Consider the following 121896-nt stretch of genomic DNA (forward strand, 5'->3'; position numbering starts at 1 on the left):
CAGGGTAGCCAGTTTGGGGGCCTCCACTACCTCCTGCCCCATCCCCTGAGCCAGGTACAAGGACCAGAGGTCAAGCCTATACAAATTGAATGAGGGTCCAGGCTTGCTTGCAGGGCAGCTGTACGGAGGAGCAGGTAGTTTAGAGGACACTTGAGATGGCGGGTCCTTCACATAGTTCCACACACTTTATTATTTCATCTCATCTTCCCTGTGGCCCAATATGGGACCTGGCATTAAAAATAGTGACCTGTCTGGAGAGATTGTGACAAAGTTAACATGTTTTAATCTCTCCAGATTCCCACATAAAAATTAAGCAAAAAAGTTAGCAAAAGCAAAACCCAGAGAACCTTTACCTCAAAATGAGGCCACAAAGGTATCCTCGTGAACACCAAAATGTGACCAGGGAGCACAGCCGCCTGCATCCTGCATGTTACCAGAGGCTCTGGGATTCCTGCCCGGCCTATTCCTGGCTTGGCCCTGGGCCTGCAAAGGGAAGCAAAGGGGTGTCTGATGAACCTGAGAAGAAAAGAGCCCCCGAATAGCCAACAGATATTCCCTGGAAAGCACAGAGGGGCAATTTGAGAAGAGTGACTGGAACTAGAAGGGGTTTTCCTCAGCCCTCAGGAAGGATGAGGGGTTGGAGCACTCCAGCCATACAAATTCTCAACGTGGAGCCACCTGGGTTCCCTTCCAGAACAGGGTCCTGTACTGAGGAGAAATTGCTTGCAGCAGGATCAGAATGGAGGAGGATCAATCAAGACAATCAGAAGGAAGAAAGGGGGAAGATCCAGAAACTTGAGAACGCAGGCCACCATATTTATGTCCACTGAGTGAAAAAAGAAGAAAGGGGGCTCGCGAGGTTAGAAATGCCATCCGACCATCACCCTCAAGTACAGGAAAACTCATGTCACATAAAAACAAGCAACTGAAAAGTTTTGAAATGAAATACCAAAGTTCATCTATGCAAAAGAAAAATCAGGAGCAAAACAGCCTCCGTACAAAGAGGTAAAAAACATGCCAATGAGACATTTCTTCAGAACAGATCAAAACAGTAACCTTCTATTTCAAAATGACCTAAAAGAAATTTTTAAATTATGAAAGCTATGAAAGAAAAACATAAATCAGAATTAGGAAATTTTATAAAGTGACAGAATTCAGGAAAGAATTAGAAATACAAGAAAATTAATCATTTTAGAAATGAAGGCTGAAATAGAAGGGACACAAGAGCAAATTAACTCCAAGATGAGACAAAGGGGAAAAAGAAGAAATATTTTAAATTAAAAGATGAAGAAGGATATTTTAAGAGAGTGACAAATATTGAAATTAGGCAAAGAAGTTCCAACACACAAATAATGACTCTCTGGAAAAAAAAAAAAAAGCAAAAGAACACAAATACTAAAAACTACCATTCAAGAAAATTTACAGCCATTTTTTAAAACTGAAGTTCCATATTGAAAGAGCATGCATGCCTCATAACTGAAAATATCAACCCAGAATAATCAGACATATTTAAGACATTCTAATAAAATTACTGGACTTCAAGGAAAGAGAAAAAAATTCTTCAGTCATCCAAGTAAAAATACTACTATTAATAATAATACCTGACTTACAAGGAAAAACGAATTATACTATTATCAGGTTTTCTTCAAAGTTTGATGCAAAAAAAGTTAATATACTTAATATATTCAAGAAAGGAAAATGTAAGTTAATGATTTTATGTCCAGCAAAATTGTCTTGTAGATATAATGGACTGACACAAATTATTAACATAAAATAATTCAGGGAATATTGTTCTCATGGCTTATCCTGAAGAACCTGCAAGAGAACAAGCTTCAGACAACTGAAATGACTAGAAAGACCAAAAAATAAAATAACAGAACTGGTAGCAAGCAGGAAATACATAGTTACTGGTACAATGGAGATAAACAGAGATCGAAAGGAGGTAATATAGCATGTAATAGCTATGTGCTCTGACAATGTGTCTACAAGACCATTGTTAAAATATGGAGAATGGGAAGGGCATGTATCAAGAAAAATGTTTTAACTGTTTCCAGTAACTATGGTAGTGGTGGTATTACTGTTGTAATTTTGAGATGATTGTGTATGTAATGTGAGATAAAGCAAAGAATTATGAGATGTTCTAATTCTATCATCCCTTATAGCCTCGAGAACCCAATTCTCAATATGGAAGAAAGGACAAATTAAGAAGATTAAGAAGAGAAGGTACTACAGAAGAGACAAGGGGAAGATACAATACAAAAGAGATTAAGTAAAAATCCTAATGTGAACTGGAATTATCAGTATGAACACAGGGTCCCATCCTTTTGGTTTCTGGCTGAAGGGTGTGTGTGATAAAATATATTTGTTCATTACCAAACCAGTAACAGTGTGCATCTTAGCACCCAGGTAGTGGTCATAAAATACCCATGTTCCATTTTTAAAACATAAAAAAGGCCTTCCTGGAGTAAAGGCTGATTCCAGGTCTGGATCAGAAAATGCACAAGATATAGTATATCTCACCATCCAGAAAGCTTCCAGAGATGACTAGAGTTATATGGAAAGGTCTCAAGAGGCAACCTGAAGAGGCTCTCACTGGCATGGGACAATGGAATGGGAAAATGTGAGCCTCAAAAGAATACTTGAGAAGAAAAAGAGTACTTGTAATTGATTATAACCCATCAAGTGTGTTTAAATCCTGGAGTCCATAATACATTGAAAAGAAATTAATTGGTCTCCCTTGGAGGATGCCAACCAACTCATTCCCTTAAAAACTGGCAAATAAAAGGAAGAATCAAGCATTGCCCTGCCTTTCCTGTATGAACTGAACCATGGGATAACAAAGAGTAAATGAAAGGAAGTGTCTCTTTCTAAAAGTCTCTTTCCACATTTATAAACCAAGAAAGAATAAGACTGGAATGTTGCCACTTGCAGCTTCCACTGAGGTAAACAGACTCACTGATGTGAGGAGCATCAACAACTCCGAAGACAGAAGGGACCACCCAATACTATGTGCCTTTTGGGTAAAAACACACAAGGCCACCAAGAAACTAGCCAAAGGGATTTGAACCCAGGTCTGACCAAGCCCCTGGATCCAGCTGCCAGTTTTCAGGAAACGCAGAGAACAAAGGAATAGATTCAACTGCACCGCGAGGATGAAGCCCGCAAATTCCAGACTGGGAAACTCTACTGGCCAACTGGCAGTAGTCCAACAAATAGCTCCTAAGGAAAATAAAGGATAGAGGGGTAGAAAAGGTAGAGGTAAATTAAAAGAGACTTTAAAAACTATCCATTTTTCTTTTTAATGGACAAGTCTAAAACAACAGTATCTGGAGATAACACCTTTAGGTGCCAAAACAAAGTATTGCCAGAAAATGATTACAAAGTCAGGCTACTAGCTGATTTCAGGGGGAAGGCTGATTGGGAAGAGGCACCTGGAGAGAGTTAGGGAGGAGGTGCTTGCAAAGGTAGTAGTCACAAAGATGTGGGCCCTAAGATAACTCTTTAAACCATAGGTCTGTTTTGTATAGCTTTCTGTATTTATATTTACTTTACTATAAAAACATTTTTTTTAAAAAAAGGACTGAAATGACAGAAAGAATAAATAACCCTCATACGTCTCAGTGTTCTCATTTGATGAATGACAAAAGGAAAAGTCAGAGAGGAAAGCAGTTTGCCCCAGGCCACACAGCTGCTAAGCTGCCCAGCAGGGCTCGAAACCCAAGTGAGGTTCATCGGTTCATTAGAGGAACACTTGCTGACACCTGCTGAGTTGATCAGGCACTGGGCAAATAGCTGAGTTAAAACAGCCTGACTTCAGATCCACCTGTCCTTGAGGGAGTAAGGGTCGGGGTATGTGTAAGGAACATTTGTGGTCTTGGTACCCAGCTGGCTATAGCCGCAGCATGCCTGGGACCCCACCTTATGCAGGGCCCACGTGGTGCTCTCAGATGCTGCACCCACGCCCTCTTACCCCAAACTGAACTTTGCACTTGATTGCCCTGGACCATCTGATGAAGTTTCACTTCAGTCTCTCAGCACCTCCCAGATTGTTCTGTCCCCTAGAGGGAAGGGAGGGTTTGGGAAAGGGTCCTGGCCCAAAACTAAGAGGTCAGCTTGACCCCAGCTCTTTGATACCCCAGCTGGGGAAGGGGGGGCACCAATGAGTTGGGGCAAATGGGGAAAAGATGAAACCACCATCAGCCCTATAGGCTGGAGACCCTCCCTTATCTGCCTCGATTTCAGGCATCCCTGACATTTGGCACTCAGTCTCCTAGAAACAAGGAGCACAGTACATGTTTGTTGAATGAATGAGTGATTGAACAAATGAATGAACTTAATATGTCACTTCTGATTTATTTCACATGAGTACAAGGCTCAATTAATACTTTTAAAATTTATCATCTTTCTTTCTAAAATGGGAGCTATAATAATGCCTATCCCTAGGGTCATTGAGAAAATTGAATGTTAGTGAATGTAAAGCCCTTAGACTAGTGTCTGGCACATACCGAGCCCTCAGTGAGTTATTCCTGAAAACTGAGAGAAGTTTGTGCAGGGTTAGGATCCAGTCACTGTGGGATTAGGGGTCAGTCTAGGGCCAGGGTCAGAGGTTAGGGAACAGAGAGAATTAGTTTGGTATGAGGTTAGGATTAAAGGAGCAGTTTGTGGCCAGTCAGCAATCAGAATTTTTAATGAAACCACCTATTTGTTTATTTATCCCCACATTGTTCCAGAAGGACTTACGGCAGCTTTCAGGAATACTGGCTGCAGAAATCATGAAAGGGAGAGACAAAGTGGATATGATCCTTGCCTGGCACCCAGGGCGCTTTCCACAGACAGCCATGACTGGGTGACCATATCTCTGGGCTCACTGGCCACTCCAAAGTCCACACTGACAGCCCAGGGTCTGGCAGAGCAGCCTCTTGAAGTACCAGTGAGCATTCATGAGTTGACCTATGCAAAATGCCAGCACATAGTAAGTCCTCAATAAATGTTTGCTATTATCATCAGAACACAGGGCTGAAGTGGACCCAGAGGGCCTGTCTGGAGCATGCAGTGAACAATAGGGACAAGCATTTCTTCACTGGCCAGACAGGCACATCTCCCATGAGCAGCTCCCACCGCCAAGTCAGAGCCAGGAGAAGGGGCTGTGGAATGACATCAGGCTGGGATGGTCACACCCACTCTCTCAGGGCTTCCCTGACCAGTAGCTCCAGGGATACCTGAAGTCCACTGGCTCCAAGCCCCTCTCTTCCACAGGTGCCTAGATGGGCTCTGCCAGGCCAACCGCAGCCCCAGAACACCCCTTTCCATTATGTTGCTGACTATATTCAGGCAGATGAGGAAAAGTACATAAGGCATACTTCAGATGCTGAGTGTGTGTGGGGTGTGTATGTGTGTGTGTATTTGGGGTTGTAGTCTTGTGCCTGTCATAACAACTTAACCACTTAAACAGGACATTATATCTTACGGCTCTGCAAGTCAGACTGGGTTAAACTCAAAGCGTCAGCTGTGTTCCTTCTGGAGGCTCTGCTGTAAACTCCGTTCTTGCCTCTTCCAGCTTCTAGTAGCAGCCCCCATGCCGTGGCTCATGGCCCTCCTCCATCTTTAAGCCAGCAATGGCATCACATGATTCTGCTTCCTATTCTCACATCTCCTCTGACTTTGGCCCTGCCTCCTTCTTATCAGGACCATGTGATTACATTGAAGCAGAGGTGCACAAGAGACCCTCCAGCCCCTAGTTTGTGGAAGCCTCCATGGCTGGGAACCAATCAAGTATCCCTCTTGTAAAAATGGTTCTTTTAGCTGAAAGTCATAAATCTCTTCTTGTTTTAAGTGACAGGTTGATTGTTGCCTTTGGTTGCAAGAGACACATATATAAGGAGCGGTCAACCTTCACAGTCTGAAGGGGGGAATTGGTCAAATACTAAGATCAGAACCTGGTCTATTAATCACGCAGGAGTGTGGTGAGCAGGCCACGCTGGGGAAGGGAGACCTCACTAGGGACCACGCAAACCCAAGTTACAATCAAGTGTTGTGCTTAGAAGCTGTCCTGTCTCCTCCTGGAGCTTTTGCACTTTTCTGCTCCAAGCACACTGGGCTGATTCTTGCGTTTAACTCTCAAAGGCAACCTTGTTACTCTCATTTCCATGTTCTTGAGGTGGCACCTCACTGTGTCTCTCAAGAACTAATAATTCAAAAGTAAGAAGGTAAAAGATAGGAAAGTGAAGGAATAGGAAGAAAAGGGACATGGGAGAAAGAAAGCTAAGAGCAACTGGGGGTGAGGTTTGTGCAGATAACACATCTTACAGAATCCTAGGCACTTGGAAAGCCCTGGCCACAAATCTGATTCTGAGCTTCCTGGCAACCATTGTGAAAAGGGAAACAAGATCTATCACGTGATTCCCAAGGCCTGTCAGATAAAAGTAAAACCATTTCCTCCTGAGGAAAGTGCTTATTCCTATTATTAAATTGTGGAAGAAATGTATTCTGGAGTTCTCATGGAGAGGTCACTACAAACAGAATGAACATTGTCCCCAGCATGATCCTGACGGTAAATCCAGCACCCAGTTTCTAAGGGCTATTTTTTTAACTCTTCTTGATAAGGTGTAATGTGGAAACCCAGTTTAGTAGAAACAGTAACTTCCTGGTTAATCCTCCAAGGTTAAGTGCTGCAAAATACCTGTTCAGATAAGTTACTAAGAATAAGCAGTTAGGCATGGTGGAAGTAGGCCTTTATGAGTTTAGGAATTTGGGAGATGCATAAATTTTTGCCTCTGTGCTTCCTGCAAGTTGGCAGCTGGATCCAGAAACTTGATTATTCTTGGTTTCAATCCTTTCAGCCAGATTCTCAGTGGGCTTGTGAAACACTAGACCCCAGTGAGTGTGAACCATCAAAAACACACAGAAATATGGATGAATTTCACCATTAGGAAAAGAAACCATATGCCAAAAAGTATATACTGTATGATTTCAGATATACAGAAGTTTTAAAAACAGACAAAACTAATATATGCTGCTAGAAGTCAGGATAGTGGTTCACCTTAGGAGGTAACAAACAGGAGGGAGTGTGAGAGAGCTTCGTGGATGGTAACAGTGAGTGGTTAACATGGATATGTTTAGTTTGTGAAAATTCTTGTAATATGGGTACTTTTTTTTAATGTATGTTGCACTTCAATACAAAGTGTTTTAAAGTGGCATTAGGTCAGTATAGTACAAATTTAAAATTAGGGGTGCTGTTTTGGGGGACAGGGCCTCAGTCAGTCTGTGACCAGTGTTAGAGCTCACGCTAGGGTTGGAATCTGAGCTCAGCTGTGGTAAGTTTCAGTGTGGACCCAGGCTCAAGACCCATCTGCGGCTGGATCAGGGCTCGTCCTGGCATGAGGGCCCAGTCCACTCCACACCTTCGCTTGACCACTGCCATTCTAGAGTCTGACCACGTGATGTCTCCACTCCACAAATTGTTAAGTGAGGAGCCAGCTGGCCTGAGCTGCTGGGACCTGTAAAGGCCCAGGATGGAGGCTGCCGCTCAGGGAATGACTGGAAAAGGCAAGAGAATGAATCCAAGTGGAGCACAGTTGGTTCTTCTGGGGCTGGGGTCCAGGACCCATGGAACAGTGCACAGCAGAGGGGACCACAGAGCCCATGCCAGCTCAGAAGGCCCTAGCTTATTCCTTGTCTCAGGCAGCATCCTTCCTCCCTTCCTCCCTCCCTCCCTCTCTCTCTCTTTCTTTCATTCTATTGTTACTGGGCTCCTGCTCTGGGCCGGGCACCAGGGATTCAGGGGTGCATTGGCCAAAGCCCCTGTCTTCATGGAGCTGACATCATACTCATACCTTCTATCTCCTTTTCTGGCCTCTTTGAACTCTGCTCAGCATCCCCAGATCCCTCCAAGCCCAGAAGAAACTCCAATATTAGAATCCCCTACCGTCCCTTTTTTGTTGTCTGTCTTTCCCACTAGGATGGATGTCCAAAGGGCAGGGGCCTCATCTGTCTTGTAGACCTGTCCAGACCCTGGTGTTCTCAGGGTCTGGCCCAGAGTACCTGACCAATAAATTTTTATTGAATGGAAGTGAGACAGCAATGAGGTGGTTGCAGCATCTCTGCAGAACCAAGCAGAAGAGAGCAGGGGGGCTTCCTTTCAGTCTGGGGGACCAGGCTCCCCAGACCTTGCAACTCTAGAGGAAGCCTCGGACAGGGTGTTTGTGGGGTGGGGGTGGGCACCTCAGGAGGACTCAGAGCTGGAGGTTTCAGAGCTGGGAGGGCTACAGGAGAATGGTGCTGTCAGCCCAGCTCATGGACCCAAGGCAGTTCCACTTCCCCCTTTTTAAAAGTAAACACCGTGGAGGAGGGAAGGAGGAGCCTTCTGCACGGTCCCAGGCCCAGGGACCTGATTACAGGAACAGGAAACATGAGCCAGCAGATTAAAGTAGGAACCAGCTGGGGCTGCCTGGCCTGCCTCCAGCTCCAAGCAGCTCACTAATTGCCTCAATCTAGCCTTGGTAGATGAGGAAGGGACAGACAGATCACCTAGACTGGGGCCTGATAGGATCCTGGGAAAGAGACCTAGGGAATGAGGCTGGGCATGGCTTTGGGGGTAACAGGCTGGAGGAAAGGGGATGAAGAGCTGAAACTACAAGCAAGTGTTCCCTGGAGGAAAGAGGAGGGAGTGAGAGCCTGAGGCACAGACTTGGATGGCCACACAGATGCAGGCCACCACCCTGGACCTTCAGAGGACTAGTTTGAACCCATCTCCTTGGACACAGAGATGGAGGTGCCAGGATGGGGTCCTCGGCACCTGGGTCTTTGTTCTACTGTCCCATGCATGTCCAGTCTATATTTCCACGTTTGCTGTTCCGTTGGAATTGGAGTATGTCAGCACTATCCAATAGAACTTTCTGCAGTGATGGGGATTTCCCATAGCTAGGTTTTCCAGTATGATAGCCATTAGCCAATGGGCCAGTAGCTACCACATTGGACAGCATAGACCTAGACTCTTGTATAAGGTGAACAAAGCCACCTCCCAATATTTATAACCTCCTTCCCTCTCCATCCATTCTCTCAAAACCTACCCTTCCTCTTGTGCCTCAAGCCATCAGTCAATAACTATGTTGTCTTGGGTTTGAATTTTGCAGGATATAAACTCATGTTAAGCAAATATATAAAATATTTTTCTATAATTGAATGTAATGTCTATGTCAAGTGCCCATCCTGCCAAGTAGCAGAAATTTACTCTAAATAAATTCAAGTGAAATGCAGTGAAGTGAGGGTTTCCTCTCTCTTTTCTCTCAGAGTACATCCAAATCTCAGGGCAGAGTATGTAGGTGGCAGCCTAGCATTGGGAGGGGGTGACACTTAGAGCCTGGGGGTCCACTGTCCATGCTAGAGTTCAGCTAATAGTCCATGAACTACTCATTCAACTCTTCTTTAATCTCCAAAGCTCATCTCTGGGCTCTACTATCCTTACCACTCCTGCAGATAAAGGCAAGAGGGCGGATACAGAATCCTTTCTCAGAGACTCATCCCACCATCTAAGCCAACCATTTCCACCTGCCCACATTCTCCTGTACTTCCTATCCCTTGTTAACATTTATTGAACACCTCCTGTGTACCAGGCGTATTCTAAGCATTTTAAAACCATTCACCCATTTAGTCTTCCCAGCAACTGAGATAAATACTGTTATTCTCATTTAGCAGTTGAGAAACTGAGACACAGAGAGGTGGTGTGAAAAGAATCACAAGGGAAATATTCTTGGGTTAGGAATTCAAAACCAATACTACATATGCATTTATCCAGCAATACTATTTCTAGAAATTGATCCCAAAAATATACCAACAAAAGCCTGAAAATAATTATGCACAAGACCATTTGTTACAGCATGATTTTTTATTTTTAGTAGTAAATGGCTAGAAACTATTCAAATGTTCCTCAGCAGAGGATTAAGTGAATAAACCATGGTACATTTACATAATGGATACTATGCAGCTGTAAAAAGTAATGAGTGTTATCTCTAGAGACTAATAGAATGAACTTCAGAATATATTGTTAAATGAAAGAAATGTATACAGTATGCTACTGTTGATGTAAGAAAGGACATAAATATATATACATATAGGCTCATATTATTTAACATTAAGGAAAAACAAAAAAACTTTTTGAAAAATGATTATCTATGGGATCAGGAATGAATGGAGAGGAGAAAACAGGTGTAGAAGCTACATACACTTACCTGAAAATATTTTGAAGATTTGGCAATGGAATGGTGTAAATGTCCTACATAGTTACATGGGAAAGCAAAATCACATTTTAAATAAAGTAAAAATTGAAAGCAAAATGAAATAGTTGCCTTAAACTGTGAATTAAAATGATAATACAACCGCTCAGAGAATTATTTCAAATGATTTTAGACACAGTGATTTTCATACTCCCATAGGGATACCCTCAAAGGACAAGAACTGCAAAAAAATGTTCTTGATCTTAAAATATTTTTAGTAACCATATTATTTATGAGAGTTGTTATTTTATACATTATAGTATAAAGGAAATAAATCTGTTATTTCCATTAGAAATCAAGACTCTTGGACTAAGAGAAAAGAAATACAAATATAAAATAGAAGAAATTTAGGAAAAACGGATCTAAATTGAAATAGAAAATAACAATGTGAACTCAAGATCTCTTGAAAAATGTTTTCTGTCTCCACTGGAAAGGCCTAGAAACGATTACCAATGAAGCAGCTATGAGTACCCCCTAGAGAAAAGATTGTGAAAGATCTCAATAGCATTTCCCATAAAAGAACCAGGGCTCCTTGGAAAAATGGCTGACTCAAGGTCTACAGCAAAAAAAAAAAAATGTACAAGATGAACATCCTGTCATTCTAGAAAGCAGGGAAGCTACGGGGTTGTCAAAAGACCTCAGATGCCAATTTGGAGAGGCAAAGCTGGCCAAAGATGAGAGAATTTGAGCATCAATAAGGTTTAAAATCAAACAGGTTTAAAGTCCTTAAGTTCATAACGATACTCAAAAAGAAAAAAAAGAAACAAGAAACCTCATTGAATTCTTTGAGCATGTTAAAGAACTGATTCATCATTTGAAAATTGGTAAGTGAAAAGAAAGAATCAAGCATTTTTCCTACTTTTCCTATATGAACTGAATCTCACTTTAACCAAATAATTGGTTAGAGGAAGTTTTGCTTGATAGAAATGTTGCTGCTAAAAAATGAAAAAGAAATTTAATAGTTAGAATTTTGCATCTTGTATTTTACAAACTTTAACAAAACAATGGATTTAGGCTATGATCACAATGACTAGGAATTTCACAGAACAGAGGCAAATACGCATGATGTACCTCCTGGTGGAGGTGTACGGCATTACCTGGGAAGCATTCTTGCTAAAAAAACATTCAACCTGACTTTATCAAGATACTAGTCATATGAAATAATGGTGTTGAGGAACATGTTAATTGACAGGGGTGTAATCAGAAAACAATATAGGAAACATTATAACAGCAATACCTCATTTCTTCAATAAATAATTGAAAACAGAGAAAGAGAGAATCTCTCCAAGTCCTATCTATTGCACTCCCACAGTTTAAAAAAGCAAGGGAAGTGGAGGGGGTGGGGAGGAGATGTATAGTAAAAGAGATTTAAGAGCCATGTCAATCAGTGAAATGTGTGGACCTTGCTTGGTGCTTGATTCAAGCAAATACATTATATGTTTGTAAATTAGGCAACAATTGGGATATTTGAGCACTGACCAGATATTTGATAATACTAAGGATTTGTTGTTGATTTTTTTTAGGTGTGATAATGGCATCATGGTTACATGTTTTAAGTTCCTATCTTTTAGAGAGACATAGGAAATGTTCACAGATGAAATGACATGGTGTCTGATATTTGCATCAAAATAATCCAATAAAGGACAGGCGTAGTGGGCATTTAAGTTTATGAGCTGGTAACTGTTGAAGATGGGTGATGGGTGCACGGAGGCTCATTATATTATTTTCTCTACTTTTGTACATACTTGAAATTTTCCATAATAAAAAGTTTAAAGGAAAAAAGCTTATTTTTATTCTTTTGGCATCTCTGCTGTAAAAACTACCTTCAAGGCCAAAGGTACCAGTCTGAATCTGAGAGAAGTGATACAAGAAGGGATACAAGACTTTGTACCAAAAAAAAAAGAAATACATTGGTTAATACTTCAAACTATTTTTTTTAATTGAGGTGAAGTTCACATATGATAAAGTGAACCATTTAGAAATACAGTTCAGTGGCATTTAGTACACTCACAATGTTGTACAACTACCATCTCTGTCAAGTTCCAAAACATTTTCACTCCCCCAAAAGGAAACCCTGAACCTATTTATTAAGCAGCGACCTGTCTGCTTTCTGTCTCTGTGGATTTACCTCTTCCAGATAGTTCATGTAAATGGAATCATACAATATGTGATCTTTTATTTCAAACTATGTCCAACCACACATTTACTGAGCTCTATTAGGGACCAGGCAGTAGCTAAGTGCTAGAAATAAGATGGTGAGGAAGACAAAAATGATCCCTGCCTTCACTGGGCTTATGAGACAGCCATTTCTCAAATAAATACAAAGAATTAACTAATTATAAATGTGCAAATGCTATGGAATGGAAGGACAGACTCTGTGGAGAAGGTAAAATCAGGGAGACCTCTAATTTGGGGAATGAGGGAAGGATTCTCTGAAGAACTGGTATTTAAACTAAGCCCTAAACAATGACTAGGGATAAGCCAGAGGAAGAAGGAGAGAGAACCCTTCTAGACCAGGATGGAGGGGCAAGCATTGGAAGGTCTAAACAGATGAGTCAGGAAACTTGATTTGTTTGCTTTTGTTTTTGTGGGGGTTTTTATAAACTAAAGGTCATAGTTTATACTAGGGCTCACTTTTGTGTTATACAGTCCATTGGGTTTTGACAAACATAATGATATGGGTTCACCATTATAGTATCATACACAATAGCTTCCCTGTCCTAAAGATATCTGTACTTGACCTATTCATCCTGCCCCCACCTCAGCTGATCTTTTTACTGTCCCCATAGTTTTGCCTTTTCCAGAATGTCACATAGTTGGAATCATATAGTATGTATTCTCTTCAGACTGGTCTCTTTCACTTAGCAATATGCATTTAAGGCTCTTCCATATTTTTCATGGCTTGTTAACTCATTCTTGCGTATGTGGGTGGTAAAATATATGTAACATGAAGTTCACCATTTTAACCATTTCTAAGTGTACAATACAGTAGAATTAAGTATATTCACATTGTTGTGCAACCATCACTACCATTCATCTCCAGAATTTAGCTCATTCCTTTTTATCACTGAATGATATTCCATTGAATGGATGTACCACTGTTTGCTTGTTAATACATTCACTTTCTGAGAGATGATTTCTTTTCAAATAAGACCACTGGCTGCCATGTGGAGGACAGCTTGGAGGACAGCTAACAATGCAGGCAGGGAAGCTGGGGAAGTGGCCAGCGAGGTGGCCAGTGTGTCGTCCAAGCAAGAGATGAAAGGGGCTTCAATTGAGGTGGTCTCAGTGGAATTAGAAAGAAGTAGACTAATATGAGAGCATGAGCAGGGTGGAAACGGCAGGACAGATTGGGTGTGGGGGATCAGGGAGAGGGAGGAGTTGAGGATGGGGTCCAGCCTTGTAGCTTGGGTAACTGCAAAGGTGGGTGGTGGTGTCACTGACTGAGATGGGGAAATGGAAAAGGAAAGGCAGGTTTGGAAGAAGACCACAAGTTCATCTTTGGATCTGATGTTTTGAGTTTATCTGACAGACATCTCCGTGGAAATGTGAAGTGCCTTGCTGAACTTACGGCTGTGGAGCTCAGATCTCTTTTTCCTCCCTTGCCAAGCAATCCAGCCCACTTAATTCTGCTCCTGAACAGGCCAAGTTTCCTTTAGCCTCAGGACCATGGTATGGCTATTCCCTTTGCCTGAACACCTCCTCTACCATGGCCACAAAACTAGCTCCTTCGTAGCATTCAGACCTCAGGTCCAAATATTACCTTATCAGGGAAGCCTTCCTCTGCCCCAGGCTGAAGTCAGGGTAAGGAGTGAGCTAGAGACCCACACTGGTCAGGTTTTGCTGCAACAACTCCATAAAAAAACAACTTCCAGAAACTCAGTGCTTTCTTACCTAGGAGCCTGTGGCTTGGCTGGGGTTCATCCGGGCTCTCCTGGGCTGGGCTGTGGGCTGAGTTCAGACTGCCTCCTGCGCCTCCTCATTCTGAGTCCAGGCTGAAGGAGCCCCCGCTGTCTGGGGTTCATGGTTCTCATAGCCAAGGACAGTGGCTCAAGAGGGCTGAATGGAAATACTCAGTGTCTTGGAGCTCACCTCTGTCACTTCCACACATATTCTTTTAGTCAAAGCAAATCACATGGCCAAGCCCAATATCAACAGAGTGAGGAAGTATATTCCTCCCACAGTGAGGAGGGCTGGGGGAAGTAAATATTTGCTGAACAATAATACAACCCACTACAACACCCATCTCTTTTTTTTCCTAGATGGCCTTGTTTACTGACTAATTCCCCATACACACAGTGTTAGGAAATAAGAATGTGTATAAATGAATGAATGAATGAATGAATGGGTGAATGTGGCTTTCAAGGCAAGGAGATGCTCCTCACTCTTCAAATAACGAACCTGAAATTCAGAGAAGGGAAGCGACTTGCCCAGGGTTCCTGTGGCAAACCAAGCCTGTCTGGCTCCTCGGCTCAGTTCCCTACAACAGTGATTGTGCTATTATCTGGATAGGGGAGCTATTTCACCCATTCTTCCTTCTCACTGAGGGTTGGTGTACAGGTACATAATCAGGAGGCAAACACACCAGAGGGGAGGGTCTCACTGATTCAATCTCAGGTCTCACTCTGAAGTCAGGTAGATCCTTGATTTGTCATTTCCGGGTCCCAGGGCCCCAAGTTAAGTGCATGCTGAGCAAGTGAGTCATCAGTACAATAGTTGCCTTAATTGCTGATTAAGTGTTTCATGAAATACTGCGTCCCACCCCAACTGTGCCCTCACCCAAGGTACAGACAGTCATCTCTACTTCTGCGGGTTCCCTGCCATGTCTAACACAGAGTGAGCCATACAGTGAAACTCAAAAACTAGATGTAGGCATAGTAAAAGCCTAGAAGGACATGCCTCAGATAAACAGTGAGTCCCTTTTTCAAAGCAGGGTTCCTTAGGACTTTAACTCTGCTTTACATCTTTATGTAACATTTGAACAGTTCACAACTAGCATGAATTGCTTCTACAATCACAGAGAAAAAGGCAATCTGAAAATATTTTAAAGTTCAAACTAGTGTGCAGAAAGCAATCAATTGCTGGTTGGTTGGGAAACTCCTGAAAATCATCTTCCTTCAGAATCCTGCTCCCACATGTTGCCAGAAGCCTGTTTCCAGAAACACTGAGTCAATTCCCAACCACTCCTTCAGTGAGCAAGCTCGTGAGTGCCTACCACACACCAAGGGCTCAGTGAGCCACCAGAGTGACGAGTGACAGGCTAGAGAACAGGTGGTAACCAGTCAGCAAGGTCTGAATTCATGTCACCATAGCTGACATGAATGGAGCTGGCCCATGGGCCAGACACTGTGCTAAGTGTTCCACATGGATTATCACATTTAATCCACGCAACAAGGCCATGCGCTAGGAGCTATTATTAACTTGTTTTATTTTACAGCTGTGGACACTGAAGTGTAGGGAGGTGAAGGAACTTGCCCAAGGTCACATAACTAGCAAATGGTGGATCTGACATTTGATCCCAGAGCCTGTGCTCTTAACCACTACCCCACAGTGCCTCCCACTAGGAACCTGCCAGAATTCCACAGGCAGGAAGTGGCAGGGTCAGAATTCAAACCAAGCACGGTTGGTCAGCCTTCAAAGAATATGCTCTGAACTGCTAAGACGTCCTTCTCTTTTCTACCCTTCCCCATTTCTGGATCCAATGTCAACATGTAGGGTATCCTGGGTCATCTCCCTGAGCCTCAGTTTCCACAGCCAAAACTGTAAAGAACATTGCTTACCCCAGTGAGCTGGAGAGGCTTGGTGAGAGGACATTTCCTCTCAGGGAACATGGTAGGCATCAGTTAAGATGTATGTGTTCCTCCTGCTTTTCAGGATATGGTACAGTTGGCCGAGTGATACACAGGAGCAAGCCCGTCCCATGAGCTCTATGACTCAGGGGTGCATTAGGTGCTATAGGGCCGGAGGCTGAGCACAGAATGAAAAGTCAAGGGTTATTGTGTATCCAGAAAATTCAGCTGAGGGAAAGCTGAAATAAACAACTTCCAGAAGGAGGGGAGTTTTGTTTGTCATCTTTCCTGTTTTCCCATCCTGGCCCAGTCCCAAAGCCTCTTTTTAATCTTGTCAGGATTTTGGCCTTCTGCCCCGGGAAGGAGCTGCCAGGAGGCCCATAGTGAGCCAAATCTTCAAGGGAGTGATGTCTTCTGTGGGTCAAGAGAAGGGAAAGGCTTTCTGGGATTGAGAAGAAAGGAGGGACAGAACCAGGGCAGCACCCACCTAGCAGGCATCTCTTTGAACCAGTGAACAAACTGAAGCTTAGAACAGGGTAAGGTTTATTGCTTTGCTGGACATGCTGGCTTGGTCAGAGCAAATAGACTCCATTTCTGCCTCACAGTCCAGGGTCTTCGCCACTGTGCAGTAGCTGCTGCTCACCCGCGTCCCACTCTGGGGCTACCCAAGCAGGGACGGCAGCCTTCACTCCCCACACCACAACTTTTTCTCTCCATTGCTGTACTGGAAACTCTGAAAACACAGATGTCAGTCCCATGGGTACTGGAGAAGGAAGTGTTAGCTGCAAAGATCTTGATGGGTTTGACATTGTAGGCAGCAGGGTGATAGACCCTCTGAAACAAAACACCAGCCCTCCCTAAGCCCCTACAGTGTGCTTCACAACATCAGGCACGTTCAACATGTTACATCATCTGATTGTCACACTAACTCTGGGAAGCAGATCATGACCCATTTTGCAGATGAGGATCATAGGGGAGATGTTTCCTGCCAACTCTGTCTCCACCCCAGAACTCTCTTTTGAGCTCCAGACCTGGATATCCACTCTGTTTGGGGCATTCCCATTTGCATACCCTACCTGCTTCCCAAATTCAACTTGAACATTCCAAACTCATCATCTTCCCTTCCCGCAGACTTCTGTTTCCCATCTCAGCCTCACCATTAAGAAACCAAAATATCGACCTTGACTCCATCCTCCCCCCTTGTCCCATCTCCAGGTAGTAGCCAGACCAGTGGTCCCACCTCTGACTCTATTTCCCAGACACTGAATTTCCTTAATTACAGGGTTTGTAACATAGTCCAGACTTGTTTCATCTCACTCCTGGTCAACTACAACAGCTTTGGAATAGGCTATTCTGCCTCCAGGTCATCCCTATACCCATCTATGTCCATACAAATTATCAGGGTAATCTTTCTAAAATGCAAATCTGCCTAGTCTCACTTAACTGAAAACCTTTCAGTGGCTTCTCAGTGTCCTCAAGAGAAGCACCTTACCAGGGCTTACCAGGCCCCCCAAAGCTTGGCCTTTGCTGTCCTCTCTGGTACCATGCTGGGTGACTCTCTACCCTCTGCCTCCCAAGCCTCAGACCTCCTGGAGTATTTACAGTTCCTCTTGTGATTCAAGGCCTCAGCACTTGTCTTTTCTCTGACTCCCCCTAGCTAACTCCTTCTCATCTTTCAGGTCTCAGCTTAGTCACCACTTCCTGACCTCCTTCCCTTAACCTTTGTGAGCTGCCCCTTGAATGAATTCCCACAGTCCCCCTGAACTTCCTCCACTGGCCTCTCTACCCCCTCCCTCTCACATGCCCTGTATAGGCCAACAAAGCCTTCACAGTGGTCCTGGCATGTTGGAGAAGCACTCTCTGGAAATACAATGCCTATCGCATATATCATTAAATGTTGTCTAGTAGTCACATTTTAAAAAGTGAAGAGAAATAGATGAAATTAATTGTTATAGTACATTAACCTAATGATTCAAAGTAGTTATTATTTCAGTATACAATCAATATAAAAATTATTAACATTTTTACTTGTTGTACTAAGACGGACATCTGGTGTTTTCACTCACAGCACATCTCATTTTATACACACAGCTAGTCTCAGGACTAGCCACATTTCCAGCACTCACCCATCCCTGTGGGTTAGTGGCTGCCAGATTGGAGAATGCAGTCTTGGAGGATATTTAACCCTAACTGGCCTGTTTGGGGGGACACTTATAATAATTCTGAGAAATATTCATAATTATTTTGTAGGGAAAAAATTCAAGTCAAATAAGTCTTAAAAACACTGACAAAAGTGAGGCAAGGTGTTTATGCTTCAGGATCTCCCAGAATCTTATCTGTACTAACGTCATATGTGATATAGAAACAGACCAGACAGCATGTAGCATTTACCCAACTCATTTGAGCCCCGAGCTTTGTTTTCATAAAGCATTTCTGGGGATTAGCATCCAGTGGAATGTTCTTTGGTAAATGCTGGTTTAGTCACTTCCCTGATTCAGTAAATCCCCAGATCTCCACAGGAAGAACTGGGGGTTCAGGGAGCCCACATGATGTGCCTCTAAGCCTGGTAAAGAGAAAGCACCCAAAGCCTGATTACTGAATCGACTGATTCCTGGAGGCTGTAGAAGGCAGGACTAGAATCAATGAGCAAAAACTGCAGCATATTTGAGGTCAAACAAGAAAGTTTTTGGGTGTATGTGTGTGTGCGTTTGAACAATTTGAAGCTAACTTGCCAGATCTGTCTGCAAAATGTAATAGGTAGCTTTATGAGATCATGATTTATCCACCACTAGGAGTGATCAAGGCTGGAGTTCTGGGGGGCTGGGTACTCCCTAGCGCCTCTAATTTCCCTCTTTCAAAACTAAGAAGAAAAAAAGCAGCAGTGGGCATGAGAACTTGAACTTTAGAGGAAGTGATCAGATGTGCATCCAGATATGTTACAGGCCCTTTATTAAGAACACACTTTGAGATTCTGGAAGTCTAGTGGAGGGTCAATTTACAGTCAAAGCCCCTTTGAGGCTTCAGGTCCTCAGTTCAATTCAGAAGATTTTTGACCCATTTTATACACAGTCAAGATCTAGTTAATGACTAATTGAATCAATCAATCAATCAATCATCAGTCAATCAACATATGTGCCTGAGAGGTACACAAGAAGATGGTCTGTTTGTTTTAAAATTGCTTTTGTGTGACAAAAGCAGGCAAAACCAATCCATGCTGTTAGAAGTCATCAGGATAGTGATTACCTCGGGGTAATGATAGGAAGGAAGCACAAGGGGGTTTTCAGGGTGCTGGCAAATTCTGTTTCTTGATTAGGGACAGGCTACACAGATGTGTTCAGTTGGTGAAAATTCATCAACCTGCATACTTTTGGTACATGCACTTTTCTATATATTACACTTTGATAAACAGTTTTAGAATTACTTTTGTGATGATATCCTACTTTATCACACTAAGAACAGAAGTGTGATTATGATCAACCTAACTAAAATTATCAAGCTGTTCTGAGATTTGAACTGAGGGGGATGAGATTAACCAACAGACACATGCTTCTTGTGTAGGATCTGAGCAGGCTCAGAGGGCAGCTAATAGCTACAGAGAAGCCCTAACCATCCACAGACAGGCGGCAGATGGATTCAGACCAATCATCTGAGAGCTTCCAAGTGCCCATTAGTAGATACCTGGAAGTGTCTAGAAGCTGGGGTCTTCACAGGTTGGGTTCTGTGTCCCCATGCCAAGCACCAGGCCTGCTACGAAGTGGGTGATGGACTAGGTATCACCATCCTCCCTCTTACCAGGACTTCAGGTGTGGCAGTCCCACAAGTGCCAAGGCCTTCCGTCAGAAGGGGCTGTAGTGCTGCATTTAGGACCAGCAAGGATCACAGAGGCTAGCACAGCTGGGCTGAGAGTGGAAGGGGAAATGAAACCTCTGCATGGCTCACATGTGCTCAAGCAACTGCACAGAAGCCACCTGCGGTCAGTTGAAGGAGTGGACTGGGGAGAAAGAGGGAGCTTCAGAGATGTGGGGGAGGTGATGAAGGTGAATTTCAGGTGGCAGAGGGGGAGATAAAAAATAACAACAGCACTTAAGAATGATAGGCAACACACCATGGGGTGGTGGGTAGGGGGAAGACAGGTTTCAGGTGGTGGAGATGGGGAAGGTCAAAGAAAACAGCAGTTTATAATAGGCAACACAGTGCAAAGGAAAGAAACCCTGGACTCAGAGCTATGTGGCATTGGCAAAACATGTAACCAAGCAGTTCTCTCATCTGTGAAAATGGGGCAATAATAGTTCCTTCCTCTTGGGGTTGTTGAGAGGATGAAATCAGTTGATGCATGAAAACTGTATAGATCTTGTAGCTGCCATTGATAACCATACAACGTCGGTAATAGTACAGTAGGGAGAAGCTTCTGCTATTGAAAGGAGACCATGTAGATTGATTTGGAAATCAACAACAGCCAGAAATCTAGAGGGGAAATGAGAAGAAGAGAGACTTATCTAGAGGAGGAGTCCTTAACAGGGGTGCCCTTGAATTTCTATGCAAAATGCCATCTTTAAGAGTATATGTGGTTTTTGGAAGGAGAGGGCGCATAGGCCATATCATTTTTTTCAAGGGTGATCTATGATCCCTCCCTATCCCAGTTGTTTAAGAATTACTGATCTAGAGGAATGAAGGCCCAAGAAAGGGAAGCAGATGGGAGAAGAGACCAACAATCATCAATGATAGAAAGCATAATCTCCATGAATTTAAGACATGAGTTTAGGGGCTGGAGGAAAGTCAAGAAAAAAGAGGCAAAGGAGAAAGTTCATTTGAATGAAGGCTCAGAGAACCAAGCCAACTCACAATGGGGTTCAGAATGAGGTGAGGGTAAGGTGCAGGGCTAGTTCAGTTATCACTGCAAGAAGGCACACAGTGGCTGTTGGCTGAAGGCTGGGTGAGGGGATGGATGGAGAGACTACCCAGCAGCCGAAGTTGAGGAAACTAGTGGAGCAGACTGTAGATCAGAAGTGGGGAATAAAGAGACCTTGATATGTATCTGGGAAGCTGTGAAGGGACTGAGTGGAGAAATTCTTTCCATTTGCCTGGTGTGATGGGAAAAAAAATTGTCAGCCAGTGTATAGTGTTCTCCACCTGAAATACTTCTGGCTCTGTGGGTGAGGATGTGAAGGAAGGACACTGCCAGGGGAAGGGAACCATAATTGTTCTGTGGCTGTCTTAGGGCCACCCCAGGGTGGAGTGGGGTGGGGAGAGACTTTGCTATCTAACAGTTGTGGGTTTGTATCTTGATTTGGCCATTTCGTTCATTCTTTCATGCAACAAATATTTCTTAAACACCTATTCTGTGCCTGGCTTTCTACTAGGTGCTGGAGATAGAACAGTGACTAAGAGATGATTCTTGAGCTCAAAAGTCCTACATCTAGTTGGGGAAATGGACAATGACAATGCAGAATGATGGGTGCTGGGAACATGCAGAGGTTGCCATGGGCAGAGAGAAGAAGGGCACTCATACCTTTCTAAACTTCAGTCTCCTTATCTTCAAAATAAGAATCACGTCACTCACTACAAGGAGTTACCTGGCACATTCCAGGTCCCTGCCTAACACATATTAGGAGCTCATTGCAGCCCATGCTTAATTAATTTATTCAGAAAATGAATGGAGCACTTCTGTAGATGTTAGAATTCAGCATTAAACTAAACAGGTAAAAATTCCTGCCTTCAGCAAGCCTGTCTTCTAGCAGAAGGAAAATAAACTAGAAACAAATAAGTAAAATATTTAGTAGATTAAATGGTGACTCATGCCTTGGAGACAAAGCAGGATGAAAGCTAGGGAAGTGATGAGGGGAGGGGTTGTGACTTTAAATAGAGTAGTCAGGAAAACGTGTCACGGAAAAGGAGGTATTTTAGTAAGGGTCTGAAAGAGTTGAGAAAGTAGGCCATGGAGATATCTAGGGGAGGATGTTCCTGGCAGAATGATCCTCAAATGCAAACCTCAAAGGAGTACCTCAAAAGGTACTGAGGCTGGAGGGTCAGTGGTGTGTGAAAGGCATTGTACAGTGGCCAGTATGGCTGGAGAGGGGCAATCCAGGCAGAGAGCAGTAGAGATGCGATCAGGAGGCTAGGAAAGGGCAGGCAGGGTAGAGCCCTGGGGAATACTGTAAGGACTTGGACTTTTGCCTTGGAAAGGTTTGAGCAGTGGAGTGACAGGATCTCACATTTTGAAAGGATCGCTGTTTTAAAAGATCATTTGTTCTGAGGATGTGCCATGGACAGACAAGTACGGAAGCAGGGGACACCAGTTAGGAGGCTCCTGCCCTAAACCAGGTGGAGATGGAGGCTTGGAAGTAGAGGCAATGTTGAGAAATGCTTTTAGCATACGGGTATTTGAAGATGGCATCCATGAGATTTGTTGACGGATTGGACATGGGGGTTAGGAGGGTGAGAGAAAGAGTCAAGGATGATTCTGAGACTTTCTCTAAGCCACTGACTGTGATGGAGAAAACCAAGGGAGGGATAGGTTTGGGAGGAAAGACAGAAATTTGATTTGAGGTGTTAAGAAGCCCATTAGATAATATTGTAATATCTTTGTATGTAGACAAACAGCAACCACACTTACCATGGGGAGCACTTAATGATGTACATAATTGTTGAATCACAATGGTGTACACCTAAAGTCAATACAATATCGTATATCAACTATATTTCAATTAAAACAAGAAAGCCCATTGGAAACCCAAAGAGTGATGCTGAGTAGGCAGCTGGATATACAAGTCTAAGGCCAAGGGGCAAGGATTACACATACGACTTAGGAATTCCAAGAATGTAATTGGTATTTAAAGCCACCAGAGTGCATGAGATAGGGAATGAAGAGGATGAAGAGGTCCAATGATTGGGCCCAGGGACTCTCCAACATCCAGCAACCATAGCTTCACTGCTTTTAATTCAGGGGTTCCAAGGTTTGACTTGGACATTCTGTAAGGTTTTGTGCAAATATTTTCTCAATGTTCTGTTCCCTAGTTCTGAATACACATGCTCACCAGGAAGGAAAAAGTCCACAAGGAGAAAAAAATCAGTTTGAAATAGATAGTGTTGCCATTTTCCCAAAAAATAATTGGAGAGCCAAACTGTGGATTGGTAGGGGGATTTAGAGTTTTTCTGCCATCAAACCCTTGAGTCTGGGCTCCCAAAGAAGAGTCTGCCTGGCTCCAGGCCCCAGGGCTCTCTTGTAAGGCTCTCAGAGGACTGTCTTGGAATAGATGATACTTGTCTATCTCCTCTTCTGGACTGTGGCTCCTCCAGATGGGCACCCCGTCTAATTCATCATGGCACAACTACCAGGGCTTGGCGACAAAGAGGCCTCAGGAAATGTTAGTGGAACTTGACCATATTGCAGAATCTGAGGAGGTATATCCATTCCCTGGGTTCTGGGGGTCTTTCTCCAGTTCTGCCAGCACAACTGGTGTCTATTCTGCACACTCCTTCCTTGCAAACTCCACCTGCAGCTGAGCCCAGGAAAGGCAGAGACAGATCCTGCAGGGTTGGACTCTGCCCTTTGGGAGGAGACCATCCTTAGAGGCCCGGATAAGCCATCTTGAAAAACTGAGTACTCCAAGTTAATTTTCAAGTTCTGGTGGGAAAGGGTCCAGAACTCTGGAGGTGAGGTTTGAAGAGAAGGGTCTCCTCCAAAGAAACCTGCCTCTTTATCAGACCCAGAATTCCTGGCAATTGTCCTAGCACTTTTGGAAAAGGGGCTGGGATGATCTAAAGTCCCTGAACTGGAAATCAGCAGGCCTTTCTGTTAAATATGAGAGCATATCTTGTCCACCATCAAACAAACACTCTCTTACCCCCAGGTTCCTCCAATTACTGCATTGTGCTCTTCCTCCTGTTTTTAGCTAAATTTCTTGAACAGTTTGTCTAAACTTGTCCTATACTTCCTCACCTTCTCTTCACTTCCTACCTCAGGCTCATCCTAAAAATAAGGCTTTCCTTTCATGCCCTCCCTAATGATCTCATCTAGTCTAATCAGCTCAGGTACCACCTGGATGCTGACAATGTCCAGTCCCTCTCCTGAGTTCCAAACACAGGTATCCAACTGCCCAGTAGACATCTTGACTTGGCTAACTCACAGACACTTGCAACTTGAATGAACAGAAACTGAACTTACCATCTTTTCTCCAACCAGGTCATCCCCAAGTGTCCCCTGCTTCTGTGAATGACATCTCCATCCATACTTGGTTCCTCCCTTCTCCCTTTCTGGGACATGCAGAATGATTCACTGACACACCAGACCTCTATTGTGAATAGCCCTCAAACGCACACAGTTCTCTCTATCCTCAGGGCTTTGTTTCTGATCAGGGCCATCATTACCATCATTTTTGCCTAGATAACAACATCAATCTTAACTGTGGACTAACAAATCTCTTTTCAAATTGTACTTAAAATGCATTTCCTATTGTAGGTAACCTTAACTAAAATGTACTCAATTATGTTCCTCCATTGATTAATACTCACCAGTGGCCACCCATTGTTCTCAGGATAGATTCCAAACTCTTGAACAGTCACAAAAGACACTGCACACATTGGGCCTTGCTTACCCCTCCAGCCACATCTCTCACCACCTGCCACTCCATCCCTCAGCCATACTGAATTACCGGTAGCTCCCCAATTAACCAAACTCCAATTTCCAAGTATTTGCCCATCAGTTTCCCTGGCTTTTAGTACTTATCTCTCTCACTTGCCTTCTTTATCCTCTCTAACCTTTACCTGGTTAGCTTCTGTTCCCACTTTCAGACCTCTGTTTGAATGTCATTTCCACCAAGAAGCCTTACCTGACTCCTCAATTCTAGGATGGCAGCTTCTTCAAAGGGCTCCTACAGCAAACATACCATACTTTATCTCCAAAGCACTAACCGTAGTAAGTGGCATAGTGTGTCCCCTTGTCTGTCCCACCTATCAGGTCCTTGAAGGGAGGAACCTTGTCTGTCTAGTTCACTGCTGAATCCCTAGCTCCAGCTGGCACCTGGCTCATAGTTGGGGTATGTGTGATGCAGGGAAGCCAGTGAAGGGACAGATGCAATGAAAACCCAGGGGAAAGAGGTACAGGTAATTACAGAAGTAGGTCTTGGCAGGCTGCCGAATGTAGTAGCCACTAAACGGGATATGGTGGACAGGATCAACTCAAAAGTCTCCAAGGCTTTGAGCCTGAGTGTCTGGTAGCAGGTCGAGCTTTTCTCCAAGCAAGAAGCACAGAAGGAAAAGGTAGGTTCATGTAAAAAGTTGCACTCAGGAGCAGAGGATTGTGGGAGCCTTCAAATGGACACATGTTAGAAGCAGATGGGTAGATATTTCTGTAGCTCCAAAAAGAGGTTAAGGCTAGAGACATCCATTTGAAATGCTGTCTACAGAAGTCAATATAGATTCCATAAAGCTTCCAAGATGAGGATGTACAGAGAGAAGATTGGCGGCAGAAGCTTGGGGAGTGCTGACATTGTGATGGTAGAAGAAGGGGAGGTCGAAAAATGACATTTTCAGAGGTAAGAGGAAAACCAGGAGAATTCCTGGTCATTGGAGCCGAATGAAAAGGACCCAAAGAATGTGCCCATCCACATCCCCGAGTGCTGTAGGAAGGTAGAGGAGAGTAAGGCTACTATATTTGGAAACCAGGAAGGCTCTGATTAAAATGGAAATCAGACTGATCACAGTGTTTAAGGGATGGGAAAATAGGCAGAAAAGGCAGCAAGCATGGACTGTTCTTTCTGAATATTTCAAACAAGGTGTGGGGTACAGTGATCTAAGGACAATTTGAGAAGCAGTAAAGGAATTCATAGACTGGGCTACCTAGTCAGACTGGTTGGGCTCAGATCTTAGCCGCACCACTCAATAGCTCTGTGACTTTGGGCGGGTTTACTTGATCTTCCTAGGCTTCAGTTTCCTGGTCTGTAAGATGGTGGAACTAGTATTACCTGCTTCATATGGTTATTACGAGGATAAAATGAGATGATGTAGGTGAAACACTTAGCACAGGGCAGAGCATATAGTAAGTAATCAAGTAATGTGAGATGTTATTTTTAACAAGATCAAGGTGGAAAACTGGGAGAGGGGAGGCATGCAGGGGAGAAGGTGCCATGCAGGAAGGGGAGAAGATGCTGGAATAAGCCAGACTCTGAAGGTGGAGGGGATGGGACCGAGGACCCAGAGGGATTGTTGGAGGTACAGGGAGGGAGGTAGATCTTTTCTGGCCTCAGCTAAGCAGTCACCTGCTGATTATTAAGAGAGGCTGCCACTTCTCTTCCTTTTCTTGGAGAGTCTTGCTGAGTCAGCTTGGAGTTTGTCTCACTCCCAAAATTTTCCAGTGTTTCCTGGAAATACTGCCTCTTGGCTCCTGCCTGCCCACTGGTTCTCAAGCTGGAGGCAGCTGGACCTGCGCAGAAGCAGGACGTGCCAGCAGCATCTGCTGTGAGAGGGAGATTCAGAGAGCTTCTGTCACAGCTTCTCCTTGGGCTGTACCCTGGACACAGGCCAACATCCTGCTGTCCCCTTCACAGTCTGTATCTTCACAGTCATTCCAAATGACCCACCATGGTTAACGATGCTTCTGAAACACTTGTGATGATCTCCATGGGACTCCTGACTAATCTGTCTCCAGTGTCGGCTCTGCTGAGCTGTCCCACTCGGCTGCCCACGGTTGTTCTCACACCTGCTCAATCCCTGTCATAGGTCACCCTGCAGTAGCTCCTCTGTCATTGAGGGAGGCATCTCCTGCTCTCATATATCTTCACATTTACCCTCTGCTCCATCCTGACCAAAGCTATCCATGCCCATGATCCTCTGCCTTTGCAGAGGTTGCTTTTCTTCCTGCAATACTTTGCCTTCTCTTCCCCAGGCCAGTCCCTCCTCATCTTTCAAGAATGGCATCCAACTGAAAGCTTTCCTAATACTGGCCCTGCCACCACCCCTGGTGAGTTGGATGTGCCTCCCCCAACCCAGTGATCCCATGGCAATGGGTGGCCAGCCACGTCTTCCCTGTTATTCCTTGTACCTTATGGTAACAGTTGGGGAATATGTCTATCTTGTTATAAGACTAGGAAATCCTCCAAAATGAAGATTAGGTTTTACTAATGTCTGTATCGTCAGGGCTTAGCAGAGTTACCTATCTATCCCACTCCTTCAATCCTCAGGGAATACTGGTTGAATGAATAAATGTCCTATCACAGAATGGATGTCTTCTGACAGGAAGATAAAGGACAAAAGCAGATGTTCAGACAACCCTCTAAGTGTTCAGTTCTGGGAGTCAAAATTAGGCCAAGGTGACAAGAACAACTCCCAAGAAAGTCAGAAGCAAACAATTGTGGGCTTGATCTTGGGTGACCACCTAGATCTGGTGGCCTGAGGTCCAGTCATTCCAAAGAGACTAGTCTTAAGATGTAGTGTGGAGAAAAAGGTTTCTGGGCTTACATGCATTTTGGAAACGCTGCATGCCACGCCCTTCTTTTTAAGATTTACACTGATGATTCTAAAAAGTTCTGTGAGAAAAGACCCCTTTTAACTTGAAATCACAACACCGTATGTGTTTATGTATGGAGCACTTCTTTCAGTGGAATATTGGTAAATTGTCCACCTTTCACAACGCATACTCTGGAAACAGGCCTACAACATCAGCTGTACTCTGCTAGCTATTTTTGTTGGGGCTGGGGTGGTCCATGAGTGAGCAGTTCTTGGTTTAAAGTAGTGTTTCCCAAGCTTCCTTTATTTGCCTTTGACCTGGAGTTTGTCTTATATGTTCCCTCTGTGCTAGTCCTTGGTATTTTTATTTAAATCAAATGAACCAATTTTTCTAAAATCTCATCCTAAATGGCTATATCCTTTAATCATGGATTTAATGTGGTGATTAAATATTTTCTTCCAATCCACATGAAAATATATACATAATGATTAAAATAAAAATGTGTGTCTGTGAAATACATACAATTTTCTCAAGTTACTAGAGGCTGATGGATGTTTGAAGTATCAGGAGTCAGAGAGTGACCATGTGGGCTTGGAAAGTCAGTCAGTCTCTGAGCACTGCCAGCCACAAATGCTGGCAGAGAGGTCCAGCCTGTGACGAGACACCTGGATACCTGCATATTGGTGCATAGGGACCATCTTGGTATGCCATTCTGGAGTCTGTACTGTTTTCACGCCTGCCTAGATCTTCCTTGGAAGGACTTGGAAAGCAAATGCAGATTCTCCCCGGCCTTGTTTGGGAGCTGAGGGATGGAGTAGTGGTAGGAGACACTCTCACACTACTCCTTAAAGCAGTCCTCAAATTATGTTGGTCTAACAGCAGCATCCCAGCAGGAGCAATGTCTTACTTGGTGGCCTGGGATTGACTCTGAGATGGGAAGACTATGAGGAAAGACACCTCAAGGCAAAACTGCTTCCGTCAGTTTGCTTGAGAGAAAGAGCTTAACTTTGGAGTCAAGCAGACCTGAATTTGAATACAAAACTCAGCACTTACTAGCTGTGTGTTCTCAAGCAACTATTTTTTTTTTTTGTATAGTCTATTAAAATCCCACCATTATCATCATGGCCCAGACAAGGAAACTGGGGCTCAGAGAAGTTAAGCAACTTGCTTGAGGTCACACAGCTAATAAACAGCAGAGCAGAATTCAGACCCAGATTGGTTTGACATCCATGTGTATGCTTCTAACCACTGTATTACTATGCTTTTAATTCACTCACTGATTGCACACCTCTTCTGTAGAATCTGTTGCTGGGTGCTGGGGATCAAGTGTCAAGCAAATAGACAAGGCTCCTGCCCTCACAGTCCTTGCATTCAATAGGGGAGACAGACATAAAATCACTAATTACCCCCACTAGTAACAGTAACAACTGTGGTTAAGTATTACAATGGAAAAGAACACTCTAGTGGCATTTGGGTGGGGAAGGGAGATCAGACAGTGTCACTTTGAGAAAACGATATTTAGGTAGAACTGTGAGGCATTCACAAGAATTAACCCCAAAGTATTTACCACTAAATGTGAGAGATGATTTCAATGGTGCATGAAGACTTTTCATATTTTTTTGTAAATGATTTTATAGACATTACCATTTCATATATATTATTACGGGATCAATTAAAATATTAAGCAGTAATAGTGGAAAGGTAACAGACATGGCAAAATTCACAAAGGTCACACTGGAGCAAGCAGGTTATTGTAGGGCCTTGGCAGTTACTTTACACACATAAAGTTCAAACAATTTTGAATTTTAGCTAAGAGTGATAGGAAGCATTGTGGAGAAGGGATACTGGTTAGATCTGTGTGTTGAAAAGGCCGCTTTGGCTACCGTTGGCAAGCAGTTTGTGAGAGGGCAGAATGCAAGCAGGGACCCCTTGTAGGGGTGTACTGTAATAATCCAAACAAGAGAGAATGCCAACTTGGACAGGTGTGTGGGTAGGGGAGAGAGGTAGATGGATTGAAGAGAGGTAATCAGCTGGACTGATAAATGAAGGAGAGGAAGATAGCTGGGGTGGAGCTTTTCTAGCTGGATGGATGAGGATGTTGAATTGAACCCTGGAGAAGCTTGTGAGGTAACCAAGTGTATATGTCAAGTATGAGGTTGTAAGTTACTTACCTGTGACAGAGGTTAACTTTAGTAACAGGCAACCTCACAGAGCTATTGTGTGACTTGAGAGTGGAGTACAGTACATGCTCCATAAACAGCAGTTCTTTCTGCATTTCCTCTCTCCTCTGCCCCGTAGTGTGCTAGGGATACAGAGGTGGATGGAGCCAGGTCATCCTTTAGCCTCCTATGGCATCTCCTTTCTCTGCACAATTCCTGGCCCACAGTAGATGCTCAAAAATGTTTGTAGAATGAATGAATGAAATTAGACTTCTTGTGACCCAGGGCTACATGAACCCAGGGAATCCAGATCTTTGGTTGGCTGAAAAATTAAAATAAATTTTAAGATGTGGGTGTGAAATCATCAAGTTGAAAGGCCTGGACAAAGCCTGGGGTAGGAGCTCCTTTGGCCAAGCAAACTCAGGGTCCGCGTGCCGAGGGAAGAAGATATGGTGAAAGCTCTGGGCTCCTGCCCACCAAGGTATTAGCAGCTCTGGGGAGATGCAGAGATGGGAGACCAGCTCGACCCCGGACGGGCGCGGTCCCGCCGCGGCCTTTAAAGGCCCACCACGTGGCCATGCTGCCAGCTTGCGTCCCGAGGCGGGGTCGGGGCTGCGCCTGCGCACCGCCCAACAGAGCGGTCCGGGGTTTCCGAGAAAAGCCTCCCAGAGGGGAAAGGAAGGTTGCTCGGGGTGGGCGGCCGTGGGAGGAGTCGGTTCCTTATGCAAATCACAGCGGCGCGCGCGGGCTAAGGGCGGGGATTGTGACGCAAAGCCGGGTCCTCCTTCGGAAGCGAGAGGGGGGGCTGGCTCCACAACCCTCGGCCTCTTTCCACGAGCCTCTGACGTAGTGGACGTCGCGTTTAAAAGCGGCCGCGCACGCGCAGTTAGCGGAAATGCGAACTTAGATTGTTACACAACTGCCTGGGGACGCTCTCGGCGCCCGCCAGGCAGACAGCGTCGCCGCCGGTGTCGCCGCCTAAGCCGTTCCGGGAGTCTCAGGCCCATCGCCGCCGCTGCTTAGCCGCGCTTTCGGGAGCCTCCAGGAGCCCCAATCCATCCGCTCAGGCCGGACCCCGCCGTCTACGTCTCCTCGGCTCCACTCGCCGCCCGCCGCGCTCGCCGCACTCGCCGCTCCCGCCGCTCCGGCAGACATGAGCGGGGACCATCTCCACAACGATTCCCAGGTACGACCCGGCCCTCCCGGCTCCACAGCCCCCGCGGCCCTCCGCGACCTCCAGCGCAGGCCCCGGCCCCGGCCGCTTTGACAGGCCGGGGTCCCCGGCCCGGGGCAGCCGGCCTGTGGAGGTTGGCTCCCTAGGCCCCGGGCGAAAGCCGCCAAGTTACTGTTCGGGCGGATGGCTGCCACTTCAGGCCGTTCCGGAGCCCCTCTTCCCCGGGATCGCAGGGTGGGTTAGGCCCCCGGTCGTGCCCGCCCGCCGCCTGCGGGGGTAACGATGCCTGTTGTCTCATATTCTCTCCTTTTCTCTCTCCAGATCGAAGCGGATTTCCGACCGAATGGTGAGTTGTGCTCCCTGCCCCGACCTCGGGGCCCCCCAGCCGCCGGCCACCTACCCCGCGCCGGGCTGGAGCCGGGCAGAGGACAGACATGGCGTCCCAGAGACTAAGTCCCGGCTCCTCGCTCACCGGCCCCATTGTTCCCATCGGGCCGCCCCTGGACCCCCTTTCTCGGGACCCCAGCCTCCCCAGGTCACGGCCCTCCCAAGAGGGGGCAACGGAGACCCAGAGTCGCCCGCCGACGGGCCTCGGGCTGCTTTTCCCGGCCCGGATTCCACCCGCGAAAGTCGCCTTGTCGACGGTCGGGACTTAGTCTCTGCGCCATTTTCTTTTTCTCTCTCCTCTCCTTTCTGTGCCTGTGTCTCCTTCTCTCCCTCCCTCGGCTCCTTCCCCGAGCTGCCTAGGAAGAGCTTTCTGCAGAGCAAAGCTTTGTAAATAACATACCTCTCCAGAGAGGGAAGGGTGGAAGACGGAATTGTTACTGTTTCCAAAGAGAACTTTATTTTGGGGTTATTGCCTTTCTGCTTGCTTCTTTCCTTTTCTGCTCTCAGAATGAAAGATACCCTTTGGCAGCTTTTGATTTTTTTTTCTTTTTTGGTAAGATGTTTATGATAGGAATTAGGTTTCTAAAACTGAAGCCACCCTTTGTGGAGTTCTTCATATTTTGAGATTGTTTTTTCCAAGTTGTGCGCTTTGCAGAGGTGGTAGTACCTCCCTTCAGAAAGTTCTCAAGTTCTCTATGAGCCATCCAATGTAAATCTTGAGCTTCGGAGTACTTTTTTTTTTTTTAATTAATGTATTACTGACTAGAACTTTTCATTCTGGCTGAGGTTCCTAAGGCGGTGTTATTTTAGAAACCCAGTTTAGTGTACTTTGTGGGAGGAAGGGTTGAGCATCTCATCTGGACCTGGTGTACAGCTTTTTCTTTTGGGCTGTGGGGAAGGAAAAAAGATTTTATTTTTTGATACAGAGTGGCCAGCACGCACCCCTGCTTACTGTTCATTCTTTTTCAGAGGCCACTGTTTTTCGGAAATCAAGAGCTAGCCTGCTTTTCCCAGATCTTTAGGTTTTTGATCCCTTTTCAGCCAAATCAAGGCATTTATTCTTTGAGTATTTATTTCCACTTCAGTTACTCAATGAAGATTGCCAAATAAAAAGCTCACCCTGTGGACCCCCTTCAACAACCCCTTGAAGGAGAAGGTGTCCTCTGTAGTGTGCTGGGGATTCCCACTGATTCTGATTGTACATATTCCTACTCAATAGAGTTTTGGTTCCAGGAACTTCTCTAATGGGAGAAGCTGATGAGTAGGTTTTCTGATGTTGTAATCAGCAGTTCGTCGTGTTACCCTGCTCTAGTAAGAACAGCCTCATGTTCAGATTTTGAAGTGGGACATCTAGCAAGTGAAGGCACTCTGAGAAGAGAAAGTCTGGTTAAAGTGTAGCATTTCTTGAGCACCTTATGTGTACCCAAGCACTGTGGTTAGTGGTAGAGCTGAACCGTCTGCCACAGTGCTGCTCTTGCCCTCAGTTCAGTCTGTTGGGGGAGACATAAATTTTAAGGTAGGTGGTACTGGAGCATATGTATACCCAAAATGCTTTGGGAGATTAGAGGACTTAATTTTGTCTGGGGATGGGGAGGTGCGTTCTCAGAGGAGGTGACTTCTGAGCTGGGTATTGCAAGACTAGGTGCTGAGTGTCAGGGGTTGGAGTATTTCTTAACTATGTTTAGCCAACCTATCCTAATTTTGAAAGAGGGGAGATGAGGGTCCCTGTTGTTCAGAAAACCACAGTATAGATAGGTTTCTCTGTGATGTGGGAGAAAAGAAGGGATGTGGCAGATGAAGATGCAAGAAGTCCTTTTGAGCCCTCTCAGAGGAAGGGTAGGATTTTAATACAAGAAAAGTGTCCCTTTGACTTTCAGTTTGGGCTGAGTAGATAATTGTATTTAGTAATGAAACGAAGTTTAGTCCTTTCTCCTCAAAGTTCACCTCCATGGTTCTCATCTAAATTTTACAAAGGAACTATTGAATATGTGAATGATTGTGGGCTGGGTAGGTTGTTGATCTTTAGTGCCATTGTTATAGAGACTGAGTAAGCTGGCTATATTGACTTTTAGAATGTGTGCATTCCCTTTTAATAATGGCTAGCATTTATTGAATGCTTACTGTCTCTAGGCACAAATCTCAGCTCTTCCCATAGCTCATGCAATTTACTTTAATCCTTGGAATGACCCTTACAAGTTAGGTACTATTACCTCCATTCTATAGATGAGAAAACTGAGGCTTGGTCAATTTAAAAGCTTGCCTAAGGGCAGTAAATTGGGCATTCTTGAAGCTCACAGGCTTAGCCACTATGCTATATATATGATTCTGGTATGAAGAAATTAAGAGCTGTACATCTATTACAGAGTGAAAAGGGTGGGAGGGAAGGATTTGATAGTTTATTTGCTTGCTTTTTATCTAAACCTGCTCCTTCAAGAGAAAAAGCACTTTAACTGTCTCACCACCACCCTAAGGGTCTGACATTGCAGTAATTATCTTTGTAAATACTATCTAGAAGAAAGTTGTAATGTTAGTAACTGTGCTTGCTCTATTCAGTGTAACCAATGATTGATTTATATAACTGTGAAAAAAAACAGCTTAAAAAAATCAGTGTTGATGCTCAGACATATTATTGATCTTTGTATTAAAGAAGAGTTTGTGTAAGCTTGATTTTAAGTGGACCTAACTAGCCTGTCTTAAAGATTAACTGCAGGTTCATATATGAAAGTAAACATTCCCTCACTTTGCTTGCTCTCTAAGATCTAAAAGATAATACGCCCTTTGGAGCTCTTCATCATAGTTAAAACTGTTGCTGTTCATATAGAATTTCGAACTTCTGGTCTATACTCAGCTGCTTGGGATATCTGTTATTTGTGAAATATATTTGTATTTAAAACATTGACAGTGAGCTGGGAGTTTCTGGAGCAGAAACCATAATCTCTTTTACCTAACTGAAAAGACTGAAAGTGTTGGTTGCACTGACTATAGTGGGCTGAGTCACTGTTACAGTAGTGTGCAGGCTGCTGAGCTAGCTGTAGAGTTGATGATGTTAACATCAGTTTGGGGGTTAGTGATCCTTTTGCTTTTTCAAAGACTTGAAGTTTTTGCTTATCTCTTCTGGAGTTGTGGGGTTCCCTGGCACCAGCAAAGTATGCTTGTTTCTGTCAGTCATTATTCTAAGAAATATGGGATCACAGTTTAACATCTTGTGTTGAGTCTGGGTTAGCTTTATGGATTCAAATTGTATGGGGTAATTAAATATAAATTGTTTCTGAGGCTAACAGATAGTTGTGCTTCTGTGCTGCTGGGCATGGGTTAGGGTGGGAGGTGGGAAGGCTGATGTGGCAATCTGAAAATTCCCATCACATTTTTAAAACTGCAAACTGATGGCACCTTCAAATGAAATCTGGCACACCTTCCTGTTCAGTCTAGAAACACTTAAGCACTGGGCTCCAGTGTTGTCTGTCTATTCACTACAACCAGACTCTGTAGGGAACCTTTTTAAAATTAGTGAGCTGCTCTAGAATCTTTTTACCACACTTAAATGAGAAACAAATGTAGCTTGTCAACAAGTGCTTTTTAGAGTACCACCCAATCAGAACTCAAACAAGTTCCAGTATTCCTGATAAAACAAAATCCTCTTGGTTTGAAAGGTGAAAACAAGATAATATTGCTAACTGTCCCCAACTCACACTTTTCTTTGTTAAGTGGATAAAGTAAAATTGGAAAATAGGAACCCAGGGTTTGTCCCTAAATCTTACTTTAGCCAGTAATAGCAAAAAGAGAATTGAGTCTGAGTTTTTTCTTTAACATCAGCATAAAAATGGGGAATTGCGAGTTTGAAAGCTTCATTAATTTGTGCTGGGTCTTTAGTGAATTAGTATCCATTTCTGTATTATACAAGTATGAGAGATTCTTAACATGTTTTAAAAGCTTATATTCCAAAATTAAGCTGTCAGGTTTTTTTTGGTTTCCATTGTGAGGTGTGCAAAATCTCTGCCTTTTGAGTCTGTAAATATGTTAGGGAAAGCTTTGTGTTGTATATTAATTACAGTAAGTTATCCTCTGCTGCTAATGGTGTGGGAAATGATTCTATTATATTTTCTGGATGTATTTCACTTTAGATATATCCTTCAGATAATACTTAAACCATGTATATCATATATTAGTTGGGTGTGAATCCATATGTATGTTATGGATCTTTATATTTTACGTGCAGAATAAAACGGATTTTCTTCAAGCCCAAAGTTTCCCTAGAAGTGTGTTTTGTGAGGAATTGGATCTTTCCCATATGAAACTATGTTGAACTCAAAGTTCTGGGTTCATCTGGAAAAATGGATTAAAATGTAATTTATTTACTTTTGAATGAGACTGTGGAAGTGCTTGAAATGAATATTTGATGTGGGACCCTGAGGTTTAAAAAAAAATCCTCTTGAAAGAATGGTCACATAAATTCAGTTCTTTCCATTTGGAGGTGGGAAGGAGTCAACTGAGTAACTTTTCTGTGTCTCGTTGTTTAGGTTATCTGACTATCCCTTAATTATTTTCAAACAGTTAACTTCACATAAGGGCATTTGGGCAAACAGTTGAGAAATCAATTTCTTAAGCTAAAAAGTTTGGAATGGGCGAAGTTCCTAACTGGCCCTTAAGTGAATGAAGTATTGTGTTTAAAGGAAGGTTGTGTTTAAACTTTGAGTAGTAATACTTGGAACAAGTTTTTCCTATTTCCATGCCTTGTAAATCTGAAGTTTGAGAAGCAGTTTTCCATCCCCATGGCTCCAAGCCAATAGCTGAAGTAGAAAATCTAAAATAGAGACCATTCGCATGGTGGAATAATTAGCATTTTGTCAACCTCCGCCACCCTTCCCCCACAGCCTGCCTATCTAGGTGTGCACGGTGTGCTCTATGTTGATAACATAGGGCCTGGGTACCATGGGAGGGGGATAAAGACTCTGGTTGGGGTGGAGGTGGGAGGCCTTAGTTTGATAGCCTCAGCTTTATTTAATAGAAAAAGTTTACAGTGGAGTGTCTGTTAGATATTGACATTATTTTTGGTTGTGCTAATAGGCAATGACTGATAGTTTGCTGAAATGATTTAACAGCAAAATAGATACTGTTTAACATGATTTATTCTTTATGTTAAAGATTCTAAATATTTTTCCTACTGGGAGAGAAGTGACTTTGCTGATTATCTCATATTTCTGGGGTATATGAATTTTAATATCACCAATCTAGACCATATGTTATCATTGTATCAAGTGTTCTGATCTGTCATTTATGTCTTTAAATTTTAGTAAAGAAAGAAACTTACAAGAAAGGCAACTTATGTTTTAAGTTTCTTTGTGGTAGGTACTCATTTTTAACTTGTCTTAAGTTTTTAGGTCCACTCAGTGATCTGCCTGCCACCTTTCCCTTTATGTACTGGTCTTTTTGAGACTTTGTCTGAAATGTATAGTAAATACATTTATTTACATCTCCCTCTTGCCCTCACTCCTCCACCCCTCGGGGATTTGGGGCAGAAGTGCATCTCTACCAGGTGGATAATTCTGCTCTGAGCCTTTGAAGTCAACTTTGCTTTTGTGGATTTAAGGAACCAAAGAACTCAGTTCATTAGCATTCCTGAGATACACTTAGATAAGCTCCAACAAAGGGTGGGAAGGCAATCAACATTATTGGGGATTTTAATTCTCTCATCTTTGTTGTTAATGTTGAGAACAAGTTTAATAGATACCTGGTTTTCCAACATTTTCCTATATTCTAAGAATAAAAGTAAGCCATGGCTTAGTCGCAGTATTCTTTGCATTTTCTTAGCACTACCTAGCAAAGATAGATGCCTGGGACCTCTCTTTGAGGAGACATGCTTGGCTGTTTGGAGTCTACAAAAATGTTTTAAGTTGAGCCTTAGTCCTACACTGGAAAAGCACCCTTTTGCCACTTACTTAAAGGCCAGATTTTAATCTTGCCAGCAAATATGAATGCCCAGGTTTTAAAAGCTGCATGGGCAAAATACTGGTTGGGCAGACTTACTTAGCAGGTTTCAGGATCTGTGGAGTTGGGGAATCTCATTGGCTAAGGTCTCTTACTTTACCCAGCTCCTAAAAGGTAGTCTCTTTATTTCTTCTTAGTCAGCGATTGGAGCTCTTCTGCACAAGTGGGAGGAAGGAAACTGATTTTGAGAGCTTAGTAGACACCACATTTTTGTATTCATTAAATCTTAATTTAATGGGTAAAGTGCAGATTTCCATAGGCTTGTAGGAGAACCAGAAGCCAAGAAAGGAAATTTTTTCTTTTTTTTACATCTTCTCACTTCCCCTTCTTGATAGCATACTGCCTTGATCCAGATTCCAGAAATCCCACTCAGGCTGTAATTGGTAAGCTTTCAGTTCAGATGTCATTGCCTATCTGCTGGTAGAGATAGCGTAGACCCTTTGTACTAGAATGTTAGGTCTTCAAGAGATGCTTTTGGTGTTAAGGCTGGAACTAGATAGATACTGAAGCGTACTGTCCTCTTGAACAGCTGTGGTGAGATAGAAAATTGGAGTAGAAATTAGTAAAATCTAGTTAAGTCCCTGTTCTTACTAAGAAAGTTGCCCTGGCCACTGTGCCCTATTTTCTCATCTATCAACAAGGATGATATTTCTATGCTTCACAGGCTACTAAGAATTAAATGAGTATATGAAGTTCCTCTCTGCCCACATTTTAGAATTTGAACTTAAGCCCTTTAATAGAAGTATGGATTTTCTATTAAAGATCTGCAGAGCTTATATGTCTATGACATCTCAGTAAAAAGAAAAAAGATTCTCAGAGTTTCACCTTTCAAATGCATTAAAAAAGTAATTGCCAAGTTCATTTATTTTTGTGATTTTTTTTTAAACCACAAAATTCAGTGTATCTTGTGTTAACATGTTTTCTCAAAGACTGCTCTTGTACTGCCCCAAAACATTTTTAAACTGAGAAGTCTCAAATCATCTGAAAGATACCTGAACTTTTCACTTATTTAAATGGTTGCTTAAAGTGACCAACTTCCTGTGAAATAGTAATTCTTGGAAATGCCTTAAATAATAAAGCTTAGGTATGAGAATTTAAATAGCAAACTTTATGTTAACAGTTTTTCACGAGTATAGGCATCTGGGAGATACCATGAAAAAAACAATCTGATCAGCAGAAATTTCAGCCAATGCTGATTGAATTGCCTTGAATTTGTTACTTTGGAAATGCTACTGGAAGTAAAACACTAACATCCATTAGATTAGGCCAAATGAAATTTAGTAGGGATCTTATACCATCGCTCAAAAGGATTATCAGAGAAGCATCAACAACAGGAATGGACTTCAGAATTAATATTCAGTTAAAGGTAGGCCAGAGAAAATAATTTAGTAGGATAGGTATAGAATAGGGTCTAATTTTAAAGAGTCTTCAGAGAGAGTCTTCAAAAGGTAAATATCATCTCAGGAACATATGGTCCTTAAAATACATGGAAAAAAACTATGGGAAAGTGAGTATTTATTAATACTGCATGGTTATATTGCCCTCGGTATGGGAGAGTGTCCAAAGTAGGATTGGATTTAAAAGTTTTCAAAACTTGGGCCTCAGATAATTTTTCTCTGATTCCAAATGTGAATAGCTTTTGGAGGAGTTGGGGAGGAGTCTGTCATTTCCTCCCAGTCCACAACCAAGCAACCATGATATAATGATATAGTGGGAAAGACAAAGACTCTTGAGTCATGTGGATTTGAATTTGAGTTCTGGTGCTTCTGCTCAATAGTGAGGTCTTTGAATGGGTTAATGTCTGAGCCTTAGATCTTCACCTGTAGTCTAGGTCTGATACTTACCTCACAAGATTGAGGATTAAAGAGCATGTGAGGATCACTTTAGGAAGGGTAAAGCTTAGAACAAAATTTTTAGTTCCTTGCCTATTCGTTAAAAAAAAAACAAAAAACTTTTTTTCAGAAATGGCTTCTTTTGTCTTTTATACAAAAGGAACATACTTATTTCTTTAAATCTGGGTTTTGTGAGATATTACCCACTTATGAGGGTCACTAGGAAGCCTTGAATACTATACTGTTGCTGTGAATCTGAGACAGGCTTGTGTGTCTTGATTCTGTGGCTGTATATAACCACTTTGTTTCTCATAAGTTTATGACCATTTAAGAATCTTTGGCAGCTAAAAACTCTTCCCCCTTTGTACTTGGGCAGGTGCAATATTTAGAGATCTATTTAGGAAGCTAAAATTTCATGTTTAATTGCAAATAGAAAATTAAGTTGCCATATTCATTCATTCAGACACTCAAAGTAAATACCAGTAACAACTAGACACAAATGACGAAGACAAACCCAAATGACTCTCAGAACAAACACTCCAAAGTTAGTACCTTTTAGGTCTGCACACTCCTTCCTCTGTTGAGATTTTGTATTTTGCACTGGGTCTCAGTACAAAGGCTCCTGTCATACCGTGGTGAATGGCATGGAAGGTACTTTCTGGTGGCTAATGCTTCACTATCAGTGAGAGAGAGAGACATCTCCATTCCCAATCCAAGGAGGTTTTTTTTCTTTTCTTTATTAAAAAAATTGGAGACCTAGGATCTTTCCATTTCCAAAGATGTTCACACTCAAAGCTGTTTTGGAATGTGCTTTTGTTTTTTTTTTGTTGTTTTGAATGCTTCAAGCTTATTAAACCTTTTCACCTGGAATAAAGAAGAAGGTTTAGTTTTAAATGATATTTATTTCCCATTACCTTTTTTGGATCAGACACCTGTATTGCATGAGTTTTAGAAAACTTTTCAGGTTTCCCTGAATAGGTAGACTTATCAGAGTGACTAGAAATAGTCACGTTCTGTACAAGTGGTTCATGTGACAATAGCTAATTCAGGTATTTGCTTGAAATAGTTGAAATCTTTAAGCTGAATTGCCTGAAATAGAGTGTAAAATCACCATCTTCATAAATTTGAAGAACTAAAATCTTAGAGATGATGCTCATTAAAGTCCTGGGAAGCTAATTTTATGAAACAGTTTAAATATATTATTATTATTACTCCTTAATCCATGGAGTGCCTTGATATGGGCAGTACATGAAAGCAGTTAAACTCCTCAGAGGTAGGTTCAGAGTACACAGTGGTATTACTTACGGTTTGAACACTACAAAAGTGATGGAGACTAAGTGTTAGACTTACTGTGCCTTATTCTTAAAAATTAGTGCATTTTCATGAGAATGGGTGAATTGTCAGTAGTTCTTGCTATTTAACATCAGAAATAAAGAAATGAGCCTCTTGAGGAATTGCCCGTACTTCAGGATCTATTTTTTAATTTTTCATGGTTCCATTAAGCCATGAAAAGAAACAGAAGGGAAGGAGGAGGAGCACACATTGGCTGGTCTTTGTAATTGCTGCCTTATTACGGTGACTTCTAAACCCACAGCTCTCCAAGGCCAGACACTTGAACTCTTGAGAAGTCTCCCTGTTAGTTGCCTTAGCGGTGTAGAAGTCAATGGCAGATAGGGTGGGCTCAGTTCAGTTTCAGTTGGAGATGGTTTGACCATAATCACTATTTTTTTCCCCCTTAGAAATCAAATCACCTTCCTCTTCTCTTGAATGCAGTTATGATATGAAAATAGTCACCAGTAGAACTTTATAGTCCTTTGTAGATGTTAGCGCCACCCTAATATCAGAATGTCAGGAAAGATGTCTATTAGCAGAAGTATGCTTGGTTTTTTTTTCCCCCTTTGGGGATATTGATTCTATTTGGATAAAAAAGAAGCTAAACTTTCTTTTCCCTATAATCCTAAAAATACTATAGAACTTCCTTAGGACTGGAGCTAACCTGTAGGATCTAGATGTCAGAGAGTGAGTGAGTGTGTTGAGGTCAAATTTTTAGAGGAATAGTTTATAGTTATACTACAGTGTGATGCAGTGTGTCTGTGAGAACACACTTAGCATAGTATCAAACAGAACCCATACTATCGCACATACATAACTATGAACATCAGTAGATGCAGTTGTACAAAAGTGAAGATAACTTTGCTAAGTACATTTACTGAGAACTTGATTTTTTTTAAAAAAGGCCTCTGTAGCAATCCTATTTTCCAGAAATAAAATTCGCTGTGCATTCTTCTCTCACAACTCCCTGGTCATGTTTTGATCTGTTGAAGTATTCCTTTACCCTGGAATGCCTCTTAGTCTTTAGGATTCGGTATGCTTTACTAGGATTAGTATACCCAGTACTTCATTTTACTACTGATTTTTGTGAAGACAGCAAGAATTGTAAACTCCCTGAGAATTAGAAACATCAAAGAGCCTGTTTGAGTATTGAAGGCATAGTGGGGGGATGCTCCATTTCCTTTCTAGTGAAGTCTGTCTGCAATCACCACTTAACCCCAAGGCAGAAGTAGCCACTTTTCTTTGGCTTTTGGTGAGCCATCTTGTCCTCTTCCAATTTTTCATTCTAGTCTGGAGAAATCTGTTTTGCTTCCTTAACTAGGAAGCAGGCAAGAGCACTATCTCACTCTAAATGGTCAATACAGATGCTTTCAACAAATAAAGTTGTGAAATTGGAACTCCACTCTCGCCTAGCTCACCAGCTGTTGAAAATCAAATTAGAAACACTGAGAGCTTAAAGTTTTCATTGTTCTCAAGCTAATGTGCCTAAGAGTCACCTGGGAGTGATTGGTAAAAAAAAAAAAATCCTATGCCTCAAAAGTTGATTCTGTAGTGGAGCGGACTGAGAAATTGCATGTTTAAATATATCTTTAAGAATCCCAAATGATTCTGATTAATACAGGTGACCCAGAAAACATCTTTGGAGAAACTGATTTCTATGGACTTTACTATATTATTTGGCTAAGATGTGTGTTTTGCTACTATTTATTAAGGTACTCCGTTGGTCCCTATTAAGTTTACAGGATTTTTTAAAAAGCACCAGAACAGAGTTTTCCAATGTATGTTTATAAAAGGTTGATACTTTTCCCACACTAATTTGAATAAATATCTTCTAGCTTTCAATAAGCATTTACCTAAATAGCAGAGATAGTTAACTGCCTTTACAACTGTTTTCCAAGCCATTATTTGATTCTGATGTTATCTTTTAGTATTGGGTGACTAAGTGGATCACAAAGAGGGAAGGGTTGTTTTCATATCCATACTCATATTCCTAGGTTAAGGCAGGGCTATAGAAGGTAAGCGGGAAGGTATCAGCATAGTTCAGTGGAATGCAGAAGATCTAACCTATGAAGGTCTCTACCTTTAGATTAAATGAGGGGTCTTTAGCTTCTGATGCCACTGATTGAAATGGGCAGCATCAACATCATCTGAGAATTTGTTGAAAATAAAAGTTCTTGGGCCTCATCCAGACCTATTGGCTCAAAGTTTGGGAGTGGAGGCTTGGACATCTGTGTTTTAACAAGTCAGTCAGTCAGGTAGTCTTATGCACGCTGAAGTTTCAGAATCAATGAAATAGAGTAAGACTGAAGATCATTTTCTCCTGTTAAGCATCACAATTTTAGTAATGAAAGACAGCTGACAAAGTCCTTGTACTCACCAGTGAAATATGGACTTGGGAGTTAGATAAACTTGGGTACAACTCTTGTTAGCTAGATGGCCTTGAGCAAGTTATAACTCTGATCTTAGTTTTCTCATCTGTAGAAGGGATGTGACCTCAGAGTCATTCATATTAACGAACACCTAATACTACCTGGTATAGCTATATCCCCAAAGTCGAATAATTGATAAGAATAAGATAAGTTGATCAAAGTAAATTTCTGGTCAGATGCCTAAGTCCTGACATTCATATGATGCCTACAATTAGTTTTGTAGTAATTCAGCCTCTTAAGCAGTGTTCCTGTATATTCACAAGGCTTATGGCTGGGCCTCAATATTTATAGTTATGGAGTAATTCATAGGGGGGAGGGTCCTTTGAAGCATAAAAAGGAGCTAGTTACATGATTAGCACCAGAAAGCCTTCTAAAGAACATGTATGTGTTTAGACTTAAGGCTTTCTACATTATAGCTGGTCACCCAGACAGTGGCCCATGCATTTTAAGCACAGTAAGTAATGATACTCCAAACATAGGAGGGCCCCTTGGTTGAGTTAGTAACGGGATGCATGAAGCAACCCATCCACACACTTAACACCTGTATGGCTGTAAAAGACTTGGGGGCATTTTGAGGCCAATCCCTGTAGAAAGGCTGCTCAGGCTAAACTGTGGATTCCTACCTACCATAGGCAGGAGGTTTGTAGTCACTTTGACTACTTCACAAGCATTAAGCACTCATTGAATAAAAGCAAAGGAGGACAAGCCTGCAGGAATGGGCCTGTCCTAATTGAACTGGCCTGAGAAGGTACATTTTCAGGTTAGACAAGTCCTTTTTCCCTTTTAAGTTCTGCCTCTTGGGAGAGAAGAAGCATTTTCTGTGCAGGGATGTTCTTGTGAAACGTGACTTGCTACAGAGGAGAATATGAAATGCAAGTGCCTGTATTAAGGGTATTGCACTGGTTTATAAATACTTTTGGAGGCAAGAGTGAAAAATTCCAACTATGTCTTGTATTTAGACAACAAAGATGAGTTAGTAAAATGGGATTTGTTTGCTATACTCTTGCAACTTAAAATAACTGCTCTATCTAGGTTTGACTTCGGTCCCAATGGACAAATACTGCAGTTGAAGTGTTCTCTGGGCAGCACTTATTGAGGCTCTCCAGGTGCTCTGGGCCGCTCTTGAGATGGCTAGTTTAAGCCAGGCAAATGTCTGGCTGGCCCAAAGGAACTACACAGCATAGTGTCTTGCCATGCATGGGAAAGGCCCCTGATGGATCCAGCAGGTAGTTGGTGGTAGAGAATGCTAGGCAAGAGTCAGGACAAAGGAAGTCTCAATCCTGGCCAGTTGTGACAAGAGCAAATCATACAGTGTGGTACATCATGCTCCCTACTAGTAAAAAGAGGGTGTTGTCCAAGCTTCTCAGTCAGCACTGTCCAATAGAACTTTCATGATGGAAATGTTCTGTATCTGTGCTATCCCATATGGTAGCTGCTAATCATGTGAGACGAGCCTTTGAAATGTGGCCAGTGTGGCTGAAGGACTTAATTTTTAAATTTTACTTTATTTAAATTTAAAGTAGCTACATGTCGCTAGTGGCTATCATATTGTACAGCACAACTCTAGATAAAATTTAGATAGGAGCAGAGATTCAGGTTTAGATTTTGCTTGGAATGTGAGTGGTTGGGGGGCCCTGGGAACTTAAAAATCCAAAACAGGTGTGAATTTGGTGTGTTAGGAGTTACAGTCATCCTTTTTGTCTGCTTTGCCTTATCCTGGTGACATGCTAAAAGAACTTATGACTGGTAAGTAAAGTTTTATTTACCCAAGCAGTTGGAAGTTCAAACAGAGCACTGTTTAAGGACTTTTGAATTGCATAAATTCTCATTTATTTCACCAATCCTATGAGGGAGGTCACATCTGTTTTGTAGTTGACAAAACAAATGAATTTACATTTATATACACCTTTATGGATCATTATCCTTTAAAATGGTAGGCACTAGCTCACAACTTCATTTGAAATTGCAAGTTTTTAACATGTTGCTATAACATGAATTAATTTGTCTGACTATAAGTGGTAGAGAAACTGAAATTGTACAGGCAAGTGAACAACACTCAAGAGGTTAACTCACCCAAGGTGTTGCTTAGTAAAAGCAGATCAGAACTCAGCTTCTGCACCCTGTCTGAGGTCTTCCTCTCATTTGCATGGTCATAGTGTGTGTAGACAGCATTTTACATATAAGTAATCTGGCTCACAGTTAGACAAATATTTGTCTGATGGAGCAAAATGGGATTGTAGTCTTGGTCACTTACGAGGACCACTAACATATAGTGGACATACGATATCTCAGAGAACAACTTGAGTAAAATTAATTAAAGACCAGGGACAGATCCCGTTTTCTCCAGCTTTAGCTTCAAATCATGATCAGTTACTTTTGGGGTAGAAATAGGAAATGGAATGAAAGATGAAATAAACAGTTGATATTTGAACATTTACTGTCTCCACTTCTGAGGAAACGGGCTCAAAGCTGTATAGTGTAAGTAGACCACACAGTTGGGAGACTCACCTAGGCCTGCCTGCTACCATACCCTGAGTTTTTAAGTGTGACATAAAATGAGGTAAAGGGGAGACTGGGTGACTCAGTCATGCCCTGGCAATTCTGGGCTATAGTGGAGGGCCCATAGAGTATCAGACAAGGGCTCTCATTTCTTAGAGCACTCACCTTCATTTACAATAGATCCTTACTGGACTGATTATGACTAGGAGGCTCTGTTGCACTTCATTGTGTAATCCTTTCCTTATTAAGGAAAGCTTGCCTGCCTGTGCAGCAAAGACCCCTGGATAATTTATTTTTTAGCAGTTCAACTTGTGCCTGGAGCCTGTTATTCCAGAAATCATTAAAACCTCTATCTGAGTACTCAAGAAAAAGGATCTTTTTGTTAACCAAGGATTAACTGGAAACCCTACTCCACAATCCCCCAGTTTTAGAAGGATCCTGAAGTCTGCTTATTTATGAAAGAATTTCATCAGAGGTGGTCAGTGGTATGTGAACAAGTATGATGTCCCCACTTTAAGGCGTATAAATAACAAATGTAACTAGCTTGCTGCTTAAGTAGAAGTAGAACTGGGCTCAGCATTCATCTCCCTTTCAGAATTCTCATGCATGTGACTGTCTAATTTTGCAGAGCAGTAGTAGATTTTAAATACTTTTTAAGTCAGATTAATTAATGGTAATTCATGAGCTGTTTTAAAAGGAGAGAGGTGGGAGCCAGGCTTAACATGGTTATGGTAAGTTTTAGGAGAAAACTTAGGAGTCACAGGTAAAGCAGGTCATTCACACACTGACCTTGAGAAAGACACCTCTTTCCACAGAGGGCATGGAGTGTAATATCTAGTCACTATTAGTGCAAGGTACTGCAAATCATGCCCTTTTTTATATGACCCATGAACTAAAAGTGATTTTTATAGTTTTTACTTGTTGGGGAAGAAATCAAAAAGAATGTTAAGTACACATGAAGCTAATGTAATGTGATCTGTCAATTCAGATTTTGAAACATATTATGACGCGGGAAAATTATATGAAATTCAAATTCCAGTGTTGATAAGAAAATTTTATTGGAATTCAGATATGCTCATTCATTTACAGATAACCTGGCTGTTTGTTCCACAGTGGCAGAGTTGAGTACCTGCAACAGAGATCAAATAGGCTGCAATGCCTGAACTATTTACTACCTGTCCCTTTGCAGAAAAATTTCACTGATCGCTGGATTGGTGAGTGGTGCTAGTTGCTTACCTGACTGGACAGTGGTTGTGTGTGTATCACAGGAAGCTCAGGAAGCTTTTCATATTTAGTAGTCTCTAGCTCCCAAGAGAATCTGCATAAGCCAAGTGTCAGAAGTTTGCTGTGAGCTTGCAGCTTCATTAAGTCTTAATCCATCTTTTTTCTAGTCATTCACTTTCCCAATTGAGCCCACTAGCAGGACTCAAGTCACCTCAAGTCTTTCTCTAAAACATGGTTGTACACACTGATGTCCATACACAAAGACAATTTCTATTCTTAGGAGCCTAACTACCTTACTCTGCTTATCTAAGTTGGAGTAGCTGTGTCACCCCATTTTGTAGCTCTTCTTCCTCTCCAGTGGAGGGTGGGTGGGGGCACAGTGGATGAAAACCTCTTCTTCAATTGTAGAGACTCAATATTAGCTGTTAAGAAAAAAAAAAAAAAAAAAAAAAAGAAGTCCCCAGGGACTGACTCAGCACCTTGTGCCTGCTTTTTAAAGGGACAGAGAGACCCAATTGAAATAGAAACTGGTAATAAAATCAGTAGTTTGTCCATTACTGCAAGTGGTTGATATTTGGTATTAATTATTGCTCAAAGGACTAAGGAACAGCAAAACAAATTTTTCAAAATATGATTCTGAACAGTGTAGATTATAATCACCTAGCAGGTTTGTGTTAAATCATTTTAAGTCCCAGGTCTCATACACAGGAAAGTTCGAGAACCACTTCTCTCAAGTGTTAAAAATTGTTCTTTTTACCTTAATTTGTTTAAACTAAAACAGTTCTTAAAAGTCACAGAATTCTTGTTGTTGGAACTGTAAGGGGTCAGTAGATAAATTTACAGATTAGAAAACTGAGACCAGAGCAGAGAAATGAATTACCTAGGGACCCCATCAGGACATTGCATAAAAGACTCAGTTGCTCTTAGAATGTTTTCTTACTGTTAGGAAGTGGAATTGACTTTTAATGTATGTCATTTAGCTCTTGGCATAATAATATAAGAGCAGCCTGTTTTGGCTCCTAATTGTCTACAAACTCCACTCAGAAGACCTTATAGTTAATTAGGCACTGTGTACTTTTTTCAAAGACAGTTTTGTGGTCCCATTACTTAACTTTGAGTTATTTATTTATTTTTATTTTTTATTTTTTCAATGTAATGAATTGGTCCCTGGGAATGAGAAGAGGGTGAGAGGAAGATGAACTTGAATTTAAGGAGAATAGAAGGAGTAGGATGGGAGAGAAGGTTGTAAAACAAGTTAAAATAGGTTGCATAGACAGGAAGGGGCTCAAAAGGCAGATTAAAGTAATTGTACTGTTATAAATGTATAAAAGGAGTCAAAGAAATTTAAATGTGAAAGTGGACTGGAAGAGAGAACATCCTCTGACCATTTAATTTTTGTGTGTGGGATTGAGACCTAAAGCAAACCAATTGGCTGCTTTATGTTGTATCTTTTCCATGGCAAGGAAGGCCCTTAAGGACAAGGTCTTCTGGCTACTAATCTTAAAGTTGCTAATGTTTAAAGAGTCAAGGTAGGTTCTTCTAAGTACTTTCAAGTCAGTTTGTGGTATTTCTTTTGAATATGTAGACAATGGAAAATGTCGTGACAGGTTTTAGAAACTTGAAGTTGTGTTGCAGAGCTTATAGAAACAAGATTGAAAATGCTGGGCTTCTGTCTTTGAGCAACTCTGAATCTTTTAATGCGATGTACTTAATAAGTTTCTGGTGATGAAATTGTACCAAGTATTGAATATTGAGGGGAAAGACTTAATAAGCATCTTTCACAATAACTGGCAATCTTCATTTGATTAAGTTTGACTCTTTCTTTGCTTAGCCTCCATACCTTCTTATGAAGGTCTTTTCTAGCTGCAACATTAAAATCTAGTTCTGGAACTTCATGGGGCCAAGTCCAGGGCAACTTGGGGCAGTTATGGAGACCTTTTTCTTCCCTCCCTTTTCAGAGTTACTGATTTAACAGCTGCGGCTATTGGGAAGGGTCGGGTCAGGTATTAATGCTTATTATGGAACTGCAGGAGAGCAGAAACGTGGTATTGTTTCCTGCTGTATTCCCACACATAGGGCAATGCCTGACACAGTATTGGCACTCAATAAATATTTAAGTGAATGAAAATATTGTGAACTCCAGCTCCTTAAGAAGAGAATAAGAAATATTTATACTTGCTCTGCCACCTTCTCTGCTGGGGTTGTTTTTTGTTTTATTAGTTTGAGAGTAACTACTAGGTTCCTAATAGGGTAAACCCCATTAGTTTCAATAATGAACAAGTCTGTCCATGACAAAAGGTCTTGTATTGTATATAGTACACATTGGGGAGAACAAATGATTGGACTTTAAAAATTGTTAATGTTAATAGTTCCCTTCCCATTCTTTAGAGCTGAATCCTCCTGACATCCCCACCCCCCACACCCACTTCCAGAGCTCTTTGAGGTTTTAGCCAGAAGAGCCTCTGTCCTGCTTACTTTGAAAGGCTGTTAACTGTGCCCTGGAATTTTGGAAATGTTTGTATTGAGAATTGCTGTAAAACAGTGATAAGAACTCTTCTGTGGACAGCAAGTTGAAATCAGCCACCATTGGGTTTCCTGGATTGAAACTCGACCAATATTGAAGTCTGAATTTAGACAGCTGTGTTGGGAGAGAGGGAAGGGTAGAATTTTTCACTCTCCTTCCATCCAACTTCCAATGATAGGCTTCGTGACAACTTTGAGTCTGGCATTAAATTCCTGGGGAGATTTGCACACGCCTAATACTAACCACACTCCCGGATGCCAGTCTTTATCATCAAGACCAGCTTGTTATCAGTCCTAGACCAGAACAGTCTTCTTTTAAAGTGTTAGAGCATACTGGGTGTAAAGTGTTAAGTTGAAATATTGATTTAGTTTAAACTCCAGCTTCTGGGGATGTGGTATCCATGGTTTTGAAGGTCAGGAAGGAAGAAGATGCTAGGATTTATCCCACCGAAAGTGATTTGATAAATGAGCACGGGATAAATATCTTCCTAGAAAATTCTTCACCCAGTGTGTTTCATCCAAATGGATCTACTGTTCACTTTCCTAATGCACTGGTTGTTGTATATTTGTGTGTCAGAGATGAGCAGAAGTTAGCCTTGGCAAAGTTGTTTTGTGAGTGCCTCTTTGGGGAAGGGAGCTTTTTAGTTGAATAATCCTATTCCTCACTCCCATCTTCCTCATGCTTGATTTGATGGCTACTATTGAAGGAGGAGCCCACCATATTAAACAGCTGATTTAAGTCTCAAAACCTGTCATTAAAAGTCAGTGTAAAGAGGTCTGGCTCAAAACATGGCAAAGAGCCCTTCTGTACTCCTGGAAAGTTTCAGTCTTTGTTTATAAGGAAGCAAAGGACTCTTCTCTCCTCCCCTGATCTGATTACCCTGAGAGTTCAGAAGAATGGTGGAGTAGCAGAATGCTTTAAGGTCATGAAATAGTTGATAAAATGATGAGTAATCTTTGCTGATTCCTAGCCTTTTCTCCCTTAATGAAGTGTAAATGTTTATGCTAGAGTTGAATTATGATTGCATTGGAGACCCTGGGTGGAATAAGCTTGGCAGCACAGTTAACCACCTACTGTTGGCAGCTAAACGAATGCAGATGTGTTTCTACTTGGCGGGTGTGAACTGGTGTTGTCAGTGCATCCCTTAAAACCTGTAGGTTGCTTAGGTTCCAGGGTACAAGATTGTTAGAGCAGGTCAAAGTGCTACATCTTTCCTAGATCTGTGTACACGAAAAAAATCGGACAGCCTTTATCTGTGGTTGACGGTGAGGCGAGGTGACTGGGCATGGTTGCTGACTTCAGTCCGTCTGTAGAACCTGAACCTTAAGTTACGGGGAATGATTGGGTGGGCTCAGTTTGGTTCTATGTAAATTAATCATGAATAAGGTTCAGTAATAATTGTATTTTATTAACAGTTGTCAACATGTTTGTAATTTTGTAGAGATTAGCCAGGGATCCTATTACAACCATACACAAAGAATATGTTTGACTTTAAAAATAAACTTCTTTAAGGTCACTTAAGTTTTTGGGATCCCAGTTTCTTCATGTATAGTAGAGGTGAGTTTATCAAAGTCATAGGTATCAAGTTGATAAGCAGAGATTTGAAGCTCTTAATCACAGACCTTTGCTGCCTTCTTGTAGACCCAGTAGTTACATGACTTTAACCAAAGTTATATAATAACTGGTAGAAAAAGGACACTAAAGCTGCAAGAAGTAGGAGTGTATATTTTTTTGACACACATGGCTTTAAAGAGGCAAAAAAATATAACTCTAGGATTTTATTTTTAATATGCCCCTCACAAGAATCAACTCTACCATTTCCTTGCTGTCAGGAAGTATATTTCATTTAATTTTGCTCAATTATGAGAAGAAGAATTTTTCAGCAATAGATAGTTGAGTTTAATGGCTCATATGCCAAGAATACTCTTTTGCCTTCCTCTACTTTGCTAACTCCCTCTTGGCCTTCAGTAAAATTTAGCACAAACACTGCCTCTTCCAGGAAGCCTATGTTGACTCCTCATTGCCCTCTTTGATTCAGGCTCTTTCTTTTGTTCTCTGGTTGCATCAGGCTGTTTCCGCTCATTATATTACTTTTCACCTGGAAACAAAGGAGACAATAAGCCCAGATTGAATATTTTTACTCTTCAGACTTTGTTCAAAGTGCCCATAAATTAAGTAATTCTACTGCCTTAATACCCCTACTGAAAAATAGCAGGACACAAAAGTAGAAAATTCTGCCGTCTTGTAATATATGAAGGTAGTGACACCCACTTGTATCACGTGTAGACATTTGGGAAAATGTCTGTTACCATTAAAGGTCACATAGTTTCTCAGTACAGGAGCATTATGATACACTAAAAACATTGCTACTTTAATTTCAGACATTTAACATTTGAGATTTTGAGGGTAGAAAAGGAATTTTCATCCATTTAAGCAAATCTAATATTAACAAAGGTTTCTTTTCTGCTAAGTTAATTGTCTCTGTCTTGACATGTACACAGACCAGCATTAATTTCCTGCCTTGGAAGTGTATATTCAAGCTGAATTCCTAGATATGTATTGCTGGGTCAGAAGAGAGTGTGTAAGTTAATTTTGTTATATAAATACTGTCAAATGTCCCTTCCATAGGTGTTATACATGTATCTTTTCAGAAATGTTAAAAGAGGCAAAATGTGTCTTAGATTTGATGAATTAGTACCACCCAGAGTTGTGAAAATTAGAAGTGATAAGCATACTATCTTGAGCAAAGAACACACGTAGTAAGGGGGATGATAGCTATTACTCTTCTTTTGTGAAATGGGGATGATAATATTTCCTTATCATAAGAGGGTAAGAAAATTAAAGGAGACATGTTTCTAAGCATGGTTCTGGAAGCTATATTAATACCCTTTTCCTCTTGGGTGCCTTGGGCTGTGTCTAATTTGGATTCACGTGTTAATTACCTTACTGAATTGTAAACTCCTTGAGGGCCAAGTTTATGTCTGATGAGTCTTTATAGTAGGGTGCTTTGGACTTAAGAATATACTGAAAGTGGTTGCAAACTGAATTAGCCTTCAAAATATAATTCTAATTCCAGTGGTAAAAGGTTTCCTTTTTCTTTTGCATATTAATTATCAAGTCCTTGTGTAATGTTAGTCAGCAACTATTCCTGCAATAAAGGACACTGTTACTTTTCCTCTTCTGTCATTTGGAAGTCTCTTAAAATCTTTGTTAACCTTAAGGAACAACTTAGATAACAATAACACAAGAAACTGATTCCTATTCTGTCACTTACCTTTCCTTCTGGAGTAACTTGAGTTAAGTTAGAGTGAAAAGAATTATTTGTTACGAATCTTCTCAAGACTGCCTGTTTTCAGAGTCTTCCTTGTGTCTCCATCTCATATTTTTTAATGCTAGGATTTGAAACCATTGTTATCAGGAAGCTATATGTGACCTGAATAAATGAGGCTTTGAATGAATGAATATGCAGTCGTTTGCATCTTTCATTTCTAATCAGTCAAGTTCAGCATTTATCTTGCATTAATAGATTAACTTGATCTTGCATTTAACAGATGTTTGAAGTAGCAAGATCCTTTCTCTAATACATGTTAACAGAATCTATTTTTTTTATTTTGGTATCATTAATATACAATAACACGAGTAACTTTGTGGTTACTAGATTCCCCCCATTATCAAGTCCCCACCACATACCCCATTACAGTCACTGTTCATCAGCATAGTAAGATGCTGTAGAATCAGTACTTGTCTTCTCTGTGTTATACTGCCTTCCTGTGCACCCCCCACCCCCACATTATGCGTGCTAATCATGATGCCCCTTTTTCCCCTTATCCCTCCCTTCCCACCCGTCCTCCCCAGTCCCTTTCCCTTTGGTAACTGTTAGTCCGTTCTTGGGTTCTGTGAGTCTGCTGCTGTTTTGTTCCTTCAGTTTTTTCTTGTTCTTATACTCCACAGATGAGTGAAATCATTTGATACTTGTCTTTCTCTGCCTGGCTTTTTTCACTGATCATAATATCCTCTAGCTCTATCCATGTCGTTGCAAATGGTAGGATTTGTTTTCTTATGGCTGAATAATACTCCATTGTGTATATGTACCACCTCTTCTTCATCCATTCATCTACTGATGGACACTTAGGTTGCTCCCATTTCTTGGCCATTGTAAATAGTGCTGAGATAAACATAGGGGTGCATATCTCTTTTCAGAATCTATTCTTAGATGAATTTCAGTTAAGGGGAAAGGGTATGTACTTAAAGTAATCTTCAAGGCCATTAGTATGTTGTCTACAAATATTTTCACATGAAGGATATAGACCAGTATGCCCTTATTGGCTTTACTTTTTCATTTACTGGCTTCTCTTCTGACAAACCTTAGATGGCCCGTTGTTACCTTAAGTACATTATGACTTCAATTGTTTCATCATTTCTCCAGTCTCACCATTTCTCCACCTCTGTTCTGCACAGCTTTCCTGGGTCAGTGAAGGCACCTTGTTCTCCTAGTCACCTGGACCCAAAGGCTTTGAGTCTTGACTCCTCCCCTGCGTTTATTTATTATGCATATGAGTTCCTGGAACTGGGTTCTGTTTCCATTTTCCTCTACATACTTTTACATTTTTTCCTTCCTTCTCAGCTCCTTTGCTATCACTTTTTTTTTCTAGAGTGCTTCAAAAACCACTAGCTAGTTATTTTGCTTTTACCTTTCTATCCACATTGCTCTTCAGTTAATCATTCTTAAGCATGGCTTCTATTTTGTTCCTTTTCTGCTTGAAGTGGCTCCCTGTCTTAGAGTAAAACACCCTGACTTTTGGGTTAATGTTCTCTATCAAACGCTCTCTCTCACTGCTCCCTAACATAATCCTCTTTTGGGCTAGGCTAGTCTTTTCCTTGCATTACCCTTATATATTAAGAAAAAATTAAGGGATTGGAAAGGGAACATGCTTAAAGATAGCATTTAACTTTTCTTATGAAAAGTTTCAAGTATATACTTCAGTAGAGATTAGTATAACGAATTTCCATGTGGCTTATCCATCCATTTCAGTAACTATCAGCCTTTTGCCAATCTTGTTTTATATACCCTCATGTCCCCCCAATTTTTTTTTGCCTGAGGGTCTTTTAGAGCAAATTCCAGACATCATTCACCCAAAAGTACTTCTATTTGCATCTTTAGAGGTAATTTATCTGACAGTTTACTTAGTGCATATCATCTCTGCAGTTTCCCTGTCAGTTGGCAATCCAGTTTGATTATACTTTTTGTGTTCAGAAGGTTCCCCCACTCTGTTTGGCCTCCATGCCATTTCTCCTCAAGGCTTACCCCTACCATGGAGAGCTATACTATAGCCATTCAGATATTTGAAGAAGTTGGTGTCTATTATACTTTCTGGTACACCTGTCACAGCAAACATAGCACAGTTTGAGCAGAGTACATGTGTAATAATTTCTTTTTAAATTAGGACACTTGGGGTTCAGAACTTTGACCTAGATCTAATTTGTATCAGTGGAATAATTTAGCTACAGCTCTAAGTTTCTTACCAGACATTTTGGTTTTACATTTTAGATTAGCCATTGCTTTAAAAAACTTGGGGACTTTGAAGTTTTGTGCCTTAAAAAGGCAATGTTATTGGCAGACTGATTATGTGAAACTTAACCTGAAATTTTAATTTATGTTTTACTTAGTTTACTTTTTCTCTAAATTTAATGCTTTTAGTGAAATAAAACTACTTTTTCCTTGTTTACACCAGTACTTGTCATTACTTAGTTTTTAAAGGCTTTCAATTTTTAAAAATAACTTTTTTAAAAATTATAAAAGTGATTGGAAAGCAATGAAATATACACACAAAACTCAAGTTGCTCATAAATTTACCACTCAAAGATAACTAGTTTTAACATTTTGCTGTCTTCTAGTCTTATTTGCACATATTTGTTTATGTGTTTGTTGAATTATACACAGAATAATTTTTTTATGTTATGTTCCTGCTATACCCTTGGGCCACAGTAGCAGATCCTAGTGTTTTGTTACTTGTTTGTTAAGTCTGGCCTATAAACAAAATCAAACAGACTTCAGTCCAAATTGTAGTGCTAGTGGCATGTTTTATCATTGTTATGGTTTCAACTATAAGTGCTTAGTTTAGGGCAAAAGTAATGGAAGTACTTATTACTGTCAAGTAAATAAGGGCCAACTTTGTATATCAGATTGACTTAGCATTTAAAAATTTTAGACTTGAGACTTCAGAAAGTTGGAGGGTTCTCTGTATGCTACATGGAAGATAGGGTTCAAGTTTCGCTTTTGACACCATTTTGATTTTTCCCCTCATCTCTGGGGGTATGGTCATGCAAATTCCTGTTTCCCCAGGGCTTGACACAGAATAGATGCTTAGTGTATTATGCCAAATATGGCTGCTTTTGCTGTGAGCCAGGTATGGTATGAACACACACATTGCCTGTACATTATTATTAGTAATTTATTGCTATGGAACATGTTACCTCAAAATTTAGCAGCTTAAAAAAAAACACATTTATTCAAATAGTTTTTGTGATCCAGGAATCCAGGAGCAACTTAGCTGGGTAGTTTTGGCTCAAGGTCCATCCTAAGATTGTAGTCATTGAAGGCTTAATTGAGACTGGAGGACCTACTTCCAGGATGATTCACTCATATTGCTGTTGTCAGGAAGTTTCAGTTCTTCACCGCATGGGCCTCTCCGTAGGGCTGTTTGAGTGTCCTAATAATATGGCACCTGGCCTCCCCCAGAGCAAGGAGAGAGATCCAGTGCCTTTTATGACCTAGTGTTGGAAGTCACAGACTGACAGTTCTACTTTATCCTATTTTTTAGGAGTGAGTCACTAAATCCAGTCCATATTCAAGAAAAATTAGACCACACCTCTTGAAAGGAGTATCAAAGAATCTGTTTCACACATTTAAAACCACATCACATGTGTTGGGTACATAAACTTCCAATTGATTCATATGCAGTGTTGGGATGACTTTACCCAAGTGAGCCACATTTTTAATAGGCCCTTGTGTTAATTCTGATACACAGTAAAATTTGGGAGTTCTTAGTTATAAGTAGAGAATACCATGTTCATGGATCAAAAGAGACAATAGTGTTTTGATATTTTCTTCTCTCCAAATGGTCTTAATGAACACAAACTCTCAGTTGGCTTTTTTTCTTCTTTTTTTTTTAAGAAATTGATAAACTGAATCTAAAACTTCTATGGAAATGCAGAAGCCATAGACAAGCCAAAACAATTTTGAACAAGAACATAGCTGAAGTATTTATATTACCTGATTTCAAAACTTACTATGAAAAAAAAAACCCTTCCTGAGCGGCTGTAGTAGTAAAGATGTTTGTGTAAGAATAGAGCCAGAACTCGATCTACAATATATATAGTCACTTCATTTTCAGTAAAAAGGCTAAGGCAATTCAATGAAGAAAGGGCCATCTTTTCAAAAAATGGTGCCAGAACAACTAGACATTGTTATAGAGGTCTGTAAAACTCCTAGAAAAAAATATTAATGATACATACATCTAACAAAAAATATATAATCCAGAATGTATGAAGAACTCTTAGAACTCAGTAATAAGAAAACACACACGTATTTTTTTAAGAGAGAAAGGTTTGAAGATATTTTACCAAAGAAAGTGTGAATGGCCAATAAGCACTTGAAAGATGCATATCATTTAATCAGGAAACTGGATCAAAACCACAGTGAGATACCACTACACACCTGCTTGAATGATCAGAATTAAAGACTGATAATACTAGGTGTTGGTGAGAATTTTTAGCAGTTAGAACCCTGATGCATTATTAGTAGGAGTATGTAATGGTACAACCACTTTGGAAGCAGTTTGACACTTGCTATAAAGTTAAACTTACTCTTATCATATGAACCGTAATTTTACTAAGTATGTACTCAAGAGAAATGAAAATGTGTCTACACAGACTTGCATATGAATGGTCATAGAATTATTCATAATAACCAATGTCTGGAAACAAGTATCCATCAACAGATGAATGGATAAATAAATTGTAGTTTACCTGTCCAGTGGAATACCATTCATCATAAAATCTAACCAACTACTGATACATCCAACAACATGAATGGATGTCAGAAATATGCTGAGTGAAAGAAGTTGGACATGGGAGTAAATTCTATATATGATTTAATATGAAACTCTAGAAATATGTGATCCATAGTGCTAGCAGAGCAGTAGTTGCTTCAGATGGAGGGGTGGAAGGTGGGGATTGACTGGGAACAGGCATAAGGGAAATTTTGAGATGACGGAATTGTTCTAAACCTTGAATGTGGTGGAAAATACACCTGTAGGGATGTTTTTAAGACTTACTACACTTGTATCTTTGAAATTTTTGTATCTTACTATGTAGAAATTATACTTCATTAAAGTTGATTTAAAAACATATCTCTCAAGGTTTGACTTTTCCATAAGTTGCATAGGTAACCATCTCAACTGGAGAGTCAGTGTTCAAGATTTATGCCTTGGTGTCATTTACAGCCTAGTCTTATAGTACCAGGTTTAGGGAAGAAAATGCCAAACAAACTGTTGCTCCCTTTTACAATAGATTGACTCACTCTCCCCCTGCATGTTTTTAATACACATCTTGGTTTTACAGGCAGGGTAATGGAATGCCTTGTTTGGGCTGCTTTGAGAAATCTTCCCTTCCGATGGAATGTGTTATTGTGGCTACCAGGCCATTTGAATCCTGTCATTGTGCTTCTTGAACAGCTTGCCAAGGCAGGTGGGCAGGCGATGATAGCTCATGACTCCTCTTAACTGACTAATTTCTTATGGTTGCAGATTCTCATAAACACAAAGATAAACATAAAGATCGAGAACACCGCCACAAAGAGCATAAGAAGGACAAGGAGAAGGACCGAGAAAAGTCCAAGCATAGCAACAGGTAAGGGTTGAACTAGCAAGTCCCTCACTATTTATCAATATGTGGGTTGTGGCTTGGCTCACTTGGAATAGGCCTTAACTTGAGCCACAGGTAAATAATATGGATATCAAAGAAAGCCAGAGTATTTAATTCCAGAGTTGTAGGAGGATAGCCTTGATAATTCAGGTCTTAACTGGGGATGCCATTGTTCAGATCATGATGTACAAAGAAAGTATGGTGAATTTTCTTTCAATATATACCTCATTAAAAATACAGTTTTTAACTAAATCAGCTGTCAAGTCATTGTAACACATGGTGGCATTTGATCAAGAGAGCTTGCCTTGATAAAAGGTGACTGGATTGGAGATTAATACATATTTTTTCTTCTATACTTTAAAGGATTAAACCAAAAATTCTTATCTTGGGCTTCCATGGTCTGTGAACACCTGAAATCATATGCCAAAGGTTGTGTATATGAGATTTTCTTGGAGAAGAGAGCATTCCTATTTTTCAGCAGGTTTTCAAGAGTTCAGGTTTCACCAAAGCCAATGACCAATGTAAATGAAACTCAGTAGCTCTGCTTTCTGGGATCCAAGCCTCAGAAAGATGAGTTCTTACTAATTTTGCCATTTTTTTGGTGTTGGAGGCAAGTGATTAAGCCCAAAGAATACAGCATTTTTGGATATAGGACCACTTGTTGAAAGTGAGGACTTAAATTTCCATTTTGAGTTACAGGCAGTTGTCAGTGAGAAAGCCATTTGGTATTCCCAGAGTAGCCTAAGTTTTGTTAGAAGGGAATGTAAAGATCAATCATTCACTGGAACAAGTGCCTCTAGCCTCCAATGTCTTGGAAATACTTCATTAGCTTGGCTTATTGTCTGTAGACAAGTTAAAAGTGAGAATTGCTTTCTGAGTCTTTTCTTTTAATGTATCATTAAAATTTCAAAAATGTTTTTAGTGAATTCTTTTTGTAAATAAGTTTATGAAGCATTAAAATAACCAGATCAGTTTTCTCTAGGGGAGACGGGACATTTCTTCGTGAATCTACTACTCCTGTGGTCTTTCTTTCCCCTGCCACTCACTCATTACTTGCTACTTTATCATCTAGCTTCCACTTTCATTACTCTAGTGTATTTAATCTCTGGTTGAATCTGGTCTTGGTTCACTGGCATCTTTTCTTCTCCATATGTCAAGCCCAATAATAATTACCAAAGTAGGTTTAAGAGCAAAGAATATTGCCAAGAATAAAGCTCATTTTCTAATGATAAAAAGATACCAGTTAATCAGGACACAACAATTATAAATGTTTATACACTAATATCAGAGTCTCAAACATATGAAGTAAAAATTGATAAAACTGCAAAGAGAAATTACACAATTCGTAATTATAGTCAGATTTTACTACCTCTTTCTCAATTGAGTGTAATATAAGCAGAGAAAATCATTAAGGATGTAGAAGACTTGAACATGATCAGCCAGCTTCATTTAGTTGGCATTTATAGATTGTTCCACTTAACAACAGCAGAATACACATTCTTCTCAAAAGCACATGAAACATGTGCCAAGATATATCAGACTCTGGACCCAGCTCTCCTCCTCAAAATTGAAACTTCAAGACTGAGAGTGCTTGGCTTTCATGTCTCCATTCTTGTCCACCTTTCTGACCACGCTTTTCATCTCCTCTGCTAATGTGCACAGTGATTCTCTGACAGTCTTTGGCTCTCTTCCTCTGCTCCCTCGCTAGCCATTTACCCTACTCTCTTGTTCTATATCCAGTCTCCCTGAACTTCTTTTCAGTTCCTCAAACACAGTGTATTTTCTGGTACCTCTAGAACTTAAAACATGTTGTTACTGGTTCTGGATACTCTATTGCCCTCTTAATATCATTGTTTGAGTTGCAGCTTAGTTTTTACTTCTAGCTATCCTTTCTGCCACTCCCTCATATTAAGTGCCATGCCTGTGCGCTCTTTGGCACAGTGAATATATCCTTACCATAGTAATTGCCAAGTTGTGTTCATGTTGTAATTGTCCCTTTACTTTTCTATAGTCCCCACTAGACTCTTAAGGCCCCTGGGAGCAGAGCTGGGGTCTGTTGTATTCATTTACATCAAAGCTTAGTATAGTACTTGGCAGATAGCTGGTACTTAGTATATATTTATTGAATCAATGAGTGGATAACCTATGGATACACCAGATACTATCATCTCTCTTCACATATATTGTTCCGTTTGTCCACCCTACTTTTCAAACAAATGTTTTTGTGTGTTTATGGTAAAATATGCATGACATAAAGTTTGCTGTTTTAAGGCATTAAGTACATCACAGTTGTTGTATAGCCATCTCCAGAACTTTTTCATCATCTCAAATGATCTCTGAACCCACTAAACAGTACCTCTGCATTCTCCCTTTCTCCATCCCATGGCAACTTCTACTTTGTATCTCTATGCATTTGCCTATTCTAGCTACCTCAGTGGAATCATAAAATATTTGTCCTTTCTGTATCTGGCTTATTTTTTTAGTATACTGTTTTCAAGGTTCATCCATGTTACCCATGTTGTCGCTTATCTGAAGTCCATTCCTTTTTATGGCTGAATAATACTCCATTACATGTCTCTACCACTTAAAACAAATCTATTCCTCTGTTGATGGACACTTCAGTTGTTATGGGTGAATAAGTATCTTTTTGAGTCCCTGCTTTCAATTTACCCTACTCTCATGTTCCATATCCAGTCTCCCTGAACTTCTTTTCAGTTCCTCAAACACAGTGTAGTTTCTGGTACCTCTAGAACTGATGTAGAAGTAGAACTGATGGATCATGTCAGACAGGTACTTTTATCATTTGCCATATTTATGCTATTCTAGTTGATTGGAGATGCCAGATAAAAAGGAGATAATCTTCAAGCATGAAGAAGTTTATCATCTCAGGAAAATGGTTATAAATCAGATGAAGAAGTGGCTTATTTTTATGTTAGCAGATATCTATCCTAAAAGACTTTAAAAAGAGGCTGATATTTAAAATGTAGTCTTTTTAAAGTTGATCCATTCTTCGGCACAATTTACTTTACCAACCATAATTTTTACAGTTGTGGTAGGTGAAAAGATTAGAAGTGGCATTAAAGGGTTAAGGACGTAAGTTTGGCCCTGCCCTGTTTTAACAAAATCTCCTTTTTAAAAATAAAAGATGTGACTTCTGTGTCCTTTCTGTTTAGAAGTCCACAGTAGCTTAATCACCTCTGTTTCGTAGAAGGCCTCATCCTGGTCCATTGGTTTAGGTATTGTGTGATCTCAGCAGGATTACCTAATCTTCCTCAACTCAGCTTCCTCATATTAATACCTGCTTCAGAGGGGACCCATAGGAATCGATAAGTATAAAAGCTCTTTAGCTGTGAACTGCTCTACAAATGAGGTGATCTTTGGTTCATATACTAAAAGCATACTTTCCAAAGATTACAGCATAGGCAAATTTGGCAATATATTCTACACAGTTTTCTGTCATTTAACGTTTTGTCTCTCATCAAAATATTTAAGAAAATAGCCTTTTTTCCAAGAGGCATTGGCAAAACTTGGCCTAAGTCTGTTTTCATATGACTAACTCTAGCCTTGGGTCTATAACTCACGTGTAGATGAGTTTCAGACACTTTAACCAGGTGATGTATTGTAAGCAGCCTCTATAAGCTTCCTGTTCTGACCTTTGCTGACATATTACCTTTTTGCAGCAGAACATCTGTATTAGTTATTTTCCAGTAAAATCTTTTATATCATGTTGCCTAATGTCTTGATCTTTCTGGTAGTTTTGGGTTTCTTCACTTTTCTTCTGTAGCAGATTAAGGGAACCTTGAGGATTGTTTAATAATCTCTGAAGCCCAGAATAACTAACATTTGGCATGTTCTGTTAGAAAATGCTTAACTTTATTTCAGCACTTTGCTCATGAATCCTGCCTAATTTTGTGGCTATTAGGAGGAAACAAATTTTATAGTAATGTATTTCTATGTTCTGTCCTTCTGTGCTAGATATTAGCATCAATTATATCTCATTAGACTATACTTTGGACACACTTAGCAGGTATCTTTCTCCTGCCTGGTAACATGTACCCCATATTTGGAGTGTCAGAGAATGGGAAACCAGCCTGTCTTCTGAGACAGAATGGGATGTAGACTCACCCCTCAGGAGATCCCATCTTACTCATTTGCTTTTTCCTTCATTATTCTCACTAATAGTAACAAAGTCATGATCTGGTAGGACCCAAGCCCTTCTTCCACCCCAGCACACCAGCGGGAGGAAGAAAAACAGAGTGGGGAGGGAGTAGAAGCCCAGGACTGCTAAATACCCACCCCTGAGGATCTGCTCTGGGAGCACAAACCCACATTACATGACAGGTGGAATACTTGGAGAGACTAAGATTCTAGCAACTTGAGGAAAACAGGTATTCACAACTGGCCACTTTGGGACAAAAGAAAAGTGGGCACTTTGAAAGACTTACCAACAGCGAAAAGGCTGCTAAATGGTCAAGGATTACACAGAGCTTGCAGCTCAGGAGAAAGGACAGGTGGACAAAATCATCCTGGCACACTCAGCCCAGCAGGTTGGGAACTTTCAGGAGTTTCACAGGCTCCATCCCCCGGGCTGGCAATGCAGACTGAGGCCCCCACTGCAATAAGCAGCCTGCAGCTCCTTCCTCCCAGCCAGCACCAGTTCACAAAACTGTTGCCCCCACCATTGTGCCAGGCCAGCTGGAGGGCAGCCCTGCGTGTGGCAGCCATAAGGGTATAGCATAGAGGCTCCTCCATGCCACTGGCCCTCACAGTAGAGGCAGACACTGCAGCCAGGAAGCAGGAAAGAGCTCTTTCCTTCCAGCAGGCACTGGCTTCACGTGCCTGCAACCCCTGCTATCGCTCCAGAGACTGGGCAGCTACAGAGAGTAGAGCTTCTTGGCAGTAGAGGATGCTGACAATACAAAGTTCTTATTCCATAGTAATCATTAGGAATATGAAACAGCAAAAGAACCTGGTACAAACCCAGATCCCTCAAACACCAGAAAGAGGGCTCAGTGAAACTTAAATCACCAATCTTCCTAATAAAGATTTCAAAATAAAAATCATAAAACATGCTCAGGGAGCTACAAAAAAATATTCAAGACCTCAGGGAGGACTTCAAGAAAGAGATAAGAACTTAGAAAAATACAGTATCTGAAATGAAATATACAATGGAGAGATTTAAAAGATTAGATGAGGTAGAGGAGATGGTAAATGAAATAGAAATTAGAGAACAGAAATACAAAGAAGCTGAGGCACAGAGAAAAAAGGATCTCTGAGTGAAAGAACATTAAGAGAATTGTGTGACCAATACAAATGGAACAATATTTGCATTATAGGGGTACCAGAAGAAGAAGAGACAGAAAAAGGAAAAGTGACTTTGAGGAGGTAATTGCTGAGAACTTCCCCAGTCTGGGGAAGGAAATAGTCTCTCAGGCCATGGAAGTGCACAGATTTCCCAACATAAGAGATCTGAGGAAGACAGCACCAAGACATGTAATAATTAAAATGGCAAAGATCAAGGATAAGGACAGAATATTAAAAGCAGCCAGAGAGAGAAAAAAGATCACATACAAAGGAAAACCCATCAGGCTATCATAAGACTTCTCAGCAGAAACCTTACTGGCCAGAGGGAATGGCATGATATATTTAATACAATGAAGCAGAAGGGCCTTGAACCAAGAATACTCTACTTGGCAAGATTATCATTTAAACTTGAAGGAAGGATTAAACAATTTTCAGATACACAAAAGCTGAGAGAATTTACCTCCCACAAATCTTCTCAACAGTGTACTTTTGGAGGGACTGCTATAAATGGAAGTACCCCTAAGTCTAAATAGCTTTTACCAGAGAAAATAAAACCACAGTAAAGGAAGTAGACCAATTAATTATTAAGCAAATGCAAAATTAAATCAACTACCCACAAAGTCAGCCAACAGATACACAGAGAGTACAGAATATGACACCTAATTATATAAAGAGTGGAGGACAAAGAAAAATAAAGGAGAAAGAAAATAAAAACCTTTAGACTCTGTTTGAAATAGGGTAACAAGTGAGTTAAGTTAGACTGTTAGATAGTAAAGAAGCTGTTCTCGAACCTTTAGTAACCACTAATCTAAAGCCTGCAATGGCAATAAGTACGTATCTATCAATAATCACCCTAAATGTAAATGGACTGAACGCACCAATCAAAAGACACAGAATTATAGAATGGATAAAAAAGTAAGACCCATCTACATACTGCCTACAAGAGACTCACTTCCAACCCAAAGACATACACAGACTAAAAGTGAAGGGATGCAAAAAGATATTTCATGCAAATAATAGGGAGAAAAATGCAGGAGTTACAGTATTGTATCAGATGAAATAGACTTCAAAACAAAGAAAGTAACGAGAGACAGAGAAGGACATTACATAATGAAAAAGGGATCAGGCCAACAAGACAATATAACCATTATAAATATCTATGCACCCAACACAGGAGCACCCAAATATTGAAACAAATACCAACAGAATTAAAGGGGGGAAGTAGAATGCAATGCATTCATTTTAGGAGACTTCAACACACCAGTCACTCCAAAGAACAGATCAACCGGACAGAAAATAAGTAAGGACACAGAGACGCTGAACAACACATTAGAACAGATGGACATAACACACATCTACCGAACACTGTGCCCAAAAGCAGCAGGACACACATTATTTTCATGTGTACATGCAACATTTTCATGAATAGATCATATACTAGGCCACAAAAAAAGCCTCAGTAAATTCAGAAGGATTGAAATTGTACCAACCAGTTTCTCAGACCACAAAGGTATGAAACTAGAAATAAATTAAGGAAAAAAAACAAAAAGCCCACAAACATCTGGAAGTTGAACAACATGCTCCTAAATAATCAGTGGATCATGACAAAATCAGAAATCAAGCAATATATGGAGAGGAGACAAATGAAGACAACACCCCAAAATCTGTGGGATACAGCAAAGGCAGTTCTAAGAGGCAAGTACAGCAATATAGGCTTACCTCAAGAAAGAAAAACAATCCCAAATGAACAGTCTACAATTACAATTAATGAAAGTAGAAAAAGAAGAACAAAAGGGGCCCAAAGTCAGTAGGAGGAACATAATAAAGATCAGAGCAGAAATAAAATTGAGAAACTATAGAAAGAATCAATGAAACCAGGAGCTGGTTCTTTAAGAAATAATCAGATAAACCCCTAGCCAGGCTTACCAAGAAAAAGAGTGTACACACATAAACAGAATCAGAAATGAGAAAGCAAAAATCACTATAGACACCACAGAAATACAAAGAATTATTAGAGAATACTATGAAAAATTATATGCTAACAAATTGGATAATCTTCAAGAAATGGACAAATTTCTAGAAAAATACAACCTTCCAAGACTGACTCAGGGAGAAACAGAAAATCTGAACAGACCAATTACCAGCAGTGAAATTGAATTGGTAATCAAAAAACTACCTAAGAACAAAACCCCTGGACCAAATTGCTTCACCTTTGAAGACCTAATACCCATCCTCCTCAAAGTTTTCCAAGAAGTAGAAGAGGAGGGAATACTTCCAAACTCATTCTATGAGGCCAGCATCACTCTAATACCAAAAGCAGCCAAAGACACCACAAAAAAAAATTACAGATCAGTATCCCTGATGAACATAGATGCAAAGATATTCAACAAAGTATTAGCAAACCAAATCCAAAAATACATAAAAAATATCATCCATCATGATAAAGTAGGATTTATTCCAGGGATGGTACAATATTTAAAAAATCCTTCAACCATCATACACCACATCAACAAAAAGGACAAAAATCACATGATCATCTTTGTAGATGCTGAAAAGGCATTTGACAAAATTCAACATCCATTCATAAAAACTCTCAAAAAAATGGGTAAAGGGGGCTAGTACCTCGTAATAAAGGCCATATATGACAAACCCACGGCCAACATCACACTTAACAGTGGAAAGCTGAAAGCTTTTCCTCTTAAGATCAGGAACAAGGATATCCACTCTCCCCACTTTTATTCAGAATAATACTGGAAAGTCCTAGCCACAGCAATGAGACAACACAAAGAAATAAAAGGCATCCAAATTGGTAAGGAAGAAGTTAAACTGCCACTGTTTGCAGATAACATGATGTTGTACATTAAAAAACCCTTAAGAATCCACCCCAAAACTACTAGAACTAATGAATTCAGTGAAGTTGCAGGATACAAAATTAACACACAGAAATCTGTTGCATACCTACATACTAATGATGAACTAGCAGAAAGAGAATTCAGGAAAATAATTCCATTCACAATTGCATCTAAAAGAATAAAATACCTAGGAATAAACCTAACCAAAGAGGTGAAAGACCTATACCCTGAAAACTACAAGACACTCATAAGAGAAATTAACAAAGACACAAATAAATGGAAATATGTCCTGTGCTCATGGATAGGAAGTATTAGTATTGTCAAAACAGCCATGCTGCCTAAAGCAATCTACAGATTCAATACCAACGGCATTCTTCAATGAACTAGAACAAATAGTTCTAAAATTCATATGGAACCACAAAAGCCCCGTGAGAAGGAAGAATAAAGCTGTGGGGATTACGCTCCCCTACTTCAATCTCTACTAAAAAGCCACAGTAATCAAGACAATTTGGTACTGGCACAAGAACAGACCCAAAGAACAATGGAATAGAATATAGACAGCCCAGATATATACCCAAGTGTATGTGGTCAATTAAAGTAAACGAAGTGGATCAAAAACCTGAATGTAAGTCATGAAAGCATAAAACTCTTAGAAGAAAACATGAGCAACTTTTTCCTGAACACTTCTCCTCAGGCAAGGGAAACAAAAGTAAAACTGAGCAAATGAAACTACATCAAACAAAAGCTTCTGTACAGCAAAGGACACCATCAGCAGAACAAAAAGGCATCCTACAGTGTGGGAGAATATATTTGTAAATGACATATCCGACAGGAGGTTAACATGCAAAATATGTAAAGAACTCACATGCCTCAACACCCAAAAAGCAAATAACCTGATTAAAAAATGGGCAGAGGATCTGAAGAGATACTTCTTCAAAGCAGAAACTCAGATAGCCAACAGGCACATGAAAAGATGCTCCACATCGTTAATCATGAGGGAAATGCAAAGTAAAACCGCAATGAGATACTACCTCACACCAGTTAGGGTAGCTAACATCCAAAAGACAAGCAACAACAAATGCTAGTGAGGATGCGGAGAAAGGGGAACCCTGCTACATTGCTGGTGGGAATGTAAGCTAGTTCAACCATTGCAGAAAGCAATATGGACATTTCTCAAAAACTACAAATAGAAATATACCATTTGACCCAGGAATTCCACTCCTAGGAATTTACGCAAAGAAAACAAGATTCCAGATTCAAAAAGCCATATGCACCCGTATGTTTACTGCAGCACTATTTATAATAGCCAAGATATGGAAGCAACCTAAGTGTTCATCAATAGATGAATGTAGAAGATGTGGTACATATATACAACGGAGTATTCAGCTATAAAAAGAAAACAAATCCTACCATTTGCAACAACATGGATGGAGCTGGAGGGTATTATGCTTAGTAAAATAAGCCAGGCGGAGAAAGACAAGTACCGAATGATTTCCCTCATTTGTGGAGTGTAACAATGAAGCAAAACTGAAGGAACAAAACAGCAGCAGACTCACAGACTCCAAGAAGTGACTAGTGGTTACCAAAGGGTAAGAGTTGAGAGGGTGGGTAGGGAGGGAGGGAGAAGGGGATTAAGGGGTGTTATGATTAACACACATAATGTAGGGGGGGGTCACAGGGAAGGCAGTATAGCACAGAGAAGACAAGTAGTGACTCTGTAGCATCTTACTACAGCTGATGGACAGTGACTGCAGTGGGATGTGAGGAGGGACTTGATAATATGGATGTACGTAATAACCACAAAGTTGCTCATATGAAACCTTTGTAAGATTGTATATCAAAGAAACAAGGAATACTCTCAAGTAGATGCTAAGGATCACTGGGTTTTTAATATCTTGCCGAATGCTTCTCTTGAAAGGTTAGATTTTTAGCTAAAAATTGTCTTTAATGCTATGCCTCTTATATTATTGAAAGTGGTTGTTCCTGAGGCAGGGGCTTCGTTTTAGAGAATAAAGAATTGTCACACGTGAAAAACAAGATTCCTCCAGCTAGTTTTTGACTCTGTGCATCTCTTGCCAGTTTTAAACCTGGCACTCAAGACTGGAGTCACAAGTTTGTGGAAAGCCTGGGAAGATGGAAAAGCACTGCTGGAATGTAGTAAGGGAAGTGCTTTTCCAGGCATGCTTGGCAGTGCCAATTTAGTCAGTCATTGTGAGAAACATCTGAGAATAAGTGTGCTATTGGTTTCTGCTTTCTTTTCAGTTCCAAATCCTTCCTGAATTAGAATCAAGAGAATGTAGGGTCTTAGGAAAATACACTGGAATAAACAGTAGTTATGGACTCACCTCTCAGGACATCTATTTTCAGATAAGGGGAAATTTTTCCTGAAAGTGACCAAGTTTAAAAGATGTGATTACAGTGAGTGTGTGTGTGTATGTGTGAGAGAAAGCAGCGCATGAGCGAGTGAGCGCTGTGTGTGAGAGAGAGAAAGCTGTTTGCTGAAGCCCCTGCATTCATCTACACATCTCTATATCAACCTTTCTAGTGGAATTGGACAGAGTAACAGGTGGAGAAGGTGGGTTGTGTAGAAATGAGACTGAATACTGCCACCATTCACATGGAAGTCAATGTGATGTAGTGAAAAACATGCTAAAATTGAACACGAGAGACCAGGTTCTGTCGTTTACTAGCTGTGTGCCGTAATTGAAGAAACTTAACTTCTGGGTCTCATTTCCATTTTGGCCAAGTATTGATAGCAATACTGGCCTGGTTGAACTTACAAGTTTATTGGGGGGATTTCAATGCAGTTATGCAGATGAAAGCTCTTTGGAAATTGTAACAAACTAAATAATTGAGATGACAACGATGATGGTGGTGGTGATGATGATGATGATTAATGCAAAGCCTGATAGAATGTCATTCAGATAAATTGTGGCTGTCAATTCTGGTAGTTGAATCTAATTTAGTAGTTATCTATGATTTGTAATTTGGAGTCCTAGTTTCCATTTTTGTCTTGCCCATTATATTTGCATTTTTATCTAGCTCATTATAATGAACTATGGTAATTTTTTAAAGATTTCATGGTGAAAGGGTGTTTGAGCTAATCATTGAAAAGATGGCTTAAGATCTTAACAAGGAAAGGTAATGGCTAGAAAGGGGCATTCCAGACAGTGAGTAAAGCATCAACAAAACACTGAAGCATTGTAATGTACTTGGCTCTGGGAAGAATCCAGGTGGATTCTTGGATGATGCCTAGATTAACAGAGGATAGGATAGAAATTAAGCCAAAAATGTGGCTTGAGGCAAAAGTATTGAATGCTATTTCAAGAAGTTGGGACTTGGTCTTAAAGGGAACAAGAAGCTATTGAAAACAGTTGAGAAGGGGAGCTATAGGTCTTAGACCCAGGTGGCATGAGGGACCTAAGAAAAAGGGTTCCTAGCTTGATTACTGGGGGGCTATTTACTCTATTAATAAAGAACTTAGATAGGAGGAGGAATGGGCGCTCAGAGTATGTATTGGCTTTGGCATCTTTGGGCACTCCCCTTTATACTCTCCGACCTACAAACAAAAGATTAAATGATTTCTAAGACTCCATTCAACTGAAAGTTTCAATAATTTTTGTGATTTTGTTTAGTAACCTGTAGTGGTGTTTAGCATTAAGAAATCTTCATTTCTTAAAACCTTTCAGAAACTGACTACTGCCCAAAGGCAACTTTTGAATTTACCTATAATTTTTTTTACTTAACAAACATTGTTAAAGCTCTAATTGCTTTCCTTTAAGGGACCACGGGTTTCCTCCTACAGCTTTGAAAATCTCTCTAGGGTTTCCCATAGGAATCCCTATGATTCTATTGGCTATAACCCACAGGGGTCCGCTGCCTTGAGAAGCAAGTGGGCAGGTAGCAGGTTGTTGTTTTAGCAGTTAGTGGTTAAGTCCTAGTCTCAGAAGATGAAGAGTTTCCTTCTATCCCAGCAGTGTTTCTTTATTGTCTGGTTTGGGAAGTAATGTAACAGAGCTGTCAAGTGTGTGACTCGAGCCAGACTGCCTGAGTTTAAATCCTAGTTATCTCTCATTAGATGTGTTTCCTTGGGTGAATTACTTGACCTTTCCATGTCTCAGGTTCCACATCTGTAAAATGGAGATACTAATACTTATCTCAGAGCTTCATATTAAATGGCTTAGAAGAGAGCCTGGCACTGAGTGCTGTTCAAGTATCTGTTAAATATTTTTACTGGTGATAAGAGGACAGACTGTTGTTTAGCTTCTTTCTTTAACAAATTTAAATGGTTTCCCATTGCCAGCTTCCCAGAATATCATACATAGGGTTTTTTTATCCTAATGAGGCTGCAAATGCCTTTCTAGGGCAGAAGGAAAGTACTTTTCCCTCCTGTGCCATCTCCCTATTTCCACCCTTTTCCCCACCCTTCTGCCTAAGTGCCTTAGAATAACCTTGGCCAACCTTATCTGTTGTCTGCCCAGCTCCAGCAGGAGTCATAGACCAAAGGGTTTGCCATTACCACTTCAAAAATACTGTAGGTTACTATTGCCCATAGTGGAATTTAGCTATATGAAGCATAAGACAGGCAGGAAGGCCCTGTAGGTGTGGCTTCGAGTCTTTCTGTTTGTTCTCTTTGGCATTGACTTTTGCTTGTCCAGGTTCTAGTGTGGTGGATCCTTTCCCCAGACAGACATGAGCCCTGAGCAAGGGAGTCAGCTTCTGGATATAACCAGTAATTGGGTGTTTTCTCTCTCTGAGTTCTTAATGATGAAATTCATATTTCATCCAGAAGTGTGACTGTTACAGAGGTTCTAGGAATGCCAGCCACTGTTTGTATTTTGGCCCTTCAGTATATCCCAGAAATATAAATATTTTTCTTATGTAGCCCCACTGAAGTTTCTTCAGTATCTCAATCATGTGTTTTACTACCTCTAAACTGACCAGTATTATAGCCTGCATTGACTTTAAGACCCATTTTGTGATTTTGATTGTGTCTGTTGTGTATGGAAAAGTAGCAGGATCGGTATGAAGACAAGGGTACAGTCTCTTAAAACAGGCAGGCAGTCAACATGTGAACTCTGTGATGGTCAGAATTTGCATCATCTCATTATCAGCATAAAAGGTATCCTTTAAGCCATCATGTAAGTCAAACTAGTTTTAAGCCTTTTGCAAAGAGGTACATGTTAGGAAATTCTGAATGATGATTAGTCAGCCTAACTGATCCCAGATTGGCTCCATTTTCTACCACTGGCTAAATCCTGCTTCTAACTTCCATGGCACAGACTTAGACTTCTTCTGTATCACAACACTTTGTCCCCCAAGTTCATTTGCTACTTACCTTAGGTAGATTCCTAGGAAAGACTGACACTGGGACTTAGCAGCACTCTTGCCACTGTGGGGGTTATGGGTGGAGTGGGTAGGTACTCTGCTCTCTGTTTGTGGAGTCAGGGACAGGAATCAGGACCTGACAAGGAGGTAAGATGTTAGTATGATGGGCAGTCTTCATTGAGAGTCGCTGCAGTTTCCTGCTTCAACAGTGCTTGGACAGAACCCGGTGTTTGTCCGCCACCTCCTCACAGAGCCCTCTGACCCCCCAAAACTGCCGCCGCCGCTCCAGTGCAGTGCAGCCTCCGCCACCATCTCTCAGCTGCCCGCCATTATGACCACGACCCCCTTGCAGGTGCGCCAGAACTATCAACCGCCAGATCAACCTGGAGCTTTATGCCTCCTATGTCTACCTGTCTGTGTCTTACTACTTTGATCGCGATGATGTGGCTTTGAAGAACTTCGCAAAGTATTTTCTTCACCGATCTCATGAGGAGAGGGAACATGCTGAGGAACTGATGAAGCTGTAGAACCAGCAAGGTGGTCGAATCTTCCTTCAGGATATCAAGAAACCAGATCATGACTACTGGGAGAATGGGCTGAATGCAATGGAGTGTGCTTTGCACTTGGAAAAAAGCATGAATCAGTCATTACTGGAACTGCACAGACTGGCCACTGACAAAAATGACCCTCATTTGTGTGATTTCATTGAGACTCATTACCTGAATGAGCAGGTGAAATCCATCAAAGAATTGGGTGACCACGTAACCAACTTGCACAAGATGGGGGCCCCCGAATCTGGCATGGCAGAGTATCTTTGGCAAGCAAACTCTGGGAGACAGTGATAACCAGAGCTAAGCCTTAGCCTGGCTTCCCAGAGCCACAGGGTGACTTCTCCGGTCCCCAAGGCAGTGCATGCATTCTGGGGTTACCTGTACCTTTTCTGTAAGTTATACCAAAACATCTACTTAGGTCCTTTCATTTGTACCTTCAAATAAAGAAATTTGGTACCAAAAAAAAAATGAGAGTATTATGTTCAGAGGCCTAACAGGGCTCTGTAAACCCAAGTTTTTACAGTCCTTAATGGAATGCTTTGTATCATAAGATGTCCTTAACCCTAAATTATTTGAGCTCACTTAGTATAAAAATCCAAAGCTGCTTTCATAAATCTGAACAGTTGGGAATAGAGCAGAGTGAGTTTCCTTTGGAAAATCAGTCATTCTGGACTTTGTGATAAATGATTACCTACAAAGGGGTTGCTACTCTAACAGGAACTTTGAATTCCTGATTTCTCTCTGGTTGGCAGGCAGAGGAAGTATCTTTTTTTCACTTTCCTGGGGTGGCCTGGGTACTGTCTCATTGCCTTGTCATTTGTTAACTTCTTTTCCCTAATCTGTGTTTGGTGTGACACTGAACAGCAAAGCTGAAAACACTTAACAGGTGCCCATGAAGTGATTTCCAAAAGGCCAGAAAGCCAGTTTTCTAGTGAAATAAACTAATGTTCTAAGAATTACTTTTCATCAAGAAAGAGAAGGGGGAAGGATAAAAGAAGGAAGTGTTCCTAAACTTAGATTCCTGAATCAGCCATTTATAGTTTCATGGGAAGACAAAATGAAGAGCAGTTATCCCAAAGGCTTTTAGCATTTCAGATATCTAATGTATCAATTATAGAAAGTTTCTACTTGATGGTGAAGTAAAATTTTGCTCTTACATATCAAATCCCAGACTGGCCATACATTTGTCTCTATCCTCCTGTCTTACCTTAAGTGGTAGGTATCAATTTCATGGAAATGTAATGGTATTAATTTAGTGGCAGGTGCTTTGAACTTAGAGATGGAAATACTAAGTTTAAATCCCAGCTTCCCTCCTTTCTAACATTGTAACTTTGAATAAGACTTTGAAACACTGGCTCCTGTTTCTAAGTCAGTCTAAAGGAATAATAAAACCTCCCTCATAGGTATGTTATTAGGAATGAATGAAATAATATATGTGGAAACACTAAGCACAATGCTTGCTTAGAAAGTAGGGTTTCTTTTTCTTGAGGTGGGAAAGTATAGCATCCATCATTGTTAATGGAACTATCAGATTATATGCTTTTATGAAACTAGACCATTAACTCCTTTAAGTTTAAGAAGCCCAACGATTAAAACTACAGTGGTTATTTATGGAATAGTAAGAATAGTAAGCTCCATCATTTTGCTGGTAATATCAAAACCATGTGCCTTTTGTTTCTCCATGTAAACTGAAGACCCCATCGCAATCTTGGCAACTTTGCTATCTCACCACTTGAATGCTGGAGGAACGAATGAAATAAAAGAGTGTTACTACAATTCGCTGCCATTTTGTACAAAAGAAAGGATAAATTTTTTGATAAAACATTGAATTTTGTTAAAAACAGAGGTTATGATAACACATTTAGTGGAGAGTAACGTAATGATGCTGCAAATAAAAAGTGTGGTGGGAGTCACCATGTCTCCAAGCACACTGGAACCAAGCCCAGCCTGCATGAGGTAAAAAAGTTACTCATGTGGAAACTTGTTATTTCATTATGTGGCACATCAAAGTAACTTAATGAGAGCAACATAGAAGGAAGAGTATGTAAACAAGGGAAAATGGGCATTGTTTTTTCCATTTGTGAACAGTTCCTGGATATTCCCTGAAACTGTAGTCCTGTTTATTCTAGTTCCCTTGCCCTCCTGACTACATTTCATAGAGCTCCTGCCTAACTATTACCGAACTCCTATCTTTAAGTTGAAGCTCCTTTTGTGCAGAGAGACATGTGTGACAGTAGATGCTCTCCTGATCCAGGTTCTATGGCTTTCACCTAACTGTTCGCCATCATTGTTTTCTCCCTTTTTGGACTTCGATGTGTGCTGGCTAAATCGCTTTAGAACATACTTCATGGGATGGACATAGCCTAATGAGCTCATTGCTGGTAAAATCTATTTTTTCTGGGCTGAAGGTGCTAAGTGTGATGGTTGGGAAATACTGTCAGTGGTAGGAAAGGCATGAGTCAATGCTCTCTATAGGCCTGACTCCCTGTCAGCTTGGGTTGCTGTCAGGTTCCTGTATCTAGAGTAGATCCCCAGTTCATAGCATTAGAATCCAAGCTCCCTTTTGTTAACTTGTGGAATATATTGGTTGGTGCAGTGAGCAGAGTCCCTAAACTGCCTGTCCAGTACACTGAAAAAAATAGTTACCCATTGTGCTGCCACTTTAAACTACAGCTGGTGATTTTTGCTCTTGTCTCTTTGTCTTTGTCCACATGCATGTTTCTATATAGTTGCAGTTATTTTATCTATTCCTGTTTTCCATTTGTGTCATAAACATCTTCCATGTATATTTTGTATAACTCAAAACTTATAATGTAATAGCTACATAATTTGGTATGTTACAGGTTCCCCCTGTTGTTACTCACTAGGGTTGTATCTAGTTTCTTGGTGGTTTTTATTTGTTCTTATTTTCTTATTATGGGAAATACCAAAATGAACGTCTTTAGTATCACTTCCCAAAGTTTTCAGTAGCTAGATCCCAGAGTATGAACGTTTTACGGCCTCTGCTTTGTAATGTTATATTTTGTTTTCCAGAGCAGCAGTGCTTTTTTGTAGTGCTAACCAGCATGTCTTCAAAATTCCCTTTAAAGTAATGCTTTTAAACGTTTTAGCACAGGACATGCCCTTGCTTTTATATGAATCTTTTCTTATTGCGCGGAAAGTTCCAAGCAGCATTTACAAATAAGCCCTATTCCCGATGATTAGCTTTTTCTAGTTAAAGCTAGCAGCAAACATCTACCATGTTGGGCTACTCACTGCACAAAGCTCTGGCTTGACTACATATGTGATATGTTCCTAGTCTGGCACAGAGCCACAAAGTGCATTTTTGGTGAATTGTTTTTACCCCTCACATCTGATGTGAATGCTCAAGTTAGAGCTTTCATTACAGTTTTTTGCTAATACCATGTTGTGGAAGTACAGTGGTCTTGCTATATATTGTTAGTCACTTAAAAAAATGTCCTAGTATGTTGAGAATGACTATTTCTCTATTTGGTTCTTTGGCTCTTTGAAAAAAATTAAAACATCAAATAAGATAAAGTCCGATGTAGCCGAAAGCCTCTATTTCAACTTTCCATCAGGGCTGTTTATTTAATGCATTATAAGTTTCCATGGTTCATGTTATCTTAGGGTATCTTGTGAGTTGATCTTGTGAAGAGAATCCTTGTGGTCCCTCCTCTGGGCTAATTCTGTGTCTTAATTTTCACAGTGAACATAAAGATTCTGAGAAGAAACACAAAGAGAAGGAGAAAACCAGGCACAAAGATGGAAGTTCGGAAAAGCATAAAGACAAACACAAAGACAGAAACAAGGAAAAAAGGAAGGAGGAAAAGGTATAAAATTTTCCAGGGGGGAAGGAGATGTGGGATGTGCTTTTCATTTTGTTTACCTCTAAAAGCAGGTAATGAAACCACTTGTATTTCATAGTAAGATCCCTTGGCCTTTGAATAAAAGGGTCTCTGTCAGAAGACTTTAGAGCCAACCATACACTTAAACTGTGGAACTAAAGCCCTTTACAGCTGTATTTCATAGTACCAAATCTGTCCATATTGTTACCTTACTTTTATATGGCAAATGGATAAATTGAGAATACAGGGTTTCTGGAAATGTCAGTTTTCCCTCATGGGGAAAATTCTGTTCTTTGGGGAAGGCCTGATGCCATGTGGTCCTTCCTGAGTGAAAACAGTGCGCTGATTGTGTCCTTTGTGACTGGCGCCCCAGCATAAGCAGTGCAAACCTTCTCAAGATGATAAGCTAATCTGGCTGCAAATGAATACTGTTATGCATAGGTTTTTCTGAAGAATTGTTTTTTTTTTAGTTTCTGAAAATGTTTGTACCTGGTAAATTCAGATAATATGAAATAGGGAACATAGTGAAAAGTACATCTCCCTTTCACCCCTGTCTCATTGTCTCCATCATTCCTTTTCTGGATGTAGCCACTATATCAATTATTTGTATTCTTCCAGAGATAATCTCTGTGTATTTGGGTGTGTATGCATGTGTGCATGCGTGCGTGCGTGCGTGTGTGTGTGCGTGTGTGTGTGTGTGTGATTTCTGAAAGACCCAGAGTGTTTGGGAAGTTGAAGGAAGGGAATGTGAATATACTTTGCCTAAATCAGAGATGGCAGGAAATACACTATTCTATTCCTTTTTGTTTTGTTTTTTTATTTCCTTTCTGTACTGCCATGGGCATGTCCTTGAGAGGTGGAATATATTTATTGAGGGAGGGGGACCCGCCATCATTTAAAGGAAAAAGGCCCCTATTTTGAAGGAAACACTTTTCAGTAAATGGGATAATTCACCCTGATGAACTGTGAAAAATGAGTCTTAAAAAAATTTCAAGACCTTTAGTTCACCTGTTAAATTTTGCTAACAAGGGTCAATCTTGAATCAGGTTGCCCCAAGAGTTGAGGCCAGATATTCTGAAATAAGAGAGAGGCTTCTTCAGATTTAGTCCTTTTGGTACTAATAAGATACTACTATTTTCCTTTCAGGTTAGAGCCTCTGGGGATACAAAAATAAAAAAGGAGAAGGAAAATGGCTTCTCTAGGTAAGACCCCTCTGCCGCCTTGGTGTTCCTTTCTCTGGGTGCCCAGCAGACCAGCTGCCCATGCTGTAGTGCTGTGTGGGCTTACCTGAAATACACTGACCTGGCCATCTCCACATTTCCAAGGAGGGTTGGCAGTCAGGTATCTTGGTCTAAGCCAGTTTGAGCATTTCTAGAGTGCCATTTAGTGAAACTGACCAGCACATTTTCCAGAAGACAATGAGTGGAGAATATTGACAGGATGAAATTTTTAAAAATTGACATGTAATTTACATACATAAAACTCACCTTATTAAAGTGTATAGTTTATTTGTTTCTAGTATATTCACAAGTTTGTTCAACCACCCTACCACCCCACTGTCTAATTACAGAACACTTATCACGTGGAAAAAAACTCCATACTCCTCAGTAATAATTATGGGGTTTCCTTAGATTCCCTACTCTGAGTTCTTCCTTAGTAATACAGTAGTCTCCCCTTATTTGGGGTGGTTTTGCTTTTTGAGAGTTCAATTTCTTGTGGTCTGAAAGCAGATGATCCTCCTGATGAATCATCAGGTCAGTAGCAGCTTAACTACATCCCAGTGTTCTCATCGTTCACCTCACTTCATCTCACCACACATGCATTTTATCATCTCACCACATCACAAGAAGGGTGAGTACAGTACAGTAGGATACTTTTAAGTGAGAGAGAGAGAGAGACTACATTCACATAATTTTTCTTCAGTATATTGTTATAATTGGTCTATTTTACTATTAGTTATTATTAAATCTTACTGTGTGTAATTTATAAAATAAAGTTTATCGTAGGTTTATATGTATATGTATGGGGAAAAAAATAGTATATAGAGAGCTCAGTACTATATAAAGTTTTAGGCATCTACTAGAAGTTTTGGAACGTATCCCCTGCAGTCAAGAGGGGGCTACTTTATTCTGAAGCTAATATGTGGAAATTTACTTGATAAACATTTTAGTGGTAGGTGTAGATTTAAGTAGAAATATATTTTCTTTTTTCTAGAAGAGGAGGAAAATGCAATGCACACAATCTAGAGGTCACTTTTCCTGTATTATATTGCCATTTTGATTCTGTTTTCCTCATCACTGTCCACTCCCTAAAATAAGCCTGAAGATCTCCTCTATTTCAAAAACTAGAAGTCTATGATTATGTATTCTGACCTACTTTGCTGAATAGCAGAATGGATTTACTAGGAGTGTTTGCATACATTGACTAGGACATTTTGTTCGAGAGTTTTGCTTCCTTGAAACTTTGAACTTTCAATTTTGTTTGAGAACATTTTTGAAAATTGTACCGTACGGTCTACTCTGGGTCCCTTAGACTAAGAGAAGCAGGTGCCCTCTTCAGGCTTGTTTTGTAACTGTTCTAGGAATCCAGAATAGTAAAATTCAAGCCACTTTAGAGCTTTAAGTGTACCTTATGTGTTCTGATTTCTCAAGTAAAGTGAGTATAGGATAGCTATTTTCTGCCAAGAGACTACCTAGAACTTTTATTAAATTAATGCTAAGATGTGAATAAACTCTCTGGACTTAATGTGTAGTCCTAGGTTGGGTTCTACTTTAGACTTTCTGGGTTAGAAGATCAGGAACACACCCTGTGAGGCCGTGGTCTTTACTTTCATATTGCTGGACTGCTTGCTAGCTTGCATGTGTGTTTTGTAGAAAATCCAGATGCTTTGCTGGATGGAGTACTGTTTTCTGGTAAATTGTTTCAGAAATTCTTCCTTCAGGCCTAGTAATCCTTCCCACGTGTTTTTAACTTCACCCATGACAGCGCTAGGACTTAGCATTTACTTAACTAGGTAGGTAAATGGCAGTGTTCCTTTCCTTCTGTGCAAAACTTTTGGAGATTTTAGGCTCTTGGGGCTAAGTCAGTGATTTCTGTAGTAGAAGAACAGCTATGTAGGTTGGCATTTGGGGAGTGTGCAGAAATAAGGAAGAAATCTAATCTCTTCAAACTTTCAAATTCTGTTGCAAGCAAGGGGGATCCAGTATGCCTGGGGGGGGGTGTTGAAAACCCTGCGAATATCCTGACTCCTTTGGTAGCTGAAGGTGCCAAAGGTGCCAAAGCACTTCTGGGTGCTTATCCCTTGGACTCATTAAAGATACAGGTGGATTTATGTCCTTAAGAGATATGGGTGGTTTTACGTACTGAGTGAGTAAGCTTTGCGGGTGCTTCTGGCTGTGAGCAATGAGGTTCTGATGAGATGTGCCAGGCCAGGGAACATCCCAAGGCTCTGGTGATTGCTGGTCCCGTGGCTTTTTTTACTTGTTACTTCTTATTTTTGGTTCAAGATAGTTATCTAACAGAATCATCTTTTTTATATTCAGAAGGCAAAATCTTAACAAAAATAGAGCAAGGCAGTCTTGTTTAAAGTAAGTAAATCAAGAGAAGAAGTAGAACAGTGAATAGATGTGGCTTAGAATGACTTGTTTGTTCTGGACCTGCCATTTAGTATGTGCCCCCCCTTTTGTTGTAATGTTACTTCATTATTTCCTTTAGAACTTTAAGGTACTAAATTTGAGAGATAAATTTTTATTCTTCACATGTAAAGCTGTATTTTAGCTTTTGGAGTCCTAGAACAATCAGTTCAGATCATTCATAGGGTCAGATACATAGTAGATCCCTCATGCAATGTAAGGAAATAATTTAGACTTGTTCCTGTTGCAGTTTGGGTCATGCTGGCAAAGGCAGCTAAGATGTGGTAGAAAAGAATGCTGATGTAGAATAGGAAGTCCTGATCCCAAACCTTGATCTTGGCTGTACATGTGAAATGAGGACTACTACTCTCTTCTTCACGGGGTTGTGGTGAGAATTAAGTGAGGAAAAGTGCTCATGGACAATCTTTATAATACATACAAATGTGTGTTGTTATCTTTCATATCAGCTGCTTCTCAGATAATTAATCCCTACTTTGGATTACTTTATATAATATTGACATTCCAAAACTCATTAACTAGTATTTTTTTTTCTCTTTAGTCCACCACGAATTAAAGATGAACCTGAAGATGATGGCTATTTTGCTCCTCCTAAAGAGGATATAAAGCTATTAAAGAGATCTCGAGATGAGGATAAGTGAGTATTTGCTAATATTTTGATTTTTTTTTAAACCAAAAAGTTGTTTAAATGTGATGTATGTCTCTATAACACACAGAGAAACTGCATGAATTGACTTTTACTCATTTGGAATTTGTGATTTAATGGTCTAGGCAACTGATTTCTCTTCGAATTATGAAAAGTAGGATTTGCTAAGCCAATAAGTAGTGTGTACCTGGGGCTTAAATGGAGAATACATATTTAAATTTTTCTTATTAAAGAGGTAATTCATGTTTATTGTAGGAATTCCAAATAATACAGAATTCTTAATATTTAAATTATTAAAGTTACTTTAAGTTTATCATTACCTACCACAGATAAGTTTTCACCATTAAATTTTTCCTACGATCTGTGCCTGTCAATCATTCTAAGTGAACTATTAGTATACAGAAGTAATAAAATCGCTCTTACTTAAAACAGTTATTTGAGACTTATATGTACATCTTTCTCAGATTCAGTTAGCGAAGTTAAAATTCTGTTCATTAATTTCAGTCTTGTATAGCTTATTATGCTCTAGGAATCTACAAAGGATTTATGGTAGAAAGTGGTGGAAAGGGAGGAGGGAGATACTTGGTGAACTCATTTGTGTTCCTTCAGAATTCATTTAGAATTTCTTTCCTCCCCTTTCTAGCCAGTTATTACTTTGTGGTAGTGATTGTTGCACCGTGCATTTGGTTTCAAGATTTCCCTCTTCTAGTGGCATCTATTTCTGTATATATCCCTCAACTCCACTTCCCTTCCAGGCTTACATGTAGTATAAAGTTATTTGTGTTGTTCTGTATAGGTCTATAACTATTGGTGCTTGGTCTGGCCTTCTTTACTCTCCATTCCTGTTCTTGACTGTAGAATGCCCAGCCAAAAATAATAGCAGCCATGCATGTATTGGAGGCCTATCAGAAGAGTTTGGAGGTCCTGATCCATTGGTGAGAACTACTGAGTCACAATTGTGTTAACTACATATTCATGTTCCCCTTTCTAGTGCTGATTATAAACCTAAGAAAATTAAAACAGAAGATATCAAGAAAGAGAAGAAACGAAAACTAGAGGAAGAAGAGGTTAGTAAAGAGACAATTTAGGCCCTTTGGTGCTTGAGTTTGAAATAGGGAGTTTTCCATAAAACAACTTTTGAAGGCAAATGGATTTTAGGAATTTACTGGTCTGTTATACATTTAAACACTGGAAAAAACTCAAGCCATGTTACAGTGGCCATGGCACTGTTAGTTTTAAGATCTCTCTTAGCCTTCCTGGGTGTCCTCCCACAGCTGGGCTGCTAACTAACGTTTTTGGAGAAACTCCACCATCTTCATATATACAGAGGAAGTGTTAACAAGAAATTATATTTTGACTTTTCCCTAAGAATGTGTTTTGGTGCCCTCTCATACCTTAGCAAAGCTTGCTTGTCAGTCACTTTGGGTAGCTATCCCTATTGAAAGCCCTTAAATGTGTGCCCCTTGGACGAAGGATGAAATCTAAGCTCTTTACCACAGCTCCCCTGATCTTGTCCCTTCATCTTGTGCCTCTTCTCTAATTTACCTTGTTCCATGCACACTGACCTTCTTTGTTTCTTTTCCACACCAGGTTCTTTGTGCTTCAGAGCCTTACATAGCACATGTTCCTCTGTCTAGGACACACATGCTCTTCCCTACTTCTGGCTTTGTAAACTTCCTAAAAGTCTCAGTTCAATTCAAGTACTTTTCTGAGAGTTCTGTTTGATGCTTTGTTAGACATAGAATACAATAATAGTATGGTTCCTTCTTTTGGCACTTTGCATTTCTTGTACTAAAGAGTCTTAGCAAGTAATTCAAGAGAAAGATGTCAGAAATTCAGGTGTCTTAATCTTGCAGTCCCCTGAGAGAAGTTGTTGAGTGAGTTCCTAGCTCTTAGACTGCATCTGAGGTGAGTCACTATCTTAGGCAAAATGGATTCATAAGTGTAAAGTTCATAGCTTGAAGTGTGAACAGTAAAGATAGTGATAGGGGCAGTGAGTCTTAAGAGTGTAACTGGTCATGGTAGTAATGAGAGTGCTATTAATAATTAAAATTAAATTAAATAGGTGCTTACTGTGTGCCAGGCACTATTCTTCATGCCTTATATGTATCATTTCATTCAATGCTTATACCAACCCTTAGAAATAAATACTGCTACTGTTAATCTCCATTTTACAGATGCAGAAACTGAGGATAGGGAGGTTGAATCATTTGCCTGAGGTAACACAGCTACTAAGTAGTAAAGCTAGGATTTGATCCCTTGCATTCTGATTCCAGAGCCAGCACACTAGCTGCTATGTTATCCTGCCTCCTGTGGGACTTTGTTGATCCTTTAACTTCACAAGCAGGGAGAAGAGGGTCTTTAATGAAATCATACTAAGAATATTAATGAGTAGGTGAGCTATCAGAGGGATGATAAGGTTCTGGATTTATAGAATTGTAGTTTCTCTGACAACCAGTCTGTTTGTGGGAGAAGTTCAAGTTGAAGTGAGCCTACTGAAGGAATTTAGCGTGAAATGCTGAGTTAGAGATATAGTAGTCAGTTACTCTACTTTCGTAATATCATCAGTCCAGACTAATGAATTAAAAATGTAAACCTTCAGCTCTCCGTGCTTTCTGTATCACAGTTATGCTTATGTTGCATTTGTGTAAAATAATACCTTTCTCTGAGTTTGGTAGAGGTTAGTAATAACTCATTTGGAAAAAAGAATGGTTGACTTCATTTTTTTATTATTTTGTTTAACAACACTTTCCCTACAGGTGGAGGAAGAAAATGCAGGCTGAAAGGCCGAATTAATACAGTCTTACCTTGGCAGGGACCCCAGATGGCAGGATCACCCATTAAACCTCACTAGCTAGCTGTATTTTTTTTCATTTCTGGAAATTGTTCTGAAGTGTGTCAGTGACTGATTATCCCATTTTGAGGCTTGAAAGCATACAGTATAACCAGCAGTTCCCTGATGGGACTGTCTGCTTGTCTGTTTAGAAGCTGTTCAGAGAATGTCTTTAACTGAAAAACATTTCCCTTTCCTGTGTTTAAATAGTAAACATTATCTGAATTAATGTGATCCTCTAATACTTTCTCCTCCTAAAACATACTTAAACATTTATATTGTCCATTCCTCTATTAAAATTTGTGTATTAGAGTCTTGCCTCTCCTTCTACCCCAAAGGTCATTTGCTTTAAGACCCCAAGTTTATCTTGATTGCTATACTATCATTGTAGTCCTAAATGTTTGTATGTTACAGTCATTTCCATAAGTCATTTTGTTTTTTTGCTGGTAAACTTGGGTTCCCATCATAGTAGCTATATGACCTTGAGCAAAAGACAAAACCTCTGTTTCAGAGTTTTCCTTGATTATAATTGGAAGAGGTCAAACCAAACTGTCTATTCAAGCTCTACCATTCTATAATTGATACTAAAATGATTGAAACCACTTTGCAGAGCTGTATAAAACACTGAATAAAGACTTAAGTTATCTTTGAATAGTTAGAAAAAAGGAAAATATTCTTCAAAAGAGTTTAGTTCTGTTGAGCACATTTTTGTCTGGGTGAGTTCTGTTGTTTTGAGATTTATCTCCTGTATTGGTGAATTGTCCTTGTGATGTTGGATGCTCCTACCATTGTAGGATTGGTAATCATTTCAGGACCCCCCCTCCCACCACAAATACTTGCTTACTGCTTCATGTCTTCGTGTATGTAAAGAGCGGTGATAGGAAGTGTACCCCCCTAGACTAAATCAGGAATTTCCTTTCAAATTGTACATTAAGTGTCTAATACAAGGTCTCCTATAGTCATTATTTTGATGGTATTAGAAGAGATTTAAGGATGAAGTAGATTTGAAAGTAAGTGAGGACAATGCGCTGGGATTACTCTCTGTGGCAGTGCTTTCTCAAACTCCCCTGAGACTAAAAAAAAATAAAATTTCCGAGACTCCTCCCCTGCAAACTGAGTGTTTTTACCTGCTTTCTCAGGTAGTCACTTGTTAGGGAGTTTGGGGAAATACTGCTCTGGAGAAAGTACCAGTTAATTTCTAATCATCTATCCAATTGAGCAGATTGGATTTAAGAACTTCTCTAGTTGTGATATTCTGTGATTTCCACTTTTTCTTCCTAATGGCCCCCTGAAACTACTAGAAATGTGATTTGTCCTTATTTAAATGCTTTCTCACCATGTTTCTTTGTAGGACGGTAAATTGAAAAAACCCAAGAATAAAGATAAAGATAAAAAAGTTCCTGAGCCAGATAGCAAAAAAAAGAAGCTGAAGAAAGAAGAGGAGCAAAAATGGAAATGGTAACATCTCAGCACTGGGTTAAAATGTCAGTTCGTTGATTCTACAACCTAATAAAACAAGATTGTTGAATTACTAAAATTAATAGCCTAGTATTTGGGGGAGGAGCGAAATACGTAAAAGAGTCTAGAATAACATTCTGAAGTGTTTTCCAGGTCCTAGTGAAAGCATTAACTAGCTGTCAACCTATTGGATCTCAAAACTAGGTCCCACCTATTAAAAAGAATGAACTTGTAGAAGTAGACCTATGTATATATGGGAATTTAGCATATGAAGAAAGTGGCATTTAAGATGATAGGGCAAAGATGGATTATTCTATAAATCAGGTTGGGGAAACTTTGTTTAATAGACAACCTCCACAAAAAAACCTAGATGTATGCTTTCATAATTGTACAATAGTGAAGACCTTTTAAAGCAAGACATATAATCAGAGTCATAGGGAAAACATTTGTATATTTGATATATCAAAATTAAAATCTTACATGTGGCCAGCAAACAAACTCATGCCATGAAAAAAAAAAAAATGAAGGGAAAATATTTGCAATGCAAAGGGATAACATTCCTAATGTGAAGAAAGGTCTTATAAAACTTGAAAAGACCAGTCTGTAAGTGAGGAATAGGCAGTTCATTAAAGAAAGTAAGTGATTAGTGAACGTATTAAAATGTGGTGAACCTCACAAGTAGCAGAGAAGGATGCAAAGAATAATAAATGATACATTTTTGTTTAATGGTTCTCAAATTGAGAAATATGAATAAGTAACAAAATATGGAGGGTTGTTAGTATGAGAAAACAGTTTAATAAACAGTGGGATTGAAAATTCAGTCTTGACGGAGGCCAGTTTAGCCAGTAACAGGTTACCTTTAGGAAATGTGTTTAGGTGGGAAATTTTATTTTCTATTTAGTAAGTTTGGGCATATTAGAATTTTTAAACACACGTGTTTTTTAAATGCTGATTTTCCTTAAAATTACATTATTGACTATACCGGTAATACATGATTGTATTTATATTGAAAAAATATCAAATGATCCAGAAGTATAAAGGAAGAAATAACAGTTGTCTTTCCCTTTTTTCCCATTCCCATTTTTCCTTTTTAGCTTTGAAGTAACCACTATTTGTAGTTTGGTGTGTAGAGTTCCAGACCTATTTGTGTGCATTTACTTGATGGCTTTTATTTAGAACAAGAATCTCCCCAGCATCTATGGGGAGAGGAGAAAGATCAGTAACCAGAGAGGTGGCGGAGATGAGCAGAGCTGCAGTGGCAGAAATGCTCTCAGCACAGCTGTTTAATTGACATTGTTTGTGTGAACGTACATAGGGCTCAAGGGGCTCAAAAGAAGGTGCAGGAAAGGGAAATCACAGAGCAACGGAATCCTGGGCCTTGCCAGAGGTCAGAGTCAGAAAACAAAAGATCATGTGTTTTTTTTGAACTCAGTTTTTCAGTGACAGAGTATTAAAAGGTTTTTATGACCTTTAATAAAGTGATTTTTTTTTAAAGACAAAATAAAGTGATAGTATAAATCGGGTTATTTGGGAGTCATGAGACTGGTGAGTTAGTAATTCATCAGTCTGTTGTCTCTCATGGTTCTGTGGTGGGTGCTCAGGAAGTATTTATTGAATGAACAAATTCGTTCCCTTGTCATCACTAGTTCCTTGCTGTCTGCCCCTTTTTTCTGGAGCCTTGGCTCTTACTGGGTCCTGAAGCAGATGTCCTCTTATCCTGGTTCAGCCATTGTGTATGTGGAATTAGGTACTCTTGAAGTGTCCAATAGCCTAATCAGGCTTCTGTGGTTGAAATCCTTATCAGTGTTATCACGCATTAATTCTGTTAGCACACATTGGTTCTTGTTTTGGTTTAAGTGGGACTGGTCAGTCTTTAACTGAAGATGGTTAGTTTCGGGGTTAGAGGAGTCTTTGCTACAGCCTCTATTGCATGCTTTTCTTAGGCCTTGTTAAATTTTGTGCATTCTTAAGTGCAATACTTGATGGCACAACTTAAGTTTTTAGAAGTAGAGAACAGGAATGATTGACTACTTAAGTGATGGCTTGCCCTTTCCTTTTGTCACTATCCTGACAGAAACAAACAAACATTGATCCTTATCTCCCTTCCCTCTCTTTGGTAATTGTGGGGATGGGAAAATGGTTCAGATCCCCCTGGGTTTCTTTACTGCATCCCCATAGAAACAATGTTACAAGTTGTGGCAGTGTGGTCAACTTGTCCATGAAAACTTACTTAACCCAGATCCTGTTTTTAACTGCTAACCATTGTACCTGCATAAGGTTTCATCTCTTTCTTGAGTTAAGTATACTTTTTTGCATCAGGGCCGTCCTGTTGGAACAAATCCCATGTTTATTTTAAACAGAGGATCTTCACAAAAGGACCTAAAAACTGGGGGAGTGTTGCTGGTGTTAAGGTGTGACTTTAAATGAGGTTTTGTGTCTCAGCAAAGGTGTAAAATGCTGTAAGGATTTCATATCATAATGTAAGGAATTAAGTGTTGAAATACGAGGACTCACTAATAATACAATCAGTAATAGTGATAAATGTATGGAATATGGGTGGTTGACATTTTCCTCAAAGCAGAGAAATTCCTTGATTCCAGAGATTAGTTTCCAGCAAGCTGTAGTGTGTGACATTTGTTTCTGAAATTCTAAGTTAAATGTGCATTTTATAGTATACCACGAGGTGCTTGTTAGCTGCAAGAGAACTGATTTCAAACAGCAGGAGTGTTTTTTCTATCTTACATACATTTCTAGCACTTGTCCATTTTCTTCTTTTCAAGCACGTTTTATTTTCAGATTGATACCTAATTTATGAATTCACAAGTCAAGCCTGCCATAAAGAAGTCATTTTGATATCTAAGTACATTTTCCTTAATTTTGTTGGTGAATCATTGATGGGGGCCTAAAAAGCAAACACTACTGTTTTTATTTGTACAGTAGTAGTTGTTGGTTCAGTGCTGTCAACCTGTTGGAAGATACGTTCTTTCTCTTTAAACTGAGGTTTTAGAGTTGAGTGATGCACTGAATCTTTTATTTTGTTTAAATGGTGAAAAAGTTATTATGAGTCCTCAGGATGAACATGTTGGAATAGGAGGAATTATAAAAGCAGTTTGGAGTCTTAATTTAAAACACTGGAGCTGATGAAAAGAGGTGAACCAAGGCCCCGGGATAAGGGAAGACCTGGTGTTCTGAATGCCCTCATGGTTACTCTGACTGCTGCAGGTAGGCCTCTTGCAGTTGACCTCACATACATGCCTACATACACCACATGTAGTACATATATGTGCTCTAGGATTTGGAGAGTAGTAAGTAGACTCTAGATTTGGGTGGGTTCCTGCATCCAGACCTCCTCCTGCCATGTCTAATTGGGAGATATCGCCAGTTTCATCCCTATAAAGTGGTAGGTTGTTCATAGAGGATCTCTAATGCTCTTTCTGGGTCTAAGATTTTGTTACCTTTTGACTTTGAGGAGTTTAAAAAATTATTTTGAATTGTAAAATACAAAAACGTAAAATTACCATCTCAACCATTTTTAAGTGATTACATACATTCACATTGTGTGCAACCATTACCACCACCATCCATCTCCAGAACTCTCTTTATCTTACAAAACTGAAACTCTGTTAAACAAGAACTCTCCCTCATCCCCCTTTTTCCCCAGGCCCTGGTAACTACCATTCTACTTTCTGTTTCTGAATTTGATTACTCTAGGTACCTCATATAAGTGGTAACATATAATTTCTTTCCTTTTGTTACTGGCTTATTTCACTCAAGACTCATCCCTGAGTGAATGCTGTGACATTTGTCAGAAGTTTCCTTCTTTTTAAAGGCTGAATGATACTCCATTGTATGTTTAGACCACATTTTGTTTATCTATTTCTCTGTTGATTGATACTTACATTATTTCCACATTTCACCAATTGTGAATAGAGTTGCTGTGAACATTTGTGTACAGGTATCTGTTTAAATACCTGCTTTCAATTCTTTGGGGTGTATTCTTGTAAGTGAAACTGAGAATCTATGTTTAACTTTTGAGGAGCCGCTGTACTGTTTGCCATAGAGGCTGTACCATTTTACATTCCCACCAGCAGTGCACAAGGGTTTCAGGTTTTCCACATTCTAGTCAACACTTGTTTTTTTCTGATTTGTCGTTGCTTTTGTTTTTGTAATAGTCATCATAATGGGTGTGAGTGGTATCTCTTAGTTTTGATTTATATTTTACTGACAGGGGTGTTCAGTATTTTTTAAGATGCCTGATGGCCATTTGTATAGCTTCTTTGGAGAAATGTCTAAGTCTTCTGCCTATTTTTTGATTGAGTTGTCTTTTTCTTGAGTTGTAGTTCTTTATATATTCTGGATATTAATCCCTTATCAAAGTTACATGCTTTACAAATACTTTCTCTCATTCCATGGGTTACCTTTTTACTCTATTGTATCCTTTGATATACAGTTTTAAATTTTGTAGTCCAATTTATCCTAATTTTCTTTTGTTACCTATGCTTTTAGTATCGTGTCTAAGAAATCATTGCTAAATCCAGTGTCATGAAGCTTTTGCCCCGTGTTTTCTTCTAAAAGTTTTATAGTGTTAGCTTTTATGCTTGGATCTTTAATCCATTTTGCATTTATTTTTGTATATAAGTATGTAAGCTCAACTTCATTCTTTTGCATGTGAATATCCAGTTTTCCCAACACCATTTATCAAGAAGACTGTTCCTTCTCCATTGAATGGTCTTGGCATCCTTGTCAAAAATCGTTTGACCATATATGTTGACTTTAGTTTTATAGTAATAAATACTATTGTTACAGCACAGTTTGATACATGTAATTTTATTTGATATTTGAACTTTGAATATGTATAATTGGCCTTCAGAAGGATTCTGTACAACTATAGGGCTTTTCATTTTAAGTTAAGAGATAATGAACATTAAATCTGTGAAGTTTAAAAATAATTCTGTTATAAGACAACTGATTCACTCCTAAAAATCAAAATGGTTGTGATGAGTAGGTCTGTCTAATTCCATAGAAAGACTGAACATGTCAACCGGTTGCAGTGCATGATCTTTAATTGGCTCCTGGTATATAAAATACATTTTGGATATAATTGGGAAGTTTTTGTATGATCTGGGTATTAGAATGAGACTAGGGAATTATTAATTTTCTTAGTTATGTTACTATTATAGTTATACAGATGTTGGCATAAATGTTTAGAGGTGAGGTATCATATCTACAGTTTACTTTGGTTCAGCAAAAAAACAGGAAATTTAGCATAGTGTTAATAATTGTATCTAGGTGGTGGGTGTATGATAGTCATTGTATTATTCTCTGTTTTTATGTTTGATCATTTTTAAAATAAAAGCGTTGTCAAAAAGGTGTTTCCACTGAGCTTTACATTCACTTATCAGTGTCTGCTACATAGCGCTAGATGGCCTGTAAGTATCTTAAACTTAGTGTATCCCAGCTGAACTGTTACTTCCCAGCTTTATGTTCCATTTTGTACTTTATGTCGTTTTCCTTTGATGTCTGCTCTGCCAGCAGACCTTTTCCTTTGTACCAACAACATAATATCATCTCTGTCGTGTATACCACTGTGTTTTACTGTTACACCATTGTGGTAAAACAGCTGTTTCCATCAGCTCCTTGAATGATGATCTCTTGTATCCAGTATCTTTGAACTGAACTGTTCAAATATATTTTCCCTATTCCCCTGAGTATTCCACCTCACTTGCGAGTGCTGGCTTTTCCAAAGTGAGGGATACTGGCTATTTTCATCTAGGCTTTGAACATGTAGCCAAGAGTCATTCCAGAGCACTGATCAGTTGAACAGATAATTATTTGGACATTGTAATAAGGGATAATCTTTATATTAGGTAAGGTAATCACTAAGTGGGGTGTTTTTTTTTTTTACTTTGTCTTTTAAAGGTGGGAAGAAGAGCGCTATCCTGAAGGCATCAAGTGGAAATTCCTAGAACATAAAGGCCCTGTATTTGCTCCACTATATGAGCCTCTTCCAGAGAGTGTCAAGTTTTACTATGATGGTGAGTTGTTCCAAAGTTGTCCAATGGTTAGCCAAGAAAAGAGTCTGCTTCTGTTTAGGAATAGAAAATGAGGAAGGATCTTGTGGTGTGTAATCCTTTTTATTTATTTCATTTTATTTTGTCATCAAGTGTTGACTTAATTCGTAAAAAGCCCATGTAATGCTGAAGAAGTGCCTTGAGAAAGGGGTTATTAATGTCTTAACTACATGGTCCCCAAAAGGTCCATCTACATAGCTCACAGCACTTGGTTTACAAACTGAATGTTTTTATCTGAAGTTCATTTCTAAGGAGCTACTCTGCAAGATTACAAAACTTTATTTGAATTATAGTATTTTATTTTACTGATATAATGCAAACTGACTCGCTATTCATCACTAGAAATAGTACTAGTATTTGGTTGAGGATTAATCAGTCTGCCAATAACCTCTGGGCAGGGCTGATAGGTGTCTGTCATAGACTACATAGCACAACACTATGCCTTTGCTATATGTTCAGCCAAGTCTGATGAACTTGGTGGAAAAATGCCCTGCCTCGTTCTCTTAGAACACTCAGAATTACCCATTAACTACCATCAGTAATTCTGTCCTTAGGTTGAAGACTGGAGAGTAGTCCTACACTCCTCTCATTGGCAGTGTAGCAACATATAGATGGTAACGCTCCACTGATTCTTATTCCAAGAGTTATCTTCAGAAATAGCTGTGGCATTTTTATTCAAACCCTTTTGTGCCTAAGATTCACCAGGTGGATCTGGGGCCATTTAATAGGTGTGTAGTAGTAGTGAGTGCTTCTGATCCAAGTGGTTTGCCAACCAAACTTTGCAAAACACTGGGCAGGAGACCTGCTGAAAAGATCAGTGGTGAACATTCAGAGTTCTGGTGCATCTCTGTCCAACCACAGTAACCTCAGGGCCATGGATGCTTAGAAGTCAAGGTAGTAGTTTATATTGAAAGGCTGGGTCTTAGTAGAAGTGAAAGAAGTGTCAAACTTGGAGAGCTCGAATTCATTTTTTAAAACTATGTTTAGTCAGTGTGCCTGTATAGACACTAAGACACTGCAGTGGACAGGACTGACTAATCCCTCATGGAATGGCATTTGCAGTCTAGCAAGACCTCATAGCCTGCATCAATAAACATGGCAGTGCTTGCATCAGATAAACATTCTGATCTGTGTTGACTAGAGAGCACAGGACAGAGTTCTGCTGTCAGCCCTCAGTCAGTCTTTCCTGGAAACTCCTAAATATGACTCAAAACTCCAATGAAGAGAAAGCATAGAACCTTAAAAAAGACAGTTATGAAAGTGCAGGTATTTTATAGCCCTAGTCTGCGCTTACCAAGTGGTTTAGAAAGCTCAAGTGGTAAAGCCTCACTGTGAAGTTCAAAGTAATTTGGAGGAAAGCTAGATTTCCTAGTCTTTGAGTTTCTCTTAACTTTTCAAGATGGGAACCTGGCACCTGAACCAGTCAACACTGGATGCTGTGGTCCCTTCCCCTATTCTTGCCCAGTCCTTGATGATTAGAGCTCTAGCTTTTTCTCAGTTGGATTTCCCTCTGGATTTTCTTCTCTTTGATTGTGTAAACTCCCACTCTACAGTAAGTCAAGAAGTTGTGTTTGACTTATTAGTGTAAATTGATAATATAAGCCCCATCTACTGGCTTAGGGAAGAGAATTTGCAGAGTCCTTTTAAACCTGCTGGGAGGGGGGCGAGGGGGCATGTGGGGGCAGGGGTTGGCTGAAGCAGTGAACTGCCTCTGCTGTGGGCCTCCAGTTTTCAGCTCACTCAGCAGTTCCCTCTTCCTGGAGCTCAGCCTTTCCCATGCAGCACTACCATTGCTAGGACCTTCAAGTCATCCTCCCACTGCTCTGCTACTGGGAGCTGTCACTTCATCTTCTGACAGCTCATCTTAAAAAAAAAAATGGTGGCATCAAAATTGCTTCCTCTGTATAGGGACAGAATTCAGTAAAATTGCCCAAAGAGTCTCCATTTCATACCAAACAGACCAGACAATTTGTACTTGGCATTTTGTTTTTAGTGACTTAATGTTTTAGTGACATTGGAAGCATATTACAAGTTCGCTAGCAACTCTCTTTTGGACCTGAGTGGGGGAGTTCTGAAGCCTTCTGGAGGCCCTTGAGAGCCAGCCTATCCTCCCCAAAGTGTCTTCTTCCAACTGCAGGGGCTGGGAAGGGGTTGGATGGGGGAATAGCGCCACCTGTTGACCTTTTAACAGATTCCAAGCAAATTATTTCTATCTACCCTGACAGTTCCAGTTTTGTGCTATAATTCCCTATAATCAGGAATGATAACTTGCTAACAATCATGAGATGAAGTGTCTTCTGGGTTTTGAAATGAATGGGTTTCTGGTGAAGTTTTAGTTTCTATAATGAATGTGAAAATCCTTGGTGAATGATTAGTACTTATGTAATAGTAAGGCAGTGGAATAGCTTTTAAGTATAGCCAAATTATTATGCCATAGATTAGTTCCAGATGGCACTGTAAACTTGGATTTTCAAGAAAAAATGGAAATTAGCCCTGAGAAGACTGTTAAAAGTAACTCTGTTTGAAAAGTATATTAAACTCCTAAGTAGTTTTCCTTTATTGCTTTATTAACTAATCAAAGCACACAAAACCCCTACGCCCCATTCATATTTTCTTTACCAGTTAGCAATTTCCATTATGTAACATCAAGATTCCTTTAGAACAACAGCTTTTACTAAACATGCGTATAATACCAAGAACGCCAATCTTCCCTTGTGGTCTGGATGAGTCTTGTTTCCCTGAAAGAAGCCACCTCATAGTGCTTGTGTTCCAGAGGAGTATGTCTAAAACTTTAGTGTGCACACAAGCTACCTGTGGATCTCATTAAAGTTCATTTTCTGATTCCTCAAAGTCTGAGATTCTGCATTTCTAAAAAACTCCCACATGATGCCAATACTGCTGGTCTGTGAACTACACTTAGAGTAGTAAAGTTGTAGACGAATATCTTATTCAGACTTTTCATATGGGTTATCTGGACTTGCCTGCTGTGGAGAGAGAGAGATATATATATATATATAAATTCATATTCCACCCACCTGACTTTAAAGAAGAAAGATACCTATTTCTTTTCCCCACAATTCCTTTCTTCTGTTCCCTGCCCTATCCCTTCCTCCCTTCTTGAACAGAGGCTGCTTAGCTTAGCAGTGGCAGGAGTCCCTCTGAGGATTTGAGTTTTAAAAACCATTGAAGAGATGTAAAGGACCCTACTTGCTGAAAGGAAAAGGAAGAGTGACTGGGCATCCCCTAGGTCATCCCTGTCCTGAGCAGGCACCTGGGAACAGTTCACTTGCATAGCCTCCAGAGAATGACCCAGGTAAATATCTGCTAAAGAGGAGGAGAATTTATACAAGTAGAAATCAATTGGTATGATGCCTTTGTTATTGTTGTTACCATGTGTCACCAGACCTTTTTATATGTTGGCAAGGTGTAAACACCATTAGTAAGAAGGTGTCTCCAGAGCTCAGTCTTTATACTCAGAATATGAATGGTACACCTCAATTTTTGGAACCACTTTTTCCTCTAGGTAAAGTCATGAAGCTGAGCCCCAAAGCAGAAGAAGTAGCTACGTTCTTTGCAAAAATGCTCGACCATGAATATACTACTAAGGAAATATTTAGGAAAAATTTCTTTAAAGACTGGAGAAAGGTATTGTAGTCCATGTATTAATATCCTAGCACCTTGAAAAAATAATCAGTCAATTACTAAGTAGTAAACTATAACTTTACAAAAAATTCCCTGATGTAAAATCTGAGTTTCATGAATTTTGCTAAAGAATTTTTTTTCTGTTCATTCACTGTATTATGTAGGATTTCTCTTCAACAAGAATATTTACATTTCTTTCCTCCCAGCTCACATATGGCTGAAGGAACGAGTTTATCAATTAGGCCAAACAAAATCTCAACTCCAGTTGAGCAAGGGAAAGTTTGTCTCTGCAGGACTGCCCTCTTGTCTGCTGTTACAAGGAGAGATACTAATGTGATGTTCCATTTCTTCTTATTCTTGCTTATTTGCTTTAGGTACTTTCTGCTCTTGAAACCACATATCCTATATCTGCCTAAGTGATCTTAAACAATCTCATTGTTCTCAATTTGGATAATGTGGACAGAGGCTAAGCTGAAGTTTACCTACTCAAAAGCTTGGAAATAAGATTTAATAAGTGAATAGAGCAGAGATGTTTCTAAGGGAAACTTTTCTCTCATTACTAAAACAAATGATACATATTTCTGTTTCTCCAACTGTGGTATATATGTGCCTAGGGGATTATGGCAGTCTGCCAAGGAACCTCAGAAACTATATAAGGGTTACATAACCTTTTCAGTGAGAGGTCATTTAAATATGGTCATTCTGTTAAATACTTTATAATTGAACAAAGTAATAAATTACATATTTTCTTTGTAACTCACTAATTGAGATTGGCTACCCCATCAGACACCTTTGACTGAAAAAATGTTTTGTTGTAACTGCAAGAAACCGGAGGGCTAATATAGTGGATTTACCTTCTACTTCTGTCCTTTTCTTTTGACTAGGAAATGACTAATGAAGAGAAAAACATTATCACCAACCTAAGCAAATGTGATTTTACCCAGATGAGCCAGTATTTCAAAGCCCAGTCAGAAGCTCGGAAACAGATGAGCAAGGAAGAGAAGCTGGTACTATGCGATTTCTTAAACTCCTCAAGAATTTTGGAATAGTGATTGGTTCATCCAATTTTCTTTTTGGTTCTTACATTACAGCTTTGACTTCAATCTAATTTCTCATGACTGTATACCAAAGATTTAGGGGTCTTGGTCTTACTAAAGTCTGAATTTTCTTAAGGGTTTTATATAGATTGAAAATTATAAATAAGCACTTTTGCACAGTGGCTTCTAAATGTTAGGGATTTAAGACAGATAAAATAATAATGACCATACGTCCCTATTCTTTGACCTATTTTACCATGTAATTTCCATCTCCATCTTTTAGCTCTGGCCAACCTCATTCTTGAAATATCTAATATCCAGCCGGGACATCATTTTCTTCCAGAATACCAGGAGGCAAACTATAGGCTGCTTGTTTTTATTAAAAAAATTTGTTTTACTGGAACGCAGCTACATCTGCTTGTTCACATATGATCTTTGGCTGCTTTCATGTGATAGTGGCAGAGTTGAGTGGTTGTGATAAAGACCATTTGGCCCTCAATTCTAAGATACTTTCTGTCTAGAAAAAGCTTGCCAACCCCTGATCTAGAGGAATCCAGGCTAGAATTTCATTTTTCAAATTGGAGATCCGGAAGGATTTTAAGGAATTCTTTGCACTTCAACCCTGTGTGTGTTCAGTATTCGAAAGTACTTAGCATGTTTATATAGTTTAGGCCATTGTATTTATATAATTCATTGTTTGATGGTACCTATTTGATCTTTAGTTTAAAAATTACAAGACACTGTGAGAGTGATAACTGCATCAGACTTTTCAGTCTCATCTTAGTCTTCTCTCCAATATTGCAGATAGTGAAATTTGGTATATTCTTCACTTCAGTAGTATTTTAAAACTTAAGACCACTTTGGAGCTTTGTTTTTAGAATAGTGATTGAAAGATAGGGAAATTTCAGAAATATCAACTTGTCAGAGCTTCTGCCAAGGACACTGGTTGCCAACACTGAATCTCTTTCCACCCACAAGGCAGCAGGACTTAGATTGAATTACTAATGTGAATTAGAGAGCAGAGGGTAAGGAGGCTTCAAATTCACACACATCCTTTTCAAGCAAAGAGCACAAAGAATATATGTACTCATTTCTGTTGAGCTTTCTTTATGTGGAATGAAGTTCAATTAAATGTTTCTGGAATGTCTTAGAAAAACATGGAGATGTTCTTTATGAGGCCTGTCAGGAGACTCTTCCCCATCCCCCCTTTTGACATTACATAGTAAAATAGTGTTAATTTTTACAGTTAAGGCTTAAAATACTTAGGTGACATATTTGTACATGTAAATTCTTTAAGATGAAGAATTTTTAATCTGTAGTTGAAGTTAATCCTTATACGTAGATATTTTAGGGATTTTTTTTGTATTTAAGTTCAAAAAAATCTGTTTTAAAAGGTTTTCCCTTATTTGTATTCATTTCTTAAAGAAGTTTAGACTTTTTTCTACCTTGACCTGTTCTTGCACTAAAGATAAGAACATACAAGTGAAGAACAGTAATTTGAGTTGATTTTGAATACTTCTTTGCTGTCTTCCAGAAAATCAAAGAAGAGAATGAAAAATTGCTGAAAGAATATGGCTTCTGTGTTATGGATAACCACAGAGAAAGGATTGCCAACTTCAAGATAGAACCTCCGGGGCTTTTCCGTGGCCGTGGCAACCACCCCAAGATGGGCATGCTAAAGAGACGGATCATGCCTGAAGATATAATTATCAACTGTAGCAAGTGAGCACAATTCATCCTTTGGGCCAGAAATGAAAGGGGGGGCTTCCTTTTTTCTTGGTAGTTGGGAATATTTTCCATGTTACAGAAGGCTGTTTGGGAACACCACACAGTATTTTCATGTATAGATCTCCCAAGCATTTTTCAGTAATTCACTGGTGAGGATGAAACTTGGAAATAGCATGCTCAGCAGATTTATCCATTTCAGTTCTTGAAAGGTGAAATGGTTCCTCACTTCTCATTTCACTGCCCTCCTGCTTTGCTATTTCCACAGAGATGCCAAGGTTCCTTCTCCTCCTACAGGACATAAATGGAAAGAGGTCCGACATGATAACAAGGTTACTTGGCTGGTATCCTGGACAGAAAACATCCAAGGTTCTATTAAATACATCATGTTGAACCCCAGTTCACGAATCAAGGTAAGAGGTAGCTAAGACCTGCACCAACTGGTGTGGCTATTAATCTTTGTCTTTTTTTGAAATATAATGTTATCAGCCTCTAAAATCAGTATGACAAATTAAAAACCCTCCCCACAAAATAAGGCAAGGGCCTGCATAATTAGCATTATCTGGTAACCCCACCCCCTTAAGGTGTACCTATTTTTTGTAACATTATAATCTTATTCATTTATTAATTCAAGAATTTATTGAAATCCCAATATGTGCATGGCACAGTGTGTGCCTGGTGCTAGGAATTGTGTTCTAGGAATCAAGGAAGACAGATGCAGTCCCTGCCTTCACAATGCTTACTGTCTAATAGTCATAATGTAATGAAGAATGGATGGTAAATGTATATTGGCTTCTGTAGCTCCCCTCCTCCTCTTCACTTTTCTGGGCTCTGAGAAAGGGAATGTAATTGCACTGAATACAGAAAGAAGTTGTAAAATTTAGCATCTTACATAAGGTTTTACCTAGATAGGTTTCACCAGGACCAAATGGGATAATGTTTGTGCAAGCACATCATAAACTGTTGTATACCCTTGTATTAGTTATTGGGACTGAATTGAAAGAGGAAAACTGTCTTGGAAAAAGGCAGTCAATTTTTATTAGCCTGGTAGGCACACCGTGTTTGGGAGAGTCCCATGAACTTCCTCAGATGTACTCTGGAAATGTGAACAGCAACCTAAAAAAGAGATAGGCTCCACAGAAAACAATCAGGGAATTAGTTCTATTTAGACTGTGATTGTCTACATGTGGGAGACTGGGACTCTAAGACCTTAATCTTGGTTTTCAGGCAATTAAATATCTGTTAAGGTATGAAAGCCACAGCTCAAAAGGCTATGTATCTTGTCAAGACTAAACTGTACATTCTTTTATAGTCCCTTGTTCTAATGAAAAATACCTCCTCTTCAGTTCAGTTGAAAAATGTCACTTTTCCTAGTTGTAAGTACAGAATCAAAAAAAGAACCTTCTTGATGAACAAAATGAGCTATTTAAAGAAACAGGTTGTATTCCTCTTCTTAAATAGACAAAGCTGGAGAGCTGTAAAGGTGGATAAACAGTGGTTTTAGCCATCAAAGACTGGTGGGCAAATTGGGCAAGGATTCAGCTGTATTAAAAGGTAAACATTAAGTACTTTAGATAAATAGAACAGTTATTCCCAGCAGTTAGAGATCAAGAACAACTTTATGAAGGAGATTAGGTCCCAGTTAGCTCTTAAAAGACAGTTTTCTAAACAGAATTGTGTCATTAGGGACAGAGAGGAGGGGTGTGGAAAAGAGTGTCAGTCAGGTGGTGATGTTTTGCACAACCTGTGACTGTGCTAAGTGTCACTCATGGTAAAGTTTATGTTAGGTACATTTTACCCCAATAAAAAAATGTATCAAAATAATGGACATTGGGTTACTGTTTCTTCACATAAGTTGACATATGATTCTTTTAACAACCGTACCAGACATGCACTAATGCCACCATTTTATAGATAAATGAATTTAGTCTCTGGGAGGTCCAATAGTTAGTAACTGACTTAAATCATCAGCCTCCTGTTGTCAGATCCTTTCTCTAGCATCCTGTTGCCAAACTGGCCAGCTTTAAATGCTGTGCTGAAGGGACGGGACCATGTTTTATATCTAATGGACAGCCATTCTCTGATGAAGAGCAGTTAAAGAACTTCTGAACAGAGGAGTGTCTTGAACATACCCTTCTTCAGCAAGAATTATAGGCATTACATGAAATCATACCAATAAACAAACAAAACTGTTGTAAATGCTGCAAAGGAAAAGTACAGGATACCATTTTTGAGAGTATGTCAGGCACCTGACCTGGCCTCTGGGGTTCAGAGAGGCTCTTCTTGAAGAAGTAACATTTCAGATTAGATTTATAGGATGAATAGGATTTATCCATAGAAAGGAAAGGGGAATGGGTGTTCCAGACAAAGAAAATAGTCTTTTGAAATCTCTGAGGTGAGAAAGCTTGGCAGTCTTGAAGACTGAAAGGAGGTCAGTGTATTGGGACAGGATAAGCCAGCAAGAGGCATGAGGAGGAAGATAGAGAGCGATGTAGGCCAGATCCTCGGACCCTTCCTTAAAATTTTTTATATTATCCTAAATCCAGTAGGAAGCAGCTGAATTTTCAAGAGGAGAATAAGACCAAATTTGTGTTATAGAAACGTGTGACATAATTGGTCATCCTGACTGCTGCTCTGTGGATACTGGACTGGACACAAGAAGTAGGGAGACCAGTAGGAGGCTGTTACAGTACTCTAGGCATGAAATGGTGGTGATCTAGACAAGGTGATGGCTGTGGGGATTGAGAAAGGGAACAGACTCCAAATATATGTGTACTATTTACCCCTACAGGCAGGATTAGAGTTGATTATAGGAGATCACTGAGGGTTGAGATCCTTGTTAGATAGGCCAGGTGGAGTACCTCAGGGGCAGAGAGCCAGAGTTAGTCCAGACAATATCCAGATCACTCCTATACACCACAGGCATTGGTGCAGGTTTCTGGATGATGGTTCTGATCGTAAACCTAGAAGTCACCGAGACCTAGACCCTGCCTCCAACCTTATACCCAGGACACGGGTGACTGTCGTTACCTGGATTGGAATCCTAAGAGTCACAGTTAAAGGCCTGGCAAGTAGTCCTGTTGAAAGAAAAATAAATGAGATTTCTTCAACCTTCTGTCAGTCTTTATTAGCTATTTCCCACTCAGCAGAACGAAGTGAGAACTTCAGAGACTGGAGTTGGGTGGTGCTTTGAATAGCTTTCTGCCAGCAAAGATGAAGCATTCTCTTTTTCAATAAAAATAGTAAGGCACAAACATACAAAGGGCATTGTTTCCCTTTTTATTTCGCTAATTGCACTTAAATTCTTTTTTTTAATCAAGGTATCATTGATATACAATCTTATGAAGGTTTCACATGAGCAACATTGTAGTTACTACATTCACCCATATTATCAGGTCACCCACACACACCCCATCACTGTCCATCAGCACAGTAAGATGCTATAGAGTCACTACTTGTCTTCCCTGTGCTATACTTCTTCCCTGTGACCCCCCCACTACATTATGTGTGCTAATCATACTACCCCTTAATCCCCTCCTTCCTCCCTCCCCAACCCCTTTTCCTTTGGTAACTGCTAGTCCCTTCTTGGAGTCTGTGAGTCTGCTGCTGTTTTGTTCTTTCCGTGTGTTTTGTTGTTATACTCCACAAATGAGGAAAATCATTTGGTACATGTCTTTCTCTGCCTGGCTTATTTCACTGAGCATAACACCCTCTAGCTCCATTCATGTTGTCGCAAATGGTGGGATTTGTTTTCTTCTAATGGCTGAATAATACTCCATTTGGTATATGTATGACATTTTTATCCATTCATCCACTGATGGACACTTAGGTTGCTTCCATATCTTAGCTATTGTAAATAGTGCTGCAATGAACATACGGGTGCATATGTCTTTTTGAATCTGGGATCTTGTTTTCTTTGGGTAAATTCCTAGGAGTGGAATTCCTGGGTCAAATGGTATTTCTATTTTTAGTTTTTTGAGGAACCACCATATTGCTTTCCACAATAGTGGAATTAGCTTACATTCCCACCAACAGTGTAGGAGGGTTCCCCTTTCTCTGCATCCTCACCAGCATTTGTTGTTGCTTGTCTTTTGTGTTAGCTATCCTAACTGGTGTGAGGTGATATCTCATTGTGGTTTTAGTTTGCATTTCCCTGATGGCTAGTGTTGTGGAACGTCTTTTCATGTGCCTGTTGGCCATCTGAATTTCTTCTTTGGAGAAGTATCTGTTCAGATCCTCTGCCCATTTTTAATTGGGTTATTTGCTTTTCGGGTGTTGAGCTGTGTGAGCTCTTTATGTATTTTGGATGTTAACCCTTTATCGGATATGTCATTTACAAATACATTCTCCCATACTGTAGGATGCCTTTTTGTTCTGCTGATGGTGTCCTTTGCTGGACAGAAGCTTTTTAGTTTGATGTAGTCCCATTTGTTCATTTTTGCTTTTGTTTCCCTTGCTTGGAGATGTGTTCAGGAAGAAGTTGCTCATATTTATATTCAAGAGACTTTTGCCTATGTTTTCTTCTAAGAGTTACATGGTTTCATGACTTACATTCAGGTCTTTGATCCATTTCGAGTTCATTTTTATTTATGGAGTTACACAATAATCCAGTTTCATTCTCTTACATGTAGCTGTCCAGTTTTGCCAACACCAGTTTTTGAAGAGGCCATCATTTCCCCACTGACTCCTTTATCATAAATTAATTGACCATATATGCTTGGGTTTATATCTGGGCTTTCTATTTTGTTCCATTGATCTATGGGTCTGTTCTTGTGCCAGTACCAAATTGTCTTGATTACTGTGGCTTTGTAGCAGAGCTTGAAGTTGGGAGTGTAATCCCCCCTGCTTTATTTTTCCTTCTCAGGATTGCTTTGGCTATTTAGGGTCTTCTGTTGTTCCATATGAATTTTAGAACTATTTGTTCTAGTTTGTTGAAGAATGCTTTCAGTATTTTGATAGGGATTGCATTGAATCTGTAGATCGCTTTAGGCAGGATGGCCATTTTGACAATATTAATTCTTCCTATCCATGAGCATGGGACGTATTTCCATTTATTGATGTCCTCTTTAATTTCTCTCATGAGTGTCTTGTAGTTTTCAGGGTATAGGTCTTTTTTTTCTTTCTTTTCTTTTTTTTATTAAGGTATCATTGATATACATTCCTATGAAGGTTTCACAAGAAAAACAATTTGGTTGCTACATTCACCTATATTATTGAGTCCCCTCCATACCCCATTGCAATCACTGTCCATCAGTGTAGTAAGATGCCACAGAGTCACTACTTGTCTTCTCTGTGCTACACTGTCTTCCCCATGACCACCCCCTGCTACCCAACCAGGGTATAGGTCTTTCATCTCCTTGGTTAGGTTTATTCCTAGGTATTTTATTCTTTCTGATGCAATTGTGAATGGAGTTGTTTTCCTGATTGCTCTTTTTGCTAGTTCATCATTAGTATATAAGAAGACAACAGATTTCTGTGTATTAATTTTGTATCCTGCAACTTTGCTGAATTCAACTACTAGTTCTAATAATTTTGGGGTGGATTCTTTAGGGTTTTTTATGCACAATATCATGTCATCTGCAAATAGTTGCAGTTTAACTTCTTCCTTACCAATCTGGATGCCTTTTATGTCTTTGTGTTGTCTGATTGCTGTGGCTAGGACCTCCAGTACAGTGCTGAATAAAAGTGGGGAGAGTGGGCATCCTTGTCTTGTTCCTGATCTTAGAGGAAAAGCTTTTCAGCTTTTCACTGTTAAGCATGATATCGGCTGTGGGATTGTCATATATGGCCTTTTATGTTGAGGCACTAGCCCTATACACCCATTTTGTTGAGTTTTTATCCATTCTGAATGGATGTTGAATTTTGTCAAATGCTTTTTCAGCATCTATGAAAGATGATCATGTGATTTTTGTCCTTTTTGTTGATGTAGTTTATGATGGTTGATGGATTTTTGAATATTGTACCATGCTTGCACTCGTGGAATAAATCCTACTTGATCATGATGTATGCTTTTTTTGGTGTATTTTTGAATTCAGTTTGCTAAAATTTTGTTGAGTATTTTTGCATCTATGTTCATCAGGGATATTGATCTGTAATTTTCTTTTTTTGGTGGCGTCTTTGCCTGGTTTTGGTATTAGAGTGATGCTGGCCTCATAGAATGAGTTTGGAAGTAGTCCCTCCTCTTCTACTTTTTGGAAAACTTTAAGGAGTATGGGTATTAGGTATTCTGTAAATGTCTGATGAAATTCAGTGGTGAAGCCATCTGGTCCAGGAGTTTTGTTCTTAGGTAGTTCTTTGATCACCAATCCATTTCATTTCTGGTAATTGGTCTGTTCATACTTTCTGTTTCTTCCTGAGTCAATCTTGGAAGCTTGTATTCTTCTAGAAAGTTGTCCATCTCTTCTAGATTATCCAATTTGTTAGCATATAATTTTTCATAGTATTCTAAATTCTTTGTATTTCTGTGGTGTCCATCATGATTTTTGCTTTCTCATTTCTGATTCTGTTTATGTGTGTACACTCTCTTTTTTTCTTGGTAAGCCTGTCTAGAGGGTTTATCTATTTTGATTATTTTCCTAAAGAACCAGCTCCTGGTTTCATTAATCCTTTCTGTTGTTTTATTCTCGATTTTATTTATTTCTTCTGTGATCTTTATAATAATGTTCCTCCTTCTACTGACTTTGGGCCTCATTTGTTCTTTTTCTAGTTTCATTAATTGTGAGTTTAGACTGTTCATTTGGGATTGTTCTTCTTTCTTGAGATAAGCCTGTATTGCTATATACTTTCCTATTGCTATATACTTTCCTCTTAGAACAGCCTTTGCTACATCCGACAGAAGTTGGGGTGTTGAGTTGTTTTCATTTGTCTCCATATATTTCTTGATCTCTGTTTTTATTTGGTCATTGATCCATTAATTATTTAGGAGCATGTTGATAAGCCTCCATGTGTTTGTGGGCTTTTTTGTTTTCTTTGCACAACTTATTTCTAGTTTTATACCTTTGTGGTCTGAGAAGTTGGTTGGTACAATTGCAATGCTTCTGAATTTACTGAGGCTCTTTTTGTGAAGTAGTATGTGATCTTTTCTGGAAAATGTTCTAAGTGCACTTGAGAAGAATGTGTGTCCTGCTGGTTTTGGGCAGTGTTTTGTAGATGTGTGTTAGGTCCATCTGTTCTAATGTGTTGTTCAGTGCCTCTGTGTCCTTACTTATTTTCTGTCTGGTTGATCTGTCCTTTGGAGTGATTGGTGTGTTGAAGTCTCCTAAAATGAATGTGCATTGCATTCTATTTCCCCCTTTAATTCTTTTAGTATTTATTTCACATATTTGGGTGCTCCTTTGTTGGGTGCACAGATATTTATAATGGTTATATTGTCTTGTTGGCATGATCCCTTTTTCATTATGTAATGTCCTTCTCTGTCTCTTGTTACTTTCTTTGTTTTGAAGTCTATTTTGTCTGATACAAGTACTGCAACTCCTGCGTTTTTCTCCCTATTATTTGCATGAAATGTCTTTTTCCATTCCTTCACTTTTAGTCTGTGTATGTCTTTGGGTTTGAAGTGAGTTTCTTGTAGGCAGCATATAGATGGGTCTTGCTTTTTTATCCATTCTGTAACTCTGTGACTTTTGATTGGTGCATTCAGTCCATTTACATTTAGGGTGATTATCGGTAGATATGTACTTACTGCCATTGCAGGCTTAGATTCGTGGTTAGCAAAGGTTCAAGGGCAGCATCTTTACTATTTAACAGTCTAACTTAACTCACTTATCATGCTATTACAATCTAAAGGTTCTTTTTTTTTTCCCTTCATCCTCCCCTCTTTATATGTTAGGTCTCATATTCTGTACTCCTTGTGTATCCCTTAGCTACTTTGTGGGTAGCTGATTTAATTCTGCATTTGCTTAGTAATTAATTGGTCTACTTTCTTTACTGTGGTATTTTTTTAAATTTTCTCTGATGACAGCTATTTAAGAGCACTTCCATCTATAGCGGTCCCTCCAAAATACACTGTAAAGATGGTTTGTGGGAGGTAAATTCCCTCAACATTTGCTTATCGGGAAACTGTTTACTCCATCCTTCAAATTTAAATGATAATCTTACCGGGTAGAGTATTGTTGGTTCAAGGCCTTTCTGTTTCATTGCATTAAATATATCATGCCATTCCCTCTGGCCTGTAAGATTTCTGTTGAGAAATCTGATGATAGCCTGGTAAGTTTTTCTTTGTATGTGATGTTTATTCTCTCTTTAGCTGCTTTTAAAAGTCTGTCCTTATCCTTGATCTTTGCCATTTTAATTATTATATGCCTTGGTGTTGTCTTCCTAGAGTCCCTTGTATTGGGAAATCTGTGCACTTCCATGGCCTGAGAGACTTTCCTTCCCCCAGATTGGGGAAGTTTTCAGCAATTATTTCCTCAAAGACACTTTCTGTTTATCCCTTTTTCTCTCTCTTCTTCTTCTGGTACCCCTATAATGAGAATATTGTTCTTTTTTGATCAGTCACAGAGTTGTCTTATTATTATTTATTTCTAGAGATGCTTTTTTCTCTCTGTGCTTCAGATTCTTTGTATTCCTGTTCTCTAATTTCTATTCCATTTACTGTCTCCTCTACCTCTTCTAATCTGCTTTTAAATTCCTCCATTGTATGTTTCATTTTTTAGATACTGTGTTTTTCAAAGTTTCTATCTCTTTCTTGATGTAGTCCCTGAGATCTTGAATATTTTTCTGTCGATTTTGAATATCTTTCTGTAGCTCCGTGAGCATGTTTATGATTTTTATTTTGAATTTATCAAGAAGATTGGTGATTTCAGTTTCACTTAGCCCTCTTTCTGGTGCTTGAGGGATTTTGATTTGAACAAGGTTCTTTTGCCTTTTCATATTTTTAATGATTACTCTGGAATAATAACTTTGTGTAGGTGGTGCCCTCTAGTGCCCAGAAGCTCTACTCTCTGGAGCTGCCCAGCACCTGGAGCAATGGCAGAGGTCGCAGGCAAGTGGCGCCGGTGCCTGCAGAAAGATATTATTTTTAATGAAATGCTTAAAATATGTAAGAATAGATTAATCTGACTGTGTCAACCCTTAACATCATGTCCTATTGGTACAATTACTTCATTTCATGAAAAATATTCTGATAAACACACCTGAAGTAACCTGCATATGTATCATTTATCATTTCACCTGGAGATTACTATAATGAACTTACTGTTTCCATTTTTGTGTACTTTTGCATTTTTATAGTGTATGTGTGCACAAACATGTACTGTTTTACAAGGTTTATTAGATCATTTTGCAACTTACTTTACCCAGCTTTGGTTTTGTGATTTTATTGTCTCCATATAACACTTATAATTTATCCATTATATTTGCTACATGTTGTTTTGTTAAATAAAAAATTATCTGTTCGCCTACCAAGAGACATTAGGGTTGTTTACAGTCTTTTGTTATTATAAACAGTGTTAGAATAGACACATTTTCCTTCCTGTATATACAGATGAAAATTTCCCTTAAAGATTCTTTGTTTCCAAATTGTTCTTCAAAGTACTTGAATCAGTGTACAACACCATCTCCCCAACAGTGCATACAAGTTTCTTTTTTCCATATTCTTGCCAACATTTCTAAAATCTTCCTTTTTGTCTTTAGATATTTGATTCATTAGACTGTATTTTTGTGTATGGTATGTGGTTATTTAATACATTTTTCAAAATGAATAACCTATTTAGTTGTTATTACCCTCTCTGTCCTATATCAGATTTCTGTGTATATGTCAGACTGTTTCTGGGCTTTCTGTTTAATTTGTCTCTTCTTTCTTTATCAATAACATACTGTCTTAACTACTGTAGCTTTCTAAATAAAAAGTTTTACTATTGATTAGGACAAGTTTCGTTCATCTCACTCTTCAAAGTTGTCTTTTGGCTATTTTGGCTCTTTGTTTAACATTAATTTTGAAATACATTTGTCAAGTTCTAATGAAGACCACTGAGATTTTTTACTAGAATTGCATTGAATTCAGAGATTAATAGGGAGAAAATATTGATGTGATCTTACTGAGTCTTCTAGTCCATGAACATGCTATATATCCTTCTCCACTAATTCATGTCTTTGAATGTACCCTCCAATACTATTTTGTAATTTTCTTCATAGAGGTTTTACGTGTTTTTAACAACTTACTTTCTTAGAGATGTTATAGTTTTTAGTACTATTAAATGAGGGTTAATTTTTACATTTCTGTTGGTTATTACTGGAGTGGTAATACTGATTTTTGCATATTAATCTTGTATCTGTCAACACTGCTGAACTCTTATTCTAAGAGCATCTAATAAATTACCTTTGAATAAAGACAGTGTTAACTGTTCATTTCCACTTCTTCTACCTCCCTAATTTCTTCTGCTTAAGTTTTCCTTTTTTTCTTTTAAAAAAACAGAATCATCCATAAAACCCTAATGCCCCCATAGTCAACAGTTGTCAGAGACAAATAATTTGACTAATTTCTACTCAGTACCTTCCCACAGGGTTTACTTTTCTTGTTGAAAGCACCCTTTACTGTTTCTTAGTCAAGGTCCATAGGTGGTCAGTTCTCCCTTTGTTTACCTGGAAATTTCTTTATTTTCATCCTCATAATCTTACCTTTTATCTTATAAGAACATATCTTATATTCCTGGTGATCTATGGTTTCACTATGCTGTATCGAAGTATAGATATATTTTTATAGATATTCAGACTGGACTTTCAATCTGAGAACTAATGTATTTTTATTCTGGAAAACTTTCATCCTTTATTTCTTTCACAGCTCCTAAGTCATTCATTCCATTTGTTTTAGAGTCCTATGGGATGAATGTTGGAGCTTCTCAATCTACATATACATGTTTTTAAAACTCTGTTTTCATGTTCTTTAGGTAGGTCTGGTCTTCATTTTGGGGAATTCTCTAGAACTTCTGGTCTCTAATTCTCCTTATTTTATATCCAATCTGCAGTTTACCCCATCTCTCATGTATATCAATTACTATTTTTTGTTTTCAGGATTTCTTAATTTGTATTTTATATCTACCTGACATTATTTCATTTCTGTTGTTTTTGTTTTACAATTTTTTTTTTAGTGGATATTATGTGTATTTCTTTTTATTCGTGCTGAACATATGTATTTGAAAGTCTGTTAGATTGTTCTTTAAAATGTTACGTGAAGTGAATTCAGGTACTATTTTTTTGTTGGCAGTTTTTCTAAGCCATTTTCTTATGTAATTTGGAATTTCTGCTTGTAAGCCCTTTTGACTGGGACGTGGTTTGGATTTTGTCTGTGTATATCGTTCACTTCTCTTCATCTTTGCTCTCCACCTTTCTGCTGATTGCTCCTCTCTTAGAATCTCCTAGCCCAGCACAGCCCAAGCTAACACAACCTCTGGCTTCAGGTCCAGCCCTCTTACATGGAGCACTTTTACTGCTGTATATTTGAAGCAAAGCAGTGATTAAAGTACGATTTCCCTGAATTGATCTGACCTAAAAGCCTTAAAGAATAAGTTTTTGTAGTAGAGTGTGAGGAGTGTGGTAATTGGTGGTTTTAGTTCATGGACAACTTTAGATCCAGTTTATGGAAGGCTACCATCATGAGGCTTCCTTCTGTACCTTTCTGCTCAGCCTCCAGAGATTTCTCCTATACTGAGATTCTTTGCTTGCTCTTTTATATTTTTATGTTACTCATTCATTTCCCCCATGTAATATTATTGTACCACTCTATGCCACTCTGCTCCATCAAGAAATTCAGCTCAAGCATGATGTGACTGACAGATTTTTAACAAGTTAAAAAATTGGGGCAAAGGTTAAAAAAAAAAGCACAGCTTAAGTATGTGTGTCCTTTTGATGTACACTGTCCTGGCCCCCTTTCTAGAAACTTGGATTAGGCTACTTACAGTCTTAGCCCAGGTTATATTACTTCCAGCTCCACAAGTCACTGGAAGGATCAGTACTTTGAAGAGCCACAGTAATGCATTCCAGGTAAAGATTGTCCTGGGCTCATCCACATCTTCTAAGCTCATCTTGGTTTGTTGTGCTTTTCCTCCCAGGATTTCCATTATATAAACATCTTGAAAGTGTTTCCATTCCCCTCCTCTTCAGTTCTGTACCTGTTGCCCATAGGATCTGAAATAGCAGGGAAATGATAGTCTTCTGGAACCTGATACTCAGCCTTCAACACAGCCCTCTGATTCCACATAAACCATGGATGTAGAGGTTACAAAAGGACTGCTTATAGGTACTCACTGCTAAATCCAACCCACTGCCAAATTTGGAAGCATTATCTAGTCCCACAACCTGGGAAAGAAGCCCTTATAAAAGTTAAGATTCTTCAAACAGTCTTAAGTTTACAAACAAAATTTGTCATTATAATTTTTCTTTTAAATGATCTACAGCAAACTTTAGGAATCAGTGTCAACATCATCACATTGCATTCAATCCTATTAAAATATTCTCAGTGCCAAATAAACATTTCTGCTTTTCTCTCCCTAGAATCTATACATTATTCTATAGGGTTTAAAAGATGTATGTTCCTAATAACCTTTTAAATGTAAACCATCTGGGAATTGAGGGCTGGATGAAGGAAAAATGTCTTTATAAAACTTCATACATAGTCTTAGGAAACTCTGATTCTCATGACCTTTATTAGAGAAAGTAAAAGACATACTTTTTTAAAAAAACTATATTCTGTACCTGACTTCTTAGGCTAAAATTTTAAATTTTGAAGTGTATGAGCTAAAACATTGAAGCTTCTAGATGATATTATGGTAGAACATCTTCATGATCTTGGGGTGGAAAACTGGTCAAGATTTTATCTTTAAGCATGGTATAAATATATAGGGCCAGTTTGTTGTATCTTTTGTATAAATGACATATGTTTGGGGTTCAGAATGCTGTTCACTCGTTGGTGCTCATTGCTGTACAGTGGCAAACTCAGGTGGATCACTAGCTAAGTGAGAAGTAAACAGCCTATTAAGAATATTGGCAAATGCAACAACATGGATGGAGCTGGAGGGTATTATGCTCAGTGAAATAAGCCAGGTGGTGAAAGACAAGTACCAAATGATTTCACTCATATGTGGAGTATAACAAGAAAGCAAAATGGAAGGAACAAAACAACAGCAGACTCAAGACTCCAAGAAGGGACTAGTGTTTACCAAAGGGAATGGGTTGGGGAGGGTGGGGAGGGATTAAGGGGCAATATGATTAGCACACATAATGTAGGGGGTTCATCACTGGGAAGGCAGTATAGCACAGAGAAGACAAGTAGTGACTCTATAGCATCTTACTACACTGATGGACAGTGACTGTAATGGGATGTTGGGGAGGGGAGGGCTTGATAATACCGGTGAATGTTGAAACCACATGTGAAACCTTCATAAGATTGTATATCAATGATACCTTAATTAAAAAAAAGAATATTGGCAAATGTTACTGTTACTCAATATAAATCTCTGTAAAAGGATTGGAGAACAGAATTTAGCTCACCTCCCACTTTGCTATCCTGACTCAACTTACCCATTGTGTGTAATGGGTAAGCAGTTATATTAGAAAGAAAAATATGGTGGGCCCACTAGTTTAAAAAAAATGTCACCAAAGAATGTTATGTATAACTAATCAAATTAGGTCTTATATACTGCAGAGGGTTGGCTGAGTAGGGGAAGAGGTGGCAGAAGGATTACAGGAAGCTCCCCTCTAGAGAATTCTACATCTTACTGAGATGGTTGTGATGAAGACTGCCTGAAAGACCTGTGTAGATATTTTCTTGAAGTAGTCTGAGAAACTTGGTTTAAGTGCGCTTTACTTTCCTGTCAGGGAAACTAAAGAGAGCAGGGTAAGCATGCTCCCTGGAGCAGCCCTCCCCTGCTAGACCGAGGCAAGGTGGCTTCTCCCCTGTCCACATCTCTGTGTCCTTATTTGAAAGAATCCTGGATCCTCATGCCAGGAGCCCAGCCAGCTTGTGAAGAAAAGTTGCTCTTATGGTGTCCTCTGTGAATGACTTACTGGGTTTTTCTAAACCTTGTTTCAGTGGCATGACCAAGGAACTGAGCAAATGTAACCCTTGGATTTTTTTTCCTTCCTTCCTTTCTTTTCTCATTTGACATTATTATCAGTTCTTGCTTGTAAATCTATTTCCATTCAACATGGTAGCAGAAATCTTCTGTCACTGTTGATTAGATTCAGTCTTTTCACACCCTTTTTAAAACATTTCCTTGGCTTTATAATCAATGTTTAAACCTTCTACCAGAAGCTCTAATGCTAAAAAAAGGTCTTCCCAGTAACATTGTTTCTTCAACCTAACCAAGAATACCTTCAAGTACAGAAGTTAGAAATTGTGCATAATTACAGATGTTCTGGAAGTCATTGTGTTCCTTAGTAATTACATGTTGTAATCTTTGGTTCTGCTTCCTTGACAGTTCCGTCAAACTGTGAATGGTTGTCTTGAATTTAGTGAAATTCAGTCTTAGTAGAAAACTGCTGCTGGGTCTCAGATTAAGCAGCAAAAGTGTGATGCTGATGTGGGAATAGGGATGTTAATATCCTTTATGTTGACACAGTCAGTTTTTGGGACATGCCTTGTGGGCTTTTCCCAAGAATATAAACATTTTAGAGAATGAAAGCTAGTTGTCATTGACAGTGAAATGGGACCACATGGGTTCTCATCAGGTTAAATACCCTAAAAATTTTCTTCATTACTCTCCTTTTTCTTTCTTTCTTAAGTTCCTTCTCTTTGGTTCAGAGCTTCAAACTGGGATATTCAAAATCTGTCTTTATTCCATCATTTGTAAGCCATCCACCTTTGGGGTTGGGTCTTTGCAGGGTGAGAAAGATTGGCAGAAATATGAGACTGCTCGTCGACTGAAGAAATGTGTGGACAAGATCCGGAACCAGTATCGAGAAGACTGGAAGTCCAAAGAGATGAAAGTCCGGCAGAGAGCTGTAGCCCTGTACTTCATCGACAAGGTGAGAGCATCTTGTTGCATCATCTGACCTGTTCTCAGCTTAACAAAGATGTAAGGGAGTGTTTACTCCTCCAGGTACTGGATAGTGACAGCCCAGACTCCAATTTCTAACCTAGCAAGGAAGGTAGAAGTGGACAGGCATTCATTATCTGGTGCTGAGTACAGTCCACCTTGTAGAATTTGCATGAATCTGAATGTGCCAGAAATACTGTGAATTTTCAAGTTCTGTGAGCCACAAAAAAAAATTGATTTTACATCACAACCCAACACACACAAATATGTTTGTAACTAAAAAGTTGCAGAAAACAGTGCTTAGCCTTTCTACGAGCAGAGAATTCTGATATACTTTTTATTGTTTCTTATTTTTAAAATGGTGGTTATGACCCTTAAAATTTGTTTTAAACGGTCTGCTAATGTGTCACAACTACAGTTTGAAAGACACTGCTCTAGAGATCAGTCTCTGTACATTATAGAAGAAAAAGACTTTGTTTCTTCCCTGATTTTGCACTGTACTTATATTTAGCACAAATTCTGAATTGTCTCAAAAATTAGGCAAAATTAAGAGACCAGCTCTTTGAATCTGATGGTCCAGCATAGAAACACTGCTCATTTGCTGCTCTTTTAAGAAAAAGTTCTTCCTTTCCTCCATCCCTGTTTAAGAAGAAGAAGTAAAGAGAAGTCTGGATATTTAGAAGTTTGATATCCCTGTAGATCTCTGTACTTCATGTTCTAGAGGAGGAAGTTGCAATGCAGCATCCAGAATTGCCCTGGCCTTGCAGACTGATGCTCTGTCCCCAAAGAAAATTGGGAGGCTTCTGATTTTGGTTTCCCAGATATCCTGAGATTCAAGTTTCTTTTTTTTTCCCCCCCTCCCTGGATAGCTTGCTCTGAGAGCAGGCAATGAGAAGGAGGAAGGAGAAACTGCAGACACTGTGGGTTGCTGCTCGCTTCGTGTGGAGCACATCAATCTACACCCAGAGTTGGATGGGCAGGAATACGTGGTGGAGTTTGATTTCCTTGGAAAGGACTCAATCAGATACTATAACAAAGTCCCTGTTGAGAAACGAGTAAGTGAGGTGCTTTTTTCATTCATTCAACAAGCATTTATTGAGTGCTGCTTATGTTCTGCACTTTGCTGGGCACTAGAGAAAATGGCTTGAAGGAGAGAGAGAGAGAGAGAGGTAGTTTGATGTCCTGTGTACCTCCTTTTAGTCCCTGCCCTTCAACCCCCATCCTGTGCCTACCCCTTCCTGGAAGTGAGGGGTCATCTTCTGTAGTAATAAGCAACAGTGCATGCTGTAGAGAGTTAGCCCTCATAGTCAACTCACCTAAGATGTAACTCACCACATTATTGTCATAATTTAGTCACACTTCAGTAGCACCTGGTCATGTTGCACATTTGTCACTTTTGTAGCTTTGCTCAACTTCTCCCCAGTTCCGACTGAGCAAAAAGGTAGCCCTTCAGCCCCCATATATCTGAGCCCATAGCTGAAGAGGGTGTTGCAACTCTGTGTTTCCCCCAGTGTATTGGGCTTGAACCAGAGACATACAGAGTACAAGACCCCAGTAATATAGCCCTTCAGCAGTCTGATGTTTAATCAGTAATTAGGCTTTGCTGGCTTTGGAATGATCCCGATTAAATAAGGTTAGAGAGACATGACAAATGTAATACGTTACCTTAGATTGGATTCCATACTGGGGAGGTAGAGGACATCATAAGGTCAACTGACATCATTGAAATATGGACAGTAGATTTAGGTAAAACTGTATTGGTGTAAATTTATGAAGCTGGTAAGTATTATGTATATGGGAATATCTCTATCATTAGGAAATACACTGAACTATGTAAGGATAAAAGGCTGTAATATATGTTAAGTACCCACAAATGGTTCAGAACCAATCATTCTGTGCATACACACGTGTAAGTACAGAGGAGTGAGCAGATACGCATACCGCCCAACTGGTAAGTGATGTAAAATGCTAATGGTAGATGAACCTGGGTAAAGGATATGAGTGGGCCTTGGGCTTCCCACCCCACCCCTGCAAGTTTTTATAAGTTTATAATTATGTCCAAAGTAAAGGTTTTAAAATAATAATAATAATTAGGCTCGGTTTATTCTTCTAGGTTTTTAAGAATTTACAACTATTTATGGAGAACAAACAGCCCGAAGATGATCTTTTTGATAGACTCAATGTGAGTAGACAAATTGCTCTGGTTTGCAGAGGGTCCTAGCCAGATCCCCCCAAGTTCCTGAAGGAGAGGGTTGCCTGGGTGGCTTGGGCCTTCCCGTCAGTCTGTCCTGTGGCGTCCTACTCACTCTTCCTCCCTTAGTACTCACAGTGAATTCATGGTCAAGGCCCTGAGAGGGGGTAAACAAACCCTGCCTTTTACCCTCCTCTGCCTCCTGCAGAGCCTTCCCTTGGCTGGATGTCCAGCCACCTTGGCTGGAGACCCAAGACCTGTCCCTGATACCTTATCAAGGAAGATCTTAATAGGGAAGGACAAAGCTACTTTATTGGCCTGCTTAGGATTTCAGTACTTCATAGGGAGTTACCATACACCCTATATTCTGGGACTCTTTTCCCTCGTTTACTAACTTCCCACTGGCAGGACAAGAAGCTTGGCACGGTTGTGATTGCACTGGCATAAATGTCCTAGAGCTTGTCAGAAGGGGCAGGGTGGTATGGCTTTTACGTAAATCCCAGTATCTTCTCTGTGGCTGTCTTTTCCAGACTAGTATTCTAAATAAGCATCTTCAAGACCTCATGGAGGGCTTGACAGCCAAGGTGTTCCGTACGTACAATGCCTCCATCACGCTACAGCAGCAGCTGAAAGAACTCACAGCCCGTAAGTACTGCTTGGCCAGACAGGGTCACACACCCTAACTGATTATGACCATGACCCTTGCTCAGCTAAGTCCTAGGTCTGTTCCACTTTTTCTCCCTAACATTGTAACTGGAAACCTTTTCCTTCCATACCTCTAATAGAGAGCTAAGGCTTAGCTATATAAACATAAAATCAGTACTGTTTTTCCTCCAATCCTACCCCAACTTCAAGATTAATTTCATGGATTACTGACAGGGGCTTTCTATGTTCTCTGAAAATGACTGCATTTTGTGTTTTATATGTATATTATTTAAAAGCTCATAGGGTGAAGACATAGTGCTGTAATAATTTGGTTGAATGGAGAAAGTAAAGTTGTCTTGCTTACTAAAACAATATAGGAACAGATCTTTTCCCTGAAGTTTCTCCCCACCTTAAGAGTAGGTAGTATTCTCCTAAAAACTAGCTGCAGAAGTTATCACCAAGGTCCACAAGCTTTTTTCCTGCTGTCTAATCACTGCTAAATTTCCACTTCCTCTGTAAGTATGTTAAATGGCTTTGGAATATGATCCAGAAAAGCCAAAGATGGGTATATTAAGTGTCAGTATTTTATGGTGGGATAGAATGCTACATGAACAAGAAAAACTCCTTGGATACATTTACTTTCCTTTTTAAAAAATATACTGCCTTGTGGTTTTAAAATGTAAAACTTATGGTCCCTTTGTCTTATCTCCCTCTGTAGACTTTGTCTGTTACTATTTTTCATTTTCTTTAGGCTGCATTGGGTGGGTAAGTGGGGGAGGCAGGCTTTGAGGCAAGCAGGTGACTATTGACTCTCAGATTTTGACCTTGTGTCTTGGGGGAATTTGAATTTTCATCAGAGTGAGATGAGGGCCAGTAAAATCAGGAGGATGGGGAAAGCACACTGTGTGTTCTCCTTTGGTATACAAACGGACTCCTTTACTATCATGTTTTTCTTTATAGCGGATGAGAACATCCCAGCAAAGATCCTGTCTTATAACCGTGCCAACCGAGCTGTTGCAATTCTTTGTAACCATCAGAGGGCACCACCAAAAACTTTTGAGAAGTCCATGATGAATTTGCAATCCAAGGTATCTTGGATCTGGATGGTGGGGTAGCAAAATGAAGGGGGAGTCATGTCTTCTGTGGAAAGAGAATCTGAAAATGAGAGGCCTTCTAGGCTGGGATATTAGGAGGCCAGTTCTGGGTTTGTTCAGGAAGAAAAGCGCAGCTATAGATAAATGGAAATATGATAGTAACTATCCTTGATCAAGATGCTGAATATCAGATACCCATTGTTTACGATGTCTTTATTCTGTGGACAAAAGTTTCACATTGGTCACTTCTTGTTTTGAAAAGCTAAATTTGATGTACCCTCTTGGAAATTCTGCTAATTTATGTTATTATTCATAATGATAATGGATAGAAAGATAATCCTCACAATTTCTTGCCTCATCCCAGAAATAAAACCATTTCCAAATTGAAAAGACGATCAACTGAAGATACTTAATTTCCTCCAATCCTAACACAACTATTCCTGTTTTTACACATTCCACATGAATCATGTTTTTATATAGCTTTTCATCAAATAGCTGTTGAATCCTGGCTGTGTGCCAGAGTTGCTGCCCTAGAGAGAGACCAACAAGCAGACAAGTAGATGCTATTCCTCTTCCATGTGCCTCTTTCCTCCCTGCAGCTCTGCCTGGTACTGAGCTTTGAAGCCAGAAGGCACTTAACATTTGATAATGAGCAGTGATTATATAATTTGATAATTTGATAATTATACAATTTGATAATTTCTGTGTTAGCAGTGATTATATAACTAATCCATTCTAGTGAACTAACCCACAGTGAGAATTTGCAGATGTTTCACTATAAAGCAGGCACATAGGGTTACAATGAACTGATTATCTTGAAATATACATATTAAATATATTTTAAAGTCTGGTACAATAAATGCATCTCTATTAAGTTATTAAGCAAGATCTTAAGATAGGTCCAGTAACTAAATTTCAAGGGTGGTAATGATTGTAAAAGATGTGTCAGGATACATGCAACAATGGTAATAGGATATGAAAATATGTGTACTGTCTATTGGTGATAAAGTCATTGGCTCTACTGATGTAACTATTGTTTTGTCACCCACATTTATAATTAAGAAATGAATTTCACCCAGACATTAATGAAATCACAGGTATAACTCTTTTCCATTCACATTTACAGAATTCTTTTCTTAGACAACTAGAGTTTAAAAATGACTTCTGTAGAGTGAGAGAGACTACATGCATATTTTCAGGCCCAGAGTGTTTTCCTTCTATTGAAATTTTCAAGATAAATACCCTGGAGTTGCACACCTAGGTCAAACAACACATACAACCTACAGATTATTCATCTGTAGTTCAAGCTACAGGTGCCGTCTGGCTTTCCTGTGGGAAGTGTACACCCACAGTAAGTGAATATACATCCGTAGACCTCAGATCCTTGGACCACATGGTTGGCAGGTGAAGAACCCTACCGACTACCCATACTAGCAGCTCCCTTTGCTCCCACTTTGTTAATTGGCAGTCATCTGGTATCATTTATTCTCTTCATGTTATCATTTCAAGCCAAAAGTACAAGTATAAATATTCAGGTGATGTTTACCTAATTCAGGAGACCCCTCCCTGGAGCATGAGGAGGTCTTGTTAATTTTACTCTGGAACCATTGCGCCAGCCTCCCAGGCTGCCTGCCAGACATGCCCTCCAAGCCCACGAACCCTCTCCTGTGTGCCCACAGAGCAAACACATGCCCCTGTTTGCCAAGCGAATCAATGGAGGCTTTGATGCTTTGAGAGAATGTGACATAGCCTGCCAATTTAGCATTCATAGAAATGGTTAAAAAATTGTGGTTTGTTGCATTTCTGGCCTAAGAAGAATCTGGCTAGTGGTGTCTGTGATGCTTTTGTTTATAGAATCAGTTCCTTCAAACTTGACTTTGGACAAAACAGATGTTGGAAGTAAGCCATTCATAGAAAATGCATTTAATGATTCTCTCACAATGGTAGCTTCTGTTTCTAATCTTTGGCTGTGTGTGTATACCTAATGGACAATTCTAGGCTGAGAGCAACTGCCCAATTTGTGTGAGTCAGACAAGTATTTACTCTGCAGAGGTTCCCTTGACCTACAGGTTAGCAAGGGCATAGCAGGTCTGAGGTTCTCTTGCCCCTAGCAGTGTGAGCTTACGAGTTTGGCCTCTCTCTCCATGGTGTTGCTTGCTGCTGTCCTTAAGCAGGAACTAAGAACTTAGGATCTTCAGAGGTGCTTTGATTGTTTTATCAAGCAAAAAAGGCTGGAATCGCCCACATCTCTTTCTTTATAGACGGGGAACTCCCTGAAATTTCATTTGGAAAAAGAGCTGCACAGCTAAAGTTTCCAAACCTGTTTTTGAGTGATGACTACTTTACTTGCCTTTCCAGCCCTGCACTCTCTCCTTTTAAAGACAATGTCAAAGCCAAGCTATGGCACGTATTGGTTTGGAACAGACAGCTGAGCTGTTTAGCTTGCTGGGTGGGTACCTTTTAATTGCCAGTTTTTAGTCCCTTGGGTATTCTCTCCAGTGCATCCTTTTCTCTTGAGAAGCTGGCAGCTTCTTCCCAGAGTGTTGGCAGAATCTGAGGAATGAAGCGGGCTCAGTAGATGCAAGGATCCTGTCTCAGCTTCATACAGAGAATCTCCTGCAGTATTTTTGGAATGAGGGCTACCACCTGGCATAGAGTCCATCTGATAAACAGCTTTGTAGCCCTCCTACTAGGTGTTTAAAGCCAAATGTTCTCTGAAAGATTAGCACCCTCACCCCCAGTTCCAATGGGTTCTTTTCCCTGAGCTAGACTAATGGGGCTTTGGGTCACCATAGAACTCTTATCTCTTGAATGGCTACTGAAGAAACATAAGTGGCCAAATAGCAGAATTCAGCAGTCACTGTGTATCTACTCTGTGCCTTCATGAAGCTACCCCTGGGTGTCTTTACCTGGTACCACTGAGACAGACAGCCTACCTGGTGGAGATAACTTCTAGGTTCTATCCTCCCTGATGGAGCCTTTTCCCGCTCTGTGCTGATTTTATTCTTAAATCTGAACTGCTCTTCTTCCCCACCCAGATTGATGCCAAGAAGGAACAGCTATCAGATGCCCGGAGAGATCTGAAAAGTGCTAAGGCCGATGCAAAGGTCATGAAAGATGCAAAGACCAAGAAGTATGTGCCTGGTGTGCAAAATTGGTGGTTGGGTGAAAGAGAAAAATAAATGGGTACAGTATTAGCCAGAGGCCCTGGGACCCCACCTTTTCTAGGGTTTCGGAGTAATGTTCTGTGGAAGTCTCTGTACCTGGGGGTTTTCTCTTTTTACTGCCCCTAAGTGGCAAGTGGGGTTGCAGTGCGCTTGTCCAGAGGCTACACCTGGTTCTTAATGACTTCCAATCTTCCAGGGTGGTGGAGTCAAAGAAGAAGGCTGTACAGAGACTGGAGGAGCAGTTGATGAAGCTCGAAGTCCAGGCCACAGACCGAGAGGAGAATAAACAAATTGCTTTGGGAACCTCCAAACTCAATTATCTGGACCCAAGGATTACAGTGGCTTGGTAAGTATTGTGTCCCTCTTGAGCTCCTACCGCTGGCTGTTGAAAAGAGAGGTAGGGGTTCCGAGAGCGTTGTCGGCCTTCATGTACCGCCTGTCCTACAGTGCGCACTTGCAGTATTCTTGGAAACCTCTGCCTTCTGCTGTGCACACTACAAATGCACTGGCACATCCTGACTGGTCCCCAGATGGTCAGTACTGTGAACACTGCCTTTGAGTGTGTAGATGTCTGTTTGAAAAAGGTCGTTGCAGTCTCTTTCTCCTAGGGCACATTAGGACAAGAATGAAAACTCCTAGACCTTAGGGAAAAATGTAAAAAAACCCATCTATTTATACTTGATCAAAACTTTTCAATAAAAATTTTAGATGTGAAGTCAAGGAAAGGAACAAAGAGAAGAAACAAAACTGAGAATACAGATCTTAGCAGCCTACACAGAGATACAGGGACCTTCTAACAAAGGCAGATAAATTCTGTTGTTTGCTTACTTGCCCTCTGAGAATCATAAAATAACATCCAAAATACATAGCTTTTTTCAAAGATGCTCATTCACTAACTAGAGTTGTCAAGTTCTGGGCCTAAGTGGTGGGACCATCACCTGTGGCACTTGCTCCCCTGGGTCAGAGGTTCCACCCAGCTCTTGTACCCTTTCTGCTCTCTTTGTCCTGTTTGGTGCTAGAGGTTAGGTTAGCATGAGGGGCAGTTAGTGCAATGGTTAAGAGCATGGCCTCTGGAGCCAAATGGCTTGGGTCCAGTTTTCAGTGACATGTGCACTAGCTGCATGAGAATTCCAGTTACTTCACCTCTCTCTGCCTTAGTTCAATCTGTACCTTTTTCATCTGTAGCAGCATTTACTTTAGAGGTCATTGTCATATTTGAATGAGTTGAACACATGGAGCCCTTGGAATGTGTCTGGTACACTCTTAATTCTCATTCTCACCAGATGGACATGAAGGAGAAGATGGCACATCCAAGCTGCCGCCCTAAGTCTGGGCTGTTGCCCCCTGAAACACACTAATCCCCCTTCTTTCTCCCTTGTATGCAGGTGCAAGAAGTGGGGGGTCCCCATTGAGAAAATTTACAACAAAACCCAGCGGGAGAAGTTTGCCTGGGCCATCGACATGGCTGACGAGGACTACGAGTTCTAGCCAGTCTCGAGGGGCAGGGTTCTGTGAAAAGAAACAGTGTGGTTTGGGGAAGATGGATAAACTGTGAGCCTCACTTGCCCTTACACCCGAGGGAGAGAGGCGGGAAGTCTTAACAAACCAACATCTTTGTGAAGAGATAAACCTGGAGATATTATAAGGGAGAGCTGAGCCAGTTGTCCTATGGACAACTTATTTAAAAATATTTCAGATATCAAAATTCTAGCTGTATGATTTGTTTTGATTTTGTTTTTATTTTCAAGAGGGAAAGTGGATGGGAATTTGTCAGTGTTCTTCCAGGCAAATTCACTGTTTCACTGAAGCATTTGGATTCTCTTAGCTACTGTATACGAAGTCCAATTATATTGGTGCGTTTTTACAGTTAGGGTTTTGCAATAACTTCTATATTTTAATAGAAATGAATTCCTAAACTCCCTCCCCTCTCCCCCATTTCAGGAGTTTAAAAATAAGTAGAAAGAAAACCCCAGCGCACCTGTGAGAGTCATCACTATCTATTGCCGTGGGAATCAATTTTCATTAAACTTGAAGCAGTCCTGACATCAAGCAGTGTTTTGGTTCAGACACCTATTCACAGAAAAGCATGATGGGAAAATATTTCCTGACTTGAGTGTTCCTTTTTAAATGTGAATTTTTATTTCTTTTTAATTATTTTAAAATATTTAAACATTTTTCTTGATCTTAAAGATCATGTAGATTGGGGTTGGGGAGGGATGAGGGGTGAGTGAGTCTAAGGATTGTGAAATAATTAGTGACTGAAACCATTTTCCCATCATCCTTTGTTCTGAACATTCTCTGTACCTTTTCTAATATTGATCATTTTCATTTTAAACCCCAGTCTTTCACTTGAAAGATTATATTGTGTAAAAAGTTCCACCGGTCAAGAAATTTAGAGGAAAATGAGTATTTGGTCCAAAAAGAAAAATAATCAAGAATTTAGGGCTTTTATTTTTTCTTTTGTAATTGTGTAAAAAATTGAGGAAAAAAAACATAAAAAGCAGAATTTTAATGTGAAAACATTTTTTGCTATAATCATTAGTTTTAGAGGCATTGTTAGTTTAGCGTGTGTGCAGAGTCCATTTCCCACATCTTTCCTCAAGTATCTTCTATTTTTATCATGAATTCCCTTTTAATCAACTGTAGGTTATTTAAAATAAATTCCTACAACTTAACGGAAACTTAGTGTCTGCCTCTTTGTTACCCAGGGCCCCAGGCCAGAATGGGGCTCTGAGGCTGGGACTTAGTGTGGGATGTGTTCTGACTACTCTGGTCAACAAGGGTGGCTCCCTGCCCAGGAACTGGGGCCAAGCCAGGCCTGGAAGGGGCTGCATCTGTCCTGCTGAGGGTGTGGCTCAAAGGGGAGCCAAAATCCACATCCTTAGATAAAGGCAGGCCCAGGAAGTGAGGGA

General features: G+C 39.9%; 1 protein-coding gene and 1 pseudogene across 1 annotated transcript; both read left to right on the forward strand.

Annotated features, from left to right (window-relative positions):
- Positions 1-30546: 30546 nt before the first annotated feature.
- On the forward strand, positions 30547-121665 carry TOP1 (DNA topoisomerase I). Its single transcript, XM_036902282.2, has 21 exons — positions 30547-30848; positions 31158-31182; positions 57856-57958; positions 75715-75838; positions 77000-77055; positions 80045-80140; positions 81141-81216; positions 84334-84440; positions 90360-90475; positions 94035-94156; positions 95038-95160; positions 96725-96912; positions 97184-97328; positions 111733-111876; positions 112757-112942; positions 114001-114069; positions 114609-114723; positions 115684-115811; positions 118856-118950; positions 119181-119330; positions 120370-121665. Exons 1-21 carry the CDS (start codon positions 30816-30818, stop codon positions 120470-120472), a joined length of 2304 nt encoding a protein of 767 aa, XP_036758177.1. The 5' UTR covers positions 30547-30815; the 3' UTR covers positions 120473-121665.
- Positions 71533-72327, forward strand: LOC118920837 (ferritin heavy chain-like; annotated as a pseudogene).
- Positions 121666-121896: the final 231 nt, after the last annotated feature.

Source organism: Manis pentadactyla, chromosome 5 (assembly GCF_030020395.1).
Source record: "Manis pentadactyla isolate mManPen7 chromosome 5, mManPen7.hap1, whole genome shotgun sequence".
NCBI classification, from domain to species: Eukaryota; Metazoa; Chordata; class Mammalia; order Pholidota; family Manidae; genus Manis; species Manis pentadactyla.

Bases quoted from the DNA above. Each gene is read 5' to 3' on its own strand.
- TOP1 (XM_036902282.2), top strand. From the start codon at position 30,816: ATGAGCGGGGACCATCTCCACAACGATTCCCAG. The intron at 81,217-84,333 runs GTTAGTAAAGAG...GTTTCTTTGTAG, and splicing joins GAAAACTAGAGGAAGAAGAG to GACGGTAAATTGAAAAAACC. The intron at 90,476-94,034 runs GTGAGTTGTTCC...TTTTTCCTCTAG, and splicing joins TGTCAAGTTTTACTATGATG to GTAAAGTCATGAAGCTGAGC.